The sequence below is a fragment of the Mytilus californianus genome, unplaced genomic scaffold, assembly GCF_021869535.1.
Source record: "Mytilus californianus isolate M0D057914Y unplaced genomic scaffold, xbMytCali1.0.p SCAF_1, whole genome shotgun sequence".
Classification (NCBI taxonomy): domain Eukaryota; kingdom Metazoa; phylum Mollusca; class Bivalvia; order Mytilida; family Mytilidae; genus Mytilus; species Mytilus californianus.
In genome coordinates this window covers 17,468,417-17,612,411 of record NW_026262581.1, presented here as the reverse complement: position 1 = coordinate 17,612,411, position 143,995 = coordinate 17,468,417, and the positions used below count along the sequence as shown (strand labels likewise).

Here is a 143,995-nt window from a genome sequence, read left to right as displayed (position 1 = left end):
AATCACGTCGTCGTAATATCATGAAAGTAGAGGAAAATGAAGCATTTGATTATTTTGCAATGAAAATGCTAAATTTACTCCAACTCGAAATAGGAAGAACTCCATAAAAACTCACATCAACCAAAATCACAGATATGTACCAACAGGGTGCTACAGTACATCAACTTGGGACCATTCAAGAACTATCTTTGTCTTTGATAAATTTTGACAACCACTGGGTCGATGCCACTGCTGGTGAACGTTTTGTACCCGATGGTATCACCTGCCAAGTAGTCAGCAGTTTTGTGTTGACATTGATATGTTCATTTTCTGTACTGTTTATTAAATGTTAAATTTTTCGAAACACGAGGATTTTTTACCCCCATGCATAGATTGCATTAGTCGCATTCAAATACGGTATACGGCATAACTTTTCGGAATTTTAGGTTTTTAACACTCTTCAACTTTGTATTTGATTTGACCTTTCAACTCTTTTGATTTGAACGTCACTCATGGCTCTTATGTAGACGAAACGCGCGTCTGTCGTATCAATTATAAGCCTGGTATCGTTGATGAGTTTTTATATACCACAATACCCCACCCGCTCTAAAACAAGCCTTCCATGCATAAATCACAAAATCAGGAAAATGTTTAAGAGAAAACAAGGCTGCACCAATAATCATAGAGAACCAGAAATGAACAAACTATATGTATTCCCAATAAGAATGCTAGCGACATGTCAGAAAAGCTGAAAGGGCCTACATAAACATCACTTTATTGGAAGGACTAAACAACAACAATCCGAAGCCCTTCTGGAAATATGTTAAATCGAGAAAACAGGATAACGTAGGTGTGTTACCTTGAAAAGCTAGGACCATTTAGTAAACGACAGCAAAGGAATCGCAGAATTACTAATACAACAATTGAAATCAGTTTTAGCAAAGACACCAACAAAACACTGCCAAAGCCAACCAAACAATCAAGAATACAATACTATCCCTGGTAAAAAGACCAAAAAAGCGTTTTAAATTTTCTAAAACAATTAAATCCACCAAAATGTCCAAATGACATACCAAATAGAATCCTAAAGGAGTACTCTAAACATATAGCACCGAGACTTAAATTAATGTACCAAAATTCAAAAGCATTGGATCATTTTTGTAGACGAAACGCGCGTATGGCGTAAATACAAAATTTAATCCTGGTATCTATGGTGATTTTATTTACAACCACTGGGTCGATGCCACTTCTGGTGGAGTTTTAATTCCCAGAGGGTATCACCAGCCCAGTATTCAGCACTTCTGTGCTGACATGAATTATCATTGATATGGTCATATTTATAAATTAACTGTTTACAAAACTTTTTAATTTTTGAAATACTAAGGCTTTTCTACCTCAGGAATAGATTATCTTAGCTGTATTTGACAAAACTTTTAGAAATTTTGGTCCTCAATGCTCTTCAACTTCGTACTTTATTTGGCCTTTTTAACTTTTTTGGATTCGAGCGTCACTGATGAGTCTTTTGTAGACGAAACGCGCGTCTGGCGTAAATACAAAATTTAATCCTGGTATCTATGAGTTTATTTGATACATCGACTGGTTAAACGCTAACATTTCAAGAGTGTTTAAGAAAGGAGACAAATACACACCAGAAAACTTCAAACCAGTATCATTAACATATGTATCTTGTAAGATACTGGAACACATGATCTGTAAGCACCTACTAAAACACGTAGAAAAGCATAAACTTCTAACATTTTTGGTTAGGAGCCAGCTGAAGCCCGCCTCCGGGTGCGGGATTTTCTCGCTGTGCTGAAGACCCATTGTTGGCCTTGGACTGTTTTCTGCTCTTTGGTCGGGTTGTTGTCACTGTGACACATTCTCCATTTCCATTCTGAATTTTATACTCTATAGTCACTTATTCATGGATTTTGGTCCGTGCAATCCAATATCTCTACATGACTTCAGGTAAACACGATGATGGTACCCAAAACTGAGGTCACAGTCCTTTACTTCTCAAAAAGCTTTCAACACCGTGCCACACAATAAACAAATACATAAATTTGACGTATATGGAACGCTCAATAAACAGTTAGAACTGTCCAAATACAGGCAAATTAAAGTACTAATTGATGTAGATGAATCAGATGAAGTTAAAGTCGACTATGGAGAAACACAAGGATTTGTACTCGGTACTTATCACACGAACTACCCATAAGACTGTTTACTGATGATTGCCTTCTACACAGTAACATCAAATCACAACAACGATTGTCTGCTATACAGTAACATCAATCACAACAACCATTGTCTGATACTCAGGCAATATAAATCAGAACAGCGATTGTCTGCTACTTAGGAACATCAAATCACAACAAGGATTGTCTGCCTTAAGAACATCAAATCACAACGACCATTGTCTGCTACTCAAGACATACAAATCAGAACAGCGATTGTCTGCTTCTCAGGAACATCAAATCACAACATGGATTGTCTGATACTTAAGAACATCAAATCACAACAACCATTGTCTGCTACTAGTACTCAGGAACATCAAATCACAACAAAGATTTTCTGCTACTCAGGAGCATCAAATCACAACAACGATTGTCTGCTACTCAGGAACATCATCTCAACGACCATTGTCTACTACTCAGGAACATCAAACAACAACAACGATTGTCTGCTACTCAGGAACATCATCTCAACGACCATTGTCTACTACTCAGGAACATCAAACCACAACAACGATTGTCTGCTACAAAGGAACATCAAATCACAATGACAATCAATGACACCAAATCACATCGTGACCAAAGAATGTTACAAGAAGACCCGGAAAACCTGAAGAATGCAGCAAAGACTGGCACATGGATTTTAATGCAAAGAAGTGCTTCATTCTCATTATTTACAACAGATCCAACATTATCCATAGTTAGCACTACAAATATCGTAAATGGACAATTCCCATTCACAATGTAGCCAAGAAACAAACTCAGAACTCGACTTACTGAGACGCAACCTACGATTATTTCCCTAAGACTGCGCTTGCATATCGTTATATAGCTATCCACGATGGAATGTAGAGCATTTGAATGGGATCTTTATACCCAAACGCCATGAACCAACTAGAAAGGATCCAACGTAATGCTACTAGATTTATTAACAGGATTTACAAATCAAGTGAACAGTGATCGGTTACCTAAAAACTAGCCGACTTATGATTAGATAACCTGCTGATAGCAGAAGAACACGCAAGAAAGCTGGTTTATCTGTACAAGGTGGTCGACTGTTTGGTCCAAGCTATAAATCCTGCATAAAGTTCCAGTTGAAAATAAATTTGAAACGGCATTCAAAACTCACAAGACGAAGAGAAACTGACAATGCCATGACAAAGACTATGATTCATTTGAACCAGCTGGGAGATATAGTGTGCGCCAAGTCAGTCGATAACTTCAAATCAGCTTTCCAACAACGTCTATATATGCGCTCTCCTGTTGAGTACAAGTATAGATATAAAGGTAATAAACAAATATTAACCAGACCAACATCACAACACTGACCCGTATTGCGAATATTTCAATAGATTGTATGACCTAGTTGCCAATCTCTAGTATTACATGTTTCTGATTGAACTGACAGGACGGATTTTCTCTTCATATGCTTGATTACAAACAACTTTTCAAGAATCTGAACAGAAGAAGTGTAGTATTCAATACGTGTTTTTCGGAGCATTCGAGGACTTAATCAGGCACCACGTTTATCTAATTGTTAATTGTGGTAAAATGATTCTTACGTGTCATCGATCGACTTATCTCATGTTTTTGTTGCCAAAAGGGTATCCATTCGATGTTCTAAATTCAAAATATAATCAACCCCATGGGAAAAAACAACATAAAACCCCTTTTGGATTGGATTATGTTTTGCATTGATTACACCACAAAACACTTTAGATGTCGATCTGAAATCTTAGATCACTACCACTATGTACAATAGGAGAAAATTACGTAACGAATGCTTTGTAAACAGCTAACTCTTTCAATAGGATAGTTTGAGGTGCTATTTGCCAATTATGACATAAAATATAAGTGTGATTTCGTAATGAACGGGGAATTGTAAAAGGCTTGAACGATATTATTTTTGCATGCCCGACAGGTTTTCATGAAACACGTGACAAAAACTGACAGTAACACTTGAAAAAGTAAGCCTTAACCATCCGAAGGACACAGTTTTACAGTGAGCTTGGTGGATGAAATTGTGATGAGATGTCGATCTAAAATTGATTGTCTGTCCAAGCGGCAGTCATTTTCTGGCCTAGAAAACTAGTGATATTGACAGTATTTTGCAACTTTTACATGGCCTGTGAAGGCAGGAATGTGACAGTTGTTTTCCATTCGTTCCGTTGCTTAATAAAGTCTCACGATTGATTTTTTTAAGGACTTCTTCATTTTTGAATTTACCTTTGAGTTCGGTATGTTTGTTATACTTTTTATCTACAAACTGTAGTCCCGTTTGTTTACTTTCGAAAACTGACAGGTCTGTAGTGTAGAATAGTCTTGGACAGCCCAGGTACAGTGACGAAGACTGTCAATATTCGCTCAAGTAACTACTGGTATATCAGTACTATATAGGTCTCTGCAGTAACTAAGAGTTAAATGATCCGGTATGTATAATGTATGCAAGGATATATATATATATATGTTTTAAAACATTTGGTAGTTTCCAGGCCTGGGGTAATGGTATTTTGTAATTGTAATGCATTGTAATATTACATTTTTTTTTATGTAATGCAAAGTAATTTGTAATGCACATTTTCTGCATTACAATTACATGTAATGTAATGATTACTTTAGTTAATAAAATGCTCCGCAGGGCGCAGCTTGATACGACCACAGAGGTCGAACTCTGAACAGTTGGGGCAAGTATGGACACAACATTCAAGCTTGATACAGCTCTGAATTTAGATTGTGATTAAATATTTGACACAGCATAGGTTTCTGACACAGAATGAATGTGGTCTAAGAACTTAAAATTTTTAAATTGGACATTCACCTATTATGGTCCAATATCCAAAATCTAAATACATGGTTAGATTCAGCATATCAAAGAACCCCAAGAATTCAATTTTTGATGTAATCAAACAAAGTTTAATTTTGGACCCTTTTGACCTCAATGTGGACAAAGTTGATAACGGGGCCCAAAAATCAAAAATCTAAATACATGGTTAGATTCAGCATATCAAAGAACCCCAAGAATTCAATTTTTGATGAAATCAAACAAAGTTTAATTTTGGACCCTTTTGACCTCAATATGAACCAATTTGATAGCGGGGCCCACAAATAAAAAATCTAAATACATGGTTAGATTCAGCATATCAAAAAACCTCATATATTCAATTTTTGTTGAAATCAAACAAAGTTTAATTTTGGACCCTATTTGGACCAACTTGAAAACTGGGCCCATAATCAAAAATCTAAACACATGTTTAGATTCAGCATATCAAAGAACCCCAAGAATTCAATTTTTGCTAAAATCAAACTAAGTTTAATTTTGGACCCTTTGGACCTTAATGTAGACCAATTTAAAAAACAGGACCCAAAAATTAAAAATAAAAATACACGGTTAGATTTGGAATATCAAAGAACCCCAATAATTTAATTTTAGATGAAATCAAAGTTTAATTTTGGACCCTTTTGACCTCAATATGAACCAATTTGACAACGGGGTCCACAAATAAAAAATCTAAATACATGGTTAGATTCAGCATATCAAAGAACCCCATATATTCAATTTTTGTTGAAATCAAACAAAGTTTAATTTTGGACCCCAATTTGGACCAACTTGAAAACTGGGCCAAAAATCAAAAATCTAAATTACATGTTTAGATTCAGCATATCAAAGAACCCCATATATTCAATTTTTGCTAAAATCAAACAAAGTTTCATTTTGGACCCTTTGGACCTTAATGTAGACCAATTTGAAAACTGGACCCAAAATTAAAAATCTAAATACACTGTTAGATTCGGCATAACAAATAAATAAATGTGATCAAAGATTTTATAAATCTAATGCGCCATACTGTGCAATTAAAGATTACTTCTTGAAATTTTTCAATATTTGAAATTTGAAAAAAAAAAAAATATTTGAAGAATAATTCTTTTTAATTTCTGAAATCTGAAATGAGAAAAAATTGACCCCCCACAATTTCTTTTTATCCCCCCCCTTTTTTTCCCCCAAAAAATTCTTTCCCTCAAGATATGGTCATAATCTCAATTCAAATTTCCAATGGAGTTGGCAACCATAATTACCCATTTAAATTTACCATAGTGCTAACTTAATCTATTTTATAATAGAATTAAAAATATAGTGTCAAATCTTTCACATGGATTTTTTTGTAAAAAAAAAAGATGCAACATTTGCAGATATTTTTACTGGTATTCCTTTATAAATATGCATTTCTTTAAACATAATTTAAAAGCAGTGTAAGGGAAGTAACCAAAACGTTGTATTTGGATTACCTCCCTTACACTGTTTTAAATTATCTTTATTGTTCATTAACCATTACTTTATACATAATTTAAAAGCAGTGTAAGGGAGATAATTTCAATGATGTATTTGATTTATCTCCCTTACACTGCTTTAAATTATGTTTTGTACTAAAGTATTTGTCCATTAACCAGGACAACCTTGTTTTTCCCCCTTATTTGCCCCTAATTCCTAAACGGTTTGAGCCATAACCCCCCAAAGCAAATCCTAACCATCCCTTTGTGGTATGGAAACTTGTAGTATAATTTCAGAGAGATCCATACACCGTTCCACAGTTATTATCTGGAAACTAGAAAATGCTTATTTTTGGCCCCTTTTTGGCCCCTAATTCCTTAACTGTTGGTACCATAACCCCCAAAATCAATCCTAACCTTCCTTTTGTGGTATTTTACCTTATGGTCAAATTTCAAAAAGATCGATTCACTTAAACTAAAGTTAGAGTGCGAAAACCAATGTGTCTTCGGACGACGACTCCGGACGACGACGACGACGCCACCGTCATACCAATATACGACCACAAAATTTTTTTGCGGTCGTATAAAAATGTCATGAAGTAAAGTTGTTAAGGGATGTAAGGTCAACATAATAATAATCTCTTGCAATGTTGAGAAACAACCATGCCAATGAATGTATATAACACTTGTATTGCTGTTCCTCATCTTCCTGTTGAATTATATATTCACTTCTACAGAAATGTATTGTAATTTTACATTACCTGTACTTTTTCTCTTGGATTGACATCATCTTCATCTGAAGAACTTCCAGTGTATGAAGCTGTGAAAATAAATTCAAACAATAAGATTTGCAGATTCAACTTCAGTAATTTTGATTTCAACAAAAAAAACTTTTTTTTAAATAGTTTTGCCAAGAATCAGAATAAAATTAGCCTCATCCTGGAAAATCAATCATTTTAATGATCTTTGCTATAACATTGCTGAAAGTTTTGAAAAAAAATCTTAATAATCTCAAGAAGAAATTGTGTTTATCTAATAAAATATGGAAGACATCAATCATAGCTGTTAAAATGACATGGCATGCTAAAATTCTATTTATCAAATAAAAAACTGTTAACTAATCAATAATTTATCTATTTAAGTGATTTATATCAGCAAATTCATACTTTAAAAGTAAGATTTATGTTAAACCTTATCTCAACACCAAACTGTGCATTGTACTTAGAAAATGTTTGAAGTAAAAATCTGAAGATATATATAAAGTGGGCAATTATAAATCATAAATCAAAAGACCAAAAAGAAAAGACAAAAAACAACAGTCCATAAAGCTTTACTCAGAAATCTAAAAATGAAAAAGCAGGGATAACTCGTTTGTTCAAAAAGTGAAAATTGTTCCTGCTGGTGCATCCATTTTGTTGTTCATTTAAAAAAAGAATAAACATCGGTAATTATAATAATATTCTCAATATTTGTGACATAGAAATTTGAATCTAAATTTTGTAAAAATTTGTATTCACATTTTAACATTCATTGTTTTTTTAATGATCTTTTTATTCACACTCCAAACTTTAACCCTTGAAATCGATGTCATACATATATAAGGTTTGGTACCATTAAAACGTTTAAACCTGCTGCATTTGTTTGCACCTGTCCTAAGTCAGGAATCTGATGTTCAGTAGTTGTCGTTTGTTGATGTGGTTCATAAGTGTTTCTCGTTTCTCGTTTTTTATATAGATTAGACCGTTGGTTTTCCCGTTTGAATGGTTCTACACTAGTAATTTTTGGGGCCCTTTATAGCTTACTGTTCGGTGTGAGCCAAGGCTCCGTGTTGAAGACCGTACTGTACCCTATAATGGTTTACTTTTATAAATTTTAACTTGGATGGAGAGTTGTCTCATTGGCACTCATACCACATCTTCTTATACCTATGAATACTTTAATGCTGTATTTTTTACGAAACATGGAAGTTAAATAGTAATCTAAGGAAAACAAGTACATTTATATGTATACATGAATAATCAACGAAAATATTTGACAAGTACTTACTAGACCACAAAAATTTTGTTTACAGCTTGCAACTATTTTTGTATCAACTATTTCTTATTTCTAACCATTCAATAAGTTTAAAAAAAAAATCATTGAGTGCAATAAACAGTCACATGCCCAAAATCGAAAGTAGTTCATTTCATAACGATGATTAAAAAAAAATCTACCTTCATTTTCAGGTAGACCATATCACCAATCTAATTCAAAATTCAGCACATTTACATAATTTCATGAACAGGCAATTTAAAGACATAATTAATGTGTCTCTTAATCATGCTAGACGGAAGGTCGTACAATCACGAGACTGATAGTCTGTCAGCATATGCAGCAACCCAGTGGTAGTAAAAAAAACAAATGCATGACTTGTTTTCTAAGGACACTATGCGTAACTGGAATAACATTTCCCCAAGGACTGCCACCAGTTGTAAAGTTATTTTTTACATTTGAAGTTGATATTTAAGTTAATTAATTTTTGTAACATATCCATTCAATTTCATAATACCTAAGGTAAACATTTCTTGCAGTAAACAAATAATAATCAAACAGAATCAATTTAATCAATTACATGAATAGAAGATTAACAATTGCACATATTTTGTTCATCAATTGTATGATCTGTCAATCACCGTTATCTAATAAGATTTTCTCACCATCAATCAAATTAACAACAATAAAGCTCCAGGCCATGGTCTGAATTGGCTTCCTTAATTACAAATAAAATCAACTATAAAAGTCTTAATTGTAATAAAAGGACCAAGAATAGGAGGCTATAAGAAGAAGCCCAAGAGCAATGGCCATGAACTCTGGAATCTGAACTCAATTAGTTATTTCTTTTCAGCTATGAAACATGAATGACCATTATAAAACATCTTTTGCTTGATGATCTGAGAAACAAACACCATCCTTTAGGATTGAAATCGAGTCTGTCGTCAATAACAAGAAAAATATTTATCTCTATCTTGTTTATATAAATAATTTTGGTTTAACCAACAGTTAAATAATAGATAAAAAAAACAATTAAGGTAGATGGCAACCAACAACAACCATATACCTACAGGCTCCTTGTTTGGGACATTCACATCAATGATGTGGCAGGTTGAAACTTGTTTGGGGCTCATGCACTCTCCCCCTCTTTATCAACAACAATGGTAAAACAGCACTTTTGAAAAATCAATAGTAAAAAGCTTGACTTATCAGATCTTCATTTATCACAGAAACTGAATAAAAAGAAGAAGAAAAAAGACACAAACAAAAGTCATGATCTAAAAAAACATAGTAAATTGAAAGCTAGTATCATTTTATCCTTTTATTGGAGTGTGTGTTTGTATCTTAAATTATTTCAGGGTTTACATATGATGAAATATCATTTAAATTTAATCATTAATGCAATTTCACACTAATCAGTCCAAATTGCTACAGTGAATGTTTTTGTAATGAGCTGGAACAACCACAAATTGTTAATATTTTTATAAACTGTTTCAGATTGAAATGATTGCTGAAGGCTTATCAATCAATCCCAACATTTTTACTGCTTTTATCTTATCTCTCATTTCCTTTTTTTCACAACAAGCCCAGACTGTTTTCTATGATACTGATCTAGAATGTTATATAATGAAGCACACACCAATGAAAGTTAAGCCTTGGTACCATAACTGATGAAAAAATATATTGACAGATAATAGATAAAAAGCTAAAATATTATTAATTTGTGCATTTGAGTATTTTAGTCTTAACAAGTATAAAACAGCTTATTGATTCAGACCTATATATAATTTGTAAGCAAATGATGCTTTAGTTTTTTTCTGATCTTACAAGGACATGCAAAATACTGGTTATATTACTGGAACCGTTTAAAAGAATGTCATATTATTGGGTTGCTGTCTAATTAATTCATCCCCTTATGTTATTAAAATACAAAAATGTGTCCATAGTAAATGGATTCCCCACTCGCACTATCATTTTCTAGGTTCAGTGGACCGTGAAATCGGGGTCAAAACTCTAATTTGGCATTAAAATTAGAAAGATCATATCATAGGGAACATGTGTACTAAGTTTCAAGTTGATTGGACTTCAACTTCATCAAAAACTACCTTGACCAAATTTTAACCTGAAGCAGGACAGACAGACGAATGGACGAATGGACGGGCGAACAAACAGACGGACGCACAGACCGAAAAAAACATAATGCCCATCTACTATCATAGGTGAGGCATAAAAAAACTTTGGACTGCTTAACAGAATATCCAAGACCTTCCAAAGTCCAAACATTGCCTCAATGAGGTAATTGTAACCTTAAAGCATTATTGCAAATGAAACTATAAATTAACAGCAAAGTAGTAATCATTTGAATCATGCTTTAGTATACCAAAGCATTAGTTTAACTGGATAGTTGGTTGCAACTATAAATTTACAGTGAAGTGCCAATAAGTAATCATTTGAGTCATGCCTTAGTATACCAAAGCATTAGCTTAACTGAATAGATGGATTAATTGATGGGTTGTGCTGACATAAACATCTTTCAAGCAATCTTTCTGCAAAACCAGTAGAGGAAACATTTACTGAGGATTCATTTATTTTCGTGGATATCAATTTTCATGGATAGAGGACAAATTGTATTTTCGTGGATATTTGATTTTGTGGTTTTGTCCAAGTCTGCATACACAAGCATATAGAACATTAGTACTTTGTTGGAACATTTAAAATGATACTGATATTCTATGAATATAAATAACAATGAATTCACAGTATTTGAATGTGGCCGCAGATATTCTTATGGTAATAAATTCCTCTTGTTAAAATGTTTACAACTTTAATAAAAACAAGAGGCTGTCAGAGAGACAGCAAACCGGATTTTCCTGCAGAGGTCGAACCATGAACAATTGAGCAAGTATGGACACAACATTTAAGCTTAAAACAGCTCTGAATTTGGATTGTAATTGAATATTTGATATAGCATAGGTTTGTGGCACAAAATAAATGTGGTCAAAGAACTGAAAAATTTGAAATTGGACATTTACCTATTATGGTCCAATATCCAAAATCTAAGTACATTGCTAGAATCAGCATATCAAGGAACCCCAAGAATTCAATTTTTGATGAAATACTTCTTAGTTAAACCATTTCTGTTCAAAGGGAAATAACTTTATTTCCATGAACCAATAATGTATATCTAAAATTAGATATGATTTAACTATAGTTCTCTAAAATTAGATATGATGTCATTAGATATGATGTTATATTTATTTTCAAATTATAATCTAATATAATTAATAGTTTTCAAATAAATCTGTCCTTACAATTATAATTGGGTGATTGACAATTACCAGATGGTGTGTTATCTTGATAAAAGGTGAAAATCATTTAAAACACTTAGTGTATTCAAACTTTATGTATATAGTTAATAGTTCCCATATTTTTTCTTTCATTTGTAACAAACTAATATAGATCTGCAACTTATCTATGAAATTCTACAACTTTATCTACACAATGTAATGTAATGAAATATATCCTTTAATAAAAATAGATTATTAATTGATAACGGGGCCCAAAAATCAAAAATCTAAATACATGGTTAGATTCAGCATATCAAAGAACCCCAAGAATTCAATTTTTGATGAAATCAAACAAAGTTTAATTTTGGACCCTTTTGACCTCAATATGAACCAATTTGATAGCGGGGCCCACAAATAAAAAATCTAAATACATGGTTAGATTCAGCATATCAAAAAACCTCATATATTCAATTTTTGTTGAAATCAAACAAAGTTTAATTTTGGACCCTATCTTGGACCAACTTGAAAACTGGGCCCATAATCAAAAATCTAAACACATGTTTAGATTCAGCATATCAAAGAACCCCAAGAATTCAATTTTTGCTAAAATCAAACTAAGTTTAATTTTGGACCCTTTGGACCTTAATGTAGACCAATTTAAAAAACAGGACCCAAAAATTAAAAATAAAAATACACGGTTAGATTTGGAATATCAAAGAACCCCAATAATTTAATTTTAGATGAAATCAAACAAAGTTTAATTTTGGACCCTTTTGACCTCAATATGAACCAATTTGACAACGGGGTCCACAAATAAAAAATCTAAATACATGGTTAGATTCAGCATATCAAAGAACCCCATATATTCAATTTTTGTTGAAATCAAACAAAGTTTAATTTTGGACCCCAATTTGGACCAACTTGAAAACTGGGCCAAAAATCAAAAATCTAAATTACATGTTTAGATTCAGCATATCAAAGAACCTCATATATTCAATTTTTGCTAAAATCAAACAAAGTTTCATTTTGGACCCTTTGGACCTTAATGTAGACCAATTTGAAAACTGGACCCAAAATTAAAAATCTAAATACACTGTTAGATTCGGCATAACAAATAAATAAATGTGATCAAAGATTTTATAAATCTAATGCGCCATACTGTGCAATTAAAGATTACTTCTTGAAATTTTTCAATATTTGAAATTTGAAAAAAAAAAATATTTGAAGAATAATTCTTTTTAATTTCTGAAATCTGAAATGAGAAAAAATTGACCCCCCACAATTTCTTTTTATCCCCCCCCTTTTTTTCCCCCAAAAAATTCTTTCCCTCAAGATATGGTCATAATCTCAATTCAAATTTCCAATGGAGTTGGCAACCATAATTACCCATTTAAATTTACCATAGTGCTAACTTAATCTATTTTATAATAGAATTAAAAATATAGTGTCAAATCTTTCATATGGATTTTTTTGTAAAAAAAAAAGATGCAACATTTGCAGATATTTTTACTGGTATTCCTTTATAAATATGCATTTCTTTAAACATAATTTAAAAGCAGTGTAAGGGAAGTAACCAAAACGTTGTATTTGGATTACCTCCCTTACACTGTTTTAAATTATCTTTATTGTTCATTAACCATTACTTTATACATAATTTAAAAGCAGTGTAAGGGAGATAATTTCAATGATGTATTTGATTTATCTCCCTTACACTGCTTTAAATTATGTTTTGTACTAAAGTATTTGTCCATTAACCAGGACAACCTTGTTTTTCCCCCTTATTTGCCCCTAATTCCTAAACGGTTTGAGCCATAACCCCCCAAAGCAAATCCTAACCATCCCTTTGTGGTATGGAAACTTGTAGTATAATTTCAGAGAGATCCATACACCGTTCCACAGTTATTATCTGGAAACTAGAAAATGCTTATTTTTGGCCCCTTTTTGGCCCCTAATTCCTTAACTGTTGGTACCATAACCCCCAAAATCAATCCTAACCTTCCTTTTGTGGTATTTTACCTTATGGTCAAATTTCAAAAAGATCGATTCACTTAAACTAAAGTTAGAGTGCGAAAACCAATGTGTCTTCGGACGACGACTCCGGACGACGACGACGACGCCACCGTCATACCAATATACGACCACAAAATTTTTTTGCGGTCGTATAAAAATGTCATGAAGTAAAGTTGTTAAGGGATGTAAGGTCAACATAATAATAATCTCTTGCAATGTTGAGAAACAACCATGCCAATGAATGTATATAACACTTGTATTGCTGTTCCTCATCTTCCTGTTGAATTATATATTCACTTCTACAGAAATGTATTGTAATTTTACATTACCTGTACTTTTTCTCTTGGATTGACATCATCTTCATCTGAAGAACTTCCAGTGTATGAAGCTGTGAAAATAAATTCAAACAATAAGATTTGCAGATTCAACTTCAGTAATTTTGATTTCAACAAAAAAAACTTTTTTTTAAATAGTTTTGCCAAGAATCAGAATAAAATTAGCCTCATCCTGGAAAATCAATCATTTTAATGATCTTTGCTATAACATTGCTGAAAGTTTTGAAAAAAAATCTTAATAATCTCAAGAAGAAATTGTGTTTATCTAATAAAATATGGAAGACATCAATCATAGCTGTTAAAATGACATGGCATGCTAAAATTCTATTTATCAAATAAAAAACTGTTAACTAATCAATAATTTATCTATTTAAGTGATTTATATCAGCAAATTCATACTTTAAAAGTAAGATTTATGTTAAACCTTATCTCAACACCAAACTGTGCATTGTACTTAGAAAATGTTTGAAGTAAAAATCTGAAGATATATATAAAGTGGGCAATTATAAATCATAAATCAAAAGACCAAAAAGAAAAGACAAAAAACAACAGTCCATAAAGCTTTACTCAGAAATCTAAAAATGAAAAAGCAGGGATAACTCGTTTGTTCAAAAAGTGAAAATTGTTCCTGCTGGTGCATCCATTTTGTTGTTCATTTAAAAAAAGAATAAACATCGGTAATTATAATAATATTCTCAATATTTGTGACATAGAAATTTGAATCTAAATTTTGTAAAAATTTGTATTCACATTTTAACATTCATTGTTTTTTTAATGATCTTTTTATTCACACTCCAAACTTTAACCCTTGAAATCGATGTCATACATATATAAGGTTTGGTACCATTAAAACGTTTAAACCTGCTGCATTTGTTTGCACCTGTCCTAAGTCAGGAATCTGATGTTCAGTAGTTGTCGTTTGTTGATGTGGTTCATAAGTGTTTCTCGTTTCTCGTTTTTTATATAGATTAGACCGTTGGTTTTCCCGTTTGAATGGTTCTACACTAGTAATTTTTGGGGCCCTTTATAGCTTACTGTTCGGTGTGAGCCAAGGCTCCGTGTTGAAGACCGTACTGTACCCTATAATGGTTTACTTTTATAAATTTTAACTTGGATGGAGAGTTGTCTCATTGGCACTCATACCACATCTTCTTATACCTATGAATACTTTAATGCTGTATTTTTTACGAAACATGGAAGTTAAATAGTAATCTAAGGAAAACAAGTACATTTATATGTATACATGAATAATCAACGAAAATATTTGACAAGTACTTACTAGACCACAAAAATTTTGTTTACAGCTTGCAACTATTTTTGTATCAACTATTTCTTATTTCTAACCATTCAATAAGTTTAAAAAAAAAATCATTGAGTGCAATAAACAGTCACATGCCCAAAATCGAAAGTAGTTCATTTCATAACGATGATTAAAAAAAAATCTACCTTCATTTTCAGGTAGACCATATCACCAATCTAATTCAAAATTCAGCACATTTACATAATTTCATGAACAGGCAATTTAAAGACATAATTAATGTGTCTCTTAATCATGCTAGACGGAAGGTCGTACAATCACGAGACTGATAGTCTGTCAGCATATGCAGCAACCCAGTGGTAGTAAAAAAAACAAATGCATGACTTGTTTTCTAAGGACACTATGCGTAACTGGAATAACATTTCCCCAAGGACTGCCACCAGTTGTAAAGTTATTTTTTACATTTGAAGTTGATATTTAAGTTAATTAATTTTTGTAACATATCCATTCAATTTCATAATACCTAAGGTAAACATTTCTTGCAGTAAACAAATAATAATCAAACAGAATCAATTTAATCAATTACATGAATAGAAGATTAACAATTGCACATATTTTGTTCATCAATTGTATGATCTGTCAATCACCGTTATCTAATAAGATTTTCTCACCATCAATCAAATTAACAACAATAAAGCTCCAGGCCATGGTCTGAATTGGCTTCCTTAATTACAAATAAAATCAACTATAAAAGTCTTAATTGTAATAAAAGGACCAAGAATAGGAGGCTATAAGAAGAAGCCCAAGAGCAATGGCCATGAACTCTGGAATCTGAACTCAATTAGTTATTTCTTTTCAGCTATGAAACATGAATGACCATTATAAAACATCTTTTGCTTGATGATCTGAGAAACAAACACCATCCTTTAGGATTGAAATCGAGTCTGTCGTCAATAACAAGAAAAATATTTATCTCTATCTTGTTTATATAAATAATTTTGGTTTAACCAACAGTTAAATAATAGATAAAAAAAACAATTAAGGTAGATGGCAACCAACAACAACCATATACCTACAGGCTCCTTGTTTGGGACATTCACATCAATGATGTGGCAGGTTGAAACTTGTTTGGGGCTCATGCACTCTCCCCCTCTTTATCAACAACAATGGTAAAACAGCACTTTTGAAAAATCAATAGTAAAAAGCTTGACTTATCAGATCTTCATTTATCACAGAAACTGAATAAAAAGAAGAAGAAAAAAGACACAAACAAAAGTCATGATCTAAAAAAACATAGTAAATTGAAAGCTAGTATCATTTTATCCTTTTATTGGAGTGTGTGTTTATATCTTAAATTATTTCAGGGTTTACATATGATGAAATATCATTTAAATTTAATCATTAATGCAATTTCACACTAATCAGTCCAAATTGCTACAGTGAATGTTTTTGTAATGAGCTGGAACAACCACAAATTGTTAATATTTTTATAAACTGTTTCAGATTGAAATGATTGCTGAAGGCTTATCAATCAATCCCAACATTTTTACTGCTTTTATCTTATCTCTCATTTCCTTTTTTTCACAACAAGCCCAGACTGTTTTCTATGATACTGATCTAGAATGTTATATAATGAAGCACACACCAATGAAAGTTAAGCCTTGGTACCATAACTGATGAAAAAATATATTGACAGATAATAGATAAAAAGCTAAAATGTTATTAATTTGTGCATTTGAGTATTTTAGTCTTAACAAGTATAAAACAGCTTATTGATTCAGACCTATATATAATTTGTAAGCAAATGATGCTTTAGTTTTTTTCTGATCTTACAAGGACATGCAAAATACTGGTTATATTACTGGAACCGTTTAAAAGAATGTCATATTATTGGGTTGCTGTCTAATTAATTCATCCCCTTATGTTATTAAAATACAAAAATGTGTCCATAGTAAATGGATTCCCCACTCGCACTATCATTTTCTAGGTTCAGTGGACCGTGAAATCGGGGTCAAAACTCTAATTTGGCATTAAAATTAGAAAGATCATATCATAGGGAACATGTGTACTAAGTTTCAAGTTGATTGGACTTCAACTTCATCAAAAACTACCTTGACCAAATTTTAACCTGAAGCAGGACAGACAGACGAATGGACGAATGGACGGGCGAACAAACAGACGGACGCACAGACCGAAAAAAACATAATGCCCATCTACTATCATAGGTGAGGCATAAAAAAACTTTGGACTGCTTAACAGAATATCCAAGACCTTCCAAAGTCCAAACATTGCCTCAATGAGGTAATTGTAACCTTAAAGCATTATTGCAAATGAAACTATAAATTAACAGCAAAGTAGTAATCATTTGAATCATGCTTTAGTATACCAAAGCATTAGTTTAACTGGATAGTTGGTTGCAACTATAAATTTACAGTGAAGTGCCAATAAGTAATCATTTGAGTCATGCCTTAGTATACCAAAGCATTAGCTTAACTGAATAGATGGATTAATTGATGGGTTGTGCTGACATAAACATCTTTCAAGCAATCTTTCTGCAAAACCAGTAGAGGAAACATTTACTGAGGATTCATTTATTTTCGTGGATATCAATTTTCATGGATAGAGGACAAATTGTATTTTCGTGGATATTTGATTTTGTGGTTTTGTCCAAGTCTGCATACACAAGCATATAGAACATTAGTACTTTGTTGGAACATTTAAAATGATACTGATATTCTATGAATATAAATAACAATGAATTCACAGTATTTGAATGTGGCCGCAGATATTCTTATGGTAATAAATTCCTCTTGTTAAAATGTTTACAACTTTAATAAAAACAAGAGGCTGTCAGAGAGACAGCAAACCGGATTTTCCTGCAGAGGTCGAACCATGAACAATTGAGCAAGTATGGACACAACATTTAAGCTTAAAACAGCTCTGAATTTGGATTGTAATTGAATATTTGATATAGCATAGGTTTGTGGCACAAAATAAATGTGGTCAAAGAACTGAAAAATTTGAAATTGGACATTTACCTATTATGGTCCAATATCCAAAATCTAAGTACATTGCTAGAATCAGCATATCAAGGAACCCCAAGAATTCAATTTTTGATGAAATACTTCTTAGTTAAACCATTTCTGTTCAAAGGGAAATAACTTTATTTCCATGAACCAATAATGAATATCTAAAATTAGATATGATTTAACTATAGTTCTCTAAAATTAGATATGATGTCATTAGATATGATGTTATATTTATTTTCAAATTATAATCTAATATAATTAATAGTTTTCAAATAAATCTGTCCTTACAATTATAATTGGGTGATTGACAATTACCAGATGGTGTGTTATCTTGATAAAAGGTGAAAATCATTTAAAACACTTAGAGTATTCAAACTTTATGTATATAGTTAATAGTTCCCAATATTTTTTCTTTCATTTGTAACAAACTAATATAGATCTGCAACTTATCTATGAAATTCTACAACTTTATCTACACAATGTAATGTAATGAAATATATCCTTTAATAAAAATAGATTATTAATTGATAACGGGGCCCAAAAATCAAAAATCTAAATACATGGTTAGATTCAGCATATCAAAGAACCCCAAGAATTCAATTTTTGATGAAATCAAACAAAGTTTAATTTTGGACCCTTTTGACCTCAATATGAACCAATTTGATAGCGGGGCCCACAAATAAAAAATCTAAATACATGGTTAGATTCAGCATATCAAAAAACCTCATATATTCAATTTTTGTTGAAATCAAACAAAGTTTAATTTTGGACCCTATCTTGGACCAACTTGAAAACTGGGCCCATAATCAAAAATCTAAACACATGTTTAGATTCAGCATATCAAAGAACCCCAAGAATTCAATTTTTGCTAAAATCAAACTAAGTTTAATTTTGGACCCTTTGGACCTTAATGCAGACCAATTTAAAAAACAGGACCCAAAAATTAAAAATAAAAATACACGGTTAGATTTGGAATATCAAAGAACCCCAATAATTTAATTTTAGATGAAATCAAACAAAGTTTAATTTTGGACCCTTTTGACCTCAATATGAACCAATTTGACAACGGGGTCCACAAATAAAAAATCTAAATACATGGTTAGATTCAGCATATCAAAGAACCCCATATATTCAATTTTTGTTGAAATCAAACAAAGTTTAATTTTGGACCCCAATTTGGACCAACTTGAAAACTGGGCCAAAAATCAAAAATCTAAATTACATGTTTAGATTCAGCATATCAAAGAACCTCATATATTCAATTTTTGCTAAAATCAAACAAAGTTTCATTTTGGACCCTTTGGACCTTAATGTAGACCAATTTGAAAACTGGACCCAAAATTAAAAATCTAAATACACTGTTAGATTCGGCATAACAAATAAATAAATGTGATCAAAGATTTTATAAATCTAATGCGCCATACTGTGCAATTAAAGATTACTTCTTGAAATTTTTCAATATTTGAAATTTGAAAAAAAAAAAAATATTTGAAGAATAATTCTTTTTAATTTCTGAAATCTGAAATGAGAAAAAATTGACCCCCCACAATTTCTTTTTATCCCCCCCCTTTTTTTCCCCCAAAAAATTCTTTCCCTCAAGATATGGTCATAATCTCAATTCAAATTTCCAATGGAGTTGGCAACCATAATTACCCATTTAAATTTACCATAGTGCTAACTTAATCTATTTTATAATAGAATTAAAAATATAGTGTCAAATCTTTCATATGGATTTTTTAGTAAAAAAAAAAGATGCAACATTTGCAGATATTTTTACTGGTATTCCTTTATAAATATGCATTTCTTTAAACATAATTTAAAAGCAGTGTAAGGGAAGTAACCAAAACGTTGTATTTGGATTACCTCCCTTACACTGTTTTAAATTATCTTTATTGTTCATTAACCATTACTTTATACATAATTTAAAAGCAGTGTAAGGGAGATAATTTCAATGATGTATTTGATTTATCTCCCTTACACTGCTTTAAATTATGTTTTGTACTAAAGTATTTGTCCATTAACCAGGACAACCTTGTTTTTCCCCCTTATTTGCCCCTAATTCCTAAACGGTTTGAGCCATAACCCCCCAAAGCAAATCCTAACCATCCCTTTGTGGTATGGAAACTTGTAGTATAATTTCAGAGAGATCCATACACCGTTCCACAGTTATTATCTGGAAACTAGAAAATGCTTATTTTTGGCCCCTTTTTGGCCCCTAATTCCTTAACTGTTGGTACCATAACCCCCAAAATCAATCCTAACCTTCCTTTTGTGGTATTTTACCTTATGGTCAAATTTCAAAAATATCGATTCACTTAAACTAAAGTTAGAGTGCGAAAACCAATGTGTCTTCGGACGACGACTCCGGACGACGACGACGACGCCACCGTCATACCAATATACGACCACAAAATTTTTTTGCGGTCGTATAAAAATGTCATGAAGTAAAGTTGTTAAGGGATGTAAGGTCAACATAATAATAATCTCTTGCAATGTTGAGAAACAACCATGCCAATGAATGTATATAACACTTGTATTGCTGTTCCTCATCTTCCTGTTGAATTATATATTCACTTCTACAGAAATGTATTGTAATTTTACATTACCTGTACTTTTTCTCTTGGATTGACATCATCTTCATCTGAAGAACTTCCAGTGTATGAAGCTGTGAAAATAAATTCAAACAATAAGATTTGCAGATTCAACTTCAGTAATTTTGATTTCAACAAAAAAAACTTTTTTTTAAATAGTTTTGCCAAGAATCAGAATAAAATTAGCCTCATCCTGGAAAATCAATCATTTTAATGATCTTTGCTATAACATTGCTGAAAGTTTTGAAAAAAAATCTTAATAATCTCAAGAAGAAATTGTGTTTATCTAATAAAATATGGAAGACATCAATCATAGCTGTTAAAATGACATGGCATGCTAAAATTCTATTTATCAAATAAAAAACTGTTAACTAATCAATAATTTATCTATTTAAGTGATTTATATCAGCAAATTCATACTTTAAAAGTAAGATTTATGTTAAACCTTATCTCAACACCAAACTGTGCATTGTACTTAGAAAATGTTTGAAGTAAAAATCTGAAGATATATATAAAGTGGGCAATTATAAATCATAAATCAAAAGACCAAAAAGAAAAGACAAAAAACAACAGTCCATAAAGCTTTACTCAGAAATCTAAAAATGAAAAAGCAGGGATAACTCGTTTGTTCAAAAAGTGAAAATTGTTCCTGCTGGTGCATCCATTTTGTTGTTCATTTAAAAAAAGAATAAACATCGGTAATTATAATAATATTCTCAATATTTGTGACATAGAAATTTGAATCTAAATTTTGTAAAAATTTGTATTCACATTTTAACATTCATTGTTTTTTTAATGATCTTTTTATTCACACTCCAAACTTTAACCCTTGAAATCGATGTCATACATATATAAGGTTTGGTACCATTAAAATGTTTAAACCTGCTGCATTTGTTTGCACCTGTCCTAAGTCAGGAATCTGATGTTCAGTAGTTGTCGTTTGTTGATGTGGTTCATAAGTGTTTCTCGTTTCTCGTTTTTTATATAGATTAGACCGTTGGTTTTCCCGTTTGAATGGTTCTACACTAGTAATTTTTGGGGCCCTTTATAGCTTACTGTTCGGTGTGAGCCAAGGCTCCGTGTTGAAGACCGTACTGTACCCTATAATGGTTTACTTTTATAAATTTTAACTTGGATGGAGAGTTGTCTCATTGGCACTCATACCACATCTTCTTATACCTATGAATACTTTAATGCTGTATTTTTTACGAAACATGGAAGTTAAATAGTAATCTAAGGAAAACAAGTACATTTATATGTATACATGAATAATCAACGAAAATATTTGACAAGTACTTACTAGACCACAAAAATTTTGTTTACAGCTTGCAACTATTTTTGTATCAACTATTTCTTATTTCTAACCATTCAATAAGTTTAAAAAAAAAATCATTGAGTGCAATAAACAGTCACATGCCCAAAATCGAAAGTAGTTCATTTCATAACGATGATTAAAAAAAAATCTACCTTCATTTTCGGGTAGACCATATCACCAATCTAATTCAAAATTCAGCACATTTACATAATTTCATGAACAGGCAATTTAAAGACATAATTAATGTGTCTCTTAATCATGCTAGACGGAAGGTCGTACAATCACGAGACTGATAGTCTGTCAGCATATGCAGCAACCCAGTGGTAGTAAAAAAAACAAATGCATGACTTGTTTTCTAAGGACACTATGCGTAACTGGAATAACATTTCCCCAAGGACTGCCACCAGTTGTAAAGTTATTTTTTACATTTGAAGTTGATATTTAAGTTAATTAATTTTTGTAACATATCCATTCAATTTCATAATACCTAAGGTAAACATTTCTTGCAGTAAACAAATAATAATCAAACAGAATCAATTTAATCAATTACATGAATAGAAGATTAACAATTGCACATATTTTGTTCATCAATTGTATGATCTGTCAATCACCGTTATCTAATAAGATTTTCTCACCATCAATCAAATTAACAACAATAAAGCTCCAGGCCATGGTCTGAATTGGCTTCCTTAATTACAAATAAAATCAACTATAAAAGTCTTAATTGTAATAAAAGGACCAAGAATAGGAGGCTATAAGAAGAAGCCCAAGAGCAATGGCCATGAACTCTGGAATCTGAACTCAATTAGTTATTTCTTTTCAGCTATGAAACATGAATGACCATTATAAAACATCTTTTGCTTGATGATCTGAGAAACAAACACCATCCTTTAGGATTGAAATCGAGTCTGTCGTCAATAACAAGAAAAATATTTATCTCTATCTTGTTTATATAAATAATTTTGGTTTAACCAACAGTTAAATAATAGATAAAAAAAACAATTAAGGTAGATGGCAACCAACAACAACCATATACCTACAGGCTCCTTGTTTGGGACATTCACATCAATGATGTGGCAGGTTGAAACTTGTTTGGGGCTCATGCACTCTCCCCCTCTTTATCAACAACAATGGTAAAACAGCACTTTTGAAAAATCAATAGTAAAAAGCTTGACTTATCAGATCTTCATTTATCACAGAAACTGAATAAAAAGAAGAAGAAAAAAGACACAAACAAAAGTCATGATCTAAAAAAACATAGTAAATTGAAAGCTAGTATCATTTTATCCTTTTATTGGAGTGTGTGTTTGTATCTTAAATTATTTCAGGGTTTACATATGATGAAATATCATTTAAATTTAATCATTAATGCAATTTCACACTAATCAGTCCAAATTGCTACAGTGAATGTTTTTGTAATGAGCTGGAACAACCACAAATTGTTAATATTTTTATAAACTGTTTCAGATTGAAATGATTGCTGAAGGCTTATCAATCAATCCCAACATTTTTACTGCTTTTATCTTATCTCTCATTTCCTTTTTTTCACAACAAGCCCAGACTGTTTTCTATGATACTGATCTAGAATGTTATATAATGAAGCACACACCAATGAAAGTTAAGCCTTGGTACCATAACTGATGAAAAAATATATTGACAGATAATAGATAAAAAGCTAAAATGTTATTAATTTGTGCATTTGAGTATTTTAGTCTTAACAAGTATAAAACAGCTTATTGATTCAGACCTATATATAATTTGTAAGCAAATGATGCTTTAGTTTTTTTCTGATCTTACAAGGACATGCAAAATACTGGTTATATTACTGGAACCGTTTAAAAGAATGTCATATTATTGGGTTGCTGTCTAATTAATTCATCCCCTTATGTTATTAAAATACAAAAATGTGTCCATAGTAAATGGATTCCCCACTCGCACTATCATTTTCTAGGTTCAGTGGACCGTGAAATCGGGGTCAAAACTCTAATTTGGCATTAAAATTAGAAAGATCATATCATAGGGAACATGTGTACTAAGTTTCAAGTTGATTGGACTTCAACTTCATCAAAAACTACCTTGACCAAATTTTAACCTGAAGCAGGACAGACAGACGAATGGACGAATGGACGGGCGAACAAACAGACGGACGCACAGACCGAAAAAAACATAATGCCCATCTACTATCATAGGTGAGGCATAAAAAAACTTTGGACTGCTTAACAGAATATCCAAGACCTTCCAAAGTCCAAACATTGCCTCAATGAGGTAATTGTAACCTTAAAGCATTATTGCAAATGAAACTATAAATTAACAGCAAAGTAGTAATCATTTGAATCATGCTTTAGTATACCAAAGCATTAGTTTAACTGGATAGTTGGTTGCAACTATAAATTTACAGTGAAGTGCCAATAAGTAATCATTTGAGTCATGCCTTAGTATACCAAAGCATTAGCTTAACTGAATAGATGGATTAATTGATGGGTTGTGCTGACATAAACATCTTTCAAGCAATCTTTCTGCAAAACCAGTAGAGGAAACATTTACTGAGGATTCATTTATTTTCGTGGATATCAATTTTCATGGATAGAGGACAAATTGTATTTTCGTGGATATTTGATTTTGTGGTTTTGTCCAAGTCTGCATACACAAGCATATAGAACATTAGTACTTTGTTGGAACATTTAAAATGATACTGATATTCTATGAATATAAATAACAATGAATTCACAGTATTTGAATGTGGCCGCAGATATTCTTATGGTAATAAATTCCTCTTGTTAAAATGTTTACAACTTTAATAAAAACAAGAGGCTGTCAGAGAGACAGCAAACCGGATTTTCCTGCAGAGGTCGAACCATGAACAATTGAGCAAGTATGGACACAACATTTAAGCTTAAAACAGCTCTGAATTTGGATTGTAATTGAATATTTGATATAGCATAGGTTTGTGGCACAAAATAAATGTGGTCAAAGAACTGAAAAATTTGAAATTGGACATTTACCTATTATGGTCCAATATCCAAAATCTAAGTACATTGCTAGAATCAGCATATCAAGGAACCCCAAGAATTCAATTTTTGATGAAATACTTCTTAGTTAAACCATTTCTGTTCAAAGGGAAATAACTTTATTTCCATGAACCAATAATGTATATCTAAAATTAGATATGATTTAACTATAGTTCTCTAAAATTAGATATGATGTCATTAGATATGATGTTATATTTATTTTCAAATTATAATCTAATATAATTAATAGTTTTCAAATAAATCTGTCCTTACAATTATAATTGGGTGATTGACAATTACCAGATGGTGTGTTATCTTGATAAAAGGTGAAAATCATTTAAAACACTTAGTGTATTCAAACTTTATGTATATAGTTAATAGTTCCCAATATTTTTTCTTTCATTTGTAACAAACTAATATAGATCTGCAACTTATCTATGAAATTCTACAACTTTATCTACACAATGTAATGTAATGAAATATATCCTTTAATAAAAATAGATTATTAATTGATAACGGGGCCCAAAAATCAAAAATCTAAATACATGGTTAGATTCAGCATATCAAAGAACCCCAAGAATTCAATTTTTGATGAAATCAAACAAAGTTTAATTTTGGACCCTTTTGACCTCAATATGAACCAATTTGATAGCGGGGCCCACAAATAAAAAATCTAAATACATGGTTAGATTCAGCATATCAAAAAACCTCATATATTCAATTTTTGTTGAAATCAAACAAAGTTTAATTTTGGACCCTATCTTGGACCAACTTGAAAACTGGGCCCATAATCAAAAATCTAAACACATGTTTAGATTCAGCATATCAAAGAACCCCAAGAATTCAATTTTTGCTAAAATCAAACTAAGTTTAATTTTGGACCCTTTGGACCTTAATGTAGACCAATTTAAAAAACAGGACCCAAAAATTAAAAATAAAAATACACGGTTAGATTTGGAATATCAAAGAACCCCAATAATTTAATTTTAGATGAAATCAAACAAAGTTTAATTTTGGACCTTTTGACCTCAATATGAACCAATTTGACAACGGGGTCCACAAATAAAAAATCTAAATACATGGTTAGATTCAGCATATCAAAGAACCCCATATATTCAATTTTTGTTGAAATCAAACAAAGTTTAATTTTGGACCCCAATTTGGACCAACTTGAAAACTGGGCCAAAAATCAAAAATCTAAATTACATGTTTAGATTCAGCATATCAAAGAACCTCATATATTCAATTTTTGCTAAAATCAAACAAAGTTTCATTTTGGACCCTTTGGACCTTAATGTAGACCAATTTGAAAACTGGACCCAAAATTAAAAATCTAAATACACTGTTAGATTCGGCATAACAAATAAATAAATGTGATCAAAGATTTTATAAATCTAATGCGCCATACTGTGCAATTAAAGATTACTTCTTGAAATTTTTCAATATTTGAAATTTGAAAAAAAAAAAATATTTGAAGAATAATTCTTTTTAATTTCTGAAATCTGAAATGAGAAAAAATTGACCCCCCACAATTTCTTTTTATCCCCCCCCCCTTTTTTTCCCCCAAAAAATTCTTTCCCTCAAGATATGGTCATAATCTCAATTCAAATTTCCAATGGAGTTGGCAACCATAATTACCCATTTAAATTTACCATAGTGCTAACTTAATCTATTTTATAATAGAATTAAAAATATAGTGTCAAATCTTTCATATGGATTTTTTTGTAAAAAAAAAAGATGCAACATTTGCAGATATTTTTACTGGTATTCCTTTATAAATATGCATTTCTTTAAACATAATTTAAAAGCAGTGTAAGGGAAGTAACCAAAACGTTGTATTTGGATTACCTCCCTTACACTGTTTTAAATTATCTTTATTGTTCATTAACCATTACTTTATACATAATTTAAAAGCAGTGTAAGGGAGATAATTTCAATGATGTATTTGATTTATCTCCCTTACACTGCTTTAAATTATGTTTTGTACTAAAGTATTTGTCCATTAACCAGGACAACCTTGTTTTCCCCCCTTATTTGCCCCTAATTCCTAAACGGTTTGAGCCATAACCTCCCAAAGCAAATCCTAACCATCCCTTTGTGGTATGGAAACTTGTAGTATAATTTCAGAGAGATCCATACACCGTTCCACAGTTATTATCTGGAAACTAGAAAATGCTTATTTTTGGCCCCTTTTTGGCCCCTAATTCCTTAACTGTTGGTACCATAACCCCCAAAATCAATCCTAACCTTCCTTTTGTGGTATTTTACCTTATGGTCAAATTTCAAAAAGATCGATTCACTTAAACTAAAGTTAGAGTGCGAAAACCAATGTGTCTTCGGACGACGACTCCGGACGACGACGACGACGCCACCGTCATACCAATATACGACCACAAAATTTTTTTGCGGTCGTATAAAAATGTCATGAAGTAAAGTTGTTAAGGGATGTAAGGTCAACATAATAATAATCTCTTGCAATGTTGAGAAACAACCATGCCAATGAATGTATATAACACTTGTATTGCTGTTCCTCATCTTCCTGTTGAATTATATATTCACTTCTACAGAAATGTATTGTAATTTTACATTACCTGTACTTTTTCTCTTGGATTGACATCATCTTCATCTGAAGAACTTCCAGTGTATGAAGCTGTGAAAATAAATTCAAACAATAAGATTTGCAGATTCAACTTCAGTAATTTTGATTTCAACAAAAAAAACTTTTTTTTAAATAGTTTTGCCAAGAATCAGAATAAAATTAGCCTCATCCTGGAAAATCAATCATTTTAATGATCTTTGCTATAACATTGCTGAAAGTTTTGAAAAAAAATCTTAATAATCTCAAGAAGAAATTGTGTTTATCTAATAAAATATGGAAGACATCAATCATAGCTGTTAAAATGACATGGCATGCTAAAATTCTATTTATCAAATAAAAAACTGTTAACTAATCAATAATTTATCTATTTAAGTGATTTATATCAGCAAATTCATACTTTAAAAGTAAGATTTATGTTAAACCTTATCTCAACACCAAACTGTGCATTGTACTTAGAAAATGTTTGAAGTAAAAATCTGAAGATATATATAAAGTGGGCAATTATAAATCATAAATCAAAAGACCAAAAAGAAAAGACAAAAAACAACAGTCCATAAAGCTTTACTCAGAAATCTAAAAATGAAAAAGCAGGGATAACTCGTTTGTTCAAAAAGTGAAAATTGTTCCTGCTGGTGCATCCATTTTGTTGTTCATTTAAAAAAAGAATAAACATCGGTAATTATAATAATATTCTCAATATTTGTGACATAGAAATTTGAATCTAAATTTTGTAAAAATTTGTATTCACATTTTAACATTCATTGTTTTTTTAATGATCTTTTTATTCACACTCCAAACTTTAACCCTTGAAATCGATGTCATACATATATAAGGTTTGGTACCATTAAAACGTTTAAACCTGCTGCATTTGTTTGCACCTGTCCTAAGTCAGGAATCTGATGTTCAGTAGTTGTCGTTTGTTGATGTGGTTCATAAGTGTTTCTCGTTTCTCGTTTTTTATATAGATTAGACCGTTGGTTTTCCCGTTTGAATGGTTCTACACTAGTAATTTTTGGGGCCCTTTATAGCTTACTGTTCGGTGTGAGCCAAGGCTCCGTGTTGAAGACCGTACTGTACCCTATAATGGTTTACTTTTATAAATTTTAACTTGGATGGAGAGTTGTCTCATTGGCACTCATACCACATCTTCTTATACCTATGAATACTTTAATGCTGTATTTTTTACGAAACATGGAAGTTAAATAGTAATCTAAGGAAAACAAGTACATTTATATGTATACATGAATAATCAACGAAAATATTTGACAAGTACTTACTAGACCACAAAAATTTTGTTTACAGCTTGCAACTATTTTTGTATCAACTATTTCTTATTTCTAACCATTCAATAAGTTTTAAAAAAAAATCATTGAGTGCAATAAACAGTCACATGCCCAAAATCGAAAGTAGTTCATTTCATAACGATGATTAAAAAAAAATCTACCTTCATTTTCAGGTAGACCATATCACCAATCTAATTCAAAATTCAGCACATTTACATAATTTCATGAACAGGCAATTTAAAGACATAATTAATGTGTCTCTTAATCATGCTAGACGGAAGGTCGTACAATCACGAGACTGATAGTCTGTCAGCATATGCAGCAACCCAGTGGTAGTAAAAAAAACAAATGCATGACTTGTTTTCTAAGGACACTATGCGTAACTGGAATAACATTTCCCCAAGGACTGCCACCAGTTGTAAAGTTATTTTTTACATTTGAAGTTGATATTTAAGTTAATTAATTTTTGTAACATATCCATTCAATTTCATAATACCTAAGGTAAACATTTCTTGCAGTAAACAAATAATAATCAAACAGAATCAATTTAATCAATTACATGAATAGAAGATTAACAATTGCACATATTTTGTTCATCAATTGTATGATCTGTCAATCACCGTTATCTAATAAGATTTTCTCACCATCAATCAAATTAACAACAATAAAGCTCCAGGCCATGGTCTGAATTGGCTTCCTTAATTACAAATAAAATCAACTATAAAAGTCTTAATTGTAATAAAAGGACCAAGAATAGGAGGCTATAAGAAGAAGCCCAAGAGCAATGGCCATGAACTCTGGAATCTGAACTCAATTAGTTATTTCTTTTCAGCTATGAAACATGAATGACCATTATAAAACATCTTTTGCTTGATGATCTGAGAAACAAACACCATCCTTTAGGATTGAAATCGAGTCTGTCGTCAATAACAAGAAAAATATTTATCTCTATCTTGTTTATATAAATAATTTTGGTTTAACCAACAGTTAAATAATAGATAAAAAAAACAATTAAGGTAGATGGCAACCAACAACAACCATATACCTACAGGCTCCTTGTTTGGGACATTCACATCAATGATGTGGCAGGTTGAAACTTGTTTGGGGCTCATGCACTCTCCCCCTCTTTATCAACAACAATGGTAAAACAGCACTTTTGAAAAATCAATAGTAAAAAGCTTGACTTATCAGATCTTCATTTATCACAGAAACTGAATAAAAAGAAGAAGAAAAAAGACACAAACAAAAGTCATGATCTAAAAAAACATAGTAAATTGAAAGCTAGTATCATTTTATCCTTTTATTGGAGTGTGTGTTTGTATCTTAAATTATTTCAGGGTTTACATATGATGAAATATCATTTAAATTTAATCATTAATGCAATTTCACACTAATCAGTCCAAATTGCTACAGTGAATGTTTTTGTAATGAGCTGGAACAACCACAAATTGTTAATATTTTTATAAACTGTTTCAGATTGAAATGATTGCTGAAGGCTTATCAATCAATCCCAACATTTTTACTGCTTTTATCTTATCTCTCATTTCCTTTTTTTCACAACAAGCCCAGACTGTTTTCTATGATACTGATCTAGAATGTTATATAATGAAGCACACACCAATGAAAGTTAAGCCTTGGTACCATAACTGATGAAAAAATATATTGACAGATAATAGATAAAAAGCTAAAATGTTATTAATTTGTGCATTTGAGTATTTTAGTCTTAACAAGTATAAAACAGCTTATTGATTCAGACCTATATATAATTTGTAAGCAAATGATGCTTTAGTTTTTTTCTGATCTTACAAGGACATGCAAAATACTGGTTATATTACTGGAACCGTTTAAAAGAATGTCATATTATTGGGTTGCTGTCTAATTAATTCATCCCCTTATGTTATTAAAATACAAAAATGTGTCCATAGTAAATGGATTCCCCACTCGCACTATCATTTTCTAGGTTCAGTGGACCGTGAAATCGGGGTCAAAACTCTAATTTGGCATTAAAATTAGAAAGATCATATCATAGGGAACATGTGTACTAAGTTTCAAGTTGATTGGACTTCAACTTCATCAAAAACTACCTTGACCAAATTTTAACCTGAAGCAGGACAGACAGACGAATGGACGAATGGACGGGCGAACAAACAGACGGACGCACAGACCGAAAAAAACATAATGCCCATCTACTATCATAGGTGAGGCATAAAAAAACTTTGGACTGCTTAACAGAATATCCAAGACCTTCCAAAGTCCAAACATTGCCTCAATGAGGTAATTGTAACCTTAAAGCATTATTGCAAATGAAACTATAAATTAACAGCAAAGTAGTAATCATTTGAATCATGCTTTAGTATACCAAAGCATTAGTTTAACTGGATAGTTGGTTGCAACTATAAATTTACAGTGAAGTGCCAATAAGTAATCATTTGAGTCATGCCTTAGTATACCAAAGCATTAGCTTAACTGAATAGATGGATTAATTGATGGGTTGTGCTGACATAAACATCTTTCAAGCAATCTTTCTGCAAAACCAGTAGAGGAAACATTTACTGAGGATTCATTTATTTTCGTGGATATCAATTTTCATGGATAGAGGACAAATTGTATTTTCGTGGATATTTGATTTTGTGGTTTTGTCCAAGTCTGCATACACAAGCATATAGAACATTAGTACTTTGTTGGAACATTTAAAATGATACTGATATTCTATGAATATAAATAACAATGAATTCACAGTATTTGAATGTGGCCGCAGATATTCTTATGGTAATAAATTCCTCTTGTTAAAATGTTTACAACTTTAATAAAAACAAGAGGCTGTCAGAGAGACAGCAAACCGGATTTTCCTGCAGAGGTCGAACCATGAACAATTGAGCAAGTATGGACACAACATTTAAGCTTAAAACAGCTCTGAATTTGGATTGTAATTGAATATTTGATATAGCATAGGTTTGTGGCACAAAATAAATGTGGTCAAAGAACTGAAAAATTTGAAATTGGACATTTACCTATTATGGTCCAATATCCAAAATCTAAGTACATTGCTAGAATCAGCATATCAAGGAACCCCAAGAATTCAATTTTTGATGAAATACTTCTTAGTTAAACCATTTCTGTTCAAAGGGAAATAACTTTATTTCCATGAACCAATAATGTATATCTAAAATTAGATATGATTTAACTATAGTTCTCTAAAATTAGATATGATGTCATTAGATATGATGTTATATTTATTTTCAAATTATAATCTAATATAATTAATAGTTTTCAAATAAATCTGTCCTTACAATTATAATTGGGTGATTGACAATTACCAGATGGTGTGTTATCTTGATAAAAGGTGAAAATCATTTAAAACACTTAGTGTATTCAAACTTTATGTATATAGTTAATAGTTACCAATATTTTTTCTTTCATTTGTAACAAACTAATATAGATCTGCAACTTATCTATGAAATTCTACAACTTTATCTACACAATGTAATGTAATGAAATATATCCTTTAATAAAAATAGATTATTATCTAATGAATTTGCAAATCTGGAACCCCAAACAGGACCAAGTAAAAATTAAAATTCACACACACAACAAATATAGCATTCAGAAAATTAGTTTATACAGAATAACAAATAAACCTACCACAAAATTCTTCAAACAATTTACCAAAGAAAATAAAAATAAAATCCAAAATGTCATTTATCATTAAAACAATGTCTATTAAAAATCTTTTAAACAAGAGTGCACACGCTGAAATGTCTCGCCTTCTTTACTAATCATTGATATTATGTTGATAGTCCTAAATATAAAGCTTTATTACAACTGTCACATAAACTTAACATTAACCAAATAAACTAAACATTGACCAATGAACCATGAAAATGAGGTCAAGGTCAGATGAACCATGCTAGGTAGGCATCTACAGCTAACAATTCTTCCATACAACAATTATAGTTGACCTATTGCTTATAGTTTAAGAAAAACAGACCAAAACACAAAAACTTAACACTGAGCAATGAACCTTGAAAATGAGGTAAAGGTCAAATAAAACCTGTGTGACTGACATATAGATCATAAAATATTTCCATACACCAAATATAGTTGAACTATTGCATATTGTATTAGAAAAAAAGACCAAAACTCAAAAACTTAACTTTGACCACTGAACCATGAAAATGAGGTCAAGGTCAGATGACACCTGCAAATTGGACATGTACACCTTACAGTCCTTCCATACACCGAATATACTAGACCTATTGCTTATAGTATCTGAGATATGGACTTGACCACCAAAACTTAACCTTGTTCACTGATCCATGAAATGAGGTCGAGGTCAAGTGAAAACTGTCTGACGGGCATGAGGACATTGCAAGGTACGCACATACCAAATATAGTTATCCTATTACTTATAATAAGAGAGAATTTAACATTACAAAAAATCTTAACTTTTTTTCAAGTAGTCACTGAACCATGAAAATGAGGTCAAGGACATTGGACATGCGACTGACGGAAACTTCGTAACATGAGGCATCCATATGCAAAGTATGAAGCATCCAGATCTTCCACCTTCTAAAATATAAAGCTTTTAAGAAGTTAGCTAACGCCGCCGCCTGATCACTATCCCTATGTCGAGCTTTCTGCGACAAAAGTCGCAGGCTCGACAAAAATGAGTTATTTCCCTTTGTACAGAAATGGATTCATTCATCAAAAATTGAATTCTTGGAAAAGGGCTATTGAACTTGACCTTCATTTAGTCACAGGAAACAACATCTCTAAATTTGAAAAAATTTCTTCAAAGTGTTTTCATGTAAATGAACGGACACTGTTTGGCATCCGACCGACCACCCACCCGCCCGCCCGCCATACGTCACCAAATCAATAACCGATTTTTACTTCGAAAATCTGGTTAATAAAACTATAACTAGAGGCTCTAAAGAGCCTGTGTCGCTCACCTTGGTCTATGTGCATATTAAACAAAGGTCACAGATGGATTCATGACAAAATTGTGTTTTGGTGATGGTGATGTGTTTGTAGATCTTACTTTACTGAACATTCTTGCTCCTTACTATTATCTCTATCTATAATGAACTTGGCCCAGTAGTTACAGTGGAAAATATTTTGCAAAAATTTACAAAAATTTACAAAATTTATGAAAATTGTAAAAAATTGACTATAAAGGGCAATATCTCCTTAAGGGGTCAATTGACAATTTTGGTCATGTTGACTTATTTGTAGATCTTACTTTGCTGTACATTATTGTTGTATACAGTTTATATCTATCTATAATAATATTCAAGATAATAACCAAAAGCTGCAAAATTTTCTTAAAATTACCAATTCAAGGGCAGCAACCCAACAACGTGTTGCCTGATTGGTCTGAAAATTTCAGGGCAGATAGATCTTGACCTAATGAACAATTTTATCCTTGTCAGATTTGCTCTCAATGCTTTGGTTTCAGAGATATTAGCCAAAAACTGCTTTTTACCCTATGTACTATTTTTTAGCCATGTCGGCCATCTTGGTTTGCGGGCGGGGTCATCGGACACTTTTTTAAACTAGATACCCTAATGATGATTGTGGACAAGTTTGGTTAAATTTGTCTTAGTAGTTTCAGAGGAGAAGATTTTTGTAAAAGATTACAAAAATTTACGAAAAATGGTTAAAAATTGACTATAAAGGGCAATAACTCCTTAAGGGGTCAACTGACCATTTTGGTCAAGTCGACTTATTTGTAGATCTTACCTTGCTGAACTGTTTACAGTTTATCTCTATCTATAATAATATTCAAGATAATAACCAAAAACGGCAAAATTTCCTTAAAATTACCAATTCAGGGGCAGCAACCCAACAACGGGTTGTCCGATTCATCTGAAAATTTCAGAGCAGATAGATCTTGACCTGATAAACAATTTTACCCCATGTCAGATTTGCTCTAAATGCTTTGGTTTCAGAGATATAAGCCAAAATCTACATTTTACCCCTATGTTCTATTTTTAGCCATGGGGGCCATCTTGGTTGGTTGGCCGGGTCACCGGACACATTTTTTAAACTAGATACTTGAATGATGATTGTGTTAAAGTTTGGGTGCATTTGGCCCAGTAGTTTCAGAGGAGAAGATTTTTGTAAAATTTTACGGACGACGGACGCAGGACGACGGACGACGGACGCAAAGTGATGAGAAAAGCTCACTTGACCTTTCAGGTCAGGTGAGCTAAAAAGACAACAACATCCTGGATTACTGCAAGGAAATGCTTTATTTAATAGTTAGTAACAGTTAACCACAGTTTGCCTGTGGCAGTTGTTACTACCAGTAAAGAGATTTTCATGGAAAACAAATTTTCAGAGATTGAAGGTGGAACACAGGATTGGTTGAATATCACGAACATTAAGCATGAACAAGCAGAAAATTTTGGAAAAGAACAGATTTATAAATTGAAATAAAATGCTCCGCAGGGCGCAGCTTGATACGACCGCAGAGGTCGAACCCTGAACAGTTGGGGGAAGTATGGACACAACATTCAAGCTTGATACAGCTTTGGATTTGGATTGTGATTAAATATTTGACACAGCATAGGTTTCTAACACAGATTGAATGTGGTCTAAGAACTTAAAAATTTTAAATTGGACATTCACCTATTATGGTCCAATATCCAAAATCTAAATACATGGTTAGATTCAGCATATCAAAGAACCCCATATATTCAATTTTTGTTGAAATCAAACAAAGTTTAATTTTGGACCCCGATTTGGACCAACTTGAAAACTGGGCCCATAATCAAAAATCTAAATACATGTTTAGATTCAGCATATCAAAGAACCCTAAGAATTCAATTTTTGTTAAAATCAAACTAAGTTTAATTTTGGACCCTTTGGACCTTAATGTAGACCAATTTGAAAACGGAACCAAAAATTAAGAATCTAAATACACGGTTAGATTCAGCATATCAAAGAACCCCAATAATTCAATTTTTGATGAAATCAAACAAAGTTTAATTTTGGACCCTTTTGACCTCAATGTGGACAAAGTTGATAACGGGGCCCAAAAATCAAAAATCTAAATACATGGTTAGATTCAGCATATCAAAGAACCCCATATATACAATTTTTGTTGAAATCAAACAAAGTTTAATTTTGGACCCCGATTTGGACCAACTTGAAAACTGGGCCCATAATCAAAAATCTAAATACATGTTTAGATTCAGCATATCAAAGAACCCTAAGAATTCAATTTTTGTTAAAATCAAACTAAGTTTAATTTTGGACCCTTTGGACCTTAATGTAGACCAATTTGAAAACGGAACCAAAATTTAAGAATCTAAATACACAGTAAGATTCGGCATATCAAAGAAAACCCCAATAATTCAATTTTTGATGAAATCAAACAAAGTTTAATTTTGGACCCTTTGGACCTCAATGTGGACCAATTTAAAAACGGGGCCCAAAATCCAAAAACTAAATACACGGTTAGATTCAGCATATTAAAGAACCCCATGAAATCAAGAATAAAACCCCATTGAAATTGGTCAAGAAATAAGCAATTTATAGGAAGTATCTTCTTTTGCACAATCCTGTGCTATTAAATATTTCTTGCTATTCTTAATGTAGACCAATTTGAAAACGGAACCAAAAATTAAGAATCTAAATACACGGTTAGATTCGGCATATCAAAGAACCCCAATAATTCAATTTTTGATGAAATCAAACAAAGTTTAATTTTGGACCCTTTTGACCTCAATGTGGACAAAGTTGATAACGGGGCCCAAAAATCAAAAATCTAAATACATGGTTAGATTCAGCATATCAAAGAACCCCATATATTCAATTTTTGTTGAAATCAAACAAAGTTAAATTTTGGACCCCGATTTGGACCAACTTGAAAACTGGGCCCATAATCAAAAATCTAAATACATGTTTAGATTCAGCATATCAAAGAACCCTAAGAATTCAATTTTTGTTAAAATCAAACTAAGTTTAATTTTGGACCCTTTGGACCTTAATGTAGACCAATTTGAAAACGGAACCAAAATTTTAGAATCTAAATACACAGTTAGATTCGGCATATCAAAGAACCCCAATAATTCAATTTTTGATGAAATCAAACAAAGTTTAATTTTGGACCCTTTGGACCTCAATGTGGACCAATTTAAAAACGGGGCCCAAAATCCAAAAACTAAATACACGGTTAGATTCAGCATATTAAAGAACCCCATGAAATCAAGAATAAAACCCCATTGAAATTGGTCAAGAAATAAGCAATTTATAGGAAGTATCTTCTTTTGCACAATCCTGTGCTATTAAATATTTCTTGCTATTCTTAATGTAGACCAATTTGAAAACGGAACCAAAAATTAAGAATCTAAATACACGGTTAGATTCGGCATATCAAAGAACCCCAATAATTCAATTTTTAATGAAATCAAACAAAGTTTAATTTTGGACCCTTTTGACCTCAATGTGGACAAAGTTGATAACGGGGCCCAAAAATCAAAAATCTAAATACATGGTTAGATTCAGCATATCAAAGAACCCCATATATTCAATTTTTGTTGAAATCAAACAAAGTTAAATTTTGGACCCCGATTTGGACCAACTTGAAAACTGGGCCCATAATCAAAAATCTAAATACATGTTTAGATTCAGCATATCAAAGAACCCTAAGAATTCAATTTTTGTTAAAATCAAACTAAGTTTAATTTTGGACCCTTTGGACCTTAATGTAGACCAATTTGAAAACGGAACCAAAATTTAAGAATCTAAATACACAGTTAGATTCGGCATATCAAAGAACCCCAATAATTCAATTTTTGATGAAATCAAACAAAGTTTAATTTTGGACCCTTTGGACCTCAATGTGGACCAATTTAAAAACGGGGCCCAAAATCCAAAAACTAAATACACGGTTAGATTCAGCATATTAAAGAACCCCATGAAATCAAGAATAAAACCCCATTGAAATTGGTCAAGAAATAAGCAATTTATAGGAAGTATCTTCTTTTGCACAATCCTGTGCTATTAAATATTTCTTGCTATTCTTAATGTAGACCAATTTGAAAACGGAACCAAAATTTAAGAATCTAAATACACAGTTAGATTCGGCATATCAAAGAACCCCAATAATTCAATTTTTGATGAAATCAAACAAAGTTTAATTTTGGACCCTTTGGACCTCAATGTGGACCAATTTAAAAACGGGGCCCAAAATCCAAAAACTAAATACACGGTTAGATTCAGCATATTAAAGAACCCCATGAAATCAAGAATAAAACCCCCATTGAAATTGGTCAAGAAATAAGTAATTTATAGGAAGTATCTTCTTTTGCACAATCCTGTGCTATTAAATGTTTCTTGCTATTGCGCAATACTGTACAATTGACAATTTCTTGCTATTGCGCAATATTGTGCTATTGGATATTTCTTGCTATTGCGCAATACTGTGCAACTGAAGATTTCTTGCTATTGCGCAATACTGTGCAATTGAAGATTTCTTGCTATTGTGCAATACTGTGCAATTGAAAATTTCTTGCTATTGCACAATACTTATTATATAATAATCTACACATCCTGTTTGGTGTGTATCTCCTACCATATCATTATTATTTGATTTTAAATATAAATCAGAAATAACCAACTTAAAATGGAAAATTTTAAAAGAAACAAAAAAGGAAAAAAAGAAAAAAAAGGAAAAAAAAATAAATCCCCCCCCAAAATTTTTTGAACCCCCATTATGATTCATCACCCCCAAACTCAATCCCAGCCTTCCCTTTGTGGTATGGTACCTTGCAGTACAATTTCAGAGAGATCCATACACTTGAACACAAGTTATTGTCTGGAAACTAGAAAAAAATGTGTTTTTTGGCCCCTTTTTGGCCCCAAATTCCTAAACGTTTAGGGCAATTACCCCCAAACTCAAACCCAGCTTTCCCTTTGTGATATGGAACCTTGTAGTACAATTTCAGAAAGATCCATACACTTACACACAAGTTATTGTCATGAAACTAGAAAAATGCTTGTTTTTTGTCCCTTTTTTGGCCCCTAATTCCTAAAATTTGGAGGCAATTACCCCCAAAATCAATCCCAGCATTCCTTTAGTGATATGGAACCTTGTGGTACAATGTCAGAGAGATCCATACACTAACACACAAGTTATGTCTGGAAGTTACAAAAATGCTTATTTTTGGCCCCTTTTTGGCCCCTAATTCCTTTACTGTTATTACCATAACCCCCAAAATCAATCCCAACCTTCCTTTTGTGGTATTGAACCTTGTGGTAAAATTTCATAAAGATCCATTCACTTAAACTAAAGTTAGAGTGCGAAAACCAATGTGTCTTCGGACGACGCCGGACGACGCCAGACGACGACGACGACGACGACGCCGGACGACGACGACGCCAACGTCATACCAATCTACGACCACAAAAATTTGTTTGCGGTCGCATAAAAATCAATGTAATGCCTCCATTACTGTACATTACTTTTCATTACAAATTGGTAAAATACATAAAATTGAAGAATATAGTAAAATAAAAATAAAATATTAACAAAAACAAAAGAAAGTATTGAATAAAATTATTGTCACATTTAATTACTGTATTAAATCATTATAGATAGTTTGCCCTTAAAAAATCTTCTAAAAATAATTATGAAACAAAACTATATAGATGAATGGAAATAATATAAAGATGAAATTTTCATAATTCTATACACACCTTACATGTATTTCAATGAAAGAATGAATATGTCAATCAACATTTTTTACACCAAACTGTGGTTGTTATTTCACCTAATTAATATCCAAATGTTTTTATTGCAATCAAATCTTCTCAACTTATGTTTGTCCTCACAGAGCCCTTAGGCATTTAACAAGATAATCCTTCAATGACACATTTATTATATCCCTTTGAAATCCCTTTATGATGTCTTAATGATTAAGTGATCAATGTTAGAAACAAAATTATATGATAATTTATTTATTTTTCAAGTATTTGAAGTCTATGTCCCTAACACTGTATATATATGTACATATACCCCGATAATATTTATCAATTTCTTATAAAAATCTGTTTTTTAAATGTTTTTAGTTTTTATATTGAAAAAGTAATGTGTAATGTAATGCATTACACAGGCAAAGTAATTGTAATGTAATGCATTACATGTGAGAAAAAATGTAATTGTAATTGTAATGGAAGAATCATAAAGTAATTGTAATGTAATGCATTACATTGCAATGTAATGGCCCCAGGCCTGGTAGTTTCAGATATAACATATTTTTTTCTGAATCAAATACCTTTGACAACTATGTTTTTGTATCCAATCAGAATCAAAAGAAGATTATTTGTAGATAACAACCTGTACTGTAGTCTTTAATATTATGTTGGCTGTGCAGTTCCAGATCTACAGAAGACGAGAATATGATTTCCCACAAAATTTCAATGTGAACTATGTGCCATCATTGTCGCCATGTTTGTCACCTGATCAAAATCGGACGAGCATTGTTTGTAGAGAGCATTTCAAAGCTACAGAAGAAAGAATCATTTGAAGTGTGAACATACCTTAAATCCATCATAAGGAGGGGTCTAATTTGATTAAATTGGTCAAGTAGTTTGAGAGAAGATGAAAATATCATTTTCCATGCGGTTTCAATTGGAATTTTGTGCTACCAATGCTGCAATTTCGTCTTAAAAGTTTCGTAGTGTTTTTGAACATTGGCCAATCAGAAAATACATAATTTCTGCAAACGTCTGATTTAAAATCAGAGAATACGAAAATGTGATTTTTCAAAGGGGGTTCTATGGGTATGTGCCATCATATTTTCCTTCTGAACAATATTAAATGAGAAAGTTTTGTCAGACATATATGTCTCTGGTTTTGACGGGGGTCTTGAACTCCCCCAATTATCAATTCCACATATGCATAAAATTTTCCAAAATGATTCATATGAATACTTTATTCTCATAAAACAAGTGTTACAGAGAACATATGAATTAAAGATTGCCTCTGGTGGCAATGTTTTTCAAACTATTGGAACTAAATGAGAAACGTTAGTAGAAAACCTTCCACACATCGTTTCTGCAAAGTTTGGTTAAAATTGGCAAACGTTGTTTTAAAAGCAGATGAAAATGAAAAAGTTTACGGTCATCAGATAACAAGTGATTGCAAGAGCTCATTTAGCCCAAAGTATGAAGTAAGCTCAAAACTGAAAATCCTATATATTAGCAATAAAAAACCCTTAAATCGTGTCACATTTTTCTACTAGGCAAACAATTTTTGACCAACACCAATTTTTTTCTCCTCAATGGTAAGTAATGTGGACAACAGCTTTGGAAACTGGTTAACAAAATAGAGTATGATTGTACATAAATAATTACCCTTTCCAAAAGGAGGTGGAATGACAAAAGTTGTTTGCTATCTGTCAAAAATAGTAAAATTCAATCCTTGCAAAATCATGAAACTTACTAGCAAATTTCCTTCAAACTGGTTGAACAGTTCTTTTTCCAAAACATTATAATGTGAAGTTTACAGACAAGAGGATGATAGACACCAAGTAATGACAATGGATCACATTTACCTTTGATCAAGTATCTTGTAAAATTCCATCTGATATTAACTGATAACAATTTTCAAAACTGTAAAAACCCATCAAAGATACCAGATAATAATTGTGTACACCAGACACGCATTTTGACTACAGAAGACTCATCAGTGAAACTTGAATCAAAACACTTGGAAGGCTAAACCAAATACGAAATTGTAGAGCTTTAAAATACCGAAAATTAAAAAAGTTGTAAATTTCTGAATTAAGACAACAGTTTGTGCTATCCAGTATGAAAAATATGACAAGTTGGGTTAATATGTCAAATGATACAATTACCATGATGGAAATGTCTAAAGGTCAACATTGCAATCTTCAACAATTGACAGATGTCTTTACAATATGTCAAGCTCTAAATCGTCTGGGTAAAAAAAAAGTAAAAACCTATTTCTCCAAATGACAAAAAACATTAAGATATGACAAAATAAACATCTGACTAGTTTCCCTACTTGAAAAGGTGATGGGGCCAAACAAGTCAAGTATTAGCAGCCAACAAGTAATTCAAATGCCTACAAGATTTCTGCCAATATAATTGCAATTCCAATCTGTATAAGTATTTAAAACTATCAGATTACTGGTAATAACAAGAACTCTTTGGTCTTCCTTTTATTCAAGGTTTCCCACTTGGAAAATGAGTTACAAAATTTTCAACACTCATGCACAACTTTCAAATTACTGATTATGATATAATGTTATTTACAACCATACCATTTAATTTGAAATTAATGCCAAGTCAATAATAAAAAAAATAACAAACAGGAATTAAAAGTGCTTTCTTATGTTGATACTTAAATTAATATAATTTAAAGAGCCAATTTAATAACAGAAAATTAAGCAGCAATTAGACATTTAAACACCAAATAATCATTAAATACATGGTTATCATACAGGAAATACACCAAAATTCATCAGTGAAGTTATACACAATACAAATATGCCAACATTAACAATAAAAAGCAGTAAGCTTGTGTTTAATGTACTAATTACTTTAGATAAACTCATCATAGATACCAGGATATGCACCTGTTTGCCTACATGAATTGCAATATAGATATTACCATTTACAAGTATATTAGTTAGATCATTATTCCTTGCTATATTCATATATTTTTTTATATTTATAATAGAACTATCTTCCTTTTTCATATTTAGGATTTATGAGATTAATGAGTTCTGAACGTTGCTAAACTACTTTTGTCACTTATTAATGGGGAAATAAAGAGTACCTTTTCGGGTTTTTTGACATAACACCTGTATTTAAAAATATCTGTTTTTACTAATAAAATATTTTACTGTTAAAAAAATTAGTTTTCGCATTGAAAATCTTGAACTTAGTCGCATGAATACAATTAATACATATTAAGTTGAAAAAGTAATTTTCAGATCACAAATCTTTTAGCCAAATGAGAAATTCCTTCTACATTAAAACTACAGACTGCTCTGCAGACTTAACTTATTGTATAACAACTCAAAATTAATGATACAAACACAACACTACCAGATGGTAAATCAGAAATTGAGAGGAGACAATCCATTGGAATGGTCTCTTGTTATAACAGTGAACTTGAGCTAATGATATTATTGCCTTACAAAAAATCCATTCTAAAATACACATACACATGTGTCAGCATGAAACCCACAAGCTCTGTTTAAGCCTTTTTTTTAAATCAATATGGAAGCAATTAGCTGATTAAAATAACAAAAGGATAATTTATGTATAAATAAAGTTGTCTAAGATAGAAATAAGCCTTATATAACAAATAAATATAATTAAATATGTACAATTCCAATTCTATGTACATGTACTATGACAAACAAGTTTTAAGGTGGGATAGTTATTCATCTAGCAATGAAACAATCTTTTGCATAGCATACTTATTGAAGCCAAAATTAAAATCAAGTTTGTCTGGTAAAGCCTGGTTATCTACATTGTAAGATATCTAGTGTACAGCTATATTGTTAATTTATGTTGTTACTAAAGTTATGTCTGTGTTCTTTAAATAAATATTCTACAATTTTATAAGTACTTCAAAATTGATACACAAAACAACTAAGATTTGAAGTATGTTGACCTTTCATTTCATCTGAATAGATATCAGGAATCATTAATAATCTGTAATGGATTCTAAATTTACATGCTGAAAACCACTAATGTATTTCCACATATTGTTTAATAAATGAAACACTTGTTAATTGGATGTTCACACCATATTTGTGATCCCAATGTAAAAGAAATCTGGTATCATTCTTGAACAAGAGGCGAAAGATAACACAGTGACAAAGGGAAAAGAGTCAATATATGCAGTTCCATAACAGAAAATATTTCATACTTTTAATTTGAAAATTGTTGTGCCCCTGATCTTGTAGACCATACAGGCTAAATCAGTTAAGTGATCTTTATAGAGATTCTGTTTTTTTTTTTTGCTTACAAAGTTAAAAATTATTATAATTTTTGTTTTTATAATTGCAGAATCCATCAATGAGTGACTGATTCCTTAGGATTGTGTATGGGAACCCAATAAAGCCTTGCTTCAGGTAAACAACCACACAACAAAGCAGGAGATCCAACAACACAATCATCTTCATCAATTAATGTCAGGCTGTTTCCTACAGACATTCTTACAGAATTACCATTAAAAAAAACTTTGAGAAAATGAGTACATGAACATTTTTAACTTTTTAAATTTGGTGTTGATCTTTCATGTGGTCAACAATCCTGCACTTCCTAGCACTGCAATATGCATTCATGCAATAATGACACAAAATAAACTCCAGAAATTATGACATGACTAATTTAACATGGAACTGAATTATTTTGCAAGAACAGTTTTTCTTAATATTCAGCAGATACAATCTTTTACATGGCACTAATATCAAAATCTCAAAATGCAAAAATATTTGTACTGTTTGATTAAATTGTTAAAAGAATTAAAACTTTATTCAAAATTACATCTCAAATTAAAAATATTATTGTCACATTCCTTTTTGCTAAATGGCAATTGTTGTGAGAAAAGATTGGGAGTTCTACTACATTTTATATATAAATATTGTAGAGTTTGCTGCACTGAGGTGAGATTAAATAGGAAAATTAATTGAAAGAGATAATTTGTTGAGATTTTCAAACCCATATACATCAAAGACAACACATTTTGTTTTAAAATACATAAATAGGAATGATTATGGAATAGCCAATTCAATTTAAAAAGAACTATAAAACTTCCATGGAAAATCTTTCCCAAAGAAAACAAAAACCCTGTAACCTTAAACAAATAAAATCCATCAGGAATGACATCATCAGTTTTCAGTATCTTTCTTACTGAAAACAAATAGGTGATATAAAAGGACTTTGGTGTTATCAATCAGAATAAACTGTTTTCCTGGAATAAAATAAACAATGCCATCTGGTTAAGGAAAATAATATAAATGTGCCAAAATTACTGTAGCATTAAACAATAGAATTAAAACAAATATTGCACTAGAAGCATAAATTAGTTTTATTACAATTTTCAACCTGTAGATCCATACCTTTGAAATGCACAATGAAACAATCTTAAAATCTTTGATCATTCGTTCATTACATATATAAAGCATTTACACATACACATTAAAATATACATATATCTATAAAACATTTATGGAATGTTTGGTTTTTTACACACTTACATTTTTTTTTTTATAAATGTTAACATTTTTTTCTATGTTTTTGCTAACCAATTAAAAGAAATGCTTTTTTAAAAGCTGATATTGTTTATTTATTTGTTAGCCTGTTAATCAAAAATAATGTCACAGGTTTATTAAGAATTGACTGAATTCACTAAAGACTTAATGCTGAAAAAAAAATCTACTCTGACTTTCCCTACAACAACTTTTAACAATGAATTTCAAAATTTGGTGTTGCCTTTTTCCAAAATAGAGATTAAACACTCTTTAATCTTGTAAATTCAGTGGCTGAGTGTTTTTCCAATGCTAAAGATTTTTTTGAATATATTTGATGAAAATAACCAGAATGTGAAAACAATGGATGGAACCTGATAAAAATACTTCTGGTTGTTATGTTAGTTGATGCTAATATTTTTACTGCCAATCACCCATTTGTTCATTTTGTTTTGTCTGAACAAGTGAGAAAATGTGTAATTTTAGAAGCCTTTAAGGAGACAAATTAATTTAAGCACTAGCTGCTTGCTTCTGAATCCTAATTGTCACTGTGTAAATTAATAGTGTATAAGATGTAATTTATAGTGTATAAGATGTAATTTATAGTGTATAAAATGTATTGTTTACATTTCATAATAAATATTGTTTACACTAAGCCTTTGACTATAAAATGCATTTCATTGGTTCAAAGTTTACAACAGAGTTATACAACATTAGTACAATCACACTCACAAACAAGACACTTGTATACAACTCTCTATCAATTTTTAATTACTAAATGTTGACGTAAACGAATGAAGTGATCACATTGAAAGAAATATACATATATCCTCTAAGAGATAAATATCACATGATTTTAATATCACAACAGGTTGATAAAATTTATTTTTACTAGCTGGAGATGATACTGAAGGTTGGTCCATAGCGTAAAAAGAATTTCTTCAGTGTTGTTTTCATCTCTAATTTAAAGTCAAACATAAGTGTTTCACACATAAATGGAAAGTATGCTGAACCATGGATTCGAAACTGAAAACAAAATTACACAAATAATCAATACATCAAACTTTTCACTGAAATGCATAATAAAGGCATTACATATAATTTGTCTTTAAATAATCATAACAGGGGCAACTGGCATTGCTTTCTGAATCGTTTTCCATTAAAGTTGAAATTTGCCAGGTAATTTATTCTCATTGGTGGACAGTAGAATTGAACATAACTTAAAGACACATTGTCTCGTTGTTTTTTTTGTAATTTTGGGAATTCCCTGTTGATGTTTATTCAAACACACTATTTTCAAACTTTGGCCATTTAGAGCTAGACATATTGTATATACACATGTCTATTGTTGAAGAACATATGTTGACCTCTATTTGTGTTGGTTTTTTTTGGTTGCTGTTTCATTTAGACATCTACATGAAGTATGTCTACTGAACTATTTGTTTCACACCACATTTGTCACACCGTATAATTGCTGGTTTTATGTATACCTGATGTTAACCTAAATACAATAAAAAAATAATGATTTTTCTCAATACATAAATTAAGTGACAATGGAAGTTTACTCTAAAATTTAAAAACTAAGAGATGAAGGGAAAAATCTCTGAAATACATACCCTATCATCAGTCATCTTTAAAAGACGGTTGAGTAATAACAACAATAAACTATTCCAGGCATCTCTGTGACTGTCTGACTCTAATGACAGGAAATATTCTAAAGATTCTTTACATACACTACAAATAAATCAATTAGAAAATTCAATCACTTGAGAGCTTATTATGTTATGTAATGTTTAAACACATTTCACATCTGATAAAATTTTTTTTTTTACTTGAGTGTTAAACCTGTTATTGCAATTAAGTCTCAAACACTTCCTATATTCAGTTAGGTGAAAATTATTAGAATTAGAAGTTCTGTTTATTTCTCTACTACTGACTTTCATTCAAAGTAAATTGTTTAGATTGTAGTCTAACTAGTATTTAAAAATGTTTTCAGTCCTTGGACTTTCTCAGTTGCAACTTTCTCCTGTTTCTTCAAGTACTTTTCATAAAGGAGGAATTAACAATGATGTCTATAATATCACTTCACAGATATGTAATATCTTATTACAAGGCTTTACAATAAATATATGATATGAAATATGGTATTGAACAATTAACAATATATGCAACTTACCTTATAATTTTATTTTCTATCTGGTTCCATTCTCCTCTCCTTGAATCATCATTGTACATTCTAAATAATATTCTGAACACACAGGCTAAACTTTGTGTTTCTTGCTTCAATAAATTTGGTTTTGCTTTACCTCGGAAACCTAAAAACAACAAAAGTAAATGTCATTTTCTCAGGATACATTGTTTACATAATAACTTTTATTTCCAATATCTTTAAATAATCTGCTCACAAGAATAAATTTATATCTTGAACTGAGACTCAAAGTAAATCTTGCTTTGTTGACTGGAATTACTAATCTAGTAAGAAAAACTTGCTCTATTTTCATAAATCATTAAAAAATACTTTCTTAAGCGAAAAACTATAGTAACATTTGATTTCCATCAAGGTTTGATATACATAGCAATAAAATTGTGCTGAAATTTTGACTTTTAATTCAGAATTGTAGAGCAGGAATGCCTAATTTCATGTTAAAAGTATAAAAAAAGTGGTATAACAAATTATCAAATCAAAATAGGAAGATAATGAAATTGACAAAAATATATTTGTACTTTGTTTAGTTTTTATGACAATTTACATAACCAAATTTGGTTTACGAAATAACAAACAACTGCAAAACAGATATTGATGGGAGCCATCACAGAGGGCACATCTTGAGAAACAAGTAATTAGTGATTCAAATTTTAATTAAATAAGAGTTATCTGATTTAAACGTAGCTTATACCCTTGGCAGAAATTGTCTGATACGTAACAGATGTACACATGAATGGACAGACATGCCGATTACTATATGCTACCTCTGATTTAGATTAATCAGTGGGGCCCTAATTAAATACTTCAAATGATCTTACCAGCCTTCCATAGAACATTTCTTTGTTCATGATTAGAATTAAAGTCTTTAGCAAACTTGTGTGATTCGAGTAAACAGTCTGCCAACATGAGTAACTGTTGACTACTGAGAAACTGATACATCCCTTGGTCTTCCTGCTGGCTGGTATCCATCTCATATGGTGCGTCTAAACTATGCTACAATATTACAATCTATGTTAGAGTATCATGGTCTTACCAAATGTACTTCTCAAATCATAAAACAATCTTAGCATCATATATAATGATAGATCGATATGAAGATATTTATTAAAGTGAAGATAAACAATAAAACAAGAGTGCACACGCTGAAATGTCTCGCCTGCTTTACTGACCATTGATTTTATGTTGAAAGTCTTAAAGATAAAGGTTAAACTAAAAGCATCACAGAAACTCAGGTCAGATAAATGCAGACATATACACCTTACAATTTTTTTAAACACAAAATATAGTTGACCTATTGCTTATTATATGGTCCAAGGACACAGTTATCGTCCTTTGGTTTTCGTTGTCTACAAATATAGTCCCTAGTGTGAACAGTGTATAACTTGCATTTTTTTTTGATACACTTTCCCAATTTATTTCTTGATATTTTATGCATGAAATATTAAGTAAGGGGATGAAATTACATGTTAAAAAAATTTGGGTGCTGAATCTTTATGTTAAGTAGTGATTTGGTCCAGTTAAAAAAGGTCAAAAATTAGAATGTCTGAAGCTGTCAAACTGAATTTTAGCCCCCCTTAACACAGAACTGTCAATATTTTGAGTTAGAGCTGGTAGAAGTTTCTATAATTTTGATATTATTTGTATCAATAGTAGTACACTACACTGTAAAAATCTTTTTGAGATAGAGCAGGTGCGATTTTTTTAATTTGAATTTATTGTCTAAAAGAAATGCACTACGAAATAACTGTGTTCTCGGGCCTAAGAGATGAATTCCGTAAATGTAGATTCTGTACTTTGGCAACTTTCCTGAATGGTTTGCTGGTTTCAATTTGTCAAACTCAATAAAAGTAAAGGATTTACATCTTTGTTTGACAGAAATTCTGTTAAAATGTCCCATTTTGGCATTATACGGCTAAAATAAGCATTTTAAAGCAGTTTCCATTTTATGCCGAAGAGCCATGGTGACTTTCTATCTGACAGCTTTTTATGTTCCTGATATTTGTGTTTCTATGCTTAAATCAAATTTAATTAACCATTTGTGAACTCGGAATCTAGAGAAAAGTAGATTATCACAGAAGAAATGTGCAGAATATTTGTATTTATGTCCCTGGTTAAACGGCCTGTTTGATGTATGTGAAATGTGAAGAGCTTTGTACATAAAATCTGTAGTCCATCACAAATATTTCACTAAATCTGTAAAAAAAGCACTTTACAATGATCAGTTAACCCTATTCATTTCATATGCTGCCATAATTTTCTTCTTTAGGATAGTAAGTGGTTCAAATATATGCCAAATGAGACTAAAACTACATGCAAGTTTTCCATTGAAAAGTGAAAAACTGGTCATCAGACCATACTGTCTGCCAAAAAAATTTAAATTCAAGAGTCCTTTTGCAATTAGACTTCTTGTATCATGACATCTTAGCATAGAAATGAGCAAAAAGTAACAAATTTCAATTTCTTATAGCCTCTGTGTGCATTTTTATATGTAAATATGGGCTACGGCCTAAATCGACTCTAAATAATTCTCAGTCTTACATGGCCTTAGACCATTTTATACTCATGTGGTATGCTTTTTGTAACTTTTCTTTACATTTAAAGTACATTTAATATATATGGAAGAATAATGTATGGTTAAAAAACTTCAAAAACTTCAAATTGGTTGAAAAAAATGCATGTTTATGTAAGGCTTCCCTTAATTCGAAAATCTCTATTTTCAGGCACAGGCTCATATAAATTTGACTTTTGAATAACTGTAATAAATCTGATAAATCAAATGAGTGTTCCGTTGCTTTTAATACTTATTATATTAAATTCAAGAGTATTTAAAAAGCAAATTTTTGCAGTATTTAAATTTTTTAGGCAAAAATCTTGACAGTTGAAAATATTTGATTTAAACGTCAAAAATAAACATCCAAATTTCAATATTAAAATGGCCCTAGTTTCTATAATATATATCCTATGGCCATGAAACTTGGCCAACTATCTTATAATTGCCTAAGCTTAGGTCATGCAAAGTTTTATTAAAATTGGACAAGTTTTTCTATCCTATTAGGTCCAAGGACACAGTTATCGTCCTTTGGTTTTCGTTGTCTACAAATATAGTCCCTAGTGTGAACAGTGTATAACTTGCATTTTTTTTTGATACACTTTCCCAATTTATTTCTTGATATTTTATGCATGAAATATTAAGTAAGGGGATGAAATTACATGTTAAAAAAATTTGGGTGCTGAATCTTTATGTTAAGTAGTGATTTGGTCCAGTTAAAAAAGGTCAAAAATTAGAATGTCTGAAGCTGTCAAACTGAATTTTAGCCCCCCTTAACACAGAACTGTCAATATTTTGAGTTAGAGCTGGTAGAAGTTTCTATAATTTTGATATTATTTGTATCAATAGTAGTACACTACACTGTAAAAATCTTTTTGAGATAGAGCAGGTGCGATTTTTTTAATTTGAATTTATTGTCTAAAAGAAATGCACTACGAAATAACTGTGTTCTCGGGCCAGAAAAACAGACCAAAACAAAAAAAAACTTAACATTGACAAATGAACCATAAAAATGAGGTCAAGGTCAGATGATATCTGCCAAACAGACATATACACCTTACAATCATTCCATACACTAAATATAGCTGACCTATTGCTTATAGTACTTGAAAAACAGACCAAAACACAAAAACTTAACATTGAGCAATGAACAAGAAAATGAGGTCAAGGTCAGATGATACCTGCCAGACAGTTATGTTGACCTTACAATCATTCCATGAACCAAAGATAGTTGACCTATTGCTTATGAAAAACAGACCAAAACACAAAAACTTAACATTGACCAATGAACCACGAAAATGAGGTCAAGGTCAGATGATACCTGCCAGACTGACATGTACCCATTACAGTCATTCCATACACCACATATAGTTGACCTACTGCTTATAGTATTTGAGAAACGAAACTAATCAAGTAACTTTAACCTTGATCACTGATCCATAAAATGAGGTCGAAGTCATGTGAACCCTATATGACGAACATGAAAACATTGCAAGGAATCCATATACCAAATATGGTTATCCTATTACTCATAATAAGTGAGAAATTCACATGACAAAAAATCTCAAATTTTTCTTCAAGCATTTGCTGAACCATGAAAATGAGGTCAAGATATTGGACACATGACAGACGGAAACTTCATGATATAAAGTATCTGCATACAAGATATGAAGCATCCAGGTCTTCTACCTTCTGAAATATTAAGCTTTATACAAATAGTTTACAACGCCGCCGCCGCCAGATAGTAATACCTATGTCTCGCATACTGCAACTTTCGTTGCAGGCATTACAAATATGAAAACAATTTTAATGTTTATATGTTCAATTTTTGATTGTGAGAAAATATACCAACTTTAACATTTCAATGAATGCATGTATGTAGAAGAACAAATATTTTTTTTTTCATCCAATATGAAACAATCCATCTCATATTTATATGTAATAGTATACCTGTGCAGCAGCTAAATATTCAGCATCCTCCTTCTTACTGGTTGTTGGGAAGAAAACAATATCATCTATGGTCTGTATCAGTTCTAATTGTACAACACATTTAATTAACAATCCTTGGAATAACTTCTGATCTGGAGAAACTTCTACAAAATATGAAACAAAAAGTATGCAGACAAAAAATAAACTGTTGACACAGAGACATGTCTCCCCTGTATTTTTTATTATAGTAAAATACAAAAGTTGAAATTAAAATATCAGCACTTTCTCATGTAAATTATGTGAAATATTCAAAGTCAATGAAGTATGATCAAGATACAGGGCCAAATAATCCCAATGGAAATAAGATATGCAAAGGCTAATACAAGTGCATACCAAATATATTCAACTTATCATAAGGTGTTTCTCTTAAACAGACCTAATCACAAATTTTAACATGTAAACTGCAAAAGTTTCTCCGTCAATAAACCATGATTGAGGGGACAGAGCCAAATTATCTCCATGGGAATGAGATGTGTTAATTCTAATACAACTGCATACCAAATATCATTGACTTATCAGAAGTGGTTCTCCTTAAACTGACCCAATCACAAACTTTAAAAATTGTTGATGCTGCTGCTGTCTGCTCGCTTTTGACTCCGTGAGGGCAAGACAAAAAGGGTCATAAATCCTGGAATCTGGTTACATCAAAAAGATACCTGAACCAAGCAATTGACCAAAAATGAAATGTACCTATGAAGAAAAATATATTTCTGATACACAACTAATAATTTTGTTGAAAGAATATTTTGCTCACTTGAACTTGGGATTTAATGGTATCTGAATTTCAGATACACAACTACTAATATTGTGGACAGAGATTATACACACTTGACCTTGAAATTGTATGGTCCCAGGCTTTCCGATACTCTACAATATATAAAGTGGACAAAGTATTATACTCACTTGACCTTAGGATTTCCCTTGATTTCTGATACACTTCTATATATAGATAAAGTGGACATAGTATTATACCCACTTGACCTTGGGATTTCCCTGGATTTTTGATACACTACTAAAATTAAAGAAGACAAAGTATCATACTCACTTGACCTTGGTATTTTATGCTCCCTGGATTCCTGAGATACAGTACTATATACACTATGGTTACTGTCAGCCCTTTTTAAGGATCTGTTATCATGGGTATGGTCTGGTGACAATGAGTCCTAGATTAGTAAACATAACAATTTCAGCTAACAAAAACTACTTTTATTAACAATATTCTTTCATAATTTTAGCCTTTTTCTTTTGAGTATAATTTTGAACAGCAAAAAAAAAAATAAGTTGTTGTCTTTTCACATTTTTTTCTTTAAATAAAGTTCCTGTAAAGATAAGCTACCATAATGTATGATCACCAGTTTCAATTCTACAGCCCTTTGATACCTCAATGTTCTTTTATTTGTAACTTCAAATAACAATCAATATGTCCAACTAGGATTACATATTGAAAACTTACATTTAATTCTTCCATAGATTCCATCTTATTGAATGGATGATTATCAGGAGAGTTATCATGTTCTGGACACCATGCTAACAAACTGAAATAAATCAGAGTAAATGTAATCACAACTACTAGCTTAAGTCTGCAAAATATGACCATGATGACAAAGTTACTGCCTTATAAAACTATAGCATGATCCAAATTACCTGTTACCTTTAAGTATCAGGTTTTCAAACTGCTTTAATTATATATTGTATCATAACTTAGTTTTTAAGTATATACATTTTTCTGTGGTTGTCTTTTGACTTAACTTGATGTGTTTTGTTAATTTGAGATTTGTTAATGGAAAATGTTTGATTGTTTCTGTTTAGCTCATTCACAATGATTTATAGCTTGACATACTGTATAGACAACTGTCTATTGTTGATGACTGTATGTTGCCCTCTAGAGTATGACATACTGTATAGACAACTGTCTATTGTTGATGACTGTATGTTGCCCTCTAGAGTATGACAAACTGTATAGACAACTGTCTATTGTTGATGACTGTATGTTGCCCTCTAGAGTATGACATACTGTATAGATAACTGTCTATTGTTGATGACTGTATGTTGCCCTCTAGAGTATGACATACTGTATAGACAACTGTCTATTGTTGATGACTGTATGTTGCCCTCTAGAGTATGGCAAACTGTATAGACAACTGTCTATTGTTGATGACTGTATAGATAACTGTCTATTGTTGATGACTGTATGTTGCCCTCTAGAGTATGACATACTGTATAGATAACTGTCTATTGTTGATGACTGTATGTTGCCCTCTAGAGTATGACATACAGTATAGACAACTGTCTATTGTTGATGACTGTATGTTGCCCTCTAGAGTATGACATACTGTATAGACACCTGTCTATTGTTGATGACTGAATGTTGCCCTCTAGAGTATGACATACTGTATAGACACCTGTCTATTGTTGATGACTGTATGTTGCCCTCTAGAGTATGACGTACTGTATAGACAACTGTCTATTGTTGATGACTGTATGTTGCCCTCTAGAGTATGACGTACTGTATAGACAACTGTCTATTGTTGATGACTGTATGTTGCCCTCTAGAGTATGACGTACTGTATAGACAACTGTCTATTGTTGATGACTGTATGTTGCCCTCTAGAGTATGACAAACTGTATAGATAACTGTCTATTGTTGATGACTGTATGTTGCCCTTTAGAGTATGACATACTGTATAGACAACTGTCTATTGTTGATGACTGTATGTTGCCCTTTAGAGTATGACATACTGTATAGACAACTGTCTATTGTTGATGACTGTATGTTGCCCTTTAGAGTATGACATACTGTATAGACAACTGTCTATTGTTGATGACTGTATGTTGCCCTCTAGAGTATGACATACTGTATAGACAACTGTCTATTGTTGATGACTGTATGTTGCCCTTTAGAGTATGACATACAGTATAGACAACTGTCTATTGTTGATGACTGTATGTTGCCCTCTAGAGTATGACATACCGTATAGACACCTGTCTATTGTTGATGACTGTATGTTGCCCTCTAGAGTATGACATACTGTATAGACACCTGTCTATTGTTGATGACTGTATGTTGACCTCTAGAGTATGACATACAGTATAGACAGTCAAGGGTGTAACTTGAATAAGTTATTAGAGAAAAATAACATACATGTGTTATTACGAATACTTTCTCTTTATCTATAGTAACATATGTTTGTTATCAGTTAAATGTACCATAAAATTTTTTATTATCAGTTGGCACTTGGGAATTCTTGAAACTTGCGCAGTAACTTAATACATAACCTTGAAAACTAATTTTCCAATTCAATTAATACATTTTTGATCAACCATGGTAAATCAATAAGACAAGGTTTTTAAGTGATAACTTAGCTGTAATAACAAGGCTTAGTTATTACAGACATTTAACTTATTACATGAGACACTTGGGAATGACTAGGAAGCTTGCGCAGAACCTCATTACATGCTCTTATCATTATTTATTACAAGAAATTAAAATACATTGTGATATATGTAGGAGAAAAGGCTTTGAAGAGATGTAGAGAAGCTGTAATAACACCCTTTAGTTATTACAGGCATATTTTTTCTGTAATAACATGGGTGTGTTATGCATGATTGGCAAACTATGGGCTTGTATATCTTTCTAAAGTTTAATATACATAAAGACAATTATAATATCAATAGAACTAGTACTCTATTTAACAAAATAAAGGATGTATAATGCCCCTTTGAAACATGTAACAAACATATGTTATCACAGATTTTTTATTTTTTAGCCCTCAATAACAAATGTATGTTATTTTTCTCTAATAACTTATTTAAGTTAGACCCTTGACTGATAGACAACTGTCTATTGTTGATGACTGTATGTTGCCCTCTAGAGTATGACAAACTGTATAGACAACTGTCTATTGTTGATGACTGTATGTCGCCCTCTAGAGTATGATATACAGTATAGACAACTGTCTATTGTTGATGACTGTATGTTGCCCTTTAGAGTATGACATACTGTATAGACAACTGTCTATTGTTGATGAGTGTTCGTTGCCCTTTAGAGTATGACAAACTGTATAGACAACTGTCTATTGTTGATGACCGTATGTTGCCCTCTAGAGTATGACGTACTGTATAGACAACTGTCTATTGTTGATGACTGTATGTTGCCCTCTAGAGTATGACGTACTGTATAGACAACTGACTATTGTTGATGACTGTATGTTGCCCTCTAGAGTATGACATACAGTATAGACAACTGTCTATTGTTGATGACTGTATGTTGCCCTTAAGAGTATGACAAACTGTATAGACAACTGTCTATTGTTGATGACGGTATGTTGCCCTCTAGAGTATGACGTACTGTATAGACAACTGTCTATTGTTGATGACTGTATGTTGCCGTCTAGAGTATGACATACTGTATAGACAACTGTCTATTGTTGATGACTGTATGTTGCCCTCTAGAGTATGACATACTGTATAGACAACTGTCTATTGTTGATGACTGTATGTTGACCTCTAGATATCGTTGGATATTTTTGTCTATGGGTCAGTCTCCATTAATTCATATTAATCACAGCAAACCTCATATAAAAGCAAAAATCAATGATAGTCATTCTGCATGTTACTTTTATTGTATAGCACTTTTGTCTCTTACATTTTTCTATTAGATTAAATTATGCCAAGCCTGCTGGCTAATAGAGTTTATCTGATCGAATGAATTCAAAAGGACCATCATCACCTCTGAAATATAATCAGCCTGCCAAACTAACCACAGCTTAATTAACTCATTCTGGTAAGGAGAAAACTTATACCAAAACTAATAGTTCATCGTAGCCTGAGTAACTGAGACCTTTAAGATGATAAAGAATAGCTAACAAGAGGTCTAGATAAAAATTTAGCAACTAAAATATACTTTTATGCCATCTTACCTCGTAGGAATAGTATCTTTGAATATATCTAACATAATCACACAGGTTTTGTGCCATACATCTGGGGAGAACTTGGTTCCATTAGAAATAACTAGATTTTCTAAACAATTAATTCCAGATCTAGCTAATTGTTCATTATCTTGTTTGACACACCAGTGTAACTGGTTATAGAGTTCATCAAGTAAAACTGTGTGTAGTACACTATAATATTGTGTGAATACATCAACAATGGCGTATAGAGCATGGTTACAGGTGGTTGTCATCCATTCTGCTTTCTGAAAACAGAAAATGTACTTTTCATTTAAATATTTACTTTCATTTTACATATATTCCTGTTAAGTTAATGTTTCTACACCTACTTGTGACACTCAAACTAAAATATTACTGCACATGGACATTGCATTTACTCATAAATTAATATGACACTAAATTACAAATAGTACTCTATGTATGGGATCACTAACTCAAACAAAGGTTTCATATAAAAGTGTTTCTTTGCTATGGTTAAAAGATAATTATGTAAATTCACACATGCTTTTTTTTTTATTTCAGTCAAAACAAGTACCATCTTTTGAAATCAATTTCACTAATTTTTTTTCCTCAAAGCAACTGAAATAATTCAATTTCAATATACTTAAATAAACTGCTTCGCTGAGCGCAGCTGGATACGCCCGCAGAGGTCCAACCCTGAACAGTTGGGGCAAAAATGGACACAATATTCAAGCTTGATACAGGTCTGAATTTGGATTGTAATTAAATATTTGATATATTATAGGTTTCTGAATAAATGTAGTCAAAGAACTTGAAATTGGTTATATGAAAGATTTCTTGCTGTTGTGCAATACACTGTGCTGTTGCGCAATACTTAGTAAATCTGTTGTCAGACAAAAAACAAATAAAATCTTATAACTCGGAAACGTAAAATCGAAAATTTATAGAAATCAAAAGGGAGCTTACAAAAATAGATATAAACAATTTACCAAAGTTTCATAAAAAAAGCTGAAAGCATTTTTGAATTATTGTCCGAAAACTGGAAAATCCCCATTTTGTAATGAATAAAACCCCACAAATCGGAAACGTATAGTCTGAAATTTATAAAAATCAAAAGGGAGCTCATTTCAATAGATATAAACCATTCACCAAAGTTTTTTGCAAATTGGTGAAATTGTTTTTGAGTTATTGTCTGAAAACTGGAAAATCCCCACTTTTTTAATGAATAAAACCCCAAAACTCGGAAACAGTAAATCCGAAATTTATAAAAAACGAAAGGGCGCTCACGTCAATAGATATGAACAATTCACAAAAGTTTCATGTAAACTGGTGAAATTGTTTTTGAGTTATTGTCCAAAAACTGGAAAATCCCCCCTTTTTTAATGAATAAAACCCCAAAACTCGGAAACGGTAAATCCGAAATTTATAAAAAACGAAAGGGAGCTCACGTCAATAGATCTGAACAATTCACTAAAAGTTTCATGCAAATTGGTGAAATTGTTTTTGAGTTATTGTCCGAAAACTGGAAAATCCCCCCTTTTTTAATGAATAAAACCCCAAAACTCAGAAATGGTAAATCTGAAATTTATAAAAAACGAAAGGGAGCTCACGTCAATAGATATAAACAATTCACCAAAGTTTCATGCATATTGGTTAAAGCGTTTTTGAATTAATGTCCGACATGTTGACGACGGACGGACGGACAGACGGACGGACAGACGAACAACGGTATACCATAATACGTCCCGTAAATGGGCGTATAAAAAATCAAACTTTTGTCATACAAATGTGCCATCCTGATTGTGAACTTTTTATTAACTTAATCTGTTGAACTTGGGTGCATGATCATAATGTTATGAAAATGAACAAGGGGAGGTAAATCACAACAATAACAAGAACAGAAATGATTATTCTACTTCAAATTGTTGTGTACCATGAGTTAGAAACAACAATTGAAAATGCAAGATAAGATAACTCTTCATTAATATTTAAGTTATCCCAACTAAAGACAACCGTGGTTTTAGGGAACCCAAGTGACAGTGTCTAAGATCTTCTGTATAACACTTTCACTGGTATTTAATAGTTTTATAAATCCTGAATACACCCCGATTACCACTAATGTAAATATATATAGAATATAAATATGAATAATTTAATTGAATTTTAATAAAGAATTTGTATATAGAATATGGTTATGAATACTGGTGCATCAATCATGATTCTATTTTTGATTAACAAAACTTATTCTTGAATACATTTCCTTTTTTCATTTCCTCTATTAAAAGTATTAAAATCTCACCATATTCAACTATCTTTATTTAGCAAGCTGTCTAGATTATATTTTTATAATAAGCATGCAACTGCTGAACTGCAATACACTAACTGTAACATGCTCTCATATTAGTTCATATTTATACTTTACAGTAGCCTACACAAAGCATAATGTTTCCACACTTAAGCATATAATAAAGTTTCCCTAGCATAAGTGTATATTTCAAAAAGGGCAGGATTATATATATGTATACTGTATAGTTTGCAGTTCTTACAAATCTCCTGTGAGCAACAGTACACTGAAATACCAGGAAAGTTAATATTTTAGTCTAGAAGCAAGGAACAATGTAGGGACAGGTCCATTAAAACCTACATGGCACTCACTAAAAGCACTCTGATGTAGCATTTGTAAATAATTGTTAAATGCAAAACTATTTAACAGTGAAAATGCATGCTTAATGAAACAAAACTGCATGTGTTGGCATGCTAAGCATAACCCCTCTCTTAATAGGAAATAGGTGTCTGGCAGAACAGAAAACTCCTCACACGTTACAATTCGTCACTGTCGAGCTGCTGACCAAGTATGAAGTAATTCTTTTGAATATTTTCTGATAAAAGTGTGAAAATATTTATTGGGCAAAATGAAGGACAGGGTGATTGCAATATAGCCCCCCTTTAGAGTGGGGTATAAAATTGATTCTTTAAATGACTACCAAAGTGCTTTCTCTAAGAACCATGTTTTTTTTCTAATGGAACATACTAAAATTATATGACCCTGTCAAGGAGATGCATCCTGATGGGCAAAGAATGTATTAAAGATATAGTCTCATTCAAGCTGCTTGTAAATTTAGATGGTTGTACTTGGTCCTTAACAAAATTCATTGATATGCAAATTTCTGAATTGCAAAAAATATATGATATTAATATTTACATACAAAACAGCAAAAAGTAATAAAAAGTGGTAAAATCTGTGTTTTACCACTTTTTATTACTTTTTATTACTTTTTTGTAAAAAAAAATTCATACTGAGGAAAAAATTTTTAATTTTTTTTTTTAACTTGGATACTTGAAACATAGACCTCCATACTAAATATTACAATGACTGGCAGCTTATCAATTTCATATTCAATTTATTATCAGGTCAAAGGTTAAGGTCTCATTACAAGGAATGCACAAACATCAAAACATGCAAATGTTGCATAATACAAAAAGCATGTAAAAAACTAGTTTGTCTGTTAGTACATAAAAACCCTGAGAGAAACAAAAATGACATAAAATACCATTCCCATGACAACTATTTAAATTACCTCAAATTCCTGGTGATTTAACAAAATACCAATATAAAAGTATTACGGGAATGTACCAAAAATTTTAAGAGTGAGTAGTGGAATTCTGTTTAGTAATAACATTCCATTTCTACAGGCAACCATTTCTAGTGAATACATTTATTAACTCACCCAAAAGAAAGGCTACATTTTAATTGCAAAAATGAACCAAAATATACTACATTTCAATGTTATATCACACAGTCATGTCTCATCAGCTCAGAATTCATATATTAAATAATTCAACTTTATTCCCCTTAGATAATTGAATAGCTGCAATTCATCAAATTTTGAAGTTGTATCCAGCAAATAAAAATACTCTGAAGTTCATTCCTTTTATCCTTATATATAAACAACAGCCAATAGTTGTCAATATTTATAAAAACTGAATTTCTTAAAAGGTTTTTAAAGTTGCATAAATCTTCAACTTAACAGCTACTTTTCATGCTTTTGAATATTTTGATGAGCTGTTGTATTATCAATGCATATTCTTTCCCTTCTTTAAATTGAGCCACTGAAGTGATACAATAGTTACAGTGTTTACTACACATGAAAATAAAATCTACAGTACCAATACGAGTATAAGTAATTTACATTATAATAAAAAAATATGGAAGGAAAATTAGTAAAACAAAGCAAAATAGAAATGAAAAATTGGCTACAATTATCAGATAATTCTAAATGGAACATCACAGAAAATCTAGCAACTGAATCACTGTAACCTAATTACATGTTCCTGACATCAATTTTCAACAATGAAAAAAGCTATGTAAGTAATGAATGTAATCGACCTTCTATCTCCCACATTTAAATTATTCGTCATAAATGATGTCTAGTTTGCTAGATTTTCTGTGTTGACTTCAGTACTTTGGTAAAAGTTTGTCATGCCATCAATGTCTATTACCATTCTTATATAGTATAATTGAAAAAGTATCGATTGAATAAACTGTAAACCAACTATTACATTAATTTCATCACACGGGTTGAAAAATTATACCAATATAAATTGTTGTGAATATATCAAAAGTGTGGATCTGCTCTTATATGAATTAATAAACAAAGTAGGAAATTAGCAAAAGTAACACAAAGTGGGCTAAAAAGAGCTATACATGAAAAAAGTATCAGCTTATATTAGTTTACAGTTCATAAAAAAAATTTTTTAAATTTTATTCTGTCTTCTCTTCCTGTCCAATATAAATACTTGAAGAAATGACAAAAGTTTCACATGCTGAACAGACATTTCTTAACAATTATAATACTTTAAAACTATATTTTCAAACACTGTACTGTAACGTCAAGTTTAATATATTATCATATATCTTTCCATTCATGACATGACAAAAAGATGAAAATAAAACTTACCAAAATAATAGAATAGTTAGTACCAATATCTGTCTACATTGTAAGTATCACACAGATCAGATGTTTAGTGTGCTGATAATACACAGCATCTATACAATAGTGTGTAAGTAGTACACAGCACATCTAGATTTCTTACAAATTTCTCACTTACAGTAGTAACACCAACCTCATTTTGTTGTTCTGGTAACTTCATATTGTCAAAGATTCGAAAAACAACTTGGAATAAATCTGCCCACCAATGGCTGAGAAATGTGTCACCATAAGTTTTCATTATCTCGAACATCACAGTAAGACCTCTGCAAGACAGAAATTAAAGTATACTGTTAAAAAAACTCAAAATTCTAGTATCATTTGTCTAAACAGACCAACTCTCTTTACCTGAGCATGTTTTAACAAATTCAAAAACATGGGTTTAAATATTTGTGTTGTCACTAAATAAAATGCATTGTTTATTAAAAGACATAATTCAATCATTTTAAATTTGCCTGCTTTTACAGTAAATCAGAAATGTTCTTGTTATATTTTCATATAAAAGGAAAACAGTCTATTCTACTGGGAAAACTGAAAATACGTCAATATATAAAATATCAACTTTTCTATTACAAGTCATTATTATTCAACAAAAAGACATTTTAAACAGCTCAAGATCTAAAGAAATCATTTAGTTATCTTCTATTTTGTTTCTTTTCATCATTGTTAAATTGATCATTGGTTACCTTGTCCTGACATCAAGTTTACATCTATTTATCACACATGAAAGCTCAAACAGAACAGGGAACCATCCTCTGACCCAAACACGATCTTCTTCTGGTACATTAATTTCATCACCACCATGGTCTCTGAACATCTAATAATGTTTAAAAAAAATTACTTAATGGACAATCATTTTTACTTGTTTTATCCCTGCACTAATAAATGATATATTTTGACTGTAAATTATTAAATATAAATTAAGAAGTGAAAGTATTTGTACTTACACAAAGGTTGTAGCTTTCGTTGTTGACCTTAGTTTTGGAATCAGGAACAAGAAAAACATGAAAAATAACAACCTTGTGGAGAGCTTTGATCACAAAAATAAACAACTTTAAATATATATCTAATATAGTATGTGAGTTAGGAACTTACCATTGGTTTCTCTGCAACATATTTCGCACAGTTTCTGATCAGTCGAATAGCCTCCATGCTAGTGTCTGGAAAAGCAGCATTACATGCAAATTCTGATAGACACTTTACTGCATCTTGGAATGAATCAATGATGGCTGCAAAATGCTGTTCAAATATATTTACTGAAAAGGAAAACATTTAGAACAATTATTAAAATAATCTAAACCAACTATTCTGACAATGAAACTAAACGGGAAGAGTAAAATAAATATAAATATGGTATATAAACTGTAAAATAAAATCTGCATTCTAAAGCATATAACTCAGAAACTACAAATATACATATTGAAATAATGATATATTTTAATGCAAAGCAAACTACCCACAAGATAGCAACTTATATCATAAATGCAATAAATTTAAAAGCGTAAGTTCATGTTTTTTTTTACTTGAGTTTAAAAAATATTAAGTACTGTAAAACTAGAAAAACGTTTGGCTGTCAATATTTAATGAAAATTTTTAAAAAAATGCTTTGTGCTGATATTTTCTCATTAATATTGAAACATGAGCAGCAACCGATCATTCTGCAAAGTTCCTATTTAGGAAATGCTAAGTCATTCAAATGTTGTGTGCAAGGTAGTTGTTTATCCTGTCAACACCAAAATCCATGACCATACATATTGATTATGACATGTAGATGGTATCACTGTGGCATTATGATTGACCTTTTGGCATTTAAATGGTAAGTTTTTTGGCCACTTAGATGTTTTTTTTACATTTTTAATCTTTTTAAAAATTATTAAGAATCAATGGTAATAAACTGTTGACACAGAGATATGTCTCGCCTGTCGGCATAAAATTCAGAAAAAGACAATCTGATGGACAGCAACAATGCTAATTAATTCAAAGTCGCTGGACAGACTAGTGGGCAGGGCCTCGAAATGGTTGATAAATTGAGATGTACAAACAGCAATGTATCTTTATAGAAAATATTGTCTACTGTAAGTAGTTTCAATCAAACTAACTTAATCATAAAACTTAACATTGAAAATTGTTAATTGATTGAAAGTAACTGGACCATGACCTAAGGGGCAGGGCCTTAACATAGTCTTCAAACTGATATGTATTGATAGTAATGCAACTTTAAAGAAAATATCATTGATCTATCGCAAGTAGTTCATATCAAACTAACTTGAGCAGAAAATTTATCATTGAATATTGCTAATTAATTGAAAGTCACTAAACCATGGCCTAGAGGGCAGGGTCTCAAAATAGTTGTCAAACTGATATGTACTGATAGTAATGCAACTTCATACAAAATATCATTGATCTATCACCAGTAGTTCCTATCAAACTAACTTAAGCAGATAACTTAACATTTAAAATTGCTAATTAAATCAAAGTCGCTGGACCATGGCCTAGGGGGCAGGGCTTCAAAATTGTCATCAAACTGATATGTACTGATAGTAATGCATCTTCATACAAAATATCAATGATCTATCACAAGTAGTTCCTATCAAACTAACTTGAGTAGAAAACTTAACAATTGTTGACGCCGTCATTGCAGCCATCGCCAGAAAAGTAATCCCTATGTCTTGCTTTCCGCAATGAAAGTCGCAGGGAGACAATAATGACTCTGATCATTCTTCCTGATCCCTTTTAAACACCAATACAAATTTAAGCAGCAGATTGATTTAAAAAAAAACAATATACAAATACTTGTACGTTATAGTATACTTTTGTTACAGTAGGTGTTCAAAAGAAATGGGATATAGTGTGCAAAAATACTTTGACTAAAGAAAAATTTTATTTTAATTGTTTACACATGATTGTATGAACTACACATAGGTATCAAGGGAAAAACTCAAATGAAAAGGAAGATTGTTGAAAAAAAACAAACATACAAATACATGAAATATCAAGTTAAATACATTTAAAAAAAAGAAAATACTAATGCAATCCCTACACATTTAAGGTAGATCATAGGTATATATTTCTTGAGATAGAATTTTCTTATACTTTGCCAAAATGAAGATTTTAGTATGCTTTTTTCAAAAATATAATAAAAAGTATGGGTCACCGTGCTATTTTCCAAGCTATGAGTCGTTGAAATTTGCCTAGATTTGGTTAGATTGTTCATGAAAAAACACATTTGTGTGCATAAAAAAAAATCTATGAGATAGAATTTTGAATAAATTGTGAGAAGATAGGTTTTATAATATGTTTTAAGAAAATAAAAAGAAAAAATGGTGACACCGAACTTGTTTTCATGCTACAAGTAAAAATTAAAAATTTCCCTATCAGTCTAGTATATATTTTTTACTAAAAGAGTTATCTTCCCTGAAATGGCTTATTTGAAAAAATTGATTCTAATAACACAAAATTTGATATTTGTTTAAATATTTTGAGTTATACAATAAATCACCAATTTTTATTTACATAAATAAACAGTCTAACCAATAAATTGTAAATCTGTCTCCAAATTTGCAGATTTAGGCAAATAACTAGACCGATTTTGTACAGGGATTGTACAATCCAAGATGGCGGTATACCATGAATCTACCTTAATGTTACATAAAAGATGTAAATAGATTAAGACTAAGTATCAGGAGTACAGGATTTAAACACAAAACCACACCAAACTCCATATATACAATTCACACAGTGATAAAACCATGAGGTCATAAAAGATTTATCTCCCCTTTCTAAATAGTAACAGCGAATTATGTCAGCTGGTAATAGTTCCAATGAAAACCTAAATGAATTAAAGATATTCCCATAGAATAGAATATACTACAGCAATGCAAATACTGTGCTGAGCAGCTAACCTTTATCTACAGACCAGCTAAACAGACCTTGTCCTTTAGGTGTCGGAGTCACTGAAATTGTACCAATTCCATTCATAGTTTTTTTTTTATTAAATGAAAATTTACCTTTTTATGAGAGAAAAGGAAAAGCACAACTTTACAAAACTATCTTTTTTTCAAGAACTAAAGTGATAGAATTTGTTCTCGATAATTCAAAAAATATATTATAAATACTATGTTTAAGAAACTCATACATTTCTTTTTTCAAAGTATCAGTATTGTTCATTCTTATAATGAAAATAACCTAGACATAACTTCACATTCCATGCTGAAAATACCATTTTTATTTTTAAATATTACATGTGGATCTTACTCTCCATATAAAACATAAAACACTTATGAATCATTTGAAGTAAACTGTATTCAAATATTTCTCTCATGCCAAATAATATTTAAATTTACTTCAAGATCACATTTAAACACTACAAATTGCTGTGTGAAGCTTTTAATCAACAACAAAAATATAATACTTGTAACAGGCATCAGCATTGGTGAATATAAAACACTGTGCCACTTCTGTTTAAATGAAATCATTAATTATACTCACATATGATTTTACCCGTTGTTTGGAATGCTAGTTCTACAATAGCTTCATCATGATCTGAGGCTGCTAAATGAAACACACTGAATATATTCTTCCAACCAGATTTAATGTTAGCTGCCTGGGAATTGACCATCTGTGCAACACATCTCACAACCATGTCTCTTATTGTAGGAGATCTGAACATATATACAAAGAGAACAATTACAAGTGACACGCACATCTTCTCACCTTTTTGTTCAAAGGAAATTTTATATTTTAATTTTGACAAAATTAATGTGAGAAGTGAAAAAAGCTTCTGAGCAAAAAATACCCACAATAATTGTTTGTAAATCTATATGTCATACACAAATCTTTTAGATCTCTAATGTAAAACAGCTATTGCTTTGAGCTTCATGAACTAAACACATCTGAATAAACCAAAAAATATCTATCATTAACATGTCTTTTTAATTACAGTTGCTTACACTGTAAATAAAGTTTGTTAGCTTTAACTTTAATAGTAATTCTAACCTATTTCTTTTCATGATATGTTCAAAGGGTCTAAGGAAATCTTTTTGGAATCTGAAGTTAGAAAATTCTCCTTTCTCCAAAAACTTCATAGACAGCTGTCTCAGAGAATCCACAGCAAAAAATGCAATGTCTTCATTGGGGTTACATCCAACCTTAAATAAATTATAAAATTCTAACAATGAGGCAATACGTGACAGAAATTAAAGAGCAATAATGCAGATAAACAGTTAAATTATTGCATATGAGCAGTACAAAACTGCAAAAATTGAACGTAATATTAGAGAAAAAATTATTACTATTTATTATACGCAGTATCCAAGCAAACAGAAGTTAGCAGTCATGTTATCTTATTGCAATGTTAAATTATATATACAGGTGTCATCTTTTATTAGAAACCTAAATAACTTATTGTGATATGTATAATGTTTTGTATATATTTTTTATTAACTGTTTATTGTATTATAATTCATGTTTATTATTATATATTTACTTAATGTTACGCATATATGTTTATGAGCGTTGCTTTATAATAAAATCTTGAAAATTTTGAAATATATGTTTGTGTGTATGGCATTCTAAGTAAATATTGTTTTTGACCATTCAACTAAACTTTGAAAGTATTAGCTACCGAAATGTCTTTTAAAAGAGATTATTTCTGCAAATGAAGAAAAAAAAAGAATAATGAGATTATGACAGTGCTTTATATAAACATGGACAATAAAATAAGACAGTGCTTATAAACATGGACAATAAAATAATTACAGTGCTTTATACAGTACCTTATTAAAGTGGTCACCAAGAATCTGCCATATTCTAGACCACTGCAACCTAATTCTACCCATGTTATAATAGGAAATCTCCACAATCTTGGTCAAACTGAACATTCTAGGATGACTGACATGTGCTAGCTCATCCATGGACACTTGGCATAAAGCTTTCACAAATTCAACTGAAATAAAGTTATGTTCAAATTTTTGACAGACATTTATTATTGTAATTATTGAACAATGGACAAAAGTTCAATATTAATGATAACAATGCTAGGAAATGCTGCATACAATTAATGCTATCCAAATTTATATTCATGTTTTTATGCTTTTGAGATCTACTGTGTCCCAATTTTCACAATAATAAAAACTTTGCAAAAATTTCTGAATTCAAAGTATCACATTTTATAGAATAAGTCTTGTGAATGATTTACTGCGTGAATGAACACTAAGACACAGGCTGTAAAAGCTTCCAAGATTTAATCCATGTTTTCACTTAAATTATAAATTTGAGTTTTCTTTTTTATCCTAAAACATGAATAAAATATCTTTTAACTTCTTTTCTAACTTCTAATTTACATTAAATTTTAAACAAAAGACAAACCAATAGCTTCTCCATCCAATTTGACAGATCCTGTGAATATCCTATCTACAGCGACGACCACACTTTGTGAACTGGTTTCTCCCATCTGTTCCTGTAGGTTAGCCAAACGTTTGGAATCTAATCCTCCTCTGGCAATAACTGGAAGAGAGATAAAATCTTATCAAAGCCTTAAATACAAAGATATAATAGCTGTTAATACTTATATTATCTATCATATTTATATTGTATTCCAAGGCAATATGCTTACATAAATATTTACATTCAACATTTCACCTCAGATATATTGAAAAATTGTGTGAGTTTTAAAATCACTTTTTTATAAAGTATCTCAAGAAGTCAAGTATTTGATGAATCTGAGTTTTTTCAAGAAAAGCTATATACATATGAAAATATATGACTTACCTTCAGGATCAAATGCCTCTATTGGGTGTCCACCATGCATATCTCCTTTACCTGGAGACTGTCTGCTAGGTTTTACACCTGTACCTATCAACTGGGCTAACTCTAGCTGGGAAATACATCTCAGTATCTGAAAAAGAAAATTAACAATTTTAGTATTAGTATTAGTGGACAGTCAGAGTCTCACCATAAATTTTTATACTTAACTACAAATTATACTGCCATAAAAATATGTAAAGAAAATTGAATTAAAAATACTTAAAACTTCAAGGTATTTTTAATCTGGTGAATAGTCCAATTTAAACATAACTTTTTATTTACAAAATAAATATGTTTGATAATTACCTCCAGCCAAGATTTTCCCAGATAGTTTCCGTCAGTATGAGCAACTGATATCAGTGTTTTGATTGTGTCTATGTTTTTACTTTTCATCTCCGTCAAGGGTGAGGCTGCAGTCAACAGTGTAAATCTAGCTAAAGCCTGAACATAAGCATCTCTCTCAAGCTGGTAAAAGAAAAATATAATTATCTTCTCATGCATTAAAACAGGAATTAAAATCTTGATAAAATATGCATTATTCTTCCTATTTGTATGAGAGCTTGTACAATACAAAAACCTGTATACTGGAAATTTAGAAATTTTAGCGAAAATTATGATGAGATAGGTTGACAAATATACCTCAGACTCACCTTTTATAAATATCTATATGAAGCATGTCCTGAATTTGTAACAGATACTCATATATTTTTCTTTGTTCAAAAATTCCAACATTAAATGCATGCAAAATTTCTGAATTTCCAGTACATGCATGAGTTTCTATAAATACTGAAAGTTTGGTAAAAAAATTATTTTTCTGACATCTTGACCTCGTAAAAAAGTGACAGCTTATAAAATAAAATAAGAAGGAAATTTAATTCACATGTTCCATCTGAAAAAAAAACCATCTAGTGTGGCTTCTTTAAGATTTGTGGGATACCAGTTTTCGTTGATTTCGTGTGTTTAGGTAAACCATGAATTTAAATGTTCAACAAACTACAAATTTTTCATGGACTTGTTTGCAGACTTAGGCAAAGCCACGAATTCAAATATCCACCAAAATGTGAAATTTCATAAATCCACGAAAATTAATATCCACGAAAATATATGAATCCACAGTATCAGAAGAATCTCACTTTCATGTAACAAACACATGACATTTGTTTTAAACATCTGATATTAAAATTGATAAAAAAAAATGTTTGCACTCACCTCCATACGAAAAATACATGAAATCCGTATAGCACATCTGATGCCATCCAAACAGAGTAACGCAATGTTAGCATCATCACAGTCCTGTAAACCTACACTGAAAGCAGCCAGGAATGGGGTCCAAGCCATCTATAACACAAATTATTTGTCCTCACATTATTGATACATTGTATTTTGTAGTTTTGAGTCATTATAAAGGTGTTACATTAAATAAATTAATTCCTGGATGTAAAACTTATAATCTGTCAATACATTATATTTTTATATAATCTATGTATTTTTTCTACTGGCTAAAACAGAGCAAGCAAGAAATGTAGCATATTTTAAGAAGCAAGCACTTCTGTGCAAAATGTTCCATTTTACTTACATTTCATTGCTTAAAACTTAAAAAATCAGTATTCAATTTCTTAATAAAAAACATATACATTGTTTTCTATGTATTGCAATTCTTATTCTATTCATCCACTATATAGCATACAATTACCTTAAACATTGGTCTAACATGTTCAAAATGTGTAGCACTAGTGAAAAAAGAATCAACATGACTGACAGACTCCATCAGTGCCTTAGCGGTGGCAGCCATGTTGTCCATTTCTACATTATACAACATTCTTCTCTGCTTATCGCTGGTTATGTCCTCTGAAAATTCATATTAAACATTCATTGAACCAATCATATCCTTCTGCACTTCATTGTACTGTGGAATCACTATTATTCTAGGGATACCAATGTTCATGGATTTCGTGGGTAAAAGGTTATCCACAAATTTAAATATTCAACAAAGTACATATTTTTTAATGGCTTTGTATACAGACTTTAATAATTCAATGATTTCAAATATCCATGAAAATTTAAATTTTCCTCAATCCACAAAAATTAGTATCCATGAAAATTTAAATTTTCCTCAATCCACAAAAATTAGTATCCATGAAAATAAATGAATCCACAGTAATTGATATTCAACAATGTTGATTTTTGTTTTTATTCTGATCTGAACTTGCTCAGGATGGAGTTCCCACAACATTATCAAAATTACTGAAAGCAGTTTACATTTAAAGAACTGTTGAAAAAAATTACCAGTAACATTACATAAAGTTTCTATTTAATATCCAATGACTTTTTGCAACAAAATTTATTAAATAAGTATGTGTAATGCATTTTTTAAAATAATCAATTGCAACTTTATGACCAATTCTTATTTATAAAACCAGTGCATGGTAGACAACAACAATTATTGTAAACCAACTAATTTGAGAGATATTTATTTTTGAGACTTTTGCGAGTGGACAAATAATGCAAATATAAATCATCATGAATATGTAAAACTAGGATCTTTCCTTATTCAACTACATCAAGTAAATTTGAAAATCACAAAATTAAATCTCCATGAAGTGGACTAGAAAGGGCTAAATGCAAAATTAAGTTGGTTTACAGTAATCAGTTTGGTATCTTACTTCCTTGTTTATTTGGTTGTTTTATGACAGCTCCTACTTTCATTTTGATTTCATTTCCAGCAATCTCATCATAAATGGCAGACAGATATTCTTCTGGTAAATCTTTACTATCATTTATCCCACGATTCATTCTGATATACTGCTCTTTTGTCATTTTGTTTCGGACCTTCATAAAGACAATTAAATAAAATGACTAAATATATCCTCCAAAATTTTTCATTGCTTGTATGATATATTTTTAGTGCATAACTGCTGATAAACTAAGTAGATAGAACCTGAATTCATACTTTTATTCATAAGTACACATTTTTTCCCCAAACCCTATTTCTTTATATTTCTCATAGTTTTGGAACTATACTTTTTCCTTTGCTTTCAAAAACAGAAAAGAGATAACTAATTTTCATGTAACTTGTCAGATTAATTTGTAACTAGAGATATCAAAATATTTGCCATGTTCAAAAATCAACCCCATCAATATGCAAGAGCTTCAGGTTGACTTCAACATTCCTTCTCAACAATTTTGGTTTCAATAACTTGGGTGTCCTTATCATCAAATATGATTTCTTTTTTAATTTTATACCTTTATATCTTTAAACTTCGGTAATTAAAATGCTTATTTCAAAATAAAGCACAAACTTGGTGTTGTAAAGAAAAAGAAGATTCCAATATTGAACTGTTTTACCTGAGAACTGTGCAGATCAGTTGTCAACATGATGATGGAATAAGCCAATACGTAAGCCGTGTCAGCACTAGCAAATACTTCATTACTGAAAATATAGAAAGCTACTTCTTGAGTATTGGGCAAATTCATCACCTTTCTCACTACATTTTAAATACATTAAACGAATGTGCAATTAAATATTAATTAAAACTAAATTATTTATAACTGCAAAACAACTAAAGCAAAATTTAAAATAAGCTAACTCGTATAAAATTTGTTTCCCTTTATAGGACAGGCAGACTGACTGATAGAGGTAAATCAATATTCCCCCTACAACATAGAAACTCTATATTGTAGGGGGGTCAAAAGAAAGTAGTTCAAAAACTATTTGCAGGTCAATTACAAGTATTCAAATATACTTACTTAATATTACAGGAGAAATATCTGGAAGCAAATTTTTCCATGAGCCTGTCTATTTTCTGAGATTCACCAGGCAGTCTGAATCCCTCTAGAAATCGTCTAAGAGCGGGGATAAATTCCATTTCTGTTAGGTCAAGTTTATCTACATAGGCATACATAACTTCTTTGTTTATTCTAAGAATAAAAAACATGGTAAATGGCAAATATTTCATGTGTGAGACCTATCATTCAATAATATCAATATTATATATTTATATCTTAAATATGATAAAAACTGTCAATATAGTTTAAAATGTAAAGCTATACAAACATAACTTAAACCTGGCCATATGGATTTCTTCCATGTTTTCCTGGTCCAATATTATTTTTTTCATATTGGCCCAGTTACAACTCATATTGGACTTGTTTTAATCAATAAGAGTATAACTGCATAATGTTTTCATCTTGGTCTACTAGTCAATTATCACAAGTGTGATGCAACAATACTATATAGTGTTTAACATAGCTACAAAGGTCATTGTCATGACAAAAATGATATGCAGGTATGAAGAAAAATCAAACTGTTCTAATATTTTATAGATACCAATTATATAACTAGCAGCATTTTTTGTTGGTTTTTTTTCCAGGTATACATATTAATTTCGTATTTTTTTTATTTTTTTCAGTTAAATTTGGTGTGAAAAATATTTTTTTTATGTATCTGATCAATGACAACATCTCCAGAGATCTTTCCACTGTTTATGTTTATCTTTCAATCATATTTATCATGTAGAGTAGAAGACAATTGCTTAAATTCACCCACAATCATGCATTATATTATTATGAAATACTTACTTTTCATTTTCACCAAGAAAATCTCCAACAACTGTCTGTAAATAAATAAATATGAATACTTTAGATCTCTGTTTAAGTTTTCTAAAACACTAAAAACTTAAAAACATGGCAGATTGAACAGTGCAATGTAAACTGAATGTCCATTCATAAATACATGGACAATTAGTCAGACAAATCAACCATTATATCATGTTTTTCAATATCTTAATATTATATAATAATAATTCTTTAGGAAAGTTAATTTTTATCAACATTTATACCAAACCTACATACATATTTGTCTAATCCTATGCTGAAGACATTATAAAAGTATTCAACATACACAGCATCCCTTATATTTGTATAGAACTTTGTGACATTGTATATGTTCAAGTATATCTAATTTTTTTGTATCTTGTCATCGAAAGACAGATACTAAAGCCATATTTGTTAATTTCTTGTGCCATATTAATCTTTTTTTTTAAACTGTTTAAATACTAAAAACATAGCTTTATGTATGTCATTTTCAATCAGAAACAATAAACTGAGAACAAAAAGCCAATATTTTACCGTGTCCATTCTGTCATCACTATGGAACCATTCAGCTAGATCATCAGGTGTATTACCCAGAAGTCCCTGTTCCTGTAAGTAGGCTATACCTTTCTTTGGTTTCTTATTGAATCTGTTAAAAAAGATGTCAGTGTTATACAGAGAATTAAGTGGACTTTAATTTAAGCACATTCCATCATTTTTTAGCAAATCAAAACCATGCCAGTCATGGTGTATGAAACTTGTCTAGTTGGTTCTTGATCTTTAAAAAAATAATAGAATTAATCTAGAACATTAATGCCCCCACTCAAGCTTCTATACAAACGAAAATGGGACGGGAAGACAGAAAGACAGAAAGATGGACAGTCAAGGGTAACACTTAATGTCCCTGTCGCCTATGGCGGGGGCATCAAAATTGGTTTAACATTATATATAAATTCTATTATAAGGATATGCATATGAATAATAGTAATAAGAAACTGTATCAGTTACATGTTTCATGTAATTCCATTAAAAAGTCACACTCATTTATGGAAAAATTAGTTATTCTAAAAAGTGTTATCTTATTTTTAATTCATATCAATGCTAATGACAATCATGAACTTTATGTTGGGTAAAATGTGTGGATTCCTCACAAAATCCTCGCACAAACTTTTCAAATGAAGACTTGCAATGAAAGACATTTCTGCACTTTTTTTGTTAATGTCCACTTCTGTTTTTGTTTAGCATTTAGTATATACCCTTTCTCTTTATTAGTTTGTTAATGCTCTATTTTTTGTTACTGTTAAACCATACTGCTGGAGGAAATCTGTGTACTTTACTAGGACTGTTCCATTAAAACATACATGCTACCCATGTAAGGCACTTTGAAAATGAGGTTAACAAGTAAAGAATGAGTTTATAGACTTTCTCTTACATTTTCATTGTACAACAAAAAGGTCTTTAAAACCCACCCAAGTAATGGCACCCATAGTGGAAATTTCAATGTGCCTCTCTATGTCTAATGTATTTTTTTTACGGAAGAGCCATAACAGAACTAAGAATCATGTCTTGGAAAATAGGGACAGATAATGCCATCTTTATTTTCAATTTAGATCTACAAAATCCATTTCTAAGTTTCTATTAACTTACAATTCAATGCCATGTTCCCAGATTTCCTTTTGTTGTTTTAATGTTTCAAACTGCTCTGGATTATCCAATGGCTGACTGCTAGTAAGTTGTGTGCTATTATTAGAGTTAAGTGAGTTCACACTACCATAACTTGTCATTGTACCCTTCCCAGAATCACTATCGGTTTCTGTAGACGGTTTACTCTCTTGACCTACAATGTATGCATAAAAAATCAAGGGAACAAATACAGTCGAGTAGACCCACTTGCACAGATAAGAACAGTGTTCTCCCCAGAAATTTTGGATAGCATCACATTTGGCGTAAAAAATATACTGTATTTTTTTTCAATGTCATTTGTCGCGTGGCGGCAATGCTCTCTTTCCTTTAAGTTGTTTACATTGTTCAATTCATAACTGAGAATACAATTAAAGTATAACAGTTGTTTCAGTTTATGTCTTCTATATTTATTTATAGTAACAGAATTATATTTTTCCTCTTGTCAGAAACTACCAACTAAATATCTGGTGCAAAAAAGGACTGTTTTTTATATCAAAAAGGAAGAGAAAGTATCATATAGCAATAAAATTTCAATCAAAAAACTATTCTGTTTATCATGTCTATGAAATTCATTGTTTCCTGGGACTCAATGTATTAGTCACAGTTGTTTCTTATCAAAATGATATATATTTTTAACAAAGTTAAGCTAATTTAATCAGTATATTGAAACAATGCATTTACAAAATGAATACATTTACCTATTTAATCACTCTTAATTGCCTCTATTGTCCGACTTGAAGGGATTACAATTAAAGGTGATATTATATAATTTTTATTATCACAAGCGGTAATTAGATGAAAGTTCAAAAATAAGGACATCGTTTTGCGGTTTAGAGACAAGAAAAAATAGCATCCTTGAAATAATTATAGCATCGCGTAAATTATTATAGCATCAAGGGAAAAATTATAGTGGTGGGATGCTAAAACGGCCTGGGGAGATCACTGAAGAACTTTCTGTTTTTTGAAGAAAAAAAAACGCTAATAGATTTTCAAAAAAAACATGGCGATTTTATGACTAATTATTTCCATTAATTTAAATCAATCTTAATAACACATATTTTGACATTTTCTTGTCTTATTAGCAGTTTTAAGTTTCTGTAAATAACAGAACAGATGCCAAAATCAGCAGTATAAAATCAGTTAAAACTTTATGAAACTGGTACTTACAAAAACTATAACATTAATATGAAGTTCTACTAAGGAATGTACCACATTGTGAAATTGCAAATTTGGTTAACATAATTTCAAGGTTTGCCCAGCAATCAGTTTTTTTTTTCACATGAACATACAATGCATTATATTCAAAGTTTCATTCCATATAAAGAACATACCTAGATTAGACTGTGAATGAGGATTTACATACAAATCTTTACTCCATTCTACCAAGCATTTCATTATAGAAACTAAACATTCTAATCCCTTTATTCTCATACTTCTTTCCTGGTTGGGAGTAGCACCTGAAATAGGAAAAAGATAACATGTATGTCATAAGCCAACCTATTAGTTCGAAATATAACTGTCAATTTGAAACAAAACTTTCTACCTAAATTTTCACAGGAAGTAAAATTCCCTGCTAAAAATTTTCCAATCTACTAAAATCTGACAGCACAGTATTCAAAACTGTTTCTACAGCTTTCAAAGACATGGTATTATATACAAAATATCTTCAATTTTCATCTGGTTTTCAAAATTGATCCTACAGCTTTTAAAAGACATGCTCTTTAAAATCACAATTGCCTTCAATATTTATCATATTCACTAGAACTTGTAAAACTAACAAATTAAAAATTCATGGCATGAATTTTTCAGTCCAGATAAATCATAAGTTTAATATATACTTACCAAGAGCTAAAGCATGTCGACCTTGTGCAAGTTTTGAAAGATCGTTTACAAGTCTTTCAAATATATTGGCTAATGCTAAATCACAATCATAATTCAAATAGATGTCAACAACACACTGTGCATCTACAATACAGAAACAAAGGTCTTATTTATAACATTCTGTTATATTCGGAAAAACAGCATATTTAAGAGTTGTTTGTTTTATTGTGTAAATATTCAAACAGCTTTTTTCAAACTGTCAGATAAATTTTCATTTTTTTTTCAAACAATACTTTATTTTACCAAATTTTTGCCTGTGTTTCTATAAGCAAACAAAAGTAAATCATATCAGCATAGTACATTAGCATTCATAATTCTAATATCTTCCCATGATTCTAAACCACCTGTATATTACAATAGCACAGCAGGAAACAATAAAATAGGAAAATATTCACTATTTTCATGTATTTCTATACATGCTCTTTCATTGAACTTTCTATAACAAGAATTAACACAAACCTATTAGATCAAACACCAAATTCCAAAAATGACAAAAAACATTGAAAGATGACAAAAGAAATCCACTTATTCCATAAAACCCATTAGTGATTCCGTTAAAAACTGTTCTTTAATTTTTCATTACCTGCACAAATTCTGGTTAACACTTGTATAACCATCCATTTATGTTCAAAAGAACTACTAGGAGTCTCCAGTATATACAGGAATATTTCTTTAAAGAACACCTGTAACAATGAAGAATTTGGTAAACATTATTATATATTCTTCTGCCTTAAGATTATTACAAGTAAAACAATTTCAATATATTTGACTTTTTTTTTACCCTGACATTCAACAAATTTGAAATGCAACTAAATTTAATATTGTTTCTTACATTTTTAATTCCTGTAAATTTAAAGAACACATATATTCTATTATTGTTTATATTGCTCCAAGTTATTTTTCTGTCCTTTTTTACACTTGAATTAAAAATGTTTTTGTAAAATTTGATTTCTTTGTCCACTGTAAAAAAAAACAAGTTCATTTAAAGGCAGTGCTTAAAAACACATTTTTACACTTTAATAACATTAATACTAAATAAAAATATGATAATTAAAAATCAGATATTAATATTGTGTATCTAAGTTAAGAAATTCATAACAAATTATTCCATTTATCAAAGGTTCAAAAATATAAGCTTACCTCAATCTGCATCTTGAGATGTTGTTTAAAGTTTGATAATAATGTCAGAAATATGGCTAAAGACAGTTCAAACACATCAGGAACAGAACTAACTCCATTCTTAGACAATGCTACACATAAGTATTGTTTAATTGCATTGATAAACATTTCATTTGTCTTAAACACTGGTCCTGCATTCTGAAGTATTGACAGTAACAACTGAAGGGACAGAATTTTGGAGCGCAGTTCATGTGATCTGAAAAAAGAAAGATGTTTTCACTTTTAATTATCAAACAACTATTCATTCTCATAGTAAATGATTAAAAGTTGAGCTTACAGAGCATAAACTGGTAACTAAGATGTGTCTTGACTGTGTGACCTAATCGCAAACGTAATAAATGTTGAAACCGCCTACAACTGTGCCGGAAACATCAAGCCTTAGACTTGCTATTGTGACTTGTGACAAGCAAGATGAAAAATTAAAATTTAAACTGTATTTCACTTTACATAAATAAATTTAGATTCACTTTGCAAATGGACAATGTGTCAGATGCTTTTCCTCCATAAATATGCACTTTTAAATGAATTTTCAATGTTAAATTAACTTCAATTGTACATCTTTTACTAAAGAAAATAATATTCCCTCAATTTTTGAATTATAAAGGAAATGAACATTTCATTTTTTGTTAAATATTGAGATAATAGAGAGAAATATAAGGTTTAAAATAGTAGAGGAAGAAGCAGTAGTTAGTTATTGATTGTGTCTACAACTTTGATATGCATATTAGGCCCATCAGAGAGAGAAAGAGATCATATTTGACAAAAAAGTGAGTAAATAGTTGATTGTATCTACACCTGTGATATACATACTTTGGATCAGGAGGCCCATCAGCCAATGGTTTCATGGATAATTTACACAGACTTCTGAAGACAAGGAATGCATCTTTCTGTAGGATATGACTAAATACACCTTGGGGCATCTCTGGGGATTCTGCATTCTCCATGCCTTCTGGTTCATCATCTAACTTGTTCAATGCTAAAAAAATAAAATTTATTGAAACTTGAAAAAAAGTTGTGATAAAAAAATTACATCCGTCTAAAAGCCTTAATAAAAAATATAATAGCAAAAATATTTGAAATTTTCCTAGATTTAAAAAAAAAAGAAATGAAATTTAAAAAGATGTTAAATCTATCTTTTTTACATTATTACTATCCTCCTAATATCTAGTGAGCATAAAATATTTCACAATATACACATTATAAATTACCTACAATTTTAATGTTGTTAAACCTAGATTTCTACTGGAAATTAATAAATACTTATTTTACCACATGTGCACAGAGAATTATTTCTTCTAAAAATATGTACAATGGTAGTAACTAATCAAGTTTTAGCATACATATATCAAGTAAGAATGATATAAATATAGCTTGTCATGCTAAGTAATAATATAAATCTCAGAACTAATATATTCATAACACTATGCTTCATTTGCTTCTGAAAACTATCATTACCATTCTATAGATAGCTTGATTAACTAGGTACCAATGTTGTATTGAACTTTCTCTAATTCTTCGTCAATTTATCCCTTTCTGCACCCATTGTATACAAAAAATTTAATCAACGTGTGGTTCGTTTGATCTCAGTTCTTCATTGGTTAAAATCCGATTAAGACGTCGAATTTTCTTGCTTTCCTCTGAATTTCCTATTGTGTCGGCATGAAAAAAGGCGACCATGCCTGATGACGTCACATAGAAAGAACACATCTTTTTGCAGATCATTCGAAAAGAAGGAATAAATTTGCCTGCGTATTGTTTGAAAATCATTAGAGAAACAGATTCCACCACCAAATCTCGTGTAATACGATATTTATCCACTCTCGACAGTTAAATTTTAAATATTTAAAACGCTCGGCAAGCCTCACGTTTTAAATTTGAAAATTTAACTGTCTCGAGTGGATAAATATCGTATCACACTCGATGCAGTGGTAGAATCTATATTTATTGAAACATTTGTCTTAAAACAACCAAAATTTATAGCCTTCCTTGTGATTTCAACACAACTAATGGTCTCGTCAGTAGTCATAATTTCTTAGATATGGTATAGCAATTCTAACATTTGTCAAACGAACCTTTGAAATTTACAATTTGAAAACAGATTTTAGAGAATGAATCTATTGTAATAGTCAGCGCTGACCCCTAAAATACAGGATACAGCAATTATGAAAGATAAATATGGGTTGTCATGCTAAGTGATAATATCCCTTTAAGAACTAACATATTCATAAAACTATGCTCTGATTGCTTCAAAAACTAGTATTTCCATTTCATATATAGCGTGATTAACCAATTTCTGTGTTCATTGATCATATATGGACAAAAAGTGACATAACCTAAAGTGACACCATTCAGTGCAGAACACTAAATATTATAAGTGGAATTGTGGATTGCTAGTAAGAAGTTCACACACTCAGGATTGTGTGTGACTTCAGAAACAGATCTATTTCACAACAAACACAACACATGTACACACAACATCTATTTACCATAACCACTTCCACTTCTGCTTTGTGAAGACTGAGAAGTTGCTTCCCCTTGTTGTGAAGATGCCCTAGAGGTTGTCTCCCCCTGGTTTGAAGATTGGGAAGTTGTCTCCCCTTGCTGTGTAGTTTGAGAAGTTGTTTCCCCATCCCCAGTTTCTACTTGGGAGGAAGAATGAGTTATGGGCAAGGAACCAGCACCTTCCATGCTTGTATTAGGTTGCTCTAAAAATTCAACAAAAAACTGTTAAGTATTAAAAGTAAAAGCACAAAAAAGTTAAATTATATATGAGGTAAGCTATTAAAACAAAATTAATACTACTGAAGTGTCAAGTCTATGAAACAGGCAATGCTACAATCAAAATTTGACTACCTGTATAACTTTTTACTTAAAATATAGAATTTATAATTTATCTTTGGAACTGAAGGATTTGGGGATTAATTAGTGCTTTTCATTGTACATTTAGTAGAAAATTACCATATCAATGAATTATCAGCATTCTGTACAAAATTTCAATAAATAACAAAACCTACAAATATAAAATATCTATTTCTTGTCTCAGCACTAATACAACATTCAAACTGCATGGCTAACCTAGTAATGTTTACCAATCATGTTGTAAATTATTTTTAAAGTGCCTGCTTCCTACACTTGCACTATCTAGAGTGGTATTAACTAAATGTTCATACAAAGGGCATTGATTTAAAATGCAGTAAAAACATGTAAACAATGCATGTGAATATATAATAATATACATATACTGCTGTTATATGATCAAATCAAAGATTAAGCATTCTGTAAATACATATATAGATGGAGGAAGAATTACATGGAGGTAATATTAAATTTTGTGGTGTGATATTTTGGTTAAATGAATTAGCAAAAACAAATTTTAGCATAAACATCATGATGCACGGTTTGGTCAATAATCAGAGTTACAATGTATGGTTTAGATATTTCTACAATTACTTCTGGCCTTCACAATGTATATAATATATTTTTTGCTTACAATATCAATATTTACTTCTACTCCAACAACAAAATAGTTTTTGTTCTTGAATTTATTTATAAATAAGTATGCAATACGATGCACATTCTTTTTCCCTCATACTTTTCATTCAACAAGATATGGTTTTGTATACATGCACATACTACATACCTTCATTTTTTTGTTTTGTATAATGATATTTTAAACAATTTATATTTTATTGAAAATATTAATATGAGAGAAAAACTTAAACCAATGCATTTATTTTTCAGCTAAAAAAAACATGCTGTGAAAGTAATATTATTTTTGTAAATCAATTTTCAGTTTCTGAAAAAAAATATGGAAAATACCATAAAGTGAAAATTTTTCTTTATGATTTATTTTTGTTTATCAAGCAACTAAGATAAAATCGCAAAAATTATCTCCACACATAATTTGCTTTAAAAAGATCAGAAGCATCTTGTAACAAGAAATGATTGTAACAGGATGCTGTTACGAAGTCTCCCAAACGAAGCTCCCATAATTCGTAATTCCCAGGGTCGCCTGACATTGGGCAAAGTCCAGTGAAAATTGGTTTGGTCCAGTAAAGTTATATGCATAAGTGATGCCTAAGGACTAACCCTGTATATCATTCATATCATCTTGGCATGACAAACCAGAATATGTATGGTTTAGGGGTGGGGATCTCGACCATTTACAAGATATTAGAACTTTCTCAAATGGCAGGGGGTCGGGATGACCCCTGGGGACTAACCCTGTATATCATTCAAACCATCTTAGCATGACAAACCAGAATATATATGGTTTAGGGGTGGGGATCTTGACCACTTACAAGATATTAGAACTTTCTTTAATGGCATGGGGTGGGGTGACCCCTGGGGACTAACCCTGTATTGCATTTCATGTGCTTTATCATGACAAACCAGAATATATATGGTTTAGGGGTGGGGATCTCGACCATTTACAAGATATTAGAACTTTCTCAAATGGCAGGGGTCGGGATGACCCCTGGGGACTAACCCTGTATATCATTCAAACCATCTTAGCATGACAAACCAGAATATATATGGTTTAGGGGTAGGGATCTTGACCACTTACAAGATATTATAACTTTCTTAAATGGCATAGGGTGGGGGTGACCCCTGGGGACTAACCCTGTATTTCATTTGATTTGCTTTATCATGACAAACCATAATATATATGGTTTAGGGGTGGGGATCTCAACCATTTATAAGATATTAGAACTTTCTCAAATGGCAGGGGGTCAGGATGACCCCTGGGGACTAACCCTGTATATCATTCAAACCATCTTAGCATGACAAACCAGAATATATATGGTTTAGGGGTGGGGATCTTGACCACTTACAAGATATTATAACTTTCTTAAATGGCATAGGGTGGGGGTGACCCCTGGGGACTAACCCTGTATTTCATTTGATTTGCTTTATCATGACAAACCATAATATATATGGTTTAGGGGTGGGGATCTCGACCATTTATAAGATATTAGAACTTTCTCAAATGGCAGGGGGTCAGGATGACCCCTGGGGACTAACCCTGTATATCATTCAAACCATCTTAGCATGACAAACCAGAATATATATGGTTTAGGGGTGGGGATCTTGACCACTTACAAAATATTAGAACTTTCTTAAATGGCATCGGGTGGGGGTGATCCCTGGGGACTAACCCTGTATTTCATTTGATTTGCTTTATCATGACAAACCAGAATTTATATGGTTTAGGGGTGGGGATCTCAACCATTTACAAGATATTAGAACTTTCTCAAACGACAGGGGGTCGGGATGACCCCCTGGGGTCTAACCCTGTATATCATTCAAACCATCTTAGCATGACAAACCAGAATATATATGATTTAGGGGTGGGGATCTCGACCATTTACAAGATATTAGAACTTTCTCAAATGGCAGGGGGTCAGGATGACCCCTGGGGACTAACCCTGTATATCATTCAAACCATCTTAGCATGACAAACCATAATATATATGGTTTAGGGGTGGGGATCTTGACCACTTACAAGGTATTAGAACTTTCTTAAATGGCAGGGGGTGGGGATGACCCCTGGGGACTAACCCTGTATTTCATTTAATGGGTTTTGTCATTTAGAACATTTTCAATTAAAAAGATTGTGTCTATCACAAACGGTTTTCAATTTATAATCATTTGAAAATTTTAAAAAATAAAATCCCATAGGGTTCTATAGTAAAACCCTCTTTTCTTTTTGCCCCTCAAAGTACCCCTTTATAAACCCCATTGCACAAACAAAACCCTGATTGCACCACTAGACATGTTAGTCTAACATATTGTGAAACCCTAAGTTAATCTGACAAGCGGTTTTGGAGAACGGGTGCGGACAAGTTCAAATTTAAAAGCGGCGGAAGAGGAAGAGGAAGAGGAAGAAGAAGAATAATAATAATAAGAACTGAGCAAAAACAATAAGTCTTCCCAAACTTCGTTTGGGAGACTTAATAATACCTTGTGAACAGGTTTGACCCAAGATATAAAGAAATTCAAGCTCTCCAAAACTAAACTATTTTACAGTACATGGTTTCATACTTGGTATAGAATAAACTAAAACAGAAATTACAAATTTTTAGTCCTTATCAAATTCTGTGATTTTTATGATCCATGAAACTATGAAGACTGATATCTAACAAATATAACAACTTTACAGCATCTCCCATAGACCATTAACTACTGGTGACAATACCTGTACAAACTTGATCAATTAAATCTTCTATGACACCATTTACTACAACTTCTGTTGTCTCCTCTCCATCTATTGCTTCATCTGTCAAATAAACAAATTCTATTTAATCTGTATTCAGCATTAAATAAAGTGGTTTTTTTTCCATTTTATATCACCGGATGGGATTGTCTCCCTTCAACTTGTTTATATCGACTAAGATTGTGTAACTGAAATTAAGAATCTCTTGTGGCGAGTTATTCTTAAAATAAATGGGGAATGTGTCCATGGGACACAGATGATGCCCCCGCTTGCATATAACATATAAAGGGACATAACTCAAGGAGTGTAAAAGTGACGCTTCCCAAATTTCTACTTGATCTGAGCTTTGTGGTAATAAGTATTGTGTATAAGTTTCATAACATTTGGTTAAGGCAAACTGAAGTTAGAGAATGGAAACGAAAAATTCAGCAATTTTTCCATTTGTAAAGGAGCATAACTCTAGAACGGTTCTAGTGACACCACCAAAATTCAAACTTGATCTGTGTTTTGTGGTAATAAGCATTGTGTATAAGTTTCATACATTTGGTTGAGGCAAACTGAAGTTAGAGAACGGAAACGAAAAATTCAGCAATTTTTCCATCTGTAAAGGGGCATAACTCTAGAACGGTAAAAGTGATGCCACCAAAATTCAAACTTGATCTGTGTTTTGTGGTAATAAGTATTGTGTATAAGTTTCATAACATTTGGTTGAGGCAAACTGAAGTTAGAGAACAGAAACGAAAAATTCGGCAATTTTTCCATTTGTAAAGGGCATAATTCTAGAACGGTAAAAGTGACGCCAGCATAATTCAAACTTGATCTGTGTTTTGTGGTAATAAGCATTGTGTATAAGTTTCATAACATTTGGTTGGGCTAAACTAAAGTTAGAACAGAAACCAATTTTGGGACGTACAGACGGACGGATGTACAGACAGACAAGGGTAAAACTTAATGCCCCCTCCGCTACGGCGGGGACATAAAAAGGTCAAAAGCTAAGAGTATTTTATCATAAAATTTGACCACTGAAAACTGAGCAATTGAAATAATTTATTATTATTGGATAAATCATCTTGTTTTACTTGAAATACATGTACATAGCATTTATGTCAATTTTCATTCTTGAGAGTTTTATGCAATCCAATATATTGTGAACAAGATTGATTGCAAAAACACCATAATTACCACAATTTTGTTAACCACCTATGGTATACACTTAAAGCAACAACTTTTTGATATACATTTTAGCGTAATTACTTCTTTCACTTTAATAGTTGTTTGATATTTTACCTGTAGTAGCATGACCATTATTCTGGTTGCTGTCTGTCTGTCCTTCAGTTTGTTCTACATCTCCATTCATTTGCTGAAATAATGGATAACAAAATAATATATATTTGTCCTTCAACTCTCAGAAAGGTAATTCCATAGTATAAAAATTGCTTGATTCATTAATGAGATCTATGTAAAATTTGAATAATGCTTACTTTGCATTTTTGCATGTATAACTGCAATAACATTTTTTCTTTACATTTTTAAGATTTAGTAATTATATAATTTCAACACTGTAAACATTATAAACTTGCTATGACTTTTCCTCTTATTTTTTTCTTCAGTCTAAAGGTTTACACTTACATTTTCTGACACTTCTTCTGACTCATCAGATTTTTTGGACAATTTGCTCGAGCTTCTGTCTCTTTGTTTCAATTCCTGTGCCTAAAGTGTTAATATAAACGATCAATTCAACATTACACCTATTCATAACTACTGTATACTGAAACATTTCTGCATCATTTTGTTGTCAGGATTTTCTTTTTATACTTTTATTCAAATAATTTTTAATTTTGTGTTTTTCAATATGCTACATTTATATATAAAATGTTTCATGAGTGTTTATTTTTGCCAATTTTAATTTTCATAGATTAGCTATCACACTAAAATAAAACTGTAACAAGCATTCTGTGGGTATTGCATGGCAATACATAGTCCCCTACCGGGTAAAAATTCATTATACTGGAACAAAATGCTTACTTGTTATATAACTTGTCATGGTGTAAACAAAAAGAAAATATCAAGTCAATATCTTCAAGCATGACTAAAAACAGTGGAAAACTGATTATATGAGTGAATTTTTCAAGTCCAAGGACCATAACTCTGCACAAAATTATCAGACCAAAACAAAAATTTGAACTTGATCTGTAACTTGTCATGATAAAACTATATACCAATTATCAATCAATATCTTCAAGCATGATGAAAAAAGTGTGGAAAACACTCTTACATTAGATGTGATTAATAGTTCTCTAAAATTAGATATGATGTAATACAATGTATATTTATTTTCAAGTTATAATCAAATATAATTAATACATGTAATAGTTCCAAATATTTTTCCTTTCATTTTTCACAAACTAATATAGATTTGTAACTTATCTATAAAATGTCAACAACTTTTATCTATACACAATGTAATGTAATGAAATATATACCTTAATAAAAATAGATTACAGTGTTCCAGCTAGGTCGTTTTCACAGGGCGGTTCGCCCGCCCTTTCCCGAGTGCCGCCCTGTGCCCTTTTTACAGTTTGCAGGGCGCCCTGCCTTTTTGAAGATCGATTGGTATATTATTTTGTTCGTATTGATATGATCAGCCAATTACGAAAATTTACCTGGCGACAAGTATATGACTTTGTTTACGACCCCAAGCTAATCAACGGTTACAACAGGTGTCATAATCTGTTGTTATAGGTAATCCGTTCATCGGATGGGTCATTTAATGATCATCAACATTAATTCATTCAAATAGAATCGGTCAGTCGGCATTTGTCTTTGAACTTGAAGAAATGTTCATACAACTTGGGCACAATTAGCAATGTTTACCGTAGTTTCATGGAGAAAACGTAATTGACAGAAAGTTTTAAACCATAATCAACTCGTTAAAAACATTGCTCTTATTGTTTTCCGTGAAATAAATAGCAAATTAAGACGTATTTTTCATTGACTGCCTTCATTTTTTATACAAAAATAACAAAATCGGCCGCCATATTGTTGATCGTATTTACATCTTCTACGTACTGTTTATTATCCTCCAAAGAAGGAGCACACCCAAATAAAGAAAGATAAGTCAATCTTATTTTTTCCTAGCATTGAGTAACCTACTAAGATATTATAAAATATGTCTTCATATTTCTGGCTTTAGAATTTATATGTTTAGGTGTTTTGAGTTGTGGGAAAAGTTAAAGAGGGTCTTAGTAGCAGGGTTGGTAGGGTGCTTTGGTCATCTTTTTCTGTATTTTTTATTTTCAATCCAAATTTTCACTGTTCACTATTTCCTAACATTGTGCATTTACAGCTGTTTTGTGCTGTATTGCCATTAAGCACAGAAAAGGTAGAAAGGTGAAGCTTGTAAAGTGTGTCAGACCATAGAAACAGAATGAAGCAGGACATTTTTAAAAAAATACTGCATATAAAGCTTAACTGTGCCAAGCAATGATTTAAAACTTGTGTCACAAGCTGCGTGATAAGTTTTAAGCCTAAAAAGTAGAAAGATAGTTTTTCTCTGGGCTAATGATGTTGTTCTTGTATCTTTATAACCAGTGATTCAATGAACAAACAATGTTTGATTATAATCTTTATTAAAACATGCCCTTTTCATATTATCATATCAAGCGTTAAATGCCCTTTTTCAGGATTGGCACCCTGCACTTTTGAAATCCTAGCTGGAACACTGGATTATTATCTAATTAAAAGATTTCACTTCATAAATTTTTTTTATGTATATAGCATTCAGAAAATTAGTTTATACAAAATAAATAACACTTCAAACAATTAACCAAAGAATGTCTTTAAAAAAATGACTTATCTCTCTTTGTAAAGAAATATTGTCTAACATACAAAATGTAGTACTGTGGATTCACTATTTTTTGTGGGATACCAATTTTCATGGGTTTCGTGGATACAGGGGAACCACGAATTCAAATGTTCAACGAATTTCAAATTTTCTATAAGCTTGTATGAAGATTTTTGCAAAACCACGAAATCAAATATCCATGAAAATGCAAGTTTTCCTCAATCCACGAAAATTGATACCCACGAAAATAAATGAATCCACAGTACTCTAACATTAGATATGGACCATGATAACTCTGGACTAAATCATCAGACCAGAACAAAATTCGAACTTGATCTATAACTTGTCATGATAAAACTACATACCAAATATGAAATCAATATCTTCAAGAACGAAGAAAAAAAGTGTGGAAAGCTTATTTGCCGGACTGACGGATGGACAGACGGACGGACAGACAGACAGACGGAGTGCAAACCTATAGTCCCCTTCGACTTTGTCGGTAGGGGACTAATAATTATCTATCCTTTTATTGTAGATTCATAAGTAACAAGAAACAATTTGACGAAAAAACTATTCAAGTTTATTGTCATTATAAGGAAACTCAGGGTATAATGAAGTTTTTTTTCTACGATTCTAACATACGCAAATTAACAGCATTGTTTCTAGTTTACTTGTCATTTTTTATTACTTACAGCCTGCTGTTCCATTCGTGAGAAAATGACATTTAACATCTGTGTGAGGGTAGCTTTAGCTGTTGTTTGGTTGACCAGGTTTTTACTGGCTAGGTAGATATTGTAACATGTCCTGACAGTCTGTAGAACTGTACCCTCATGTATTTCTACTGTATTTGATGTAACCACTGTCAATAAAGCCTGTTAAAAAAGGAAAGTATTGCAAATTGATAAGTTTTTTTTAAAGAAAGTTCAATATTAAAATCATGTACATCTGTATATCTTTTTAAGTGTCCCTTTTACTAGTACAAGTCACAGTTCAGTCAACAATAAAGTAATTTTTGTTTATCCTAATGGATTTTAGTAGCTGAGTAAACACTTACCAGATATTGTTTCCCTTGATCATGTATATACAGCAAACAAAAATGCAATGTAAGAGTATTAGAACTAAATTTTATAGTATCTAACTTTAAATGTATTTTATTAAGACAATATTTTAAAAGTTGACCAATTTTCTTGATGCTTTAAAACTTGGTCACCATCTGTCTAAATGTAAACTCATTTATGCAAACAATAAATTAAATGGTTGGAGAACTAGAAGAGGCAATTTCAAAATAATGATTAAGATCTTATTTGTCTTTAGGTCTTTTCACCTACACCTGTTTGCACACTGGCTGTCACTGTTCCACTTAGGAACTTTGTCATAACACAAACCTTTATGATCTGTAACTGTACACCTTCATCTGTCTGTGGTCCATGGAAACATCCACATATCGTCTCTACAATGCGATCTATCAACCTTTTACCTGGAGATGTAGTATCTACGGCATTTCCAGTCAGATGACCATAGGCAATCAATTTCTGTAATCATTAAATGTAACACAAGTTAATTTCAAAAGTCTGGCTCAAATGGAAACAAAGCAAAGGTGTAAAATTATGTTGTCATGAGTTGAAAAAATACCTATTGTTACAAAATATCATTCATTTTCATCTCTTCAAAATATTTAGGCAAATGAAAGGTTACTTCTTTTATTATCTGGATTTCTCAGGATTATGTCAATTTTGCATAGTAACAGCTGAAACATTAAGAGACATGTTTTCAAATGACATGAGCAATTACCAAAACCCCTATTTTACTAATGCAGTCAACATCTGAAAGGATTAAGGATATAATCAGGAGAGCTTTAATACTCACAATCCTACAAGGATTTGACAGAAAACATTAAATTCAGGGTATTTTGGTGTGTCACAGCGAAATAAAGAAAAACAAATCAAGAGAGAACAAACCTCCCTGAATGCAATTTTCTGTATGCAATTTTCATGGAAAATAAACAGTGTTTGCCAGCCATAAGAATGGTCAATAATTCTGACAAGGTATATAATGGTAGCTTACCTGTAAGCAGTCTAGTGCTACATTTACAATCCTAAAGCATTTGGATTGACATGCAAGTTCAAATGGTAAGAAATATTTATCTGCTTCAACAAAACCAGCTTGTTTAGGTGTGGGTAACGCTGATGATGATTGGTCTTCACTAAAATATGGAAAAGAATTTACATTTTTAAACTATGTTTCAAGTTTTCTGCTTGTTTTTTATGAAACAATTTTATGATAATAAACCTATTAAAGTATTATCACTAAATTCTAAAACATTGACAAAACATTGAACTATAAATGACCTTTTTTTTCATGATTTACTAACTTTCTAGATTTCTTGAGGAAAATTTGTACAAAATACAAAATATTTCTTTAGTGTGAATATATCAAAACCACATAATTATGTATTCTTACAGAAATATTATTTTGCAAACAACAAAAATTTGTATGTAATTCTTCCTTAACATATCTACATGTAGCTATCAATTTCTTGATTCATGAAATCTAATCTCTTTTTAACCCACTCCACATTGATTTTTTTAAAAACCAGTTTTCACTGTTCTATGTATGTTCCAATTGGAAAATATAATGTGTATGGTGCAGTCAAAGGGCATTTCAGTCTTTAAATGTTAAATAAAACCCTGAAGTCTTTGAGTCACAAGATATCGCCTTTAAAAATGTCAATAAAAGAAAATGAAATTACTTAAAAACTTATTTTAATGTTACCTTTGAACACTACTTTCTTTCTTTAGTTGATCTGAAATATAAATAATATAACATTACAAGTACAAAATGTATTTAAATTTTTCTGTTATGTTAATTTCAATAAAAAAATGAAGAAAAAAAAAAAGGTTAAAATTCAGAGTTCAGCTATAGATGCAAGCTTCACAGATATCTTCCATTACAGTCAGTGTTCTCCCCAGGCCCTTAAAGGACGACGGGCCCGCGATGTATAATTTTCTACCGTGGTGGTATCGTTCTTGCCGTGATGTATAATTTTTCTCCGTGGTGCTAAAATTTTCGGGAAAAAAATCGAAAATCGTTAAAGTTTTAAACGACTTGTTAAACCTTTTCCGTGGGTATAAAATTTCAGGTGAAAATTGACCAGTTCAAACCAGTTCAAACCAGTTCTTACAACTAGATTGTTTACACCACGTGATCGATTTACCTTTTGAGGTTAACCTTGATGATTGGATTTAATCGATGTACATGATTCTTTTGTGTTTTAATTAATTATGAGATCATAATTAATGATCCGACTTGTGAGGGACAACCAGGCATTTGTTAAATAACTCTATTACTCCAGCCTTTGGTCATAAATAATTTGCGTATTTTAAACGTGTTGGAGTTACTTCCCCTGATTTAGCTTATTACAAATAAGTGCTCCTAAAATATTATCTATCATTGAAAATAGAAATAAAGTACAAATTGAATGCAAAGTTATATCAGAATGTTACCTTAAGGATAAAAACTTTCTTTGAACATACCAACAAAATTATATTGCAAATAAATTTTGATAATCATACTTTCATTAATGCACAGACATATAATAATAAATAGGTAGTATTTTCCAATCTGAAACAGTTAAAGTGGTCCCAGTCTTTAGACACCGATTGGAGCTCAGCTGGATATGATACATGGGTGTACAGATAGATGATATAAATTTACTGTTTATGTCTGTCTACCAAGTAACACAATAATGATTATAATAATAATTGTATTGTTGTATAAAAGAATGATGTCTAGTAAAGCTATGGAAAATTGTTTTTAATTTACTAAAGGTTCTGCATTAAAACTTAATCTTGTTTAAATTTAATTATTATGGTGTAATCTAACAAAAATGGGGAATGTGTAGTGTAACTACAAGTATCAGGACAAATTGGCTTGATCAAAATATAAAAAGTGACTTAAGTTTAAAGACTAATAGTGCTTTCTTTTATTTATTCTTAAAAGAAATTAAAGTATACAAACTGTTTATTGATTTACTTCTTTTTTTACCAGTAATTTTTTGACCCAAAGTCTACATAACACAGTAAACAAAACAAAGACAAAAAGGTAATGACACAAAAACTAACAAGAAAAAAAAAGCGATGCAACGCGACACGACATATTGTACAAATCATTTTGACACGCGTTACCCTGGTGCTATCCAAAAATCCTGGGGAGAACACTGACAGTCAGGGGATTAATTATAGTATAAATGGGCAATTATCTACCAGTAATTAAATTCTCATTTTGAATGTAAATAAATTGCTTAAATTCCACATATACTAACTTGATGACAACAGCCATACAATTTCATTCAAATATTCTACTGAAAGTGAAACTGCTGGAAATTATGAATTTTACCAAGTTCCTACACCCGTTTTCAAGATTTTTTAAATGTTTGTTTATCTGTGCATCTGAAGAGATTATAAATTGATGGCACCAATGATAATGACAATTTTTTTTTTTTAAATGAAAGAACCTTAGTGAGCGCGCTCACATACCCCACGTCCCCACATTGTCATTGGAGAAATAAAATAAGTGTAAGAAAAAAAAATTGTATCAGAAAAAAAAATTGAATCATAATTTCCTGTCAATATGCACATCTACATAGTATGTCCTTATTATCTACACAGTTTCATGAAATTCTGTTGTGTGGTTTGAGAGGAGTTGCGATGACAAAAGGTTGCATTAGTATATTGGGCAAATAAGTTCAAAGGGGCGTAACTCCTGGAAAAAAATTGAATCGTAATTTCCTGTCGATATGCACATCTACGTAGTATGTCCTTATTATCTGAAAAGGTTTCATGAAATTCTGTTGTGTGGTTTGAGAGGAGTTGCCATGACAAAAGGTTGCAGTAGTATATTGGGCAAATAAGTTCAAAGGGGCGTAACTCCTGGAAAAAAAATTGAATCGTAATTTCCTGTCGAAATGCACATCTACGTAGTATGTCCTTATTATCTACACAGTTTCATGAAATTCTGTTGTGTGGTTTGAGAGGAGTTGCGATGACAAACTGTTGCAGTAGTACATTAAAGTAAATAAGTTCAAAAGGGCGTAACTCCTAGAAAAAGAACTGAATCGTAATTTCCTGTCGATATGCACAACTACATAGTATGTCCTTATTATCTAAAAAGGTTTCGTGAAATTCTGTTGTGTGGTTTGAGAGGAGTTGCAATGACAAGAAACAGGACTGACGGACGGACGGGTCAAAAAACTCATTGGGTGGGGTATAATAAGGCTATATATAAGGCATACCAAAAAATATGAGAAAAAAAATCATAAATTATAATTATATTATGATTTGTTAAATTTCATGTAAACCTTTTAAATGGAATGAAATACATGTACAAATCAATTTTAATTGATAAGAACAAAATCACTTTCCTTTAAAATGATTTTTTTTGTCCATTAAATCATTTGCATTGTTATGGTATAGATGATTAACAAGTTACAAAAGTATACCAACAGTTACATTATACATTAATGTTGCTAAAAAAAGTATTACAAAAAAAAAAACCATTGTTTTCAATAGTAGAAATCAAAACAATATGAAGCAAATACGGGGAACAACATGACAAACACATTGTGGCCTCACAAGTATTTCTCTTAAGTCTGCATTTACCGTTGTCAATTTGAAATATAAGAAGTCAATTTTCCTTTACATGTATGATTCTCTGTAGTGAAAGACTATGAAGATCTTGAATTTATATGTCACGGTCAGATGCATGGATCCCGAAAATTTGTTAAGTATATCCATTCTACACACTAAATCTAATTGTCCTTTCAACCAATGTTTACCTATCTTACCTGTGTGCTAACAGGAGATAAGTTTGCACAAAAGCAACCAAGAATGCCTGGAATCTGTTTGAGTGTGAAAAAAAAACATGGTCTCAGGTGAACAGATGACAGAAATTAGGCTTGTCCATTTAAAATAAATTATACTCTGATATCTACACTTTTCAATGTTTCCTGGTTCATTTGAATTTTAAAAACAGGTATTCAAGGTGTGCTTACCAGAGGTGGATTTGGGGAGGGAGGGTTGCCCCTCCCATATGGAGCTGCATACATGGTTAATGCATAGACATTTAACATGTTTAACGTCTTACGTTGCCTAGTTTGGACCCCCCTTTCATACATGTGTACCTCCTGACGAAGCACAATAATCCCCTTATCAGGGGTCTGCTCCCATCAAAGAGAAAAAATCCTGTGTATAAAAAATTTCATGAAAGAAAATTTTCAGGCACCATTTTATACTTTTTTGTTTACAAATACTTATAATTGAAGATGTAAAAACCTGAGTGTATTGAAGGTACATGTATCTGGTGTACCTGACAATAGTGACATTACCTGATTACGCAACAGGTGCAGATTTGAGGCCTTCAGCTGATTAACAGGTGATAATAGTTTGATTGAACAATCACAGGTGATAGGATATTAATTACTTGACATTTTCGTATCAAAAGTGAGGGCAGGCAAAGACAAATTACGTCTGAGTTTACCATTTTTTATGGAAAACAAGTAAAACAATGTTTGAATCAAGTTTATTATGGTTTTCGTCTTTCTGTCAATTACGTTTTCTTCATGAAACTTAACGGTAAACGTTGCAAATTGAGTTGCCGTATGAAAATTATTTCAAATGAAATGACAAATGCCGACTGACCGATTCTATTTGAATTAATTAATGTTGATGATCATTAATCATGTTAATGATCCATCCGATAAACGGATTACCTGTGACAACAGATTATGACACCTGTTGTAACCTTTGATTAGCTTCGGGTCGTAAACAAAGTCATAAACTTGTCGCCAGGTAAAATTTCGTATAATATATTTTTTTTACTTTTACCAATTTAAATGAAGATTGATAATATTACCATTACAGTCAAGAAATGAAAATTTTGACATAAGAAAATGTTGGCGCCAGAAATATCGCAAGCAGCTGTATTTTGACGCCAGATGAAATAAAAAAATAGCAATTTGCAACATTGGCGAAGCCCAGCGCGATCCCTGAGTTTGACATTATACCTTAAAATCAAAATGATCACAACTCCTACAAGAATGTCAAACATTTTTATAAGAGTCTTTAGGAATCAAAGGTGGTTTAAAACACAATCTTACTAATACATGAAAGAAGGGTTTATTTGAATCGATATACATTGACTTAGTACAATGGCCCTGAAAAACCCAAACAACATGGAAGCGATTTTGTTCATGTTTTCGTATACTTTTCTTAAAATATCATAAATGGTTTTCATGCAAATTTACATCTGGTTACATAAAAAAGGAGCATACTGTTTTTACAAATTTGTATATCTGATTGATTAAAAGTTTGACAAGTGAAACTACATGCACAATCTACTAAAAACCATTTGGGATCATATAGTACAGGCCTTGTATTCAAATAAGTTGTACGATGCAGTCCAGTGTATCCGCGCACCTAAGACTTTGGGCTTCACTTTGGTAATCTCATAAAACCTATAATCGGATAATATTGTGTGAACAAATTCACGACATACTTTAATTTCAGGAAATAATCTTTATGCATGGTTTCACCCTTAAGATTTTATGTAATGTCTGTCCAAAGTTAGGGAAACCCCTGTTTTGACAGCTCTTCAAATGTCTGGTGATTTTGTGCATGCCTTAAAAAAATAGCTAATTTAGAATAAGGCAAAGAGTTCATACCACAAAATATAATTCAGTTTGAACCAAACAGACTGCCAAGGATGCAGAGCAAAATTTATTTCATTTTGATAAAAATTTGACTTAAAATGAGTACAATTTCATCTGATGATGTAATTTTTTTTTAGGAAAATGGCTAAATATGGTTAATCATTTGATTGCAAATATAAATTTATGTTTGAACTTATCAATATATATTGATATATGAAATATGTAATATGAACATTTATCTAGACAGGATAACCAGTATATGAAACAGAACAGTTGCTTGGAAACATGGGAGGATTTCCCATACTTTCATACTATTTCCACCTCTATCCAAAAAATCTGCCCCCTATTCAATATGGCTGCAATAACAGTGAAATGGTCTAATAAGAACGATTCTATTTGTGTTGCATTGCTGATATGACAAAATAAGGTAATGCGCGATATCACCGGCCACACGGAGACAGGGGATTCTACTGTACTTAATGGACAATTCTGTAGGCAAATTTGTCAGAAACCTTTAGAAATACTGAGCTCTTAACAAAATTTGTCAGTAATCATGGTAATGTCAAACGAAAATTCACATCAGACAAACTTCAAAACCAAAACCTCTGCTATACATAAAATTACAGAGAATTCTCACAGGTCTTACATTTAAGCATCTTAGAAATTTTATCTACACATTTACAGTCCCAAAAAAGAATGCATGATGTGATTCACTTACCAAGTGCCACCTCACAGGCTTTTTTCAGTTGGGAGTGATGAGCTTTTTTTATTTCTTTGTCGCTCAAGATTTTCTCGAGAGCTCTTGTAAGGAACATTTCGTTTGGCCTGTTGCCTTTACGCATTATGCCAATCAATCGACATATCAAATAGAAATGTTAAGTTATTTTAGTTGATGAACAAATGTTTCGTTGGAATACGGAACACCTGTAACAGTTGTCCACCATTCAAATCACGTGACCAAATGCCGACGATATATTCTGGTACCCTTTTCAGTACAAAAATAGATAAAGTCATTTGAAGAATGTGTCATAAGAGAACTATAAAAGGAACATCTAAAATATTAAAATATTCATAAATGACAACACACAACAACTGATGTAAAATTTTAAAAATGAAAAACCCACAACGTTTAAAAATACTTGGCCAAACTGTACGAGAGAAAATTTATAAAGATTCTACCGATGCATTAATAGTCAATAAAAACTGACAAAATCAAACGTTAGACTTTATCAACCAACAGAAAGAGTAAACAAACAATCTCCATATTCTTGATTTAGTTCAGGCGTTTTCCGAAGAAATTGTTGTGTTTGAACCTGTTTTATAGCTAGCTAAACTTCTCACTTGTATGATAGTAACTGTTGTTTATATGCATTGAAAAAATGGATGAACAACCCAAACAGACATGTCGAAATGAAGGAGATTCTGTTGTAAAATCTGTTTCTCTAACGTTTTTATGATGATGTGTGAGCAACATTTATTTTTATTTTTCAAAGATCTTCAAAAAGATGTGCTATTTCTATGTGACGTCATCAGGCATGGTCACCTTTTCCCTGACGCCATAAAAGCAAATAAAAAAAACCAAGAAAATTTAAAGTCATAATTAAAAATTTGACCAATAAGAACTGAAATCTAACGAACTTACACACGTTGATTATGAAAAAATAATAATCCGTTCGGGGAAAGTATAAATCGGCCTAGGATTAAAGAAATTTGCCCAAAATGAGAACCGAAAGAGGGGGGTGGGAATAAATGCAAACAAGAAATCAAAATTATCAATTGTCTTAAGTAAATATACAGATTTTTTTCTAAGGATGGTACTAAAGGTGGAGGCATTAAAAACACTCAAATCGAAAACAATTAAACAGATAACACCAAAGCCAAAACAAAAACAATAGAAAGGCTAACAACAGTCCACAAAATTCCTATCAGAAAAATATAGACTGTAATTAATTCTTTGAATAATGTTTTTATTGGTATGAATATTGATTTTGTTATCAGTAAATTAAAACCAAACTTATATTATTGTTATATACATATACATATGCACATTCACGGTTCTACAATCTGTCAATACCTTTAACTTGGCATTGCACAAGGTCATGTTTATCTCTGGCTGTTCATGATGTCTATATATATACTAAATCCATTGGATGTTGGAAGTGCACAGGTTGATATTTTAGTCTTAGATACATGATATTTTTATTAGTTGTTATTAGCATTGAACTTATACTCTCAGATCTGTACTTAGTGTCTTTTTTGTTGTTGGGATGTATAAATACCCTGCCACACCTTGTCTGTGTTTTTGTTTAAGAGAGGCGAAATATACCAAAGGGGCACTCAAATTCATAAGTCGAAAATAAACTGACAAAGCCATGACTAAAAAAGAAAAAAGACATACAGACAAACAACAGTACACAAAACACAACATAGAAAACTAAAGTCTGAGCAACACGAACCCCACCAAAAAATGGGGGTGATCTCAGGTGCCTTTGAAGATTTAGCAGATCCTGCTCCACATGTGGCAACCGTCGTGTTGCTAATGTAAGTACAGACCCGGTGATAAGTCTAATTTGGTACGTCACATCCAGGGAAAAGGGGACGGCATTGTAGTGAAGACAATTGGAACATATTGTTACTTGTTTTTCTGCTTTGTATCAATCTGATGAGTTAAGTCCTTTTCAACTATTTTTTATAGTTTGTTCATATGTTGTGCAGTTACACCACTGTCCCAGGTTAGGCTTAGATTGGGCGCCTTCGAACATGTTTAACCCCGCTATATTCTGTATGTGCCTGTCCCAAGTCAAGAGCTTGTAATTCAGTGGTTGTCGTTTGTTGCTGTATATCATATTTGTTTTTCGTTCGTTGTTTTGTACATAGATCATGCCGTTTGTTTTCTCGTTGGAATTGTTTTACATTTTTTTTTTTTTTATTTTGGGGCCTTTATAGCTGATGTATATTGTATTTATATTGTGTCATAGATCAAACTTATTCGTTCAGTGTATGTTTACTTGTTTTTCTTTATATATCTTTTTGATCGAGTTAAGCCATTTCAATTTATATTTTATAGTGTGTCTTTTTATGTTGTAATGTTAAACTACTGTTTCAGGTTAGGGTGAAGGTTGGCGCCTGTAAAAACGATTAAACCCGCTGCATTTGTATGCACCTGTCCTAAGTCAGGAGCCAGTTGTTCAGTGGTTGTCGTTTGTTGATGTGGTTCATAAGTGTTTCTCGTTTTTTATATAGATTAAACCGTTGGTTTTCTTGTTTGAATTGTTTTACACTAGTCATTTTTGGGGCCCTTTATAGCTTGCTGTTCGGTGTTAGCCAAGGTTCCGTGTTGAAGGCCGTACTTTGACCTATAATTGTTTACTTTTTACACATTGTGACTTGGATGGAGAGTTGTCTCATTGGAACTCATACCACATCTTCTTATTTATATATAAAATAGATTTCAGTAATATCGTGGGCCTAATCCGAGATTGTTCTGACTTCTATTGAGGACTTGTTGGTGCCGAGTAATCTCAAAGTATTGATGATCCTACTAGAAATTTGGTACAATTCAGGACCCGAGTAATCTCGAAGTATTGATGATCCTACTAGAAATTTAGTACAATTCAGGACCCTTTAGATATTTCTATTGTAGATATTTAGAATATGATTTTAACTATATTTAAAAAAGCATAAATCAGAATATTCAAATTTATACAAGTAGGATTCTGGATCCTTCTTAACTCAAATTTGTACCACAACATATATATTTTAAGAATATAATTACATAATATTATAACATTACATGATAAACATTGTTTAGGTTTGAAATCAATAAACATGATGAGTACCAGATGTTACTTTGTGTAAATAATAATTTGTACACACTTAGTATTTTTCGAAGCTCTCAACAAAATTCGATAAAAAGCACACCATCTTTGATTTAGCTTATCACTGTCGTATTTGCATGACTACATGCTATTGTCCTAGTCAAAATCTGAGACGTCTAGAGAGAAACGTTCCGACGGCAAACATAGACAGGTGTCTTTATTTAATATATAAAAATGTCTTATTCAAACATCTGAGACATCCAGAGAGAAACATACAGACGGCAAAAATAGACAGATGTCTTTATTTAGTCATACTCTAAATCGTTCCGAGTCTATAAAAAAGTTGCGAATTAATTCAACACAATCAATCAAAGATATGCGAACCCTTCTCCACTGGCATACCGAAAACTGTGACGTTAAGATATAACATACAATAACTACTGAAAGGCTATCTTTGGACAGGCACATGGAAATGTGGCGGGTTAAACTAGTTATTAAACATTACAACCCTCGTATTTTTAATACTGATCAGTAGATTAACAAAATGTACACAAAAGAATACACAATTAAAAATCAGTACAGGGAATACAACTTAATTCAAAATAACGATATAATAGGTAAAAAAACACAAAATAAACAACAAATTATACCCTTAGCCTATTTAAGAATGTTCGCGCTGAAAGTTCTTGCGTTTCGCAGACTGGTTATGGCGTCTTATACTTAATCCGTTGGACGTGTACTGATTTATTCTTTCTTTCAAAAGAATTTAAAAAGATTTATGAATTTCAAACTTGATTGAAGTCTACACGTCTTTTCAAAACAGTGAAGGTCATTGATTTCATGTGACAAAAAGTTCACATATTGAACAGGAAGAGGACCTTCCTAATTTTCCAAATTAAGGGTCAGAATGGTGATGTGTCTTGTTCAATTGGCGTACCATTTTCTCTGCTTGCTACACGAAAGCAAAATACATAATTTATGTCCCGATTAAATGTAAATTCTATCATTTAATGACTTGATTCAAAAGTGAGGGTAACTGGTCATCATACGTATAGAATTTCCCGGAAAAATCGGCATAGTAATAACCTTTTTTTCTTGTTGTTATAAGAAGAATTAAATTCGGAGTCTATAGTGTTTAACCTAACTTTGGCTACCGTTTGCATGTTAAAAGAATATTTCTCCAGAGAGCTTATATAAAAATAACTTTTGAGAAAAAAACTGCGAAATTCGGACGGTAACTAGTTCTCGACTAGTACATCTAATATGATGTGTTTGGCTGAACCTCACGTAGGTATCAATAAATGAACTGGCAACTTTGTCCAGCGTGACACGTAATTTCGTTAATTTTCGTTGTGGTGAGCTGTTGTTTATAATAACGTGCAGTATTTAACTATCTCTAAAATGATACCATCAGAGAACAATCTCATTAGATATTAAAATTAAAATACCGTATAACCTACGGAAATCAGAAATATTTTTTTGAACCAGTATGTTATGACTTTTGTATGGTTCCTTGTTTCTGAATTGACATTTTGAGAATCAAGAATCACAGAAAATTAATCATGGATGCGAAAAATGCATTGAAGACTTGGGAAATGTCAAACAGCGTTGAAAACGTTAATAGTATGGACGAAATATACAGATACGACAAGAGACAACAACAAGATATCCTTACAGCAAAGCCATGGGATAAAGAGTAATTTCAAAAAGGACAATATAATGCGTCCACTATACATATAATGTGTTTGTAATATAATGTAAATACACAGACACTTGTCTCTGAAAATTTTTTTTTCTATACCTGAATATATAACACAAGGTACCCAACTCGCATATTTGTAAGGGAATGGTCATTATTTATCAGCTGAGGGGGTCGGTTCAAATTTTTCACATTAAAAGGTTTTGTTGGCAACCCCCCCACGATTCTTATGAACCACATAATGACCCCCCCTGAGAACATAGTTTCAAAATTTTGACCAGCCCCCCCCCCCCCCCCCCCCCCCCCACCACCACCACCACCACCACCACCACCACCACCAAACAAAAAATTTATATCGATTAACAGTTGAGAGAAGATGATGACTGCAAGCTACAATGTAAGAAGTTGCACGCATTGACTTGAAAAATAGCTATGAGAAGTATGTGGACATTGACACTATCCGTAACAGAATACGCCATAAAGGGGTTTTCCTTGATTGCAATACTCATTTTCTTTGATTTTGAACTGATATTTCATAATACATTCTACACTATAGTTCTGTTATTCTATATAACATGTATAAGTAGCTTGAACTAATTAATTTGATAAAGATAATTTACTTTGTCTGGTTAGCAGTCATTAGTAAGTGACATTCTGTAAATATTATATTGCCTTGATGTTTCATCATGACCTTCCATATTCTTTATTTTGAAGCTGATGCAACTGATTTTAGAAAACATTTTTCAGTTGTATTAATATTCTTCTGTAAGAAAACCCTGAGTATACAATAGAGTTTTTCTTCTTGTTTTTTCTTTCTTTCGAATATGAATAGCTGACACATGCCAGAAAAAAAAATGGACAAAATAAGCATTTAAATGAAAACAAATATATATTGCTTTTTTACTTGAACCTTTATGAACAGAATGAAGTCATACCTTAATACAGATTGTCCCTGATTTTGAAACTGCTAATTCTTAAAAAGTTAAGCTTTTAAAGGCACAATTAGCCAAATTTGTTTATATACATGAGCATGTGCTATTATAAATGAATGGAATGACGTAAAAAAAAAAAACCCAGAAAATTCTTTGTTCCAATTTATTTGAATGCAACCTATAATTTTTCAATATTATATATAACCTTTCAATAATGAATTTCCCTCTGTTATGAATAAATGTAAATTTACTGTCTGACACAGAATTATTTGTGAATGAAAAAACATTAAAAAAAAAAGAGAAAACATGGCTCAATTCTTTTAATGTCTTTATTAAAATTTTGAAGTTTTGTAAATGTTTTTTGGATTTTAATTTTCTCATCATATAGTTATTTTTTTATTTCAATCCCACTCTTGGAAGTGCAACTGAAAATAACACATGACAAATATAACTGATTTTATGGTTCTAGTCCTTCCTGGATCAAATATGTACAAAAATGTACATGATTTATTTGAGATAAAGAAATATATATGTAGGTTAATAATCATATGAACATTCAATATTCTATTTCAATGTGAAAAATGTTTTACGAAACCCCAGTGTCTTGTTTTGTGTGTGTGAATGCCATGCTGCCCAACAAGGGCCCTCGATTTGAACATTAAAAATTCTTTTTATTATTCGATATCTTTGAAATAATTTCATAAAATAATTATACATATTTACAAATGATTTTAGAACGTACACACCTTTTACAGTCCTATATCTATCATAAGAAATCGCATCAAAATGATTTGAACACTTCAGAAAGTTGAAATACACATGTTCAGAAACTTTTAAAACTCATTGTTTCCTGTGGTCATAACTAGAGACAAATGTTTTATACAGTTGTTAATCTTGAGATAAGTCGGATTGTAAACTTTCACATCCTACTTGTCCTATGGATAATCATGGAACTATTATATTGAATATAATAGTTCCATGGGACAATGAACCATAACAGATGACTGTGATAAGGAGTGATCAGATTCACTACCCTTGAGAAATTAGGCATCCTTCAAGTGCTCACTGTACATGACCAAAGATTTAATAATGACAGAAATTATTTAAAAGATTGCACACTCACTTCAATATCGTCAACAATTTATATGCTTGTCAGACATAAAAACTTTCATTGTGTGACCCCCCCAGTCAAATAAAATTTTTGATGGCAACCCCCCCAGCTGTATGATATTTTTGGTAGTGACCCCCCCTAAAATGAACCGACCCCCTCAGCTGATAAATAATGACTGTTCCCTAAGATGAAACTCTGTATCGAACTTTTGTTATATTGTAAGAATGCATTGTGACCTCACAATTTCCATTGAAAAAGCATGCATACATTTGTAGTACGAATTCATATGACCTACGAAAACATATGATCTGAACATATATGAAATATATCTATCGCTGGGAATAACTTCAATAAGTCATATATCAGTACCTATAGCGAAAGTTGAATCCGCGCATCTAGTCAAATCAGCTCCTAATTAAAGTCATTTCAGCACCAAATATTATTTCTCCCTTTTTCATTCCTTTTTATTTGAGGTATGGGGACAAAAGTATTTCTTTATTTTTTAGATAAAAAAATCTATATCTATATCTACATATAGATGTTTGCAAAACAAACAATTTAAAAGAAAATTAAAAAGATACATTTCGTACATCGTTAAAAAATCAGCACATGCAATTAAGCAGACAGCATACACAATAAAAATTTATCAGTTGGTTTGCTGTTTGAAGTTTTCTCAATATTTTATAAATTAATGTTTTGATTGGTTATCCTTTTGAAAAACTTATGAACTTATATTAGTTAAAACATTAACCAATTTGTTGTTTTAACCATTTTCACGTAGTTTTTTTGGTTTTATAATTAAAAAAACTTAAATTAAGCAAAGAAGCCATTATCCAATCTGTTGTTTAATCCACAGATGAGTATAAATCAAAAAATAAAACACAAATTTAATCAATGATTTTTCTGCATTTCCTGTCTACTTGTATGAATTGAATAATGCTGGCACCATTTTTGTGAGTTTACTAGCAATGTGCAGTTGTCATGAAATAGAAGTTCCTTTGTAATATAAGTTCCAATAGAACAGATATCATGGCATTTTTATTACAGAGTTTCCATTGGAACTTCTGTTATGCATGACTAATAATATGTTGCCACCTCGAGTGAAAATATTAAAAAAAATATGTGAAAAAACAGAGTTTACTTTCAAAACATAATGTGAAGATGAAGGTTTTCTAGAAAGAGCCTACCTGATGAAGGTGATTTTAGTAAGAGCCTATCCGATGAAGGTTTTCTAGAAAGAGCCTACCAGATGAAGGTGATTTTAGTAAGAGCCTATCCGATGAAGGTTTTCTAGAAAGAGCCTACCTGATGAAGGTGATTTTAGTAAAAGCCTATCCGATGAAGGTTTTCTAGAAAGAGCCTACCTGATGAAGGTGATTTTAGTAAGAGCCTATCCGATGAAGGTTTTCTAGAAAGAGCCTACCTGATGAAGGTGATTTTAGTAAAAGCCTATCCGATGAAGGTTTTCTAGAAAGAGCCTACCAGATGAAGGTGATTTTAGTAAGAGTCTATCCGTTGATGGTTTTCTAGAAAGAGCCTACCTGATGAAGGTGATTTTAGTAAAAGCCATTCCGTTGCCAAAATTACTACTTTGGGTGCCAAATTAACCAGGTCCCGATTTGACTAGGTGCCGAATTGACTATACCGGGTGCCGATTTGACCAGGTGCTGAAGTGACAAGAATTCATATTCCATAGCTGCAGAACTGTACGTACATGTAGCTATTAGGTCCACATGATATTTTTTGACAATTTGCTGACCTAAAAGCTAATTAAGGTTCCGCAGCTATACATGTATATCCCACTGAAAATTGGTTGCAAACTTTCGTTATATATCCCACTGAAACTTGTTATGTTGTACATCTACATGTACCTTAAATTGTCTACAAAAGGATGTATGACACACCTATTTCTGCTGTGAGGTTTATTCCTAGAAGGCCTTCAAAGAAGGTCGACTGAAAATTATTTTGTTTTCTGACAGTGAAATGACAAGAGAACTTTATAGATTGTTTTGAGGAGAAATCCATGCATGTTTTGCAGCTAATCTACTGTTTTGAACCCAAACTACATAGATGAAGATATGTCTTCTTTACTTACCTTTGGAGTAGTAAAGCCTTAGGAAATAGGAAACATTAATGGGGAGGCCATAAACATTGATCATGTTTCTGTGCTTGCACCATTAATTGATAAGGCAAGAATAAAATATGATTATGACCAATTTAAGATCATACTAAAATCAATCTGTTGTTAACTCTTGAATATGTCTGAAGTTAATTTGTAAAAGACTATTCTGATTTATTTCCAGATTTGTAACACTGGCTTGAATGGGCATTAGCTACAAGATATAAAAAAATTGAAATATGACTTTTTTTTGGTTCAAGAATTAATGAAAGTGAAATAGTGAATAATTCGACCTCATTGAATCCATATTCATGTGACTTTCAATTTAACCCCTTACCTAGAGATTGGTTATGCATGTATTAGGCGTGTTCAGCCATTTTAAAAAAGGAAAAGAATGTCAACATTGAAAATGAATCAAAGGTGAACCATTTCGTTAACTGATTCGATCCACAAAAATCATTCTTATAAGGTAAAAATTATGATTAACTTGTTTTTTTTAATCTATAACATGAAATCAATCAGACCTAGAAAAGTCCCATTGCACGTGGTCGCTATCTATTTATATTTATATTTAAATTTAAACATAAATGTAAATAGATAGCGACCACAGGAGGCACAGGGTTAGAGTCTATTCAGTCAGAACCCTCTTCCATGATACCAATCAGCATGTAAACAGTTTCATGCTTTAAGTTGCAACTGTTCTTGTGCTTCAGTCTGTTTAGTTAAGAAAATCACCTTTTCACATGCAACAGAGGTAACTGGTGACGTTAACATTATTTAATGGGGCATAAGTTGTCAAATTCATGTTCACAGATTTGTCTCAAATTCTCATATTTGATTTATACTATATATCCAAATTACGATAAGTCTGAGATAAACAATTAACAATGCATAGACTTGATAATATATATCAGCATTTCATGTGTATTTTAGTCTAGATGCCCTCTAACTAACCATCTAGATGACCTCCGAAGACTGCCGACTGTCACATCTCATTTCCATAGAGATTATTTGGCCATGCCCCCTCAGTCATGGTCTATTGAACTTGAAACTTTTGCTTGCTTTACATCTATTAGTTTGCGATAAGGTCAGTTTAAGAAGAAGCACTAGTGGTAGGTCAATGATATTTGGTATGTATTAGCATTGGCACATCTGATTTCCCTAAAAAATTCTTGGCTCCACCCCCTCAGTCATGGTTTGTTGACTTTGAATGTTTTCATAGTTTACAAGTTAAGTTTGTGATTAGATCAGTTATGAGGAACTGCTAATGTTAAGTCAATGATATTTGGTATGTAGTTGTATTAGCATTTACAAGTCTCTTTTCCATGGTGATTATATGGCCCCATCCCCTCAGCATGGTACAATGACTTTGAAAATTTTACATGGTTTACAAATTAAATTTGTGTGTAGGTTATTTTAAAAGGAACCAGTTATTATCAGTGAGTGGTATTTGATATACAGTTTTATAAGCATGGGCATTTCTCATTTCCATTGGGTTATTTGGTCCTGCACCAAAAATCATGGTTCATTGACTTTGAATGTTATACATAGTTTACATGTTTAAATACTGACATTTGAATTCTATATTTGCATTATACTATTAAAATTACAAAAAGGTGAGACATATCTCTGTGTCAACAGTTTATATATTATTGTTATCAGTCTGATGTGGTGCCTTGGTACATATCTCAGTTATCTAAAATCAATCACCATGATTGTTTATGAATACTATTCTCTAAAAAAAAAAGAACAAGGCAGTGATTGAGTCACCTTACAGTCTTCAACTAAGGTAAAATACAAAACAGTACAACAAACAACATACAGAAAAAAACACTTTTATTGACCCCCAAATTCAGGAAAAGACTCATAATTGTTTTAGATAGGAGTCCCTGGACTCATTGTTTTTGTGAGAGAGTGAGAATCCTGCAGTTTATATAAGATTAATCCAACAGATAAAAAGTTACCAGGTTAATCCTCCAGTTTGCAAACATAAAGTCTACATTAAAAAAAAGTCTAGCAAAATACTGTTTAGCTTATCATGCTCATTTAAAACAACTTCTCGTGCTTAAATCATTTGGACTGAAAGCTAAATATAGTTGTCTCATTGGCAATAATACTGCATCTCATTTTTAGAATGTACATATTTAGATGGTTCTACACCAGTCCTTAACATGTTTAATGTTTATTTAGAAACATGAAATAACCTTATAATTGTCTACCTATATACATGTTATAATTGTCTACCTATCTGTTTTATTTTTAGTCCACACTACTTCAAACACATCAAAGTTTCAGCTTTAGCTTTACTTAAAATGGTGATGCATGCCAGGTCAGGCGGTAATCTTGAAATCATGGGCCTCCTTCTGGGGAAAGTAGATGGCAGCACAATGATTGTAATGGACAGTTTTGCACTGCCTGTAGAAGGGACAGAAACCAGGGTGAATGCCCAGTCACAAGCCTATGAATATATGGCTGCTTATACAGAATCTGCTAAACAGGTAACACTTATTAAGGATCTTCTCTATATCTGTATCACCAGCCTCAGCTATTCATAAGATCATTAGATTATAAAAATAAACCCAAATTAAACCGTATTGTTTTAGGAATTTCAGCTACAGAAATTCAATCTGATGAATGAGTTATTAGATGTTCCTGATATTGATATATATATATATATATCTTTTACATTGATATCCACTTCCATTTCATGTTGCTCTATAGTGTTATTGTTTATCTTGTGATAAGGTTTTCAGATTTTTTAACTTTTAATTAATGGGTCCAATTAAAATAAGAAAATGTAAAATTAACATTTTTGACCTTGTTTCTCTTTTCAGTTTTGCAGGTAAAAACCATAGTCATTTATTGATACTTAAGAGATGTCACGATGTCACAATGTTATGTGGTCTGCCTTTTATGTCTCTTTAATTTGTATTAGGTAATCCATTGTTCAGAGGTGCACTCGATTATGCTATAATCATGATAATGTTATATTATTTAGTATTACATTCTAGAAAGATGTTCTTTCTAATTTATTGTCATATAAAAGAATATTCATTATTATTATTATTATTATTATTATACTATTTTTTCTGGGAAATACTGAAATTGTTGTATCTTTAAAAAGAACAAAGTGGACTCCTGCTTCCCGGGCAGTTGGTTTAATTGTAAACAAGAATCCTAAGTCTTCATCCTGGGCAACTGAGGAAATTGTAAACAGGAATTTTTTTTTAATAAACAAGTATCTATTTAAAAAAAAAGAAGAAGAGATATGCAGATGTTTTTACTCCCAGACATCATTTTTTAATATTTCAATGTGTGAATTTTCAATTCTATAAATGGTGTTCGTCAAAATATTTTATAATATCCTTACATATATATATATTTGATTGTATACATAACAGGTTGGGAGATTAGAGAATGCTATAGGTTGGTACCATAGCCATCCAGGATACGGTTGTTGGTTGTCTGGTATAGACGTCAGTACACAGATGTTGAACCAGCAGTTCCAGGAACCATTTGTTGCTATTGTGGTAACATTATTATTATACATTACCTTAATTTGAGTGAAAGATAGACATATTGTTTGTGTGCAAACTGGATATTACCATATATTGTCAGTATTAATGATTTATATTTGTTAGTATAAGTTATATCATATAAAACATATAGTTTTCCTAATGTTTTGGTTGTTATTTCCAAAAATCAGATTTTCATCTTACCAGCATGAAAAAATATTAACACATAGCTAGATTAATAGGGATTTTGGTCTTTTGAAGATTTAAACACATAAAAGAAAGGATATACGGTATATTACACACAAACAGACACTAATACACACACTCCAAATTTCAAACTATCTAACCACTTTATGGTTTTGTGGGAAAGACAACCTATTATAATTACAAGGAGATCAAATTCATTCAAGATAACAAATGTGATTCTCGTACACCTCTTTATTTATTTAAACAGATAGATCCAGTTAGAACTATTTCAGCAGGAAAAGTCAACATTGGTGCATTCAGGACATACCCAAAGGTAATACTTAGTTCTTTTGTAAAAAATATGCTTTTACCATTATAAAGAATAAATACATATTCAGTATAATAATCACATTCTTTAAAAGACCATGAATGTGTTAAATATACTTTAGACAATATCAAATGATATGTAAGGAAAATCACAGAGAAGATTTTCATTTAACATGCAAATGTACTAAAACAAAAAGAAATACTTTAAAACTTAAAATGAATTTTTTACTTTGAGTGGTTTTTGGTAGAATGATTTTTTTGCGAAAATGCCTGTTTGACCTTGGCTAGAGGTTACTCTTAAGATCCTCAGTGTTGTGTCTGACACAGGTATCCCACTGAATTTTTACAAAGGTTTAACTTCTTGCTTCACAGTAATTGAACATACTGCACAATTGTTCATCTTACTATGCTTGATGATGTTTAAGTGACATGTGCAACCTAGGATCAAAGGTCAGTAACATTAATGCAAAGTTATTGAAAAAAAGTTTTTACAAAAATGCAAAGCTCTTTTGTATCAAGGATTAATGAAAAGAAAATTTAAACAGATATAAAAGATTTTAAATTAACTTTTGTTTTTTTGTATGCCTGAAGAGGCAAGGTGGTTGTTTGTGAATTTTATATTGTCTATATTTAACAAACCAAAATGTTTTAAACTTTTTTATTTGAGCCGCTTCAACAAAGTTTTCTGTTATCTATTGATTTGTCTTTTCTCAGGGTTATAAGCCACCAGATGAAGGTCCATCTGAATACCAGTCTATACCTCTCAGTAAAATAGAAGATTTTGGTGTACACTGTAAACAGTAAGTCATTACTATGTATAGATCCTTGAAAAGTTTTTTTGTATCCGCTCAAAAGAAGGGGTATATTGGTTTACCTCTGTTTATCCTTCTGTTTGTAATACATTTCTGTCACATTTTTCTCAGCAAACATATGCCATAGGTTCTTGATATATGACACCAAGGTCAATCTGGTTATGCCATGTCATGTGACACGTTTTCAGTTACTTCAATGTACCACTTCCTCTGTGCTTGAAACTTATATCTTTAAAATGTCATGCACATATATCAGTGTATATGAAGTTTATTTCACATTTTCCTCAACAACTACATGTTATACCATCTTGATGTATGTAGGGGTATAATTAGTTAGCATTATCTCATAGTAAATATTTTTTTTCATTAAAAAAAAAATCTGTAGTAACAAAAAATAGAAGAAAAAATGAAATTAAAGCTATGTTTTGTATTTCTTATGAAAAGTTTTCTCTAATGAAACTTTACAAAAAAAGTGTCAAACTTATTACTGTAAATTGGGTTATTTTGGTTGTAGTTTTATTTTGGTTTATTTGGTTCCTCCAATGAAAGTGCCAAAATTAAACACACGAAAATAAAGCAAACACTAAAAATTGAAATGTCAAAATCGCATACCGGTACGACAATGTGTAATGCTAATTGTTGGGGAAAATATTTTATGTTATTATATCTTCCGTATATTTCCTACAATTCTAAACATAGCCAAATCTGCAAATAAATACCTGGTATACTTTGACAACAACACTATACAATTTTTACTTAATTGTCAATTTTCTGAAATTGTTAAGAAAACACAATATGAATTTGCATTCACACATGTCATAAATATGCCAAGCTATTGCTGATTAGACGCCGTTATTGGTAATTAGAATATCAAAACTCCTTGTAATCCTTTATCTTCAATTAATTAACATGTACTGCCAGAGGCATAAGGATTAAAATTTTAATCCTTGATTGGCAACCGATTAACATATTGTACTGCAATAGAGATGATTAAAATTTATTTCATATGATATTTGTAAAAAATAAATAATCTATTTAGAAAGTGATTTTAATGTTTAAGATTTTATTTCGTATTTTCTTTCAGCTTTGAAACTCGATATAAGGAATTATTTGCAATTGCATCCGTATCCGATTCCTTCCTTAAATTCACTTTGTCGTGTTTCTAGTGTGAGAAATTCAATGATATTTTGTCAATAAACGGGTAAATAAAGGCAAATATGAATGAGCTTGCTCACAACCGTTGTTCTAAAATTAAACATATCAGTTGGACAAAGCACCAAAATTACACACACCAAAATAAAACACATGCCTTTTGAGAGAAAAGGGCCAAAATATCCCGACGCCAAAATTTCCCAATTTACAGTATTCCAGTATCAAACGGTCTTCAACAGCAATGTTTAGAGCTGAATAACAGTTAAAATATATGATTATATGAAAATTTGTTGTAAAATCCTAAAAGGTTATTATCTAAAACTCATTAATGTTCAAATTCCAGCAAAAATTTATCTTATTCTGGCAGAAGTACAATGTACTGTGTGTGTCACAATTATATAAGAAAAGGAATTTAATAATGTAGTAAAGAGCAACCTTTGTCACAATATGTTTAAATTATCTTGATAAGTAGTTTATTTTTAATTTCAGGTATTTTTCATTAGATATTTCTTACTTCAAATCATCATTAGATAGAAAGTTATTAGAATCACTGTGGAACAAATACTGGGTTAATACCCTCAGTTCTTCAAGTCTTCTCACAGTAAGTAGGATTGAAATTTTATGGTATATAAAGTGTGTCTTTATTGTAAAGAAATCAGGCTGATTTTATTTTTCAAGCCTGTTGTTATATTCCTGCTCGAAAGGAGGGATAAACTTCTTTAGTACGTCTGTCTGTCCATTTCCAACCATCTTTCCATGTGTCCATCCATCCCATAAAATTCTGTTGCATTTTTTTTTTCAGGAATTACAAATCAGAACTTCCTGAAATTTGCTATCAGTCTTCATGTGAACAAACTATACCCTGTAATACAGTTTCAGTTTGATAATTTGTCAGTCAAAAATACATTATCATCAGTCTAATTCTCACTTGTGTCTGACATTTGGACTAACATGGTAGCAACATATGTCAGACTTTTCAAATTTTTATCTGTCTAATAATGAGGATTTACACTTTAAAAAAACTCCTGCTTTATGTAACAAATGTGCATTAAACTACAGTATATGTTTTAATCTATTTTGAATAGAATAGTGACTATACCACAGGACAGGTGTTTGACTTGGCAGATAAATTAGAGCAGTCAGAGGCACAGTTAGGGAGAGGAGGGTTCATGTTAGGGATGGAGAATCATGAAAGGAAATCTGAAGATAAACTGGCAAAGGCTACAAAGGATGGGTAAGTAATATTATAAGGCAGGCAAGTTAGGGAGAGGAGGGTTCATGTTGGGGATGGAGAACCATGAAAGGAAATCTGAAGATAAACTGGCAAAGGCTACAAAGGATGGGTAATATAAAGCATTACTTTTATGTTGACTTCTATTTATGTTTGTGCATTCACCATCCTATAAAAAAAAACTAGGGGACTTGAGGAAAGTTACCAATTGAAGTGCCATATTTGTTTTGCAGGAATATGAATAATTTATTCTGTTTAAGTGTCTTTATACAAAATATTATTTTGCCAACTTTTGTTTTTAAAGTCAAATTGGCAGAGAGAGATTAAAGCATTTAGAATAAGTTGTTATTAAATGACAAATGATAAAAAATGTCATATTTGACAATTTTGTATGTAGTCCTAACAATATGCCCCTTTTAACAATTGGGATATTCAATCCTATGCTTGAATGGTTGAGAAGTTTTTAAAGTTTTTAAATGATATAAAATGAATAAATTGTGTTATACTGCAACTTAAAAATAAATGTCAATTTGACAAATAAGAAAAGGATTTTATATTTTGTCATGGCATAAAAGGAATAACCAGAACGATAATAAAGCAGATCATTTAAAAATCTGTGGGAATGTTTATACATACTTTATTATTTGTTTATTATTTTTTAGATGCAAAACAACTATGGAATCTCTTCATGGACTTATGTCTCAAGTGATCAAAGACAGACTATTTAACCAAGTTCATTTAGTCAAATAATGCCATAGTTTTTATAATAAACATTCAAATTTGTTCATGTGTAAAAAGAAATGTTCCAACAGGCCAGAATTGTAAGAATATATTTGTACGGTAGGAAAAGACACTGGTTATCATTTCTCTTTCAAAAACAATGTCAAAAATAAGTGTCTAATTGACATATATCATCAAAATACTGTAGGTATGTCATGTGATTCTGATTATATCTTTTTATTTGTTATCATGAATATATACATAAATGATAGAAATGTGAATCATTTGTTTTTCTGCTTTATAATTGACAAAGGAGAAATTCAAAATTGGTTGTTTATTTTAAGCCCAACTGACCAATTGATTTGAGTGACTGCTTTCACTTATATAGTCTCTCAATTACTACAAATTCAAATAGTAGCCTATTTATTCTCTAAGGGAACGACCTTTTAACTTCAAAGGGGAGGTTATGGTTTTTTCCTAAAAAAATATTCTGATCCCCAATTTGATGAAAAAAATATTGTGGCTAAGCAGATGACAAAAAAAAATATTCTGAATCCAACTACATGTGATGATCAGGATAGCTAAATAGTTAAGGAGATAAGAGATGTTAAGTTTTATGTTTGGAGGATATACAAATATCTTCTCATTGTAGAATTGTTTCACAAAATGAACAAACAATAAAGCTGCTCTGTTTAAGATTAAAAGTAGCATCACATATAAACAAATGGTTACAGTTACCATTTTGGACCAATATTTAAAAGACAAGACTCTCACTATATGTATTGATGACTATAATATCTAAACCAAAGTTTTTGATCACATAGCAACATTTCTGATCACATAGCGACATATAACGGTTGAGCAGGTAAAGGCAGGTATACAGAATCATACCTAGGAAGATAGTAACCCTATGAAAGAAAACTAGATTTTGATTATAGGTCTTTTGGATGTTGCAAGGTCCATCTTCTTATTGCATATGCAAAATATAATAATTACTGAGTAAAGGTAACAAGCCTTTTTATTTAAAAGAAATATGTTCACTATGGCAGTTCCCTGAAAGTGATTGAGTTAAAATTTACCAATTGTTTTTCTTATTTCACTTTGCCCCATGGTTCATATAAGTCAAACATGTACGTCGTTAACTTGTATAAGGGCGTTGACCCATCGCACAAGTATATGCAGTACATTTGTTGTGACCTCATTTAAGTGTTGCACTTTAAAAGAGAGGTGAAAGATACCAAAAGTAGAAAATAAACTGACAATGGCAGGGCAAAAAACGAAAAACTACCAAAAGACAAATAACAGTATGCAAAACACAACATAGAAAACTAAAGACTGAGCAACATGAACCCCATCAAAAACCTGGGGTGATCTCTGGTGCTCTGGAAGGGTTAGCAGATCCTGCTCCACATGTCACGGCCCTCGTGTTACTCTTATAAAATATGTTGATAAGCTATATCAAGTGAATTAAAAGAATGTTTACAGGTAAAGGTTAAAAAAAACAGGCTTTTTATTTATATGGTAGATGTGAAAGGTGCTATACAAGCCTGGTCTTGAAGGCATCTTGTCATCAATGTGGTAATGTTTTCCATATCTTGATTATTCTGGCAAAAAAAGTTGTGTATGTATTGTTCTCCTGTGTAACCAAGTCTGATGAAATGTTCCAGGGGAGATTTTTTTTTGTGCCTTGTTGCTTGCATGATATAGTCTGATATCGGTATTGCTATGTTTTTGTCTCGCCTTGACAGAGTCAAAAAGCGAGACATAGGTATGCTGTTTTTCGGCATTGGTGACAGCGGCATCGTCAACAATTTAATTTTTTTGTGATTAGGTCAGTTTCTGGGGAACCATTAGTGGTAGGTTAATGATATTTGTTATGCAGTTGTATTAGCATTGACACATCTGGTTTCCATGGAGCTTGTTTGGCCCTGTACCTTCAGTCATGGTTAATTGGCTGAATATTTTGCATAACTCAAATGTTAAGGTATTGCTATTTTAATTTCAACATTTGCATTTTACTATCAAAATAACAAAACAGTGAGACATATCTCTGTGTTAACAGTTTATTAAGAAAAGCTTTTAGGAAAAAAAGTGAACTTGAAATTGTTCGCGGTTGTTGAAGTAGTGGTTATTTCGACCTTTCTAGAAGAGCTACTCTTTGGGGATACATTTAGCAGATATGTGTTGGACCATTTCTAATTGGTATATTAGTTTCTGTTGGTATGGGCCCACAAACTGATGACAAGTGAAAGGTAAGATGGACGTTTGATCGTTTCTGGAAATTTTCCAAAGTTTCTCCTCCGAAAACCTTTTGATCAACTTGGTGGTAATGTTGTTCATATGTTTATCTAAAGACAGTGTTAAGGTGATCTCCACCCAAAGGTATGGATTGTGTTGTACAGTGTTTAGTATGTGGTCATTCATATTGTATGGATAAAAGCTGAGATTCTTTCCTTTGCATATTGTTAACTAATGCTCCGTGTTGAAGGCCGTACCTTGACCTATAATGGTTTACTTTTATAAATTGTAACTTGGATGGAGAGTTGTCTCATTGGCACTCATACCACATCTTCCTATATCTAATAACATCTTGTCGCATTGAAAACAATCTGCCATTTTTCCTGACCAACTGGGAAGGGATGTTAAGTCCAGCTGTACTTTTTCACAGTTGTCTCTGGATGATACTGTTAAGTACAACAGACTATCATCAACGAATAATCGTATAGAAAATGAGATATTGTTTCCTATATCGTCGCTTAACACCAAAAACATGAGAGGTCTTAGCACAGTTTCTTGTGATTCACCTGATTGAGCTTGAATTGATGAAGATTCCTCTCCAACCAGTACTTTCTGTTGTCTTGGTCATGACATCCCTTATCCAATGATGTTACCATTTATGCCATAATGATCTAGTTTCTTTATCAGTCTTGTTATTGGAAGAAACAGAAGCAGTCATTCCATGACTTTCGCCTTGTCAAATTACCCTAAAAACTTTTTTCCCCGACATTTGTCAAATTTCTAGAGATCATTGTTCCATGTAATCGTTTTGTCAATTCTAATAGTTTGGCCTATATCCGTCCAATATTCTACGGCTGAGGTTGTCTATTAACACTTGCTTACCCTTCCTGGGCACATGAGATTACGCTTCAGTTTTTGGTGGTGTTCGTTCTCTATGAAATGTTATGTGAACTGATGGTCTTTTTCGTCATTTTTCCTTTTTTGAAATTGTATTGTCAGCTGATATTCTACTTATGAATTTTGGATGGCTCACACGGTATCTTCCATCTCTTTGTTTTACCACAACTGGGACAAAGTCACTGCTGTTGGACATTTTTGATATTATTATGTCAGTTACATGCAATGCCTAAAACTAAGAAGATAGTAAAGAATACTGACTTGGACGACGCCCAAAAAGTAACCAGGAGAAGATCTGAGTTGTTAATAAACAAATCTTGTCAACAGATTAGAGTGTAACCTTCGCGGATCGGTATATGTCGGCGAAATAATAGGAAGGCTTTTCGATGGGGTTCGTGTTGCTCAGTCTTTAGTTTTCTGTGTTGTGTGTTTTGTGTACTGTCGTTTGTCTGTTTGTCTGTTTGTCTGTTTGTTTGTTGGTCTTTTTCCTTTTTAGCCATTGTGTTGTCAGTTTATTTTCGAATTATGCATGTTATAAGTTTGAAAGTTCCTTTGGTATCTTTCGCCTCTCTCCTTAACAACGGTATTTGCAGAATTACACCAGACATTTAAAACAATGCAAATGACATTGTTTATCAACATTTTTATCATTCTGATCATTCAATCTCTTTTAAGCGAGTTTACATAAACGGAAAAATATCCCACATGACTGACAATCATCATCTTGCAACTGTTTTAATTCGAGCGCCACTGTTGATTCTTATGTAGACTGCAGTCTGGCGTAAAATAAAATAGCCTGGTATCTGAAGAGATTTTGCAGCACCTTCCTATGCAAAAGGAATTCTACTGAATTCGTGAACTAGGAACTGCGACACCTTATGGTTGCAATAACAAAATTGATGGTATAGATTTTCTTTCTAGTCCTTCCTGTAGCTCGGTGAATGTAAGGAATATTTTCAAGTCTTCTCGACGTAGACACAGCCATGGTCATCATCATTATTCATCTACTCTTCATGATGTTTCGTTAATAATTTAACCTTCGATTTATACAGAAGCAGTTGGGTATTAGTAACTTTCGCACGAAGCTATTATTATATCCCCTTACGAAACTTCATTATCTACAACTTATTTTTGAACCCCCATTCAAACCAACACCAGCTGACAGCTATCATCTCAGATATTGCCCGTCACAGACTTTTCAAACAGGTTGGCTTTTCTAATACTTTCCTTTGTCAACAAAGTTGTCGATGCCATCAATTTAAGCAGACTATCCTTCAATATAAATCAATTCAATCGAAAATCCCTCCCTACTTAAATGATCAGCCTGTCCCTACCATATTGTATACTTATACCATACATACTGTGACTTAATTATTTATTTCAAACACATGTTGAAGGATCTCATTATTGACGACTTCAAGTTTAAACCACCTGATTGCACCTGTGCTAGTTCCCCATTCATGTATACTCTGGCTTGCAACGTTCTCAATATTTACGACGTCAATTCTAATCTTTCCGATTGCACCTGTGCTAGTTCCTCATTCATGTATACCCTGGCTTGCCACGTTCTCAATATTGACGACTACAAGTCTTAAACCTCCTGATTGCACCTCTGCTAGATCCTCATTCATGTATAATCTTGCTCGACACGTTATTGCTGGTAACCTGAACATTGTCAACAGCACCTTCGTACGAAATGTACAGATGGTAATCAAAGGGTCGAAATATCATGAGTCTTATTTCATAAATTGGAAACGCAACTTTAAAGTACGTAATGGAATAAGTCGAGGATTGTATAATGTAATTGGTCAAACGTGAAAAAGAAGACGTGGATACTCTTGCCGAATGGGTAAAGGTTGTGAGTTTGTTAATAAAATAAGAATTAAAAAACTGAATGGGTCTATAAGCACTTGTGCTACAACTTTCTCCAAAAACCCAAAATATTGCTAACACCTGCCCTAATTCTATATACAGATTAAGTCCCGAACACCATCGTTTTTGTGTTCAAATCACATTACATAAACTGCTTGATAACGAAATTAAGTATTGACAATTCACTTGGAAACTCAACAAATAATGCAAAGAGTGTAGACAATTACCAAAGAAGAAATCATGAAAGATCATCATGTATTCATTATTCCTTCGGAATTGTAACTAAAGATGAACCATATCTTTCTTTACTGTATCGGATACCACAATTACCTACGTGTTCTTACAAAAAAACGTTATGTTGTTGGGTCTGACAAGTACTCAAAGAAACATCTTTCCAATCTATTAACATCAATTTTGTCCTCAATCAATTATATTAGATCCGGGCTTCAGAGTTACCGTGAAACTACATACTCTAGGGGCGATGTGAATCAGATCTGGATACTAAAAATCCAATGATCTTATAGCGTACTAGTATATACAATCTAAGTCTCTTACCTCCTGCAACAGTATACAAAATTTGACTTCTCTACCATTTACATCTAACTTAAAAGACAAAATGAAATAATTTGTCCATCATTTAAGAAAATGAACATCGTTGCTAATGATGTTTGAGGAAGAGATACATCATCAACCACCCTAATACAAACAAATATTGACAACATCTTGATTTTTATTGACAACATATTTTTTGTTAAGCTTTAATGATGTGTTTTTTCAACAAATAATTGGTATTCCCATCGGAACCAACTGTGCTCCTCTTCTTGCCAACTCCTTCGTGTATTAATCTGAGATAGACTTCAGAAAGAAGCTTTTTAGGAAGAAAGAAAACAATCTAACATTTTCCTTTAACTTTACGTTTTGCTATATAGATGATGTCCTCTCAGTTTGGTGACTATGTTGAACGCGTCAATCCCATTAAACTTGAAATAAAGGATACTAGAGGTACAGTTAAGTTTGCCTCATATCTTGTTTGCATCTAGAATTTGACAATGAGGGTCGGTTGAGAGGAAAACTTACTTAACGACTCGAGGGATGATTTCAGCCTCCCAATTGTGAAATTTATATATAACAACCTTCATCAGCAACTGCATATGGAGCATACATATCCAATTTGATACTTTATAGAGGGTTGCTACTTTCATGAAAGCTATTGAACCAAGGATCACAAATGGTAAAGTTGAAGTCATTCATCTCTTCGAAAGTTTTAAGAAGTACTGGCTACAGGGCTGATGATACCCTCGAGGACTAACAGTCCACCAACAGAGTTATCGACACATTTGAAGTAATAACATTAACGGTACCAAAATTTGCGCACAAGATGCACATTTCGACAATAAATGTCTCTTCAGTGATGCTCAAACTATTTGAAAATCTCAATTTTATTAACAGGATGAAGAGCTATACAGTTATATTTTGAAAGCAAAATAAATGGTCTTTGATACACAACATTGGTTCAGATAATATACTTTACACATAAAGTACTTTCAAATATTGTAAAAACTAACTAAAAATTTGTTTACCAATTATACTATTACAGCCTTTGGTTTTATATACACGGATCATTAAAAACATCAAGGTGGTCAACGTACTTTAGTAGAAACTTAACGGTTACAAACATTTCAGCTCTTAAATTTAAAAAAAAGACGAGTTTACATGGCAAATAACGAATATGTATAACTGTTTACTTATATTTTAACTACTGTTCTGTATTTAAAAAAAAATCATCGATACTTGATGTCATACACCGAAATACTACTGCCTTCAGGCTTAACACTACACTGTATAAGCTGTTTTGTAGAGTTACATATATCAAATTCAATATTCCTATACCCTTTGTGACATTTTGCACATGCCAAATTATCACACCATTCCAATTGACAGTGATTTGACAAGAGGTCTTTACTACTCTTTCCCCTACTGGAGACACTGACAATGGTGTCACCGTACAAACAAGCTGCAAATATAAAACCATTTTCGTCTACTGTTATTTCTGCCAGAAGATGATGAGTATTGTGTTGATATGTCCAAATAACAGATCCATTGAAGTCACAACAGTGAATATTTTTCATGAAATCTATAAAAAATATTCGATTATCATTTAAAGCTGCTCTCACACAAATATCAATGGGCACTTTTACTTGTTTCAACAACCTGCCATTTTTACTATACAAATATACATATTCAGAACCTATTAGATATAGAAGAAATTTGTCTTTGAAGAATTTAATACCATGACAGTGGTCCTCCACTTTGAATGTTTTAATAATATTTCCTTCATTTATTTCTATGGAAGCTACCCTTTTATGTTTAAAAAATGTAACTGCTACAACAGTGTCATTCATATGTACTACACCCCAAGCCTCATCGGGAAGTTCAATTTCACGACGATTAGACCCATTTAAGTCTGAGATATGTAAAGACTTGTGCCCTTGTGCGATATGAACAATCTGTGCATTTGGTAATAATGCACAACTTTCGGTAAAACAACATGTAAAGGACGATTTTCTTTCAATGAACAAATTATCTACATCATTAACTGATCGATAAAATAGTTGGGCCTCCATCTGATCTCCTGAATTGAAGAAAATAGTTTGAAATCCCGCGTTTACTGAAACAGTTCCGAATGAATCCAAATGTTCAGTGAGAGAAGAAATAAACGGGGAAATGGAAAATGCCAGATTGATGATTCCCAGGTGTTCGTTTTTTTGAAGTGACTCTAAAAATTCAATTTGTCTCTTTATTTCTTTCTTAATTGTTTGTGCGTGCAAAAATGTTTGTAGTTGAGTGGCATGTAGTGTCAACTCATTGATGTTTTCCTGAAAATCCTGAACCGTTTTGTAATTTGTGTTGCATTCCTTTAAAACATTTTCAATTTTAAGTCTTTCCGTATTGTATTCGTCAGTTAATTCATCGATAGCAGTTTTCTCTAGCTTGTCTAAACTATCATCGATCGATTTGCGCATGTTGCAGATTTCTTGCACTATTTTTGCTTTTTGAAGTTGCAGCCTAGTCAGATTTTCTTTTCTGTCGTTAAACACTGTGTGAAAGTCATTCGATAAATCATGAATATTTGTTTTTAAATTGCTATAAACAAAAGACGCTTTTATGTTTTCTACATAAGTCTGAAGCGGCTGTATACCGGAGCATATGTGATGATCTTCCTTCATACAAAGATAACAACACGGAGCATCGTGAGCGGAACAATAGAATTCTAGTTTCTCTACGTGATCTTTACAGTTAGTATTAATTTCCCGGATAAAGAGTGGCACCTTTTGATAATCTATGATCGGAATAACGCTATGGCATTTTAATGACCTTATTTTGTAATGGTTTGTTGAACATTCAGCACACAACGTTTGCTCACAATCCCAACACCAACTGGAACAATTTCTGTCCTCATGTATGGCACAGTTTTCTCTATCTGTTGCTGACATACCTTATCTGCAAAATAAAAGAAATAATTTTCGGAAGAATTACAGCTTTCATATTTGGAAATCAATTGCGAATATTATCACGATTACTTGCGTTGATGCAGAAGGAGGGGCCTCGTTGGAAGAGTAATCTTAGTGGTACATCTACAGTGATCACCAGCTTGACAACACCAAGATTGTGAGATCAATTTTAGAATACAAAACAGCAACGAAATATCTGCTGAAATATTGCAAAACCACACGATACAAATTCTTTACAATAAAATAATTTCGGGTCCTGTGGAACGCTATTTGATTTAAGTCTGAAATAAAAGAGAAGCGAAAGATACCAAAAGGGACAGTCAAGTAAATAATAAACTGACAACGCCTTGGCTAAAAAAAGAAAAAAACCAGCAGACAAACAACAGTACACAAAACACAACATAGAAAACTAAAGACTGAGCAACACGAACCCCACCAAAAACTGGGGGAGATCTCAGGTGCTCCGGAAGGGTAAGCAGATCCTGCTCAACATTTGGCACCCTTCTTGTTGCTCATGCTAGTGCAAACCCGATAATAAATCTAATTCGGCAGGTCACATTCGGGGAGAAGGGGACGGGATTGTAGTTACGACAATTGGAACATATCCGCTGTCATCTGTGAAACGGATATTCCATAACGATCAACAAACTCTTGATGGCGTCCGTAAAATTTACGAAGTGATGATTTCAACATCACCACTTGGAAATCTAGGTTTAATATCTTTCTTGTCAGCATCAACCCTCTATCAAGGAAATCATGATATGAAATGCAAGCCCTGGAATATCGCATCAACTCCGTATGCAGGCGCTGCTGGAACGTTGCTACATACTAGATGTTAGTCAAGATATGAGGCAGACCTAACTGTATATGTTGTATCTTTTATCTCAAGTTCGATGGGAAAGATGCGTTCAACTTAGTCACCAAATTTTGAATTATTTAGTGAGAGAACATCATCTATATAGCGGAAAGTAAAGTATCTTCCTAAAAAGTTCCTGTATGAAGTCAGCCTCATATGAATAAAGGAACAAGTCGACAAGAAAAGGAGCACAGTTGGTTCCCATGGGAATACCGATTGTTTGTTGAAAAAACACGTCTTCAAAACGTATCAAATATGTTGTCAATCAAGAAATCAAGCATCTTGATAATGTCAGTAAAAATAAGCGACGTTCCCGTAAATGATTAAGAATAGAAATTAGTTAATTGTTGATGCAAAAGCTCAAATATATTTCTTTTTTGGGGGAGGGGGGGCAGGGGGTTATAACCCATATAAGTTACGGTGATCAAATTGTTAACGTACTAGTCTTTTGCTTATTTTATATTCCAATTGTAATGTCCAACACTAGGTTAATAAGTAGTGTAACAAAAAAAACGCAGTGGCAGAAGCAAAAGAAGCAGTTAATAAGCCGTGACGTTTGGAAAAAGCACTTGCCAAGCAAAATGATAATTCAGATATACCCTTGATGTTAAGTAAAGCATTATACCAAATTGGAACGTCTTAAACGTAAACTTGTCATCCTTGGTATCCACTGTCTAATATTCGAAACCATAATCAATCTTGGCGGCCATCGTCTAGGTGTATGCATGGTGCCCAAGTATTCAATTTACCAAACAAACCAATTGTAAAACATTCGCTGTATTTAGAGAATTGATTATAACACAAACTCCAGAGTGAAACATTCGCGTTAACTCGTTACTTTAAATTTACATTACCTTTTCTTAATGCAACTATTTTACCCTCAATTTTAATCACAATCATCCATACATATAGCGGAAAATTTGTTCTCATGAAAACCTCCACTGTTGATTTGTTCCTATGGAAAGTGACTTTTTGTGTATACAGGTAAGTATATTTTCTGAGTATTGTTAATGTATGTTTATTCAACCCGTGTATCATAATTTATTAAAAAATATTTAAATAGGTCTTTATAAACATGATAAATGTAAACAATCTTTACGATGTAACTGTATCAAAGAACCTTGGTCTAATAAAATGATTGAATTGGTAAAAAGTAAATACGTTTTAATTTGAATATGTTCTTTGTAAGGATTGTATAGAATAGAATAGAATACTTTATTAATCCAATTATGGACCCTTGCGGGTTTTAAATTTCATACAATGATTACAATGATTTTTGTTATGACAATGAAATAATAATAAAATAAAATACAACACAATAGAACACTGAATAGTTATTGCATGCACATGGAAGAGAAAGTTAATATGGGAGACAATCAATAAATATGTAAGGATTATTACCTTTTGAACAGTATCTAATTATCTTTGAAGATATGGTGTTCAGAGCTGGATAAAAAAGAAGCCCATACTGATTAGATATAAGGGTAGTATTCTCCCATGTACACGCAGCAACCAATTACTAAATATTTATGTATATAATATTTAAATTGCAAGAATTGGATAAGCACCTCTACAAGTTTGACTGCAGTTTATTAACGCATATATTAGGCATTAACATAAATAAGTCTAAATTGAAAACAAGGTTCAAACCTATGATTGCGTTGGATAAACACCGCAATTTTTATACGTGTGCATGCAAAACAAATTTCTTGGTAGAGGGGTCTAAATACAGCACAAACAACATTTTCCAAAAGACCAAAAAAGTGAAAAAATATATTTTAAAAAAACGCATTTGACTAACAGGTCGAACAACGGATGTTCTTAAACCCTGCTTAACATATATATAGATGAAATATGCATACACATAGATAGAGTAATGTGTATTTTATTGAAGTTTTTTTTTTATTTAAAATATATATATGTTACAGGCATTTTCTAAATTTAGGCATTTTGTAAAATGACTGAATTTTCAGGCAATTTATAAAATGCATAACCTTGACAGGCATTATATAAAATGACTAAAATACCTAGTCAGTTTGTAAAATGACTGAAATTTTGAAACAAAATTCAACAAATTGCCTGTTCAGTTTCAGGATATTATTACGATGCATATGACAAAAATTGGACAAAAGCACATCTTGCAAAGAAAATAACTAATGGTTCGGTAGAATTAATTTATTCTTCAAAAACCAGCTGGGAAAGTTTGTATGTCATATGATATGTTCTTTTTAGTGAAACTACGTTAAGTGTGTACTCACTCTGTATTTTTATATAGTAAATTTATGATTATTTTGTCAAAATGGCAGAAGGGCAAATTGTTCTTTTAAAAGAAAAAAATTACAAACAAATTTTAAGAAAATCCAGATAAAAAACAGTAAATTGAAACATATGAAGCAGAGAAAAATAAGTGTGTTTTAATTGACTGATAGGTTTGTTTGCTTTCAGTAGCAAATATTTCATGCATTTTTAAGACGAGAACAATTTGGTTATAATTCATATGGGTTATTTCTGCAGTGGAATAACCTGGATAAAGGACAGGAATCTCGACTGCCGCTTGAAATGAAGGTATTTCGGATAGGGACAGAAAATTCCACCTGCAGAACGGTCAAAGAGTTCTAAACGTGCAGAGAGTGTTGCACTTTACTAACATGCGGCAATATATTTAATGTCCCCATTCAGAAAAAATGAGAATTTACACATCCAAACAAATTCCCCTCTATAGCATGGGTTTCGCCATACAAGGCCGTGTTTGGTTGTGATGCAAAGATATGAGTATCTTCATCGTCACTGCCTCAAGGAAATTTCTGGGTCTTTGCATTCTGATGAATTAATGAGACAGTAGCTAACTGTGGTTAAAATCTCGAAAATCGACCAAGAAGAGACAAATAACGGTGTACTGACAGGGTAAGCGTCTCCTGTTATAGATGCATCACCCGTCATGGGACGATCTGATTCGGTCCGTTAAAAGCTATAAGCCAAAAGATACAAGTCAAACTAATTATGATAATGTACTTTGAATCTTTTGGGAACATATGAAAAAGAAGATATTCATGTGTGACGTGTGTGCTTATTGCGAAACCCAATGTTGTCGAACGTGAAGTGTTTTATCATGCAGAAAAGGTAATGAAAGAGCTAAATGTGTCATGATCCACGTTTCTCCAAATGTGGTCGAAGTGCTAAATCCAGATTTTACGCCAAACAATGTATTTGCCAAAAAATAGGACAAACATTGTGTAACAGTTCTGTCATCCAAAAACATTTTAAGAAATAACAAATAATTGTCGAGTTCTGTGCTTGTGTGAATTTGGAATAATTCAGTAAAACTTGTTTTTGATTATTAAAACTCTTAAACTGCAAGCTTTAACATTCAGTTATTATCATCAATAAAACTGCTCTGTTGTTCAAAGCTTTCAATTGTTTTTTTAACATTTCATTCTAATAATTTCACGCATTTTGTAAAATGCCTTTCAATTTTTCCAGGCATTTTGTAAAATGCCTAAAAAAAGTAGTCATTATGTAAAATGCCTGAATCTTGAAGGCATTTTAGAAAATGCCTAAAGTTTTAAGGCATTTTACAAAATGCCTAAATTTAGAAAATGCCTGTAACATGTATATAAACTAAAAGAGATTTAGCCATTTACAGAATTTTTGGATCTCAATTCAAAACTGTGGATAAGAAAATTACTTAACTTTGTAAGTATATATTTATCTTCAGTGGTCATTAACCATAAAAATTTTGATTTGCAGTCTAAGTTATCAAAATTTTGACAGTCCTCATGAGCTTGTGCAAACAATAATTCCCGACAGTTATTATATAATGCACAGTTTATTAAAAAATGAAACTCATCTTCTATATCATTATGAGAACAAAAATTACAAGTCCTCTGTGACCTATCTATAGGTTTGTTTTATGTCGCTTTTTTTCCACTCGTAATTGGTGGACACTTATGCGAAATTTACACAATATTTGTCTTAATTCAAAACTTTGAATATCAAGATATTTTTCCATTTGGAAATTACTTTTATGAGAAAAATATGTATCCAGCTTTCCAGTAACATTATCTCTATCATTGTACCATGCTTCCAAAACAATGTCTTTAACTTTTTCATAATAAGTTGTTTTAATCTATTTATTGAATAATCAATACAATATGTTTCTTTCAATTCAAGCTTTTCTAAAATAAATTAAACAGAGGAATACCATGTCATAGTGTTATTTTCATGCATATTTTTGTTACATATAAAGGCTTCTTTCAATAAATTTGAGTTACAATGATGTAATCTATGCAGATAGCTTATCATAGATATAACAATATTAAAATATATAAGAAATCTTCCTAATTCTGATTGTACAGCAACACTTGTACTTTTATTATTTAAGCCTAAAATATGCTTCCCGTTTGAATGGTTTTACACTAGTAATTTTTTGGGGCCCTTCATAGCTTACTGTTCGGTGTGAGCCAAGGCTCCGTGTTGAAGACCGTACTGTGACCTATAATGGTTTACTTTTATAAATTTGGACTTGGATGGAGATTTGTCTCATTGGCACTCATACCACATCTTCTTATATCTATTTACAGAACGTTTTTGTATACATAGATGAAGATTATAAGATTTCGATGTGGAAATTTTTATTTTAATAAAAATGATTAATTACTGAGAAAGAAATTTCCATTCTTGCTTGATCTAACTTTTTCGCGGACTCATTATTGTTTTTTCTGCTCTTAACGAATTAAATTTGTTTAATTGCTACTTAATTTTCGTCATCCTAAGTTTGTCATAACTTTTCTTATTGGATTATCAGTTGAATTCTACTCACTTTTATTTACCTGTTAAATAACATACCTTTTTTCTTCACTCCAAGATTTGTTTTCACACGGTAAACACTTAGTTCTTTTTATATAAATTTTGAATTTTGTGTTGAAGCGTCGATCAACAATTTTGATAATTAAGAGAACATTTTTTATTTTGGTGTTTATTTTTGTTTGCCTTTTTCCTTATGTGCCGAAAGTCTAATTTGGTAGGTACCGCAGATGACCCTTTAAAATGTCTTAAGAGGATGGATATTTTTGTAAAACATTATTAATTGCTTGTGTATTTTAATTGGTATACAACTATACAATTTGGAGAAAGGAGTTTGCAAATTCCACTTTTTAGAGACACTTCTTCTCCTCTTTGTCCCTTTTCAGCCTATATTACTATGTGCAATAGTGCTTCAGCTTTTGTTGTAAAAAAGAATGGTGTTTTAAAACCAGTTACTTACAACATGTTCAATTCATTTTAAAAAAAAATGCATTACAAGTATTGGCTTGGATGCAGGAAAATTTTCAACTCATAGTTTTAGAAGGGGTGGTGCCACGTGGGCTTTAAAATGTGGTGTACCATCTGATTTAATTCAACTTCAAGGTGACCGGAAAAGTTCTGCCTATAAACATTATCTCCGTTATGGTCTGAATAAAAAGCTTATTGTGGCAAACAAAATGATGTCTTATTGTTAATTATTTTTTAATAATTTTATTCTCGTTTTAGGAGGTAAAAGCACATTGATTTTAAGTGATTCTTTGTTCAAATACTTTCCGGATTTAAAGAATACAGATATTCAAGCTTTTGGTGGCCTAACGAGTGAACGTTTGCTATGGAAAATTAGACATGGCTATTTTTATCATAACAAGTGATTAGCAATTTTGGATTAATATTAATTTGATTATTCAAGAAATGAGGAGTATAAACTCCTCTTGTAGGATAATTTTATCTTCCTTATTGCCTAGACCTGTAGATTTTAAACTTTCCGACAGCTTAGTAAAAAATTTTAATTCTCAACTTTTTGATATTTCTAGAGCAGGATGGGTAAAGGTTAGCTACATGGCCGATTGTAGATCTTTTTTAGACAGCTTTGATAGGCCTATTTTCCCGCTCTTTCACAATACAGACCGATTACATTTGAATCATGCTGGAATTCAAAAATTTGTCCATTTTATAGCCAAAACATTGGCTCATCTGAGTTGAGAGGACACTCTTTCCGAGAAAGGCTTCGTTTAATTATGACCTTTTTTTATTCAGGGGGAGAGTTTTGTAGCAGATTTCTCTCTTTTAATTTTTCAGAAGGCTGACATTAGCTTATCTCCAATTTTATCCTTTTTGGAGGCTTGGGAGGCTTATTTGTTAGCAGGTTCTGTTAATATTAAATCTAAGAGTGCACTTGGTCATTTTTTGACACATTCTTTTGGTGGGTTAATTTTATGTATTAACATTTTTTGAATTTCTATCTTGGTTATTCTTAAATTTGTTTATTGATTATTATTGAACTATTGTGTTGTGTGAATCCATTTCATTAGCCTAATAAATGTTTTTATTATATAAGTTGTTTCATGTTTTTTGAAAGTAATTGATCATGTGAAGAATTATCTATTATGCTTCATTTCAGTACACATTATTTTTTTTTATCTTTGGTCTCCGTATTTTTGTTTGTACTCCAAGAAATTCTAAACAGGATTTTATATTCTCGTTTAAACTGCGATATCTTACTCTCTTATTTGAACTGCAAGAAATGCAGATAAGAGACTTTTCAAATCGTGATTACAGTATATTAAAAATTATGAGAAGAACGGGGAACAAAAATTAATGATGAACTTTACAGAAAAAAAGAGCGTAGAAGACACTTTGTCTGATAGAGAGCTGCCATTTCATGATTAAAAACGCAGAAAACAATATAATGCCCTTTTATGACTTACTGGTGCGTAACTTTAGTCTGAGAAAACACTGTCTTCTGACATTGTTAGAAGTTGTTTTGGTAGTTTTCTTTAGACGCCAGCGCAATCTTGGTTGCTTTCTTGTTATCAATTACACCTTGTGAAATTGAAAGTTTACAAATGGAAAGCTGAAATCATCTCTTTTATCGTCAAGTATAAGTCAAGATATGAAGCTGGCTTAACTGTATCGATTGAATTGATTTGAAGTTCGATTGGTAGATAAGGCAGCAGTGGTTTAATGATGTTTAAATCTCATAAATCGATAAAGAAGATACAAGGTAACAAACAAAAACTGACGTAATCGTATGAACTTCAAAAGGAGCGACACCGAACGCGTCGACAGGGTAAGCGTCTCCTGTTATTCATGCATCACACGCCATGCAAATCCACACCCAGTCAGAAAAAAATACGCATCGAACGACCATACTGGTATCTAAATACCTTTTAGCAGAAAAACATGTATATAGATGCGCTAAACATAGTCGCCAAACTAAATGTAACAGTATGTTATAGGAAAAAATGGGTAAAAAATGACACATCAGACTATTTTTCAGGCACCTAAAGATCTAAGATATTGAAAACATTTCGTTAGTGGGTTGAGTCATAGACAAATCGTAATCAACCGATTTGTGATGTTAACCGTAAACTCATGTGGTGTCAATTTTACTTACTTCCTTGTTAACCCTGTTGGAGCGGTTGTCTTTTTTTTGTGTCAGGAGCACTCCCTTAATATGAACTTATACGAGCGTAAATATGATGGAACAGAGAGTATATTACTGCTGAGAAATGTGAAGTTGGCAATGGGAAATCTGAAATCATCACATTTGCCATAGATTCAACTTTCAATTTCACTGGGATAATAAGACTTAAACGCTAACTGAAGTGTTGGATATTGAATGACAGACATCAAAAATAAAGTACTTGACAAGATTCTTAATTTTTTGTCTTTGAAATGGTTTGGCAAATTCAAATGAGTGATTACTTCTCATATATCCCAGTGAACTTGAAAATAAGGATACTTGAGAACTGATTTTGAAGTTTTGATATCCAACATCAAAACGCGATATTTTTCATCGTCCTTTATTTGTGCCGGATCCAAACCAAAAGCCTGTAAATTCGATGCAACAGTAGTTTACCAATCAGCAGTAACATACCCTCTGCTCAGTCGTATGGTGTTTACATATCTCAATTGATACGTTATGCTCGTGCATGTTCACACTATACGGACTCCATATACAGGAGTGTGCTCCTTATGCTGAAACTGCTCCAACAGAGTTACGAGGAGGAAAGATTAAAAATGACAATCCGTAAATTTTATGGACACCATCACGAATTGGTTGATCTATACGATGTGTCTGTGTCTAAACTAAGTAATGACATTTTTACCACGACTTAGATTGTGGTTTAACATCTATGTCGTCTGTCTTCTAAGTACCGAACATGACCTATTCCCGAATATGACTGTTTTGCCGAGTGTGAATTTGCATTGCTATACGACGTGTCTCGGTATTTATACATCCAACATTCATGTATTTATTTATGATGTTTCTATTGTGGTTTCGGTTGGATATTGTGTTATGTCTTATCGTTTGTGGTTTGAATTCTGTATTTTCGGTACATTTCACATATGTCTTATTTGTCAGTATAGTCGAGTTAATTTCCATTTTCCATGGATACAGTCTTGTGTTAGTCCAAATAATTATGACGTCGTCACAGCATTTATTTAAAATAGCCTTTCAATACCGTCATAGTCATGATAATTGTTTGGACTAGTATTGTGAAAATAATTGTATGAATTTCAAGATAATATATTCGTTACAAAAATACGTCACTGTTTGTGATGTCCTGTGCTCTCGTTACTGGAAGATGTTCGTTGTTATTCTGCGGTTTACATGTTGTAACGACTATTATATTATTTATTTGTGCCTTTCTCTTTGCTGAGAATTCTTGCGTTTGTTTGTGCTGTATTTCTGTCACGTAGTGTTGTCATTTTAGCGATATTTTTTAACAATGTCATATAAGCGGGAGGTTTGGCTAGCCATAAAACCAGGTTCAACCCACCATTTTTTTTTTAAATGTCCTGTACCAAGTCAGGAATATGGCAGTTGTTATCAAATAGTCCGTTTCTGTATGTTGGCGTTTGTTTTTGTTGCACTTCAGTGTTTCTGTTGTTCCGTTGTTTTCCTCTTATAGTTGATGTGTTTCCCTCGGTTTCAGGTTGTAACCCGGGTTTGTTTTCTTTCAATCGATTTATGACTTTTGAATAGCGGTGTACTACTGTTGCCATTATTTAAGTCTCATAAAAACAAGAAGATACTAATAAAGATAAAAAACAAAAAGTGAGAGAATCGCATGAACTCTAAAAGGTGCGATACTTGGTACAAGGATAGGACAAGTGTCTCACACTACGAATGCATTACCCACCATGGAATTCGACACTCAGTAAACATGTCATAATTGGGAGGTTTCTCTGTATCATAATTGTTTTTCGTTAATTGTAGTAGTAAAAAATCAGATTTGTCTTTCTCTTTTCAATTGTTTAGCATTTGGTCATCCATGGATCTTTTATCGGGTTCTATTCGGTATGTGTTTTGCTCATCGTTGTAGGCCGTACGATGACCTGTAATTGGTCATATTTTTTTTCACTTTCTATTTAATGGGTAGTCAGCTTCTTAGCAATCATACCATGCATACTTATTATTTTGTTTAAACTGTTTTTTTTTTGTCTTATGAGGCAAATACGTTTTTGAAATTTTTATTAGATCTTTCTCTTTTTAAGTTAAAAGACTTATCATTAATAATTATAAGAGTACTGATTTTCTTTTGTTCAATAATTTCTTTATTAACACCAATTTGCCAATTCATAGCTTGGAACAAACCCTAAATATTTTTTTTGGATTTTGTCTGCATTGAATTGTTTTTTTTTTTATTACAGATCTACCCTGGACATTGTCCTAGATAGTGTATTTATGGATCTGCATTTGTTATGAAGTCTCTGCATGAAATATCTATAGAACAGAATATCCGACAATGAAGTCCTAACAGCGTTATGCATTTGCGAGTATACGAAAACTTTTTATTATTGTTTATTTGTGCTTGTATCTCTGTTTTTGATTGCATGTTTTACCGGTATTATAAAGTTGAGTGTTTTCTGTGTGTGATTTTAATTGAACATTTTTCTGTACCTTTTTTTCATTTTTCTGACCAAGTAGAAACATGGTATTGTTGAAATCTCCCCAAAACTATTAACACCCTAAAAATGTTCTTTTCCTGTCCAAAGTCACTCTGAAGTAAATTGTATGTATGTGTGTGTTTTTGCGGTCAGTTCGCAAATTAGGTGAATGACGGAACATATCTAATAGACTGTTAACTGTATTAACAGCTTTTTCAGCACAGAGACTGCATTGTAGAGTTTAACAATTTGTTTAGGCACTCGTCTTTTGTTGTGGCCATCGTCTTTTGTTGAAGACAGTATGTTGACTTATAAATGTCTTTCGGTTTGTTGTGTAGTTGGTGTTGTTCTCGCCACTTTCTCGTTACAAAAATAAGCAAAAAATTAACATTTATTAACAATACAATAGATCATTTACAATTCTAGATTTAAAATGTTGATGGCGGCTTATCATAGAGTTCAGACTAAGTAAGATCACATATTGCGTTGGATTGTACTAATCATAGCTTTAATTCTGACCTTAAACGTAACAGATCATGTCAGTACTGACATGAATAATGTCTGCTTAATTAAGTTTCATGTAATGATGCATTATAGAATATAGACCAGACACTGCTTTCAAATATTTAACGAAGTATGCACTGAATGTAAACACTCAGTAAATGACGTCAAACAAATAATGTAACATTTTAAGATTTATTGGACTACATCAAATCCCAGACTTTTTTCTATAGCATGCTAGATTGTTTAATTGGAAAGTGTTGTCAAATATTCATTATGGACAACCATACTTATGTCAAATTAAAGCATTTACCATGTTTTGTACTTCTAAATTACTAATGAAAGTACAAAAAGTGTATGATATTCGTCCGCACAATATGTTTTACTGTAATAAACTACAAACATGTACACTACCGATTGTTACAACCTTTTTATTCTATTCAAATTGAGCTTTTGAAATTTCCTGATATTTTCTATGGACGGAAATAAATACCCCCATTATTCTATGTCTGTTTTTTTTTTCATTCAATTTATTACATTTTTTCAGAGAATCACAATTTCTTAGTCTTCGAATTTTTCAATGACCAAATAATAAACTAGGAATATCACATTAAATTACCTCGGACGAAAATAGACATATAGGGGATGAAGTGTAACCTTTAATATCTACATTTAGAAATTGGCATATATATTAAGCTTGATGGGGAAGATTTACTAAAAAATATTTGCTGAAAATAAAAATAAAAGTAGATCTGTGGCTTGCATTTTAATAAGAAGTAAACTTTTGACTACCCCAAAAAAGGGGGTGCCTATATCTATTTAAGAAAAAAAAAGTTTGTTCCTAGAGACCAAAGCAGTAATATGTTTAATCAGTCCAATATGAGTGAATCAAGAATACTGGGTATTTTACCCTCTGATTCCTTTTTTATACTTAAACTGCAGGATCACAACTTCTTGATTTTAAAGAAGTATATAATTAGATTAATTTTTGTCTTAAAGCATTGTTGATTTATACAACTATATAAGGTCAGTTTCTGTGTATTTACACTGAAGAAAAACATATTTTTTTAGATCATTTCTTCCACGTTTAATGCTTTCTTGCCAATTCCGCAGCGATGTGCGTCATGATTTGTTGGTGTATATATATTTGAGGACATCCGAATTTGACAAATTCTTAACTGTTAAAATTCCCGGTATTCTTCTTATCGCAAAGGTCATTAAAATAAATCGTTTTCAAAAATAAGTTGGTTTACAGTATATAAATTGAAGAAGTTACAATTTTTTTAGCAAAAGAACATTTAAAAAATGTCGTAACAAATATACCGAACTCTAAGGTTAATCAAAAAAGGGGGAAAAGTATTAGCCAAACAAACATAATTAATTAAAGGCATTGCGTAGGTAGACATTATAGGTGACGATAATAAAGACTTTCCAAATTATGTACCGTCTTTTTTTCTTGTTTAAGTTAGTGGTCTTCCAGTTTGTAGCTGTACTGTGCATGTTTCAACTTTTTGTTTTACTTTAACGAAATACGGTGTAGAAAGTCAAGGGGACATTTTTTTTATTAATCATGTATGGCTTTTTGTATTACTTAATATGTCATTGTAAGAAGGAATTTTAGGTGTAATACCACCAAATCAGAGTACGTCACATCCAGTTGCATACGAAAATAGGTCGAAAAAAAATATTCCCTTGAATTTGACAGTTGTAGGTAATTGATCCTACATTTCATTGCAGTAAAACATTTCTGAGTCATAAACATATATCTTGGGTATTTCAAAGCACCATTATTTCTTTATTTGGGGTTTCTATAGAATATTTTGGAAACTTGAGGTTACATGGTTACTAAAGCTTGTACACAGGTTAAAAAAGGGGGAAAATTTGATTGGTTAACTTCCAGTGATGGTTATTTTCTTATATGCAATGAAATGTTATGTGAAATTTTTTCTATAGTACTGGACAGGATAAAACTTTACTCATGCCAAGTATTTCTTTATTTGAATCAAAGATAAATTCTGCACAAATTTTTGAAAAGTGCAAATTTAACAAAGACTAATAGGGGAAAATCAATGGTGGTATTACACATTAAGGAGCTGTGTAAAGCCAACTAAAAATCATATCACAGAATCTACTGGATTCGAAAAATAATTGTGGATTTATATTCATAAATATATGACAATGGAAACTTTAAACAACCAAATATAAGGAGCATGTTACAGAGCAGAAAGTTAATAATGGATTCACAGCCTGGTCAAACAAAGCACTTTTATATTGCTGAAACTGAATTATCTGCGTCTGCGCTGATGATGCATCATTACGAAGTAAATGAAAATTATTTTTGATGGATCAAGGAAATAATTATTGATAGTTTTGTACAAATCCGAGTAGTTTTTATCGCCCAAGAACAAAAATAAATTTGTAATTCTAAATTTACAAACTTAAAAGTGGTTGATACTGCTTTAATTGTTAGTCCAATATATCAACTAAAATTGTCACGAAAAAGATAACGTCATGAGTCGAATAGCACTAACGGAAACTTTATCACCGACCTTGATCATAACTTCAAATATATTGCAATATGTTCTGCCGAGTTAAGTGTTACAATGCAACATGATATGTATTCATTTCCGATATATGAGAACGAGTCAAATATTTAATAGATCATGCACTGAATTTTTATGATATACACTTAGTCAATGACGTGACATATATAATGTAACATTTAAAGATTAAGTGGAGCACATCATTTACAAGATTTTTTTCTATAGCATCTAAAATTGTTTAATTGGAAATTGTTGTCAAACATTCTATATGAACTACCATACTTATGTTAAACTAAAGCATTTACAATGTTTTGGTACTGTAACACATGAATTACTTGTGAAATATTATAAAAATATGTATGATACTATTTCTGCAACAACCTTCATCATGTACGCTACGACTTTCGAATGTTTTAACTCTTTTTTTTAAGTCAAATAAAGCTTTTAAGAATTCTTGTTAACTTCCATGATTTGATGCATATTTATACTGTTTAGTGTCCGTGTTCTAAGTAATTCTTGTAAAGAATTTAAGTCAAAGTACTGCCCCAACACGAAAAGTGATTCTGGTCTATATCCAAATTATCATACCAAAGGTAAAGAGGTAGAGTTAATTCCCCTGAATTTATTTCACACCGGGGTCATTTTGTAGAATTCTTCCAACATCCTCTAAAACCACAGTATCATAGAATGTGTGATGATTAAATTTTGGTGAATGAGGGGATCTACAAGCGTAGTGTATTTTCTTGTGAAGCTAGAAGTGGTTGTTTCTGTAATTAAATATCTCAAAGATCAGCGTTACTTTTTCGGGTAATAAAACATATTACTTTGAAGAAAGACTAGTTGAAGTGAAAAGTTTTAAAGGTGAGGAGGTTTCGGATTAGATAACATATTACCTGATTTATTTTTACCACACTTGTTTTGTAAATATGGATTATTATATCAATACATTTACAACATATTCCTATGTTCATCGAAAACAATTAATTGCCATAATAATATATCTTTTTCATGTAGTCAGTGTTTTATCTTAATTGCAGTCATTTTCTATAATCTCATTATCATAAAATTGAGAATGGAAATGGGGAATGTGTCAAAGAGGCAACAACCCGACCATAGAACAGACAACAGCAGAAGGTCACCAACAGGTCTTCAATGCAGCGAGAAATTCCCGCACCCGGAGGCGTCCTTCAGCTGGCCCCTAAACAAATATATATACTAGTTCAGTGATAATGAACGCCATACTAAACTCCAAATTGTACACAAGAAACTAAAATTAAAAATAATACAAGACTAACAAAGGCTAGAGGCTCCTGACTTGGGACAGGCGCAAAAATGCGGCGGGGTTAAACATGTTTATGAGATCTCAACCCTCCCCCTATACCTCTAGCCAATGTAGAAAAGTAAACGCATAACAATGCGCACATTAAAATTCAGTTCAAGAGCAGTCTGAGTCTGATGTCAGAAGATGTAAACAAAGAAAATAAACAAAATGACAATAATACATAAATAACAACAGACTACTAGCAGTTAACTGACATGCCAGCTCCAGACTTCAATTAAACTGATTGAAAGATTATGTCTTCATCATATGAATATCAGGCACAATCCTTCCCGTTAGGGGTTTAGTATCATACCATCATAAAAGAGGGACGAAAGATACCAGAGGGACAGTCAAACTCATAGATCGAAAACGAACTGACAACGTCATGGCCAAAAATAAAAAGAAACAGACAAATAATAGTACAGATGACACAACATAGAAAACTAAAGACTAAGCAACACGAACCCCACCAAAAACTGGGGGTGATCTCAGGTGCTCCGGAAGGGTAAGCAGATCCTGCTCCACATGTGGCACCCGTCGAGTTGCTTATGTTATTACAAATCCGGTAAATAGTCTAATTCGGTAAGTCACATTCGTGAAAAGGGAAGGGTATTGTCGTTACGACATAAGGAACATATCCGATATCATCTGTGAAACGGTTATATGAGATAACATATATGAGAAGAACATAACCCGTGTCATGCCAACAACTGGTTTTTAAATAAATGTGTTTAGTGCCGATGCAAAGACCCTATAAGTGAATCAATATTAACGCCAAAATATGCAATCTTTCATGACCTGACAACAGTATCGTAACTATATCCCTTCTTAATAAGTCTATTTAAAGGTTTTGTTAGCTTCAGAGGTGAATACTGACATTTTTGTGCTTTATAAAGAATATTTCCATAAAAAAATGGATGTGAAATACCTGAACGTATAAGAAGTCTGCATGTTGAGCTATATTTACGAATGATGTCCTTATACCGATGATACAATTTAGTAAATGTTTTGACTAGTTTGTGATATCGAAAACCCTGGTGTAATAATTTTTCAGTAATACCTAAATTTCTCTCGTTAAAATCTAAAACATTGTTACATACACGAGCGAATCGTACAAGTTGAGATATATAAACACCGTAAGATGGTGACAAGGGAACGTCACCATCTAAAAATGGATAATTAACGATAGGAAATGAAAAATCATCTCTTTTATCATATATTTTAGTATGAAGCTTTCCGTTAATGATATAGATATCAAGATCGAGGAAAGGGCAGTGGTCATTGTTAGTATTAGCTTTATTTAAAGTAAGTTCAATAGGATAAATTTCTTTAAAATTGAGAATGGAAATGGGGAATGTGTCAAAGAGACAACAACCCGACCACAGAACAGACAACAGCAGAAGGCCACCAACAGGTCTTCAATGCAGCGAGAAATTCCCGCACCCGGAGGCGTCCTTCAGCTGGCCCCTAAACAAATATATATACTAGTTCAGTGATAATGAACGCCATACTAAACTCCAAATTGTACACAAGAAACTAAAATTAAAAATAATACAAGACTAACAAAGGCTAGAGGCTCCTGACTTTAGTATACATACTAAAGTCGTCATTATTGAGAGCCAAAATATCATCCAAATATCTAAAAGTATTATTAAATTTGTGTATCAGATGTTGTTTCGATGGGTCTTTGCTGATTTTTGTCATAAATTGTAACTCATAGCAATACAAAAAAAGGTCCGCAATAAGTGGTGCACAGTTAGTCCCCATGGGAATTCCGATAACCTGACGATATACGGAATCTCCAAAGCGAACAAAAATGTTATCTAGTAAAAATTCAAGGGCATATATAGTATCAAAGCATGTCCAATTGACATAGTTTTTTTGTTTATTGCTACTAAAAAATGACCTAAAAGAGTTTGAACATATATATTCACATTTTGACTTTTTAAATGCCCATTTAATTAGGTGTGTGAATTTTTTCTTAATGAGAATGTGAGGCAATGTGGTATATAGGGTAGAAAAATCAAAACTTTGAACAGATTCAAAATCACCAATATATGCATGCAATTTATCAAGTACTTCCAACGAGTTCTTGACACTCCAAAAGTAATTAATTCCACTATTTTCGAAGGCCTTATTTGAACAATTTATTATCAGGTTTTTGATTGTACCAAGTGTGTATAGTTAGAATTTGTGCCCTAGTATTCTGGATCTAGCTGGAGGATAATTACAAAGCAGTTGTTGGATGCCTTTCTCTATCATTAGCTGAATTTTAAATATAATGGGGTTTCATATTTCACCAGGTTCGTTGACCAGCATGAACCATTGTCATAATTGGTAGACGAAACTCGAGTCTTATAAAATTTTGATCTTTTTCCATGTAGTTCGTTATCTATCCTCCTCTGAAATCATATAATAACTATAAAGTCAATTGAAACCAAATTCAGTCACAATTCTCCTTAGGAGATTTAGTTTTCATATATATCCGCCAACCAAACAACAAGGCGTTCTTACTCAAAATACGAAACGGGAAGACCGACATTCTCCGAGGGACAGATACACAATGTAGGTTATAACTATGAGTATGTAAGCTTGTTTCTAACAGTAAATAATATTGTTCTCAAAAGCTCAAAAACAAGTGTTGCGTTGTATATTGTTGGTTTATCAATGTATCTATTTCATTTTAGGAAAATGTTTGCCCTTCATTATCGGTCATTATCGATTGAAAATATTATAATGATTTTGGTATTCAAGTGCATCATGGGTTTTGGCGTATTATTTATAAGTTCAATGTTCAATCACTACTTACCGTATTATGATAATTGGGTTACAAAGTAACGTCATTCGTGCTTCGTTGTTCCTAATATTGAAGATATAGTACTGATATTTAATTTTTTGTGAAATAAGTTATTGCAGCTCTTATATATGTATGATTGTAACAAATGACCTGCTGGTAGATATTCAGTTGGAGTTTTCCATGTAAATGTGAAACAATTGCCTTTTATTATACTTCACGTTAAAATGCCATATTTTGATTGGCTAATACGAGGGTGTTAATTTACTCTATTACCCTTCATGGAGACGCTTGATCAAGTGTGCGCTTTATCAAATACGACTCTATCCTATGGCAAATACTCTATTACCCTCCACGGAGACGCTTGATCAAGTGTGCGCTTTATTATTACGACTCTATCCTATGGCAAATACTCTATTACCCTTCACGGAGACGCTTGATCAAGTGTGCGTTTTATTAAATACGGATGGTTGTTATGTACAAAACGTCATAGTTTATTACTTTGAATTTGAAATTTAATCGGCAGTAATGACATTCAGTATAATAATTAAATAACACATATCTGAGAGGGTGATAGAGCAGATTGTTACCCCCCGAAAAGACATTGTCAACCTTGGCTTCGCCTCAGTTGACAATGTTTTCTCGGGGTAATAAAATGTTTTATTTAAGGAGAGATCTTTAGCAAATTCTATTCAAACAAACTACATGCAATATCTATAACTTTGATGTTGTAATACCTCAGTGCATTATTCATTAAATTTCCTTTAGAAATCGTATGCGCAGGTCACTTTCTAGTATAACTATTTATGTAGTATTCAATTTGTTTCCTTGCTGAACAATTTCAATTCAAAAACCTGTCCGTTGATCAAATTGAAACTTCCGGCGCCTACAGTTAGGAGATAGCAGGTCTTGCATCGATCAGTGGACAAATCGTACTGTATATATCTGCAAGAAATTTCCTTTAGACATTTGATACTGCATTGGAACACGGAGCACGTCACTGAAGCACTGATAACGCGTAGATTGGATGTTGGTGTACCATCACTGGAGTACATTCCCATATTCCTCTCCATACAGATAGGAAGATCTGAAAAAAATAACAATGTATTAATATCTATTCACATCTTTTTAATTAATGCAATAATAAAAAAAATCAATGATAAATCTAGATGTAACTATTGATCAAAATGTATTTGCATGCTGTGTATAATTGTTATAAAATTGGTGTGCTCAGTTGCCTACATAACAGCCATGATGCTTACCAATTGAATTTTTTCAGAACAACACAAAACACAAATCTTATTTGATGTTCTGTTCATGAAAAAAAATATTCCAAAATATTTCTGCATGCAGTTATTTTGAAATACACAAGCAACCGTTTGATTTTTATTTTACTCATGTTTTGCGAGGGTCTTTTATTAAATATTTTCAGATTCTACTTGAAAATATTTAAACTTTCCGTCTGCGTCGAGATCAAATTATTTTTCTTAATTTGATTGTCATTTTCACGGGATCAAGTAACATTATATGTTTCCATGTTTGTGTTGAAAACTGACAAGAACAAATAAAAAAAGATGCCAAATTTCCTTTAGATACATAAGTTTATCTTAACCAATAAGGAGCCGAATAAAACAAATTATCAAATCATAAGCATAGATATTATTTATAAAAATATTATATGGTTATATAAACGTTGAGCTAGAGAAATACATGGTGACAGACAGTAATGTAAAATAAATATTTCGCAATATCTTTTTTTTGACTTTATCTTCAATAAAGCTTTTACAAAACTGAATATTATATATTTTACTTGAATATCTTTGCATGATAAATGTTTCTATCTGTTTAAGATGATCTGAATAGGTTTATTTTTAGTTTTCTAGTATATTCTTAATAATCAATTCATAGAAATATAACCGACACTTACTTAAAGTTGTAAGCCGTGTCCATACCCACCAAATACTTAATCTCATACCGAAAAGAACCTTTTACCTAAATCGATTAATCAATAAGATACAGGTATGAAATAAGCACCAAAAATCCTGATGGAGATATTTTTAAAAAGAGACGGAAGAGACCAAAGAAAAAAAAATCATAAATCGAAAAGAAACCGACAACACTATGGCAAAAAGGCAAAAAATACGAAAAAACAAATAACAGTCGACAAAACATTACACAAAAAACTAAATACTCAACAACACAAACGCGGTTGTGGATGATCTTAGAAGCTTCGGAGGGATAAGTAGATCCTACTCCACATGTGGCATTCATCTTTTTGAAAGTACAAATTCAGTATCATTCAATGATGTCAAACTCGAGGGAAAGATGCAATCAAGACGAGCTTGTTGCTACGACAATTGAGTACATGAGATCATCACCAGTGTTTTTTTTGTGGGGATCGTGCTGCTTAATCTTTATTTCTAATGTAGTGTTATAGGGACTTGTTTGTCTTTTCGTTGTCTTTCGTTTTAATGCCATGGTTCGACTCTTCGACTTACTTAGTATGAGTTTTGAATGCTCTCTTGGTATCTCCCGCCTCATTTTTAGACTTTATCCTTTGTCATATGTTACACATACATTCCATAACCCTCAACCAAATCATGTTGACTTCCGTAAAATTAAAAAAAACCATACCATTTTTGGGTTTTTTTTTTAGTGCTATATGCCAAAACCTTTCGGTATTTTGGGTCCTCAATGCTCTCCATTTCCGTACCTTGTTTGGCTTTATAACATTATTGACCTAAACGTCAGTTCTTTGTAGACGAAACATGCGTCTGGCGTACAAAATTTTAAGCGTGGTTCTATGATGAGTTTTTATAGTACATAAAGGAAATAAATTTCTTGACATAACATATCACTGGAAAACAAATTGTTATAAGGTTGAAAGGCGTTTTTTGTTTGTTTGTTATTTAAAGAACTCAAAACACTTGAAATAAACAAACTATATTTTGCCAAGGGTACCATAAGGTGCTCGAATTGATGCTTAAAGAGTGTTAATATATGTGAAATAAAGCTTGATTTACAAAAACAGTTTGCCACAAAAACCCTTATGTTTTACCACTACCACAGTAAATACATACCAAAGGTACAGAAGTAGTTAGATGTTTATAAACATTTGTTTTTAATAAACATGTGTAAGAACACGTGAAGAACAAATACCTCATTATATATTCTATAAAAAAGATATTGTACCAAAATATGATCGATGAGAAGTTTTAAGTGGACTGACTTTACTACAGTAAAAACATAACAAATGTATAAAAGTACTACGAGAGGGCTTTTTTGAAATATAAAATTCTGTTTAAAATATATTTGAAAATAAATTAAACATATCACCTTAAACAGTCAAAAATCAAATGCGATGTTTATTTTTCATCATTTTATTGAAATTATATCACGTTGGAAGATGTAAGAGATTTTTCAAGGTTGAAATGGTTATTAGAGGAAAAAATTATTAAAACAATTTGAATATAATAAATCATTTTTAGTTTCTATTTAAGAAATTTATGTTTGTGGACTGTTTGTGGACACTCTTACTCAATTTATTTGATATCACAAAACTTGTTGTACATCTATATCTAAATACTGACTAATGCCAGATTTATTAAAATAAAATACAAAAAAGAATTTATAATAACTAACTATACAATTACTTTCAAGGGAAATATTGACATTTATATTCTAAAAAAATATATAGTGATATTCATGCGTTTTGGCCAAAGTTGACGTATATCATGTGTACTTTGAAATCTAATTCATGTCCATTTTCGGAAAATCATAGTATGCAAATAGTTTATAGGGACAGTTCAGTTAACATTTGTGGTGGATTCGTGACATCATCGGATTGAAACATGAATCATATATTTTTTTAATTTTCCGTTGAAATTACAAACTAGTTCCAACTA

The 143,995-nt window shown here is 31.6% G+C and overlaps 3 protein-coding genes across 7 annotated transcripts; 1 reads left to right on the top strand and 2 right to left on the bottom strand.

Moving 5' to 3' along the window:
• Window positions 1-42,406: 42,406 nt before the first annotated feature.
• On the bottom strand, window positions 42,407-96,961 carry LOC127699982 (brefeldin A-inhibited guanine nucleotide-exchange protein 1-like). 5 transcript variants are annotated; one of them, XM_052203356.1, is made up of 41 exons: window positions 96,732-96,961; window positions 91,081-91,111; window positions 90,373-90,511; window positions 89,694-89,840; window positions 89,001-89,180; window positions 86,094-86,174; window positions 85,752-85,824; window positions 84,447-84,527; window positions 80,734-80,952; window positions 79,058-79,223; window positions 78,209-78,443; window positions 77,652-77,751; window positions 77,030-77,152; window positions 76,519-76,644; window positions 75,152-75,341; window positions 74,042-74,153; window positions 73,493-73,527; window positions 72,662-72,832; window positions 72,260-72,344; window positions 71,578-71,743; window positions 70,608-70,762; window positions 70,124-70,252; window positions 69,221-69,379; window positions 68,879-69,005; window positions 68,477-68,614; window positions 67,885-68,054; window positions 67,106-67,257; window positions 66,599-66,771; window positions 66,013-66,063; window positions 63,206-63,366; window positions 62,797-62,927; window positions 62,247-62,376; window positions 59,669-59,692; window positions 57,132-57,406; window positions 53,666-53,747; window positions 53,258-53,375; window positions 52,174-52,316; window positions 48,494-48,668; window positions 47,646-47,784; window positions 47,086-47,203; window positions 42,407-46,495 (listed from the first exon to the last, which is right to left on the bottom strand). In XM_052203356.1, exons 1-41 carry the CDS (start codon window positions 96,853-96,855, stop codon window positions 46,361-46,363), a joined length of 5,469 nt encoding a protein of 1,822 aa, XP_052059316.1. In that variant the 5' UTR covers window positions 96,856-96,961; the 3' UTR covers window positions 42,407-46,360. The 5 variants fall into 5 exon arrangements, with proteins under 5 accessions (XP_052059316.1, XP_052059324.1, XP_052059334.1 ...); XM_052203364.1 differs by lacking the exon at window positions 59,669-59,692 and having other exon boundaries at window positions 62,232-62,376; XM_052203374.1 differs by lacking the exon at window positions 59,669-59,692.
• Window positions 96,962-101,321: 4,360 nt separating this feature from the next.
• On the top strand, window positions 101,322-113,916 carry LOC127700339 (COP9 signalosome complex subunit 5). Its single transcript, XM_052203762.1, has 8 exons — window positions 101,322-101,527; window positions 107,956-108,190; window positions 109,094-109,222; window positions 109,662-109,727; window positions 110,435-110,520; window positions 112,174-112,285; window positions 112,770-112,918; window positions 113,578-113,916. Exons 1-8 carry the CDS (start codon window positions 101,394-101,396, stop codon window positions 113,663-113,665), a joined length of 999 nt encoding a protein of 332 aa, XP_052059722.1. The 5' UTR covers window positions 101,322-101,393; the 3' UTR covers window positions 113,666-113,916.
• Window positions 113,917-120,094: 6,178 nt separating this feature from the next.
• On the bottom strand, window positions 120,095-123,960 carry LOC127700209 (uncharacterized). Its single transcript, XM_052203622.1, has 2 exons — window positions 123,865-123,960; window positions 120,095-122,143 (listed from the first exon to the last, which is right to left on the bottom strand). Exon 2 carries the CDS (start codon window positions 122,134-122,136, stop codon window positions 120,424-120,426), a length of 1,713 nt encoding a protein of 570 aa, XP_052059582.1. The 5' UTR covers window positions 122,137-122,143; window positions 123,865-123,960; the 3' UTR covers window positions 120,095-120,423.
• Between the last annotated feature and the right edge of the window lie 20,035 nt (window positions 123,961-143,995).

What these genes read in the sequence shown, in the direction of transcription:
- LOC127699982 (XM_052203356.1), bottom strand. Translation starts at nt 96,855, where the DNA reads ATGCGTAAAGGCAACAGGCCAAACGAAATGTTCCTTACAAGAGCTCTC. An exon ending in TCGACATGCTTTAGCTCTTG is followed by an intron (nt 76,645 to 77,029) that starts GTAAGTATATAT and finishes TTCCTATTTCAG; the next exon opens with GTGCTACTCCCAACCAGGAA. An exon ending in TAAAGATGACTGATGATAGG is followed by an intron (nt 46,496 to 47,085) that starts GTATGTATTTCA and finishes TTTTGTTTTCAG; the next exon opens with TTTCGAATCCATGGTTCAGC.
- LOC127700339 (XM_052203762.1), top strand. Translation starts at nt 101,394, where the DNA reads ATGGATGCGAAAAATGCATTGAAGACTTGGGAAATGTCAAACAGCGTT. An exon ending in ATACAGAATCTGCTAAACAG is followed by an intron (nt 108,191 to 109,093) that starts GTAACACTTATT and finishes TATACATAACAG; the next exon opens with GTTGGGAGATTAGAGAATGC. An exon ending in AACCATTTGTTGCTATTGTG is followed by an intron (nt 109,223 to 109,661) that starts GTAACATTATTA and finishes TTATTTAAACAG; the next exon opens with ATAGATCCAGTTAGAACTAT.
- LOC127700209 (XM_052203622.1), bottom strand. Translation starts at nt 122,136, where the DNA reads ATGTCAGCAACAGATAGAGAAAACTGTGCCATACATGAGGACAGAAAT.